This window comes from Lonchura striata, chromosome 1A (genome assembly GCF_050655825.1).
Source record: "Lonchura striata isolate lonStrDom1 chromosome 1A, ASM5065582v1, whole genome shotgun sequence".
Lineage (NCBI taxonomy): Eukaryota > Metazoa > Chordata > Aves > Passeriformes > Estrildidae > Lonchura > Lonchura striata.
Window position 1 is genome coordinate 44490709 of NC_140741.1, and position 128390 is coordinate 44619098.

General features: G+C 35.3%; 1 protein-coding gene and 1 long non-coding RNA gene across 12 annotated transcripts; one reads left to right on the plus strand and one right to left on the minus strand.

Moving 5' to 3' along the window:
- Positions 1-27833: 27833 nt before the first annotated feature.
- On the minus strand, positions 27834-38567 carry LOC110479881 (uncharacterized). 8 transcript variants are annotated; one of them, XR_014951995.1, is made up of 4 exons: positions 37794-38342; positions 36968-37104; positions 36046-36150; positions 27834-34480 (listed from the first exon to the last, which is right to left on the minus strand). It is a non-coding gene; the product is annotated as an uncharacterized LOC110479881 (long non-coding RNA). The 8 variants fall into 8 exon arrangements; XR_004149488.3 differs by having other exon boundaries at positions 27834-33868; positions 33986-37104; positions 37794-38347; XR_014951994.1 differs by having other exon boundaries at positions 27834-30358; positions 33698-37104; positions 37794-38347.
- Positions 37550-116976, plus strand: SLC16A7 (solute carrier family 16 member 7). Of its 4 annotated transcripts, XM_021547458.3 has the most exons (6): positions 37550-37779; positions 70479-70572; positions 83519-83761; positions 104647-104790; positions 106339-107151; positions 109536-116976. In XM_021547458.3, exons 3-6 carry the CDS (start codon positions 83548-83550, stop codon positions 109805-109807), a joined length of 1443 nt encoding a protein of 480 aa, XP_021403133.1. In that variant the 5' UTR covers positions 37550-37779; positions 70479-70572; positions 83519-83547; the 3' UTR covers positions 109808-116976. The 4 variants fall into 4 exon arrangements, with proteins under 4 accessions (XP_021403133.1, XP_021403131.1, XP_077639614.1 ...); XM_021547456.3 differs by lacking the exon at positions 70479-70572; XM_077783488.2 differs by lacking the exons at positions 37550-37779; positions 70479-70572 and adding an exon at positions 53837-54242.
- The last annotated feature ends 11414 nt before the right edge of the window (positions 116977-128390 follow it).

The following is a 128390-nucleotide window of genomic DNA, read 5'->3' on the forward strand; positions in this document are numbered from 1 at the left end:
TAAGGGTCTGATTTCTGATTTCACTTGAACACTGGAACAGATGGAAGGATCAGATTGATTTACTCTGTAATTTAACCACAAATGTAGCTGACCCAAGTCTGTGCTAAACGTTTGTGTTTCTGGCACTACCAGAATGTAGAAAATTACAACCAGAAATCAACATAGAATAAAGTCTGTTGTTCTTAAACATAGTATCATCTGTGTCAGAAATATCTGCTTCAAAGTCATTATAAGATATTAATAACCATCACTACCTTTGGCACTTTGATTCTATGTTGTGGCTTCTGCAGTGGCAGACCATATCCTCTGGGAGAGATTTTTTTTCTGAACAGGCTCACCCAGCTCCAGTATCACACCTTCATGTCTTCCTACCTCATTTCTATCCCATGCTTAAAACAAGCTTCCTGTTCCCACAAAGTTTTTTCCTCTTCCATCTCTGCTTGTAAATCACACCACTGAAACTGAAAGTTTCTAAAATTCAGAAGCCATTTTTAACTTCTTCTTTGCAGTCATCTTTCAAAACTTATGATCCTTTTCTATTAAACTGGTCTCCCTCAGGAAAAAGAAGCAACATGTATCCTTCCTTGCATGCAGTAAAGCTAGAGACCCTTTTTCTGTTTTTGCACACCTCTGTTCAGTCAGTCCATGGTTTGGAAACACGCTCAGGTCTCAAGTGATCATTCTGCCTCTGTGCACGTTGCCCTGAAGCCCCACTTACAAGCATCAGGTGACAGCCTTGTCTGGCACTTACTGTGCCTGAGTGTCAGGACCACTGTCTTCTGCTGGAATTGTATAAGAATGTCAAGCTTCTTGTTCTGATGAAATCTCTTCCCTGTTCTGAACTTATTAAGAAAGGCCCTTATAATAAAGCAACTGAATAGGTAAAAGCTTTTCCCAAAATATATCTTGCCACAAATTTTTAAATATAATTTTCTTTCTATAGAAGGAATCAATTCTACCCTATTGGCATACCCCACCAGACACTTCTTCCTAATTATATGCTTTATTTAGTCTTTGTTGTTGTGTTTTAAATCTGCTACATTAGCTAGTTTCAGAATTTACCAGTGTTTAGTTAAATTCCCATATTGTTTCATCTTATCTTATATTATCCTCTGTGTTATACCTTAGTAATCTGAACAGCTTCAACTATATTATTTGGGACTGTACTTCAGGTACAAAGCTAAGTCCAAATGTAAGGCAGCAAAGACACAGTTCTCCAAGCAAAACAAATTTCTTTTCAAATAAAAAATTTCTCAAGGAATACAGTATGTTGCACATATATTTTTTGCCAAAAAATCTCTTCTCCAGTACCTAGGGGGTGATATTTCTTTACCATAGTTGGACAAATTCTTTGTAACCATCTCCTCACAGTGAAATATAGCTACTGCACTTCCTAGAATACTAGATGCCACAGATCTACCTAAATTATCATTGAGAGATTTCTTTTGAGCATGGCACTATTTTTATTGCATGTATTCCAGGAAAATTACCTTCTCTCCTCTGTTTCATAATCTGCTGATACATTACCTCTTCTATTAATGGTTTCTGGGAAAGATATTTTTGTCTCTCTAAGGACTTTCAGATTATAGCATCTTTTTAAAAGAAACGCAAAATCCAAACCAAAACACCCTGCCCAAAATCACCCAAAACCACAACAAAAACGCATGTGCCTGGTCCATTGGCATCAGTATTTTGTGTTCACAAACAATTATGAGACCTATCTTATCAATATCTGTTTTATCTTCACATCTAGATGAAATCACATGAAGTAGGAATGATTCCCTAGGTTCCCAGTCTGAATCTTTGCATCTTGATCAAGCCCAGGGTTATTCTTCACGTGTCTTCAGACAGAGCAACAGGTCGCTTTCCAGTATCTATGTATTTTAGACCTGTAATGTTCAGTTTTGGAAATATATCTTTCTTGAGTAGTCTCTGCCTTTAAAATTGCTGTTTTCTCCTCTTGCTCCTCCTTTCATGCAGAAGAGGAGCACTTCACTACCTTGCAGATAAGTGGTGGATTCCACTAAACTCTTGGGGATGCTGCTGTGCAGGGCCAGGAGGTGGGCTCGATGGTCCCTGTTGCTCCCTTCCAACTCAGTTTATCCTGTGAGAACTTAAGTACCAAAAGCTGGCACTTCAGCAGCCTATCATGCTTAATAGGCAGAATTAGAATCATGTCACTCCCAGATATCTAAATAAACCACTTCAGTCTGACTTTCTCTTCTATTTTCTATTTTATGTCCACAGTAATAATGAGAATGACTCAATTTTAAGAAAAGTGTTGAAGATCCTATTGACTCAGGAAATCTTAGAATCTGTTATGAAGGTCATGAATCCTGTGCTTCATTTCTTAGGAGCATCAATAATTATTTTCTTAGATGGACTAAATAGCAAGACAATCGAAACACTGGACGCTTCCTATTATTTCCTAATCCTATTTCCTATTTTTCTTTAACTCCTGAAAACAGGATATAGATACCTAGTTTAAGACTGGACCCTTCTCTGTGAAGGCTAAATGTTCCATGTTTGAGAGAAAAAAAAAAAAAAAGAAAAGGAATGAAAAGAAAATTCAGTGTGTCTGAAGGAAAGATGATTTCATATCTTCCAATGTGTAACTCCCAATTCTGCTGCATGTCCTTCTATTAACTCTGCAGTTTTTGAGGCCCTATTTAATGACAAAAATAGCAGGAAAAAAGCAATCTAACTCGTATAAATGTAAAAATGTTTCTCACACAGTAATCCCATGAACAGTTGGTGTTAAAAAATAATCAGTAAAACAAACAAAAAAGCCAATAAGCCAGCACCATCATGCAGATAGGACATACAGTCTACGATAAATAAACAGGATATCTACAATATCAGACTACACCCTCAGTAAAATAGACCTTTTCTGCAAATGTGTTTCTCCCTCCCTTTACTTAATATGGAACATAAATTATTGCTTTATCACTATTTATCACTTTATCACTATTACTGCTTTATCCGTATGTACTGGAGCCTTTGCACAGCATGCTATTTTCATTGGGAAGGCAGAAAACTGGATAGTAATTTTATCATAAACACTATATCAAAATCCACATATAATCTAAACAATGTTAAACAGATAAACAGAAATGCCATTTATCAAAATTTTGAGTGGCCAGTTTTACAATCTTTAAAACATTCTCTTCAGTAATTGTCAGTCTGTAATAAATTAGTAGATATGCATGGAATCTTTCAAGGAATTTTGAAAAAAAATACTTATTTAAAACACTAAATGATAAATAAAATTATAGTGGGCTGTCTTAGATGTTTAAGATGCCTGTTACTTATCTGATTTATTTAAAATACAAGTAAAGTTATCTTGAAGAGCACTGCAGAGAAAAGAAGCACAGTAAGCTGCACTGAGTAGACAGAGCTATTGAATCAAAAAGTTTTACATGTTAATGGTTAATTTTGGATAAAACCTATTTATCTAATTGTTTTCATTTTCATGACAAAATATTGGTTTTTGTTCCACTACCACTTCTGTTCCTGACATCTTCTCTTGCACCTCCATTTCTGGCATTCCACATTTGCTTCAGCAGACCCCTGGAGATTAATTTACCTTGTAGTCATGAACACCCCTCTCAAGGAGGATTAGGCACCGCTAATGCATTAGACACTGCTAATCTTCTCTCTGCTGATCAGGATAGGACCCAAGGGAATGGTTTGAAACTGCATTGGGTAGAGGGGTGGGGATGGGAGGGGCGGTTATATCAGACATCAGAAAAAGGCTCTTTGCCCAGAGGGTGGTTGGGCTCTCAAACAGGCTCCTCAGGTTACAGCACTAAGGCTGCCAGAGTTCAAGAAACATATGGACAACACTCTCAGGCACATGGTGTGAATCTGTGGGTGGTCTTGTGAAGGGCCAGGAGTTCAAATTTAATGACACTAGTGGATATTCCATGGATATTCTATAATCCTATGAATGACTTAACCATAGCGCCCCTCGCCAGGCTAGAATAGCTAGAGAGAGCTAGAAATTTTGCCTAAATTAGTATACATGCACAAACTGCTATGTAGATAAGGAATTGGAATCTGTATCATGTTAGGTTTTTCTTCTTTCAGGGCACAAAAAGCAGTGTGCAAAAAAAGTCAGTGGAGCCCATGTTTCTCCTCACAGCTGCTTGCTCAAAGGAGAAATAGTTGCTGTCATATATGAGACAAGAGTGGGTAAGAGTGGAGGATCCTGAGATATATTAAATTTCAAAATCTATGTATTGCTTTGAAAAGGGGTGTGGCCAATTAATATTCCTTATAGTTAATCTTCTGAAAATGAGTGATTAATGACAAGATGATATTTCCAAAAGACTTTTGCCTTTTATACATCTGTTGTCTGAACCGGCTAAGTTCCTCAATATGAGGAGGCTGACTGAACTACAGTCTATAGTGTAAGCAAGCTCAGTTTCATAATGGCGTAGCATATCTTGATTAAGAGTTTGCTCTAATGTACATAAGTGCTAAAACATAGATCCCTGACTTTGTCAAGTCCTTCATTTCCTGAAAGGGCTTTTCAGAGGAAAGCCTTTATTGTTCGAAACAGATAAATGAGATTCACTACATAGACTGGGCTTTCTATTCCTCTCTTTAATGCACTGCTGGTTCCATTTCATTTTGATTATTTGATTCTGATCACACATGATGCACAACCAGACCAAATGGATCACCTAATCTTTGATAACCTCTATATATAACTCCCACAGTACACAAGGAAAAGCTAATTTAAAAGAGCAAGTTGCACATTCTCTTGGCATTCACGCTTTCCCTGGAGGTGCCAGCAATGAGTCTCAGTTTGCTGAGACTAACTCTCTTTATAGTACTGTTGATTATTTACAAATCCCTATACAACCATAATCCATTTTATTTTAGCAGCTGTTATCACCCTATTGTCCATGAAGATACACTCAATTCTGAAAACTGCTAGTCTATGGGTAATTGTGAAAAGTAATCTGAGATCAGTAGGTGCCTGGGTTTTAGTGTCTGCTTTTTCTTTCATGATTTAAGATCTTTAGGATCCTTTCTTTGACATGAATAATAAATAGTACTTGTCATCGTTAAGAGATTTTTAAATTCCAACCAATAAATGTTTAATTGTGCAGAGTGTTCTTTAGATTTTGATTTTAGTTTTGTTTTAAGTAATAAAATGTACTATTCTAGAATTTAAGGATACTCCCTGGTTTTAATATTATGTTCTTATTGCTTAGATGCTATTGTAATACACATACAATATAAACAGAAATCTTAATGGGAAAAAAGTGCATATTTTTAAGCAGCTGTTTACATAATTTAGAATCCACGACAGAAACATTTCATAAAATGTGTGATGCCAAAACCCACTTCCTTCTGCTCATACTTGCTAATGGTTAGGAAAATTATTTATTAATGACTTTATAATAAGTCATATCTTTACAGTAGTCACAACCTTTTTAGTGAAGCTTAAGCACTGGCTAAACTTTCCGTATGGAAAAATAACTAAAGATAATAGAAGCAATATGAATTCAATGATTATTTATTCTGATAGGAATCTTTGAATGTGTCTACATTATCTAAAAATAAATAGAACAGATTTTTCTTTATTGTCAATACTGAAAAATACCTTTAAGGAGTTATCTCAGATTTAAAGAAAGCAAAGAACAAATAAAACTTCAAGCTCGACATGCAACAAAAAGTATAAGCACAAAGTATCCATCCACATTAACAGTGGATAGTGTAAAGTCTAGAGTTTTTAGAGGGTGTATATTCTTCTGAGGTTGTTTTTGCTTTATTCAGAATTTAAATGAGAGATAATGTTACAAACAAAAAAAATAAAAATATTTTTTTTTACCTTTTGGGTAAAGTATACATTTGATGAATAACCATTCTTTAAGACAAAAAAGATCTCAGGATTAATTTGACATCCTTTTCCTGTGAATGAGGAAAGTGTCATTTAAATACTGATGATAATGGCCTACAAAAAATTAATTATAATATGGGAAGGATAGTTTACATAAGAAAGGATAAACAGATAGACTCTGTAATGAAAACTTTATGTTGAAGGCATAAGTTGTTGAGGATGCAAACTTGAAGAGTTCATCTGAGACATCAATCTTCATACTGTGGTACGCAGCATTATCCACATCAGAAATTAGATCACAATCCGGAAATCCTCAGTACCCCCAGTCACCAGAAATCGGTAATAATTTTTCTGTGTAGCACCACTATTCCAATCACACAGTTAAACACACACACACCACCAATCTAGCTCCACAGTCAGCTCCCTAAATACATGCGTAGAAATATTGTATTCACATGCACTCTCTGTGTTATAGTAAAAAAGCTAGTATTAAAACATCTGATATTGATGGATTTTATTAATTTTTCAGATTCACACTATTATCCACCATGCACTTCTAAAACTCTGTTGAGACAAAATCTTATTTGTAGGGTTATTGGGTGAGATCTGGAACTCTGAAGATTTTGTCTGAAGTCAAATTAATGTTTAAACATCTGTGGGTTTTGTTTTCTTTTTTTTATTTTCCCTTTCTTCTCTCTTTCTTGCAGCCAAAAGTTTTATCAGCTAGAGCCATTCTCAACTATTTATATTTATAATTTATTATTTATTGCTAATTGTAGTTGTGCAATTTCAGTAGCTGTCTCTGTAGATAAAAACTGAAGATTTATTTGTAATTATCCTGCAAAATGAAAATACCTACCTTGTATCTTATGATCCAAACTATGTGTCAATCTGCTATTTCATTTTCATAATATTATAAAGTTTGAAAACTTTAGCAATTTCATAGTTGGATTATTTTTTTAACAGCTTGGTTTTGGTTTTTTGTTTTTTTTTTACTATGGAGTCTCTTTTCAAGGTAAAAATTAGAGCATTATTTTGTTAAGAGACAGGAAAAAGGAACTGATTTGGTTTCATGCTTAGAAATTTTTTCCTAAAGGAAACCATGCATAACAGTTTGAACAGTGAAATGCTTCTAAAGATACTCCTTTTTGATGAATCATGTGTTTGTGACTTTCCATGGATATATTTATTCATGGCTTCCTACTGCCTTTTATCACCTCATCAGTAATCATCTCTTGTACAATGTCATTGCATGACTGTAGCTGCTCCAGAGATGAATGATGCATTTTCTAACTTATTCTGGTTTTGCTTCCATGGGCCCTACTGGATCCTCGATGAGTTATCACAGTCTCTTTTCATATTTTGCTGGCTGACTGGTGGTTTGGCAGTATATTTCTCTCCCAAGTCCCAGATTTCTAGGACAAACAGAGAACAAAGCTGTTCATTTTTCCTATAAAAAACAATGCCACAGACATCCCCCAGTTCAAAAGAAATCCATTAAACTATATTTCACTTTTGGGCTAAACTGTCTGCTGAAATTCTTGCAGATTCTGTTCTTGATCCTGCTCCCTCTGGTATTCACAATGTCTCTGTTTCCTACTGCTAGTCCCAGGACACCAATAATCACTGCCAGCAGCAAGCACTACAGAGAAACCCTTTTTGTCTGTTATCTACTTCAAATCCCAACACCAGGGCTTTAAATCAAGAAAATATCTTCTGACCTTACCTTATTTTTCTCACTGTATCCTGTGCATTCTTTTTATTTTGCTGTATTCCACAAACTTTTTTAATGACCTCAAGAATTTACAGCAGCTCCTAACAGCTACATAATACCCCCTCCTGGTTTTTCCACACCCTGTGTAAAACATTTCTTGGCAACTTACCTTGGCATGCAGTAAAATCGTGTTTGTTTGGATCTGAAGCATGTGCTACATAACAAATATCTGACAAAAATGTCTTTTACCAGAATCTAAAATATCAGTACAGTCATATTCCTTCCCAGAATTTTTAATCCACTGACTTTCAGATATCTGAAAGCCAGGAAACAAGGAGTTGCTACATATGTAAATTAAATTGGTGAATATCTGGAAAGGGAATGCAAAAATATGAGTGAAATATTGACTGTATTCTTCCTCCCTTGCTGGCAAAAATCCACATGAATTTCAACTGGATTCACAAGTGCAGGGATATTGAATAGTGAAGGGATTAGTTGGAGAAGCTTGGCAGTGTAAGGAGATCTGGGTTGGAGCCTGTACTGCCTTTATTCAAGGAAGGAGATATGTATGTGTGTCTTAATCCAGTATCAGTGCAAAGAAAATCAAGCCATCTCTTGACATAGATCTTTCAGTGCTGTGAGAGTAAAAAATCCAGCATAAAAGTAAATTAATTTATGGGAATATATAAAGGGATTATAAAGCACTGCCTATTTGGGGTTACTTCCTAGTTGTAACTCACTGTTACATCTGTTAGGGATAGCTTCAACCTACTATGGTTCATTTAGCCACACTTTTACCTGCAGAAAGGTAAAAAAAAAAATGTTAGATATCATTCTGTTTGTTCTCAAATCAACCTTGCTGGCCAAGACTAGGTGTGAGTTTGTATAACTGTGGATTTCTAAAGACTGTTAATCTGCTCAAAGGTAGCAGATTAACAACTCCATGTACTTCGATTCAAAATTTTCTGATTTTAAAATGTTACATTTCACTGACCCTAACTCTTAGGTAGGGCACAAATACATGGGCAACCTTAAGTCAAATTTAATGAAAAGCTTTCTTTAGTCAGAGAATATCTGCATTGAATTGAGAGTCCTTTTAAAAGACAAACATGGCACTTGTTTAATAAAAATTGTAGTTGCACTTTCCTGTAAATCCATCTGCAACAGAAATGTGGTTAGGTAACTGGTGCCATTCTTTCCACCATTCAGAAATATCTTTCCATTGGGAACTCTCACCATAAATTTACCTATGAGCAGAACTGTGAGTAGATTTCAGTCATTATCCAATACTACTATTGATACATTTCAAAATGATTTATGCTTATCTTATTATTTCCTCTGCATACTTAAAAGATCCAGATGTACAGTAATGAGAAATTTGGATAGTACCAGAAGGGATGTGTCACAGAAATCAACTTTATTCCTGTGTCATAGATTATATAGACCTTAATTAACAGTTTCAGGGAAAATATGGACAAGGATTAATTTACAATACATAAACTCTATCCAAATTCCCAGACAGTAGTAAACTTATCTTTTGAACTAAGAATATCAGATGGAAAAGCCATGAGATTTCACATTTTGTCCAAAAGAGGTCACATTTGTGGAATGTTCTTAATTCTTGAAGTCAAGAGGTCTATGATAGAGACATTATAGCAAAACCCTTGGAAGTATTTTACAGTCCTGTCTAGATCATCTGTCTCACAATCAGCTCTTATCAGTTTGTTTCAGGGGTCAGCTTTTAATTTTTAAGGTATTGAAAGCACATTTTTTTTGCATAAACTGAAACCTGCAAAAATAGTCAGAAAAATACTACCCAAGCCCCTTGTAAAACAATATTCTCCTAAACAGTGCTAAAATGTCCCCACCTGAATTTTTTGGTCAAAATACAACTGAATAGAACTGTGAAACTTTGTACTTTGATGTGCAAAGCAGGAGAAAGTCCAAGGGTCTAAGTAACAAGGTATGTTAATATGGGTTAAACAATGCTCAGATAAGGAAGTAACCAAACTAGGTCTCTCAAAACACATTTGGTTATTCCTGCATGATATTGCATCATGCACATAAATCTATCAAAATATCTTCAGGGAGAAAGCCTCTTTATGGGTACTCTCTGGCATATTTCCAGTGGTCCTAGAAAATATGTTGTCAGTCATGTGTAACCACATTTAGATCTGAACATAGAAAAAAAAAATTAGCGAAATTATTATGCTAAATTTCTCATAAAATATCAGATGAATTGTGCCTCTAGTCATTAAACTGTGCAAAGGACCCAGGGAAAAATATAAAAATAAGCTTGACAAGTATCCTTGCTTTATTCATAATGCTTCTGTTTATCCACCATGTTTTTTGTTTTTTTCAGAGAGATGTGTGAAAAGTACTGATGTACAGGAACTGCAAATGATTAAGAAACTGCAGGTAGTGCAAGACTGAAGGGATAAACAACCTTCATATTGCCAAAGGTTCTAACCTGACAAAACTCTGAAACTTCCATTACTCTGTCACTCAAAGCCACATGCAACCTTTGGCCAGTCTCTCTTTCATTCCTATCTTGTCACCTTAGCCTCTTGTAGTATGTTGAGGATGCTTTTAATCTTTTTAATAACAGCTGTGTTATCAAGTAAAAAAGAGATCAGTTTTCAAAACCTTGAACCAAAATTTATCCAATATTCATAATGATGAAAATCACCTTGTACCAAGTCATAGCTTGTAAATTATTCAAACTGTGCTCACACAAACTGACCATTGAAACAATTTTCACACTGTTTCTGGAAATTAATCTCATTTTTCCCTGAAAAACACTGAAATCTCTATATAGAAGCCCCAAGAAGCATGTTTTTAGATGCATTTCAAAAGCTTGCAAGTTTAGGTTTTTTATTCCCCAGATTTTTTTTAAGCAGAACATTCAACTGTGAATTAGAAACTGCCAAGTCATAAACCTTAATGACACTTCCCCTCAATTTATAAAGCTGGATTATAATGGCAGAGATACCATAAATATTTGACTACTATTAATCCAAGTTCTACTACCCAGGATCAAGGAACATATTTCAGTTGAAAGTATGATGTTCAAAAAATCAAAACCATTGGTCACATCCTTCAATTACTATGATATCCACATTTTGGACAGTCTTGTTTTCTGATTTGTTCCTTTGCCTCAGATTAGACTGTTGATTGTAAATGTTGGTTCATTGATGACTTATTGCAATACTCTGAGATTCTCAAAAGAATTTTTCAATTCAAAAAACTAGGCAAACCACATTTCTGTTTGCACCTTGTTATCCTGCTAATCCTGATAGCTTTGATCACTGTGTAACTCAAATTTTTCCCTGTTGAGCCATTCCTCTAGATACCATCTATAAACGTGCCTGTTTTTCTACAGATACTGTATATAATGAAGGCCCAGCAGTCTCCAGTACTGTCAGCAGGAGACCCACACTTCACCTCACAGACAGCCTTGAAATTCTCAGTTGAAACACAGAGAAATTTGTTATTCTGAATCTGGTTACCCAAACAGGAATTTAAATAAGATGATATATCAAAATATGTTACACTATGATATCTATGTAGAAAAGTTTTTTGGTGCCTTTCTGAGCTCTAACATATTTCTTGTACTTTAAAAGGTTACTGCAATAATCCAGTGGGAAATTCAGTGTTGAATTGTATTATTTACTTTTGCCTGAGGACAGAAATTAAGAACAAAAAAATAGGAATTTTGAAATTTATTCTATGCCAAACTCTTGATATAACTTTTAATTTGAAATTATACCATGAAAATTCATAGAGTGTGAGATGGTACAGAATACTTTGCTACTTGAAAGATGGCCTAGTCCTCATTTATGAGAGAAAATAATAACAACAGTAACAATATATTGATAAAATTATTTCAACAACAAAATCCCCAATGCATTTAGCTTTCATATCTCCTATGGACCTGAGTGATATTTCCAAGAGATCAGGCTGCTTTTATTGAAAATAGAATTTTAGGGGAGCCTGCTATGCATTGGCTGTGACTGCTAACTAATTTAATTTCATACTGGTCCCCTAGGAAACTCATGAGGGAAACAGACACTCTGACAACACTAAATTTTCTGTTGCCAGTATAGAAATCCTCATTACCATCAGAGTTACTCTTTCTATTGCTAAGGAATTTCTGTGAGGGAAGAACCCCCAACAAACAGCCCACTAAAAAAAACCTCACCAAAATCCCACAAACAAAAAACCCACAGAAAACAGAAAACAAAACAAAACAAGAGAAAACTTTGTATGCTAAAGCATGTTTCTCTGGAGTTTCTTTCTCTGTACTTATGCTCTTAATAGAGCATATGGAGTTCTGTCAAAGAATACAGCTTTATCAGCAGTAAATTGAAACTATTACAATCCCTCCCACTCACTAAGAGAGAAGATGCTATGTAAATGTAAATGTAAATGTAAATGTAAATGTAAATGTAAATGTAAATGTAAATGTAAATGTCTTCCAACTATTCCAGACCATCGCAATGGAAAACCTATTTCATATTTCCCCTGTGAAATATTTATTCACTTGTGTAAACATATAATGTTTATCCTGTTAAATGCAATGTTTTCTTATGAAAGAAAAAGTCACCAAACCTTTTTGGAAGAATGGCTGTATTTCTGAATAAGAGCAGGTAGACACAAAACCCAATTGCTTAGAAATTTTGCAGTTCCATGTAATATCTATAAAAATATGGCATTCACCATCCAGAACTGGAAAACAGAAGAATGGCTTTCATGATGGCAAAAGGCTAAATATTTTGTGCGGCACAGTTTTTCCTCTGCAATTATACCTGCCTGCTCGAAGTGGTTGCCTTTCTTGTTGGTTTACAGATATTCCGTCCATCTGCAGTAGCTGCTCTAAATAACATTGATGTCTAATCACTGCAGCTTGATTTTCTTATTCATTCAAGCATATGCTTCCCAGAGCCTCATATGTGGAAAAAGCATAAAGATTTTCCTTCTCTTTTACTTCTATATCTCTTCTTTGGTCTGCTTCTACACTCTACATAGTGTAGAGCTCTTCATTGGAGCTCTACATATAGTGATTCCAGGGTTACCTAAAAGCTTACTGCATTAATTGCTTTGACAGCATTTTCACAGAATGGTGAGATTATGAAAGATTGAAGAAGTATATAAAGCTACATTGCAAAGGGGACCTTGTCACTGTAACTTAATATTTGCAATAGTAATATTTTCACTGTAAAGAAATGTTCTTATGAACACCATCATAAGTTTGTATATTGAGTCATTTTTGATGCAAAAGGAATTGCTTTCTCTGTTTGCAGCAGTTATATGATGTCATAATTCAAATTGGCAGATTGAAAACTGTAGAAAATGAGATGTGAATATATGTATGCATATATGTGTATGAATGTGTGTATGTAAATATAAAACAGAAAAACAGACCCTGCATCATAAAAACTAGGTAGTACTTGTAAATCATGTTCTGGTTGAATATTTCTAGGGAAAAAATGAAAAAGGATCACTTGGAATGGAAATAGATCTTCTTATAATATGAACTATTTATTCATAGAAATGTCATAAATGACATAACAGTATTACCAGCATGCTAAGAGCAAATTATATTTAGGAGCAAGTCTGACCTTATTTATCACAGTCTCATTTTTCACTTTCAGTTTTGCTAATAATAATTTTCAGAAAAACAGTAGAAAAATTGATGTTGTAGTTTATCAAAAGCTAAGCAACTGAATATTTTAAAGACAGCTATTATTTCTCATTGAAACTACCTGTGTGTCCAGTTTAGGAAATATGTGACAGAACCAAAGGTTTTTAAAACAGGCACTGTTCTTTTGGAACAGGTACACACACACACACACCAAGACAACAGGCAGAGCTGTGGACTCCATGTCTCTCAGCTGTTTAACTGGCTCTTTAACTCGAGACTAGAGCTGTAAACTTCCTTCTGAAGAGAGGCACTGCAAATTATGCTCCTCCCTTGCCTGTCCTTTTCCTTGGAAGGAGAAGAAAACACTTATCAACCAACTTTTGTTCATGGCCATGCTTGTGAAGCACATGTATTTCAGTCTGTTGTACAGATGGAGCAATCTGTCAAGGACAGAAAGAAATTATTAGAATTCAATTAAGGGTAATGTAACTCAAATAAGAGTAATTGTCTGTTTAACATAGGACCTGGGAGAAAACTGTTTTGGATCAGTCTGTTTTTTCAATGGGTAAGCTTGATAGGAAGTTGAGGAATGGTGGCCATACATAGGTTATATAGGTATGAAAAAAAAATGCTTGAAAAAGAAGTGGGAATGTCAGGCTTTCAGAGAAAACTCCTAAAAAAATTAAGAAATAAAGATCCCAGGAAAGGTTTAACTGTCCTGAACTTAAAAGATGAAGAAACTCAGCATAAGCTATGCCATCCAGCCATGTAATAGACCCTTGACAAAGTACTGAACATCTGGAAGTTGTGGATAATCAGCCTGGAAAGGGATTCTCAGATTAAAGAACCTGTCTGATATTTACTGAAAATGTGGAGACTTTTCTGAACTCACCTGCCCTTTGTACATGCCAGGTTATTGTCTAAAACATCAATATCTCCGCACAGTTGCTTCTCTTCATATAAATGACATATAAATTCTTGTAGAGAGAAGGAAACTAAGTGTTCTGCAACTAAAATCCAACCCTGTGAAGAACCACAGTAAAGGTGAATTCTCCTCTTCAGTTATTATCTATATCTATGTGGAAAATTAATTGCAACAGGAGATGTGAAGACAAACCTTTTCTGCTTGTACAGTTGTCTCATGTTTTGGATATTAATTTGAGAGAAGACACAATAAGATTAAAAAATATTAGTAAATAGAGCATGAACAGGCCTCACCTTGGAAAAGGAAAACATTTCTATAAAGAAAATCTGGAATGTATGTTATTTAAAATTATTTTAATCGATTTGAACTTGGCAATAAACTGTTTCTTAAGAATGATCCTCTTCGGTTCTGCTGAGTACCTGTATTTTAGTTCTGAATTCGTGACGGTGCACTAGCTTCTTGGAAGAGAAAAGAATTTATTTTCTTTTTTTTTGCTTTCTCTAAGTCCAGTGTTGATGTCATATGTACTGACACAGTACTAATAATGTCACAAAAGAAAACTGCCAAAACTATAGCATTCTGTAATAACCTCAAGACAGAGAAGTTCCAGAAAGAACAATCTTAAATAGGGCAGGCTTCTACTGACAAAATTTACAACCAAATTTGCTGTAGAAGGAATTTTTCTCTCATTAGAAAGTAAAGTGTAAGACATTTGTTAGATGAAAGATAATATTTCCTACTTAATAAAAACCAAATATAATAGTTGCCATATCAACAGGGACACTCCAAGAGTGAAATTACTACATATTTCATATTTCTAATTCTAACACAAACATAACTTTTCTTTTGTAAAATGCAAATTACTGTACATTTTCCACAGTTTATGCCGGATACAGACAATAATAATGGCCTGGAATAAAATAACTCTTAAATTCAGTGCTTAAGAATAAAAGAATAATGCTCATTAACTCTACTGAATAGTCTTCTGTATCTAAATCTGCACTTAGTCCTGATACCTTTATTTTTCTTTTTTAATATATGAGTATGCTTTCACTGAACCACATCAAATTCCTGTATTTTTAAGTTGGACTTGTGCTACTAAACATAGAAAGTTCAAGTTTGCCACCTTACTGTCTTATGCAAAAATATAAAATAAAAGGTTTATATATGCACCTCATTTCACATCAGCCTCAATGCTAAGCAAAAAATAGCAAGAAGAAAAAACATATAATAGGGGCACAATAGGGAAAAAAACCAAAACTTTTCTGTCCAAATGTTGCAAGGTGATATTTCTGACTGGCAAACAGCTGACAGTGAAATACCTCACAGTGCTTTCATTAGGAATTTGCAAATTGTTAATACAAAAATTTTCCAGACCATTAAGCATGCTAAAGTCAACAATGATTTTATTAAATCATCCCAAAAACTGACAGGAAGGTTATGCAGTGTCTGAAGGACAAGTGTTATGTGCTTACAGTGGGTGAGCACTGTCACAAGCAAACTATACTGGAAATGGATTTCTCAGGTAACAATAAAACTGGAAATACTACAGCCTTAACTGATAAAATCATGCAGAAAATTCCCATAAAAATATACACTGCAATATTTTGGCTACAGCTGGCTTTGAACCTTAATTACATCTTTACAAACAGTTCCTTGCCATCAGATTTAAGCATTCTGATTTTTTTCAAGGGTAGGAGATCAGCATGAGATCAGTTTCAGTTTCTGCAAGGAAACAAACTTAATTTCACTAACTCATGACCTGTTAGATATTATTAGTATTTCATGTGTTCCTATTCCATTCAAATCATCACACTCCACTGAAAATTTGTTTTCTCCTGTAATTACTAGCTACTCTTGGAACAGCAGAAGCTTTGTAATAAGTGTAGATTGCAGAGAGGTAGGCAGTGGACAGAGTATGCAAACTCTCCCCCCTCCTTGCTAGTGCTTGGGCTAGAATAAGTTTGTTCAGTCAGTAGCCCTGATTGTTCCGGGGCTTTTCCAGGCTTTTCTTCTATGAACCGCTAACGAGTTGATTGCTCCTCAGTTAAAGGCTTGTATGATAAAATAATGGCCAGCAGACAAGTTAACTATCTCAGAAGTGAAGTGAAAGCTGATCAACCTTCCATCATTATAGAGGATTTCTTCAGGACCGTGCTGCAGGCCAAAGAGGTGGCAGAAAGAGTTATGGCAGAAATACCAGTAGCACATTACTGTAGCTGAGTTAGACCCTCTAAACCATCTTTAGAACTGATGGATGAAACTAGGCACATCAAAGACAATTCACTGGAGCAATTTTGGATTACTATTTAAGGTGAACTCAACCTTTTCTGTAGCATCTATTTTTCCCTGTTGATTAGACGGCATAGCTAAGATGCATAGCTAAGACTAAATTTAGTGTCTAGTTTTCAAATAATTTTTTAGGAAAAATATATACAATCTTAAAGACCACCCTGGAATATACTAAATTATTTGTCCTTTTGACAAAAACATGCCAAGCACATGCTCTGGAAATAACATATCTGAAGGGAAAGCAATCAGGATTTGAAATACAAAAAAAATATTAATTAAATGTTTCACTTGTCCTCAGTAGTTTTTTACCTCATGATGCCATACACCCTTCTCCATGTTTTTTACAGTTTTGGTGGTTTTATGTGTTTGTATTGTATTGATGTGCTTGATTTTCAGAAATTAACAAAATAGTTGCTATCCGCACATACCACTTTTACATATTAGTATATTTATTTTCCCTGTTTTCCTCTATGACCACAAAAACCTCCCTAGATCTCTTTTCATGTGGGAATAGTGACACTAATGCATGTGGTTGTATCTATAGCTAAGATTGTTTTTTCTTTCTATGTGCATTTCTGCGCTATTATCAGTCTTGAATTTCATCTGCAGATTTTCAACATTCATTCACCTACAAGTGTGAGCTTTTATTGTGTGGAAGTACTTTACATTACCATATTAGAAAATATACTGATAAAAAGGTATACCAAAAAATATAGAGCTTAACATGAAAATTTACATTCACCAATTTTGCAATATATAATTATTTCATTAATATAGTTTATATTGATAGAAATTACAACTTTGGGAATCGATATTGATACTTGTTAATCAGAAAAATCAGGCACTTCTTGGATATAAATTACTGGTTTTATAGTTTTCAAAATTTTATTCAATAAATGTGGGTTCATCTGTTACTGATTCCCTACACCTTTTCCTTAAAAATGAAATTCAAATTTAAATTACAAAAGAAACTTCTAAAAGATAATGATAAAATTATTATCTCTGAGGCAAAAATGAAGGCTATGTGTAGAATGTACTTATCTTACTGAAGAAACAAAGCTTTGCCTTACATTTCTGAAGTCAAGATGGCCACTCCTTTTTTTACTGAGAGACATCCATTGAAAAGCTTCCTTTGGGTATGACCATAAACTATAAAAAAACCTGTGATGTGTGATGGATTGTTCAGGTGATTTACCAGCTAACTAAAGAATGCTACAAGAATCCAGTCACATCAGCAGGAAAAATGCCAGTTATTTTACCACAACTACTTGAAAATTAGGCATGAAACATTTATGTCATCATGGAAAATATCTGCATTCAGATATTCATTCCCAGTAACTTGGAAATATGGCAGTTACTTAAATAAACTACAACTACTGCATAACCAGGGTTATTTATGCAATTATACATAATATCAATTTCACTTCATTGTTGTTTCTCAAAATGGGATTTCTGCTCTTAAATCCAGAATGAAACTAACATTTTAAATTCTGCTCTAAATAACACAGAGGCGGAGAACATTGAATGTGGCTCTCTGCCTCTCAGAGAAATATTTCTCTGATGCTCAGCTGTCCCTTTCCTATTTATTCCTCTCTCACAAAAATGATTCACACTTGTCTTGATGAGGGAATCACAGTCTCCCAAACACCCTGAACCAATCTGTTGTATGAAGTGTGTTCTTTCCTTGGTGAAGAGAATTAATGCAAAGCAAATGTCATCACCAAAGCTTACAGCAATGCCTTCCAGTCCTTGTCAGTGCATTTTTCCTTTCTCGCTTCATCACAATAATATTTGTATACTTCATCTGAACATGTTCCCTGCCTTTTAAGATGCAAGGACAGAGAAAGGTTTTCCCAGTTCCACTGTCAAATAATACCGCCTGTGGAGAGTGCCTGATTACAGTACAGGGCAGTCTCTCTTGCTATCTCAAAATATCATATAAGCCCAACAAAATAAAAAAACAACTCTTGCAGCAAGCTGTTTAGTTCCAAGATAGCTTTCTTTCATATAAAATAAAATAAAAAAGGTGGGTTTATAGCACATAGGGTCAATATTTGTCACTGTTGGATGAGGTGGAGGACTCTAGGCAGTTGAGGAAATTAATTTAGTTTCCTCCAGGACAGCAACTCACAAAACAGTAGCAAGCAGAATCTGGACAAGATCTATTCTCTTAAAAAATTACTAGACTGTGTGGCTAAGACTGATCATCATCATCATCTCATCTATGCAGATCACAGATCTTTTAAAGCAAGACATTTTAAAAACCTTTTATTATAGTATACGTATAGTCTACTTAAGTCAAGTTTATTGGGATTTGGGCTTGTAAGTGGCCACTGGAAGATGAAGTACAGCATCTTTTCTCCTAGTCACGAAGGAGATGTGGATTTCTCAGGCTCATCAGTACGTGATTGCAGCCCTTTGGGCTTTGTTCTGAAAGACAAGTCCTTACAGTACAAAGCCTTTATGACAGATTTGTTCTCAGATTTTCTTCTTTAGATGTAATGCAGAGCCTAGAGCTGTCATTCAAGCTTTTCCCACTGTCATCTTTGCTAGTAAATAATGTACTTGATTCAGTACCTTTGAAGCTTTATATGACTGTCAATGCACTAAGAAATAATAGGTTAGTGCTCCTGCCAGAAGAGAGAGCTATAGTGGGGGGATCATCAAAGGAATCAAGTGTGTTACAGTTATTTCTTATCCTTACTTCCCAACCTGGGATTCTTGATTCCTCTGCAAACATTTCGTACAGATTTGCTTATCCCCTTTGAAAAATTAGAAATAATATTTCTCAGAGAGGCACTATAAAGCCATATCCATGAGATCCTAAAACCAGCAGGCCAGTGATTTACTTTTCAATAACAAAAGGCTTGATCAGCTCTTCTTCTCTTCAGGCCAGTACCTCTCATTCTAAGTCTCAAAAATCATACTGGAACTGAATGGTAAAAGCACTGCATGGAGAATGACCTGCCAGTTCAGCCCCTTACAAATACACATTTCTGCTGCAGTCAATGCACTTGGCTGAGGAGGTAGTCACAACATTAAATTTATCTTATTGAAATAACTAGTATAAGTGTGTAACATAATGATCACCTATAATGTTTTAAAAAGTGATTTAACATTTCTTTAAATAAATGCATCACAAACCATCAGCATGGAGTGTTGTGAGAAAAAATACAATAAAAGATTTTTTTCAAGAAGTAACAACAGTGTTCTGTATTTTAAAACCACTATTATGACTAAATAGTAATATAATTACAATTAATTGAAATTAATATTATTCAATTTTTTTTCTTTATGTATCATATTATTTGTTTCAGAAAACTGCCAACTACAAAATCTCTTGTTGTTCTTTTGCCCTTAAAAAATTGACTATGGTAATTTTCAGCCAAAGACTCACAAATGATATTAATGGTAGGAACAGTAAATTTGAAAGCTACAAAATTATGTTTTAGAATTAAGTGATAATATAAAAAAAAATTATAAATAATGAAAAAAATAGCAATATTTCCATGCTTATATTTTGAATGTACCTATGTATTTCTCATTTTATTGTATTTTATATATACACTGTCTCAAAATATTTCAAAAGATTATGTCCACTTTAATAATTTTGAAGAGATATAAATTTGGATATCATGATTGTCTAGAAACATGGTTGTCAGTTCCTCTTTAAAATTCAATAAGCTGTTCTGTTTTGCTGATGTATCTCTAGACTAATTTATTACTTGGACCTGCTATTTAAAACAAATACCTGAAAAAACTGTGATACCATAGGAGTGACGTCTATAGTCCTTCCAAAGATCTATTGTGGGCCTAGTATGAAGGTGTATTGCAATCTGTTGTATTTATGAAAGTCCTGTTTAAATCTTCTCTTTACTCACTTCTGTAGTTATGGGTCTATAACACATTCATAATTCTCTCTTTGCACCTCTTGATATGGTTTCCTCTTCTAATTTGAAATTCTGCTCTGGTGTCCCTACAGCATTCCCAATCTAAAAAAATCTGCTAAACATGTATTTAAAGTAGAGGGCAAAAGAATAGTTTACTTCAGCTGTGAAGGGGAAAATCAAGCCTTTTGTGCTACCTTTGCCCAGTCCTTGTTATTGAAACCAGTCTGATGTTATCTGCTTCTATCTCCTTACTTACTCATGTTTGAACATTCTTTGGGTTAGGGGAAAACAACCCCAGTAGTAAAACCTTATCTCATTTCTCTATATCTACACTGCTGAATAAAGTAGGACTAGAGAGCAAGCTCAAACCCTGAACTCAACCATTCATTCTGCTTAATAATTTACATGCTCTCTGGCATGGTTTTCACATGTACCCACTAACTGTTCTGGAAAGTGCTTGGCATTGCAAGAACCAAGGGCCATTTCCCCTCCCAGAGCTCTCTCCACTCAGCAATCCCCTGCTAACCTACTACCACCTCCAGCACTAATCCAGCAAGTCTTCCACCTTGAATACACCAACAAGTCCTGTCTATAACACCTCAGAACCCATTACAGATGCCCTCAGTAACAAGCTCTAGAAACAACATTCTGGGCTTCAACATTCTTTCATTACTTCAAACATATTGACTGAAATATTAAGGAAATGGAAAGTCTTACTGTATCTTTGGAATCAAGGATACTGTCCCAGGCACAGGCCCTAGGCTAAGAATATTCCATGGCTGTGGCCAGTCTGTGTCAGTTGTCTTTAGAGCTGAAGAGCTGTTACAAGTAGGAGGTGTCACCAGCTGTTGCAGGGGTGAAGATACAGTGTTACTGCAGATACAGAAAGTCACTAAACTTGTCAAAGCTTAACTATTTAAGTTGCATGTTCTTAGTATGAAGGCCTGGAGGGAAATAGTTTACATGAAGAGTTTGACAAATCAGTTTTCATTTTTATTTTATTTTATTTTTTTAATTTAAAGAGATTTCATTAAGCATTTTGGATTCAGGTGCCAAATTCTTTCCTTAGGCTAAACCCATATATAATTAAGAAGGGCTCAACTTTTTTAAAGCACATCTAATGCTACCCTTTGAACGTAGCTCACTATACAAATATGTTGCAGAGAATTATGTCTTTCCCTTCAACTCCAACAAGCTTAAATCAATAGCTTTCATATCTCAAGTAAACTGCCTCCCAAGGAAACAATATCTTAGCTGGGGCTGAAAGTTATATCCAAAGCATCCAGCTAAAAATGTTAGTTTTGGATAGGTTTCATAGTGGGTGAATAATGTTGGCATTATTATTTGGTTTTAATCCTACACTAAATGTGATGTGCATAAATTATCTAGGGAGAGATTAAACCAATATATATTGCCTTCCACCAAGAAACTCCAACCTCTAAGCAGTGTGACAAGTGAATGCATCCCAGTAATCACATTTTTTCCAGGCAACAGTTTCTGAAAGAAGCAGTTGTGTCTTGTCATAGATTGAACACTCTCTTGCCAGAGAGTTCAGTCTTCATGAGACTGTCCAACAAGCAATTTCTGTATTGGATCTTCTGGGGAATTATCTTTAGGTTTCTAATATATAATGGAGTTCAAATGTAGAGAAGGCAGTACTTTTCAAGACAAAATAAGTCTGCAGTCATAGACAGTACTACAAAGCTCTAGACAGAAAAAGAAGGGCTCATTATATACAGACATCTCCAGATTCAGAATAGCAGAAGACAATGTGTCTTCTGAAATATTTTGATCAGTTTCAGGTATGGAAAGAATAGAACAGAAAATTCAATCTACATGCATCACAGAAAATCCCTTTTAAAGGTCACTTTTAAAAGACATTGCTCCATAAAAATAATATAATGTCTACTATCTGAATTAGAATAGCTGCAGGGAGTAGGAAATTCAGTGCTGAAGGTGTTAAGAATTGCATTCTTTTTTGCATAGGAAGTTGAAGGGGGAAAAAAGCAGGGAGAGAATCTACCTGGCCTCTGCAAATGGAACAAGAAATTATTAGCTTTGGAGAGGATAACTACTTGTCTTTTGGCAAAATTCTTCTGGTGTGTTTCAAAAATTGTTCTCTGAATGAGACATCCCAAGATAATTGGTAAATCAATGGTTGCCTACTGTTGTGAATGGCCTCAACTAAGAACCAGGGTAAACTTCATAGAATGATGAAAATACTTGTGTTAATACATTTCTTTCATAGATTGATGAAAATACTTGCGTTAATACATTTCTTAATGGACAGCTTTATCTAACTGCATAGTGCAGTGAAAGAAAATATTTCACTCATAAATTTACATCATGAGTTCTTTGAATGGATAAGTTTTATCACTTCTCAAGTCAATATATAGCTAATAGGTCAATAACTACAGGGAGAAACTTGAAGCTTGAATAAAAAAAAAGAAGACATATATTCAAAAAGTTAATTCATATATTCATATATTCAAAAAGTTAATTTAAAAATTTAATTTTAAAACAATGTCAAAATAAGGCAAAGATAAATATGTGAGTAAGGAGAGTAGACAGAAATCTAATACTGTATCCCATTTCAGTAGAAAGAGATCATAACACTTATAAGAGAAGCTCTAAAATGCATCCATTTGAAATGAGGATCTTTGGGAAGAAAATATTGAGGAACTCTGGGAAGAAAAGTTCATTTTAAAGTAGATGTCCAAATCTTAAAAATAATTGAAACAATATAGTTGGAAATAGTAGAAAATTGAACTTGATTGCCTAAAATGTCCTTTGAAATCCTCTTTCTGAGACTTACAGAAATAAACCTCTGATAGTAATGTGCATGTACACTAACTCTCCAAGAAATTTTAGGGTCTCAGTAAGACACTTTCATGACTTCCCTAGAAACTTTAAAATGGCATAATCAAGAGTTACTTTAGTTTAAACAAATATAATTCACATCATTCATGCTCCTTCTTTCAAAAAAATTTATGTAATAGTAATAGGTTAAAATGGCTTCTTGTTTCCTCTTACTAATTTGGATTTAATTTAGGTTCTAATCTCATCCACAAACTGAAACCATCAGATTATGAAAACTCATTTATTCTTAAATTTCTGTGTGTAAGTCTACATGTGAGGGTGGAACAGAGAGCAAAAAGACTTTTGTATTGAGAAGGTAAAGTAACAACATGGCAAGAAACAGGATCTGATGCAATTCTGGTTGATGTCCCTTTCTTCAGTCTACAAAATACTGAGACACATGACAAAGAAAACAAAATCTTTCCAAATAAAGTTAAGGAAGTCACTACAGCCCATAAGCATAGTGACAGGGAGCCACTGCTGTATTTGCAAATCGTCCTTTTTCATACAGTCATGTTTCAAATTTGCAATGCATCGGTATCTTCTTTTCCTTTTTTTTTTCCCCTTGAATCTGCATTTAAGCTTTTCAATTCTTAGAGTCAAATGTATTTATTCTGTAAGTCCAACACTGGGTGCATTTGACAAAGTAGAAATATTTCTTCCCCTCTTTCCTGTAACTGCAGTAATTAAGTAACATGACGCAAAATGAAACATGCTCCATATCAAACATACTTATTGTGCTCAGTGTGGCCGATTGTATCTTTTATTTCTGCTCTGTCTCCATCTATTGAAGGCCTGCAGCTAAGGCTGATGTCAAATGAGGAGCCATGAGTAGAGATGATGGTGATGATGATGATAACTTGAAAAAGTATAAATTCTTCCACAAAATGCATTTTCAGTCCCTTCAAGATGATGTGAGCACAAGACAAATGTGCCAAATCATTACCAGAATTTTCATTATTTCATTACATACACACAAGTGTAGGACTACCATTATGTCTGTTTAATCTATGGCTCCTGACATTCATACAAAATATGGCAGTACATGAGTCAACTCCCAGCTTTCTCACAGATCCTGGGTTAGCATCTTAACTTCAGGGTACAAAGCAGAGATGGGAGAGCAGTTTTAGCTTAAACTCTCTTGTATTTTATTTGTGCTTTTAAATACAGTGGTTCTGGAAAGGTTTTCTGAACCCTATATTATCAAGCTATTGCTCCCTCAGTGATGAGTCAGTGATGTCTCATATAAAATGGAGTACCCCCAACATGTGGATATCCTATCCATAAACTTCCCAGCCTTCACATGCTCTGCATCCCACCCATTATGGTTCTTGCCTGAACTCAGATTTGTTCTCTTTCTGACTGAGGGTAGGAATAGGAAACAGTTTATTTCATAGTTTAAATTATTAATTTCTCCTGGGGCTATAGATATTCTGACAACAATGCAGAGAAAGAGATGAGGATTCTCTTCATTATGGTAGAATTTTCCTCTTTTCAAAAACATTCACAACTTGGCATTTAGGATCAGAGAAGTTTAAGATTTAATTCCTGTAAGCTGAACTGAAAACTAAATCTAAGGTACACAGTGCAAATAAATGTTATAATACTCAAACAGAAAGAAAAATTTGGCTTTATCCAGCAGCTTTTTCTGGATTTGGTCCATGTTCTTCTTTGCTTTTTCTTACCTGTGTGTCAAGAAAACTGTTTATACAAGGCCAAAAACATTTTAGTCTCAAACTAAGTGATTATTTTTTCATTATTCTCAGAACTAAAGTGGAAAAATAAAACTCCAACTGCAAAACACTTGTTTTTCACAACAAAATTATTTCTATTGCTTAATTTGGAAGCTAAATTTAAAAATCAATTCTTTGCACAACCATAACATATAATCAGTCTCATTGACATAAATGTGCTGAAGTACACAAATTAATTGAAAACTATATTCCTCTGTTATTGCTGAGATCTGTCAGAAGTGATTTTAGAATCACTTATTGAACTTTCATTATTAAGATTTAGAAAAGCACTCATTTACTAATCTGAACACTTCTGAGTTCATTCACAATAAAAATAATTACCATACCCATAGCAAAATGAATACTCAGAAAAAAACACCAATAAATTACCCCAAATATTACTCCAATATAGAAAGAGATTTCTTCCATCAGATTTTTTTTTTTTTTTCCTTGGAGGGTGAGCTGCTTGTTTGGGTGGCCTTTTAAAATTGTTTTTAAGCCACAATATCTTCAACACTTTTGTTCAGGATAATGACAGAAATGTATGACAAAAGTACTAAGTAACACACTTCTCTGAGACAAAAAATTAACTGTATAGTCATATATGCATAACAAAACATGAGTGTTGGTTTATAAACAAGAAATCAGTCTCATTGTGTTTATTCAAAACATGACTATAATTATAACTTTCTCCTTTAAAAATTCGCACTGAGAAATGAATGGAAATTGAATTCATCATATATACATCCAATTTGCCTTAAACATCTTTTCAGCGTCATTGCCTTATTTTATCTGACAATTCTAAATAATCCATATCACTACAAGAAGACTGGTAGGCAAGGTTTTTGAATGACTATTACTTATTTCAGTGTATTTTTGTAACTCTGGTTAGCTAATTTTTATGAAGTCTATAAGAAACTGAGAATATAGCTGTCGTATGTGGGAGAAAAAACTCACTGAACACAAGTATCTCCTATCAAAGCAGAAAATAACTCAACACTGGCTATTTCTACCTGTGCCAAGTCTGAACACACTCAGCAAAGAGATGCTGAATGCATAAAAAAAATCTTTTCCACGAATATCCCAGCTCAGCTGATGACAGCTGCATTGCTGGCTGGGTTCATTAGCCGTAGCTTTGGGCTTGTCAATGAATTAAACACTCCTGTTCCTGCAGAGTTTTATGGGGATTCATAACATTTGTAAGAAGATGTAAAAATGCAAGTACAGCAAAATTGTGCTATTTTTTAGCTTCTGCTGGATATTATATCCACACTACAGGATCCTTTCAAAGCACACTTTTCAAATAGAGCATGTTAGCAACTTTGGAGTACTTCAGCAAACTGAAGTTAGGTGAAGTGACCAACAAAGTTTTGTCTTTATGTTTAGGTGCATACATTGGTGGGCAGGCAGGATGAGGCTGAAATTTCTTTCATTGCATTTAAAATAAAATCAGGGAAGATATTGCAATCTTCATCTTTTCCATTTTTGTCACTGTTCAATGTTGAAGACTGTAGAAGAAAGTCTATTACCCTGGAAATTCATAAGTTAGCATGCATAGCATAGCTTTTTGGTTTTAATTTTCAGTTTAATGAACAATAATTAACTTATTAAATATTATTATTAAATAATTAACTTCTGCTTATATAATACAGAAGTATCACCCAAAATTTGAAGTCTGTGACAGGTTATTGTACTAAAGAACATAAGGCAGATATAACTAGCTATTGAACGGTCAAAAATCATCTAACGGCATTATGGTAAATCTGTTTTGAGTCCACTGATTCCTTTTCACATGAAAATGAATAGCAATATGCAAATGAGGGAAAAGTCAGAAATAAATTTCATTTACCTTTAGATTTTTAAACTGCCACTGTTTATACTTGTACCAATACATTGTCTTGTCTTTGTAGTCAATAGAGACAAATGGGTAGCTCCAGAACACAATTGCATTGACCCATTTTGGACCTTTTTGATGAAATTAACTGTGTCCTTCAAATACCTATTTGTAATAACTATGAATAAGCCCAGATGCTTAGCTCCAAAGTAGCTACTACTTTGCAAGCTTCATTTGGTTTTATGAATCTCATGTAGAGTAACTGAAATTCAAAATGCCACAGGCAAATGTTCTTCCCCATGATGAAACTCTTCAATGTGGAATCTTCATGACCTTGCTGACCTTTCCTATGCCCTTGCTGCACACAGAACACTATAAATAACCCTTTGGAAGGGGATGCTCTATTTCACTGTGTCTGTCACCATAACTCATCACTGTTTGAAAGAGAAGGGATAAGAAGAGTGGCTTGCAACCAGAGATGACAGGTCCTCTTAGCCATTCCTTTGCCCTCAGCCAAGAGCAGGTATATTTTCTATCAGATTTGTCAAATTGTATTTTTCTATGAAAGTAGTTAAATGATGTTATGAATTATTACTGAAAAAAAACCAAACCAAACAATACCAGGAAACCTAACTCTCTGATATTCAGCTACCTCAGATTTGTGAGAGTAAAAATTCTGACAAAGCTGTATTCAAATGTATGGTTATTTTTGGCCATTGTAACTACAGTAGTGGTAAAATGTTCCTACATTCCATTTTATGGCCATGATGACTTTATATAAAACCTATACCCATTATTGCAGTGATTTGTATGGGACAGAAATATCTGCAGATCTAGATGGTTAATGTGCAGGCTAATGGGAGCTACAGGGTAATAGTCTGCCCTTAATTCACTGACTTCTTTCAAAGATCCAGCTCTCTGTGCAGCCTATAAATCTACTAATGAGTCAAACCATTTCTAAAGTATACAGGCATCAATTCCAGCCTTGCAAGAATTTATTTGCATCTCACTGGTTTTCTTCAATGTCAAAGCACTATCCACAGCATCAAGCTAGTCTATTTTAAGAATCACTTTCAGAAAAGATGTCCTTATCAGGAAAGATTTTTTTATTTAATAGCAAACAAAATATGCACAGTATACAGCACAGATGAATTAAAATTTAATGAAAAAAATATTCTATTGACATTAAAAAGACCCCAAACAATTTGTTTCATATCCAATACCACACCACAGTTCTACAGCATATTTTCTTATTGGAAAATTGAAACGGTTTAGAGGACTGGTTCTGACATCATTTGTTTCCATAGCTAATCCTGAGTACTACCTACACAGAGTAATGGGGAGGGTTGCAGACAGCTATGGGTTCTCTGCATAGATCTTTTTGAATTGCATTTCTTTTCTTCCTTTTTGAGCTATTTAATTGCCTGGTTTTCAATTGCCATATCTTTGTGTCAGGGTCTGCAACTATCCTACAAAGCAATAATATCCTTTATAATTAGAATGGGAAAAATAATTTTTTCAGACAGCAGAGATAGCACGGCTTACACATTACATCTGAAAAATGTACTTTTCAGAGAGAAATGGAGTTTTCAAAAATAGTTTTTGTTTGTTGAAAGAATAATTAAAGTACACAAGACACAGCAGAGTATCCTAACTAGCCCACATGAAGAGTGGGTTAGTTAGGATACTAAAAACAGTATAGCTGGGATAACAGATTCTAATTCCCAGCCAAAGAAGGAAAACCAGGATTACCTTTGCATAAACTGTAATGTGCCTTTGAAGTCACAGCCTCAATTTAATGGCCTCACATTAAAAAAAAAAATAAATAAATTACTGAGTTTATGATGTATTTGAGGGCAAAGACTGTATATGATGTACCTAGTATATGCAAATTTTTAGGACTAAGTGCATCTTAAAAGCTAATATTTTTAAGTAATTTGGCTACGATAATTTTGATTTGAAAAGTTGCACAAGAAACTTCAAGGACTTTGTTTCCAACTAGCTGTTCTAGTTATTTTCTGGGTATGTCAGGTTATTATATAGCTTGTTTGTTTTATATTAGAGCAGCTAATATCTGAGATTTAAGTCCTCCTCCTCTTGGCCTTATCTTCATCTATTCAGGCTTGCTGGCTGGCTGCCACTGCTTTGCAGCTGTCTAGGCTCTGTCTGTGTAGCTGGGGCAGTAGCTACACTGTGTAACCTTAGTTTGACCATAACCTGGACTGTGTCCTCTGCTATTGCTTTCTGATCTTATTTTATGCTTAGATTCCAACCTGCTTCATAGTATATTAGCTGGAGACCTTCAGATTAACCCAATACTCTAAAAAAACCTGTTGTGTTGGTGCTGAGAAGCAAAAAACCACTAGGATAAGGGATGAATGACTCCACAGTAGACAGAATCACTACAAAGGAAACAAAAAAAAAATATGTTTAAAGCAAAGTATTTTATTAATAAGAACTGTAAAGTAAGTAAGACATTTGGACACACATTTCAGAATAATCTTCTGCATCAATAAATGCAGTGTCAGATTATTTCAGGTTACCAACTCAAATAATCCTGTTAATATCTTAAATGCATTGAATAAGCCTGAGAGATCCAAGATGTACATTGATACACATTTTCAGAACAAAAGCACACAAATATATCCAGATTGCTTTACCTGGCCAATAGCTTTGGGTACTGTTGTATGATGTGCACGAGTCACAGCAAATGACAAGTGAAGATCAACAATTTTACAGAATCCTGATTTGTCTTTGGGAGAAAGTTCTTTTCACTGTTTTTTTTTCCAGGAACTTAGTGGTTAAAATATGTATTTTAAATGTATTTTTCCAGTTTCTGGGAATTTCATCCTGTAGAGAGCTGCAAGACAGAAACTGACAGTACATTTCACATCATGCCATAATTTTTGTCTGTGTTCAGATGGAGTTTAGAGAACAACTCAGTTCCCTCTGAAACATCTGCAAAGCAGTTCATCAGCACACAAGGCACCAAGATGGGTCCACAGATTGCATTGACTTGTCTAGAGCAAGAGTTTACACATATAGTTTACACATGAGCTCTTCCATATAGATGCCTAAGATGTCTCAATCTGTACCTAAGTCTCATCCTAGACCACAATAAAATGTTCCAGAATTCAAACTATTTGATAAGAAGCAGGTATTTGAATATCAATTCAGTATCAGACTCGTACATCCAACGACATTACTGACAATGAGACAATGACTAACAAAAAAATGTAAATGGGAAAAAGAAACTATTATTACTGATTTTGTGGAATAAACAAAACAAAACAGTGTGATCCTGGGGAACCAGTGGAAGTTATATCAGGCCTTATTGTTAAAGAACAAGAAAATCACCAAAAAATAAGAGGACATATGTGAATACCTGCAAACAAATTGCCATTGCCATTTGCTGGGATAACAGGGTTTGGATTAGCAATCTGAGACATTCCCCAAATGGAAAGTTGATTTCTGCTTCCTTATAGAAGACATTAGAACCACACATGCAAATATTGTGTGTTTTCTTCTTCAAAAGTTTCCTGCTGTTGATTTGTGCATTAGGAGAAAAATTTTTTTGCATCTGTCCCCCGAAATGTAGATGCACATTTTTGACCTAATCAAAAAAGAAAGTAAATACATTATATACTGATGATTTTTACAGTTTTGAAGCATGCCAAGCACTAGTAGTCCAATCATACTTCTATTTCTAAGGTTTTACCCACTCTGTAATCCCAGAAGTGAGTTGCAAAGTAAACAAGGATTATAATAAGAAAACATAATGACATGAAGTGAAAGCTTTTAATGTATGATTTTGAACATATATTCCAGTGCTTTCATCACAATGAATAACAAGTGAAGTACTGAAGATTAGTTCAATGTACTTATGGTATTCAAAAAATTCACTATGTTCTGTGAACCTGTTTAGAAGTTGGACTGTCATGTTACCTTGACTGCAGAATATGATCCCATGCTTATTGATGCTTAACATTTCTGCAAACCTATCTATGCTCAAGGGCCTTATTCAGAATATTATAGCTGCAGGAGGGTTTACATATAGCTCCTTAGGCAGCCAGTTCTCAAGCAGGGACTTAAGTGCCTCAATGATGAAATTCAGAACCCTTTAGGGGGAAGCCTTTTCATTTTTCCTGATGGTAGAGCAAAAAGCTTTGGAAACACTCAGCTATGATGTCTGAACAGTTAATCTAAGTCATGTGTCTATATAGAACAGACACCTTCATCCCCTGAGATTTAGAGCAATGACTTAATATTTGAGCACAACCAGATAATGAAGGATCTTTCCCTTCATGCACAATTAGTGAACTTGACCACAAAGAGTTTCTAAGAACTTCCTCTGTTCAGTCTTCCTACAGTAGAGCCTAAATCTCAATTATACAGTGTGAGCCTGAGCTGAATTATTTATTCTTCACTTTTCCTGTTGAATCTGGAGCACAGCACAGAAAAAGACTGAAATATTCAAAGGCTTCATAAGAGAGAGAAAAAAGTAAAATAGATCTGTTTCTATCCTAATTATAAGGATGCTTCCCTCTGAATGATACTTTCTTACTTCTGACTCTGCATATTATTCTAAGTATTATTTGCACTGTTTACAACAGCATGATGCCAACGTCTTTTTAGATTATGATTATTGCTATATTGGATTCTTATATAATACATATTTAGGCAGATTCTGGAATTTTATCTAAAAAGAAATTTCTTTTGTTATTTCATCTTTTAAAAGAAAATAAAAACAAGTAACTCAGAGAGGACATTCTCCTGCTACCTAAGAAGTTTTGTAATCTAATGGTGTTAAGTATATCTTACAACACAATGGTAATTTATAATTGTACGCTTGCATCTAAACTGAAAACTGATGTAAAAAATGGACCTAGACTGACAGAAATCTATCATTAGGATTATAATGGAAAGATGTATCAGGCCTCAAAACAGCAAACATGCCCTTTTCATGCATTTGTAAACTTTAAAACTTTGCAATTTTTTTTTTTGGTTTAGCAGTCACAGAATGAGATATGAAAGGAAAACATCCTCAGCAGTCAATACATAGAAGCAGAATTTACATATGCGCACAATTAATTCGTCCCACTACCATAGTAAAACAGATATTAGAACAATACCTAAAACATAAAAGCAGTGGTTACTTTTTATGATTTACACAGACTGTTCAGATTAATCACATTATTTCTGCAACCAGCAACATGGACACACGCAAATATTTGTTAACGGATTTTGTGAATTTACTATGCTGCTTTCCTAGCTACTGTACTGTAGCAACTAATACTGTAACTGCCACTGTATAATTGTAGCAAATAATATAGTAAAAAACTGTGATGCATGTGTTTTGCTCTATGTTCTTTCAGTGTAAATGTACAGAATTTTTTGCACTGAATTTTTGGAGAGAGATTTTTAAAAGCATCTTTCAAAATAAATTGAGAAGCAAAAGGGTTTTTTTTTGTTGTTTTGGTTTTTGTTTTGTTTTGTTGTGTTGGCTTTTTGGGGTTTTTGTTTGTTTGTTTTGTTCAGCTCCACAAGAATTAATATTACACTGGCAACTGTTATTTCCTATGATCCACCTGAGTGGTTTAACAAAATAAACAGTTGGCAGTGGATCAATTCAAGCACTTCTTTGATAGAAAGATGCTACTTTCTTTTTTGTAAAAGGCCAAAAACTTATTTTCTGTGCCCACTCTCACAAAAATATCTCATGCTCTTTCCCTACAATCAACATAATTCTACAAGACATCAGAACCTAGCAAGAGGAGTTACCAAATTGTATCTGTTTCCTTGCATGTTCATGCAAGATTTCACACTTTCTGTAGTCAGAAATTTGAGAATCATAAGAGTGACTTGAACAGAAAGTCTTTAGGACTCTTTTAAAATGCAGCTAATAAGATAAACACATTATTTTACTCACAGACATTGGCCTTTTCCCTCCCTTCTCTGTGCTTATGGTAAATAAAACAAAAATAATTCCATTATATTAATATAAATATAAATTACACAAAAAAAAAATAAGTCACTTGCCCCACAGACAACCGTGGTCAGTGTGGCAGGGATACTACAGGTTGCACGTCAGTATCAACAAAGTAGCATGGATGGTAAAAAGTGTGTGCAACTAGTTTTCTATTTTGGCAACTGTAATTTAACAAAGGGCCTTGCTGCTCCTGGGATTTTGGTCATCTGTATTACAGCAGTACAATCCTTTTCACTCTATTGTAATAATGATTTGTATAACTGAATATGCCAAACTGCCTGTCCAACAAGAATTTCAATACTACTTCAGAACTCACAGGTATGAACTGCTGCTGTATTTTCAGTGTTATTAGGCAAAGCACTGATCTGGGAGTTGAGTTCATTTGTGACCTACCTGAGTTGTTACTCCCTTCTAGAAGAGAGGCTTATTATCTCTCCCAGGTTTCCAGATTGCTTTTCAATTATCTATTTAGCTTGTACAGTTCTACTGGCTAACTACTTCAGCTGATAACTGCCAGCTGCCTCAAATTCTCTGTGATGCCTGATAGAGATCTTTCACAGTCTAGTCTGTTCCTGTAGTTACAATGTGCTGTGTTCTGTGTCACTGTGAGCTGGAAAAGAAAACAATTGGATTGGGCCATGGTTGATGGTTACAGAGAAAACTAACCTCAATGGAAAGACCTGTTTTGGCTATATATTGTCATAGAATTCTATGTTCTAATTATATTTCTATGAATTTTATCACAAAACGTGAGTACATGTGTCTCTTTCACTAACAGGACAAGGATTAAATGTTATGCTAGTGACAGAGCTATCTGTGTGTATGAATAAAGGTGTAGTGAGACACAGGCTGATGATCACTAGCTGTTAATATAAAGTTTACAGAAGGTGGCCTAGATGATTTGCCAATATAATACTCATGTTATTATCCCTTGTATCACTTGGAGATGACAAGAATACATACCACACCAGCCTGCTTATGGACATGAGAGAAGTTTGAGATGTGTATTTATGGAACCGAAATCAGTGCAGAAAAAATAGAACGTAACCAGAATGTAATCCGACATAGGCCAGAACAACACGTGATCATAACATGCATTCTTTAGATTCAGACTCTGTGACAAAAAGACACAACCTGTAATGTAACAGAGAAGCACTAAGCTTAGTAGAGGACCTGTAAAATTCTGGATTCAGCTAAAACTGTGTGACAGTGGCATGTGGCAAAAAGGGACTATTCCAGTAGGGGACTTACCCAAACAGCTAATGGAGACAGTTACAGAAAGTACCATCAGGGATTCAACATTTGTAGCATTTTCATTTTCCCTAGTGAAAAAATAATATTTAATTTTTTTTATGTTAATAACACTAAAAAATCTCAAGCCATTACAACAAAAACAGGATAGTGTTTAATAAACAACCTCACAAAAATCTGTCAACTGGACACAAAATTAACAATCAGAGAGGTAGTTCTTTTCATACACATATTAGTTGATTTAATATTTTCTTAACAGTTGATTTAATTTCTTCTTAACAATTATTTTGCTGAAAAATACAGAATGCCACACTCCCATACACAGACATACACACATGCACACAGAGCTCTGAAACTTTATTAGCTTCTTAAAATTCACACAGAAATTATTAATTGCTATCTCTCATTAAACAATCTTAATTTGAATAATGGTCTTCCTACAACAAAGGTGCACCAAGACTGGAAAGATGCAGAATGCCAACAGGGTTTTTCAACCTGCAAATGAGAACCAAATCACTTCATCACCTTTACTCTACAGATACTCACAGATGAGTGTATTCACTTAAAAACATGATATCACTGCAATCAAAGTCCAAGTAGAAAATGAATTAATATATAAATTTATAGTCTGAAGGCTCACGGTAATTTCTGTGACTTTAAGCAGGCTGGAGGCACTTAACATACTGTATCTGAACTTGTGCCAACTGTGGGCCAAATCCCACACTGTTATACCTGCAGCTAGCTTATGTTCTAAATCTGCCTTCCACTAGAAAACACCAAATGCAATGAAGCACACAGCAACAGTGAGTCAATTAAGATCACCTTTCCTACAGAGAGTGGTCTGAAAAGAGGTATTGAAAGAAGCTGAATGAGGCACATAGGTATATACAGAAGATGTTTATGCCTGTAATGGCTAACATATGACAATATAATCTGCTATATCTATATAGATGTTAATATATGCAGTATAATATAAATACAAATTTATTTACAAGCACAGAATACATCAACTTGTACTGTATGTAGCACTGTTACATACAGCATGCAGCATGTACTATGTAGTGCAGCAAACACTGTCTGTGTGATATACCTTGCCACATATAAGTTGTATATATATATATATATATATATAAGTATATCTATATATGTGATATACCTTACCACATATAAAATTATAAATTTTACACTGTGTAGAATTTATTGTGTACAGTATATAATATACATTTGTAAATTAAAAATATATATCTATATAAATATATATTTATTTTTGTTAGGGCATATTCATGAAGGAAATAGAAGTATGCAATGTAAACCAGGTATCATTTCTAGCTTCATGTATTTATTTTTCAGCTCTCTTTGAAAGTTACTTTCCAAAAATTATATAAAACAACATGTAAACTTTACTATTTCACTGTAAAGGGCATTGTAAACATGCTTTGTATTTTACAGGAACTGTCTGAGGTCCTATATAGCCTACAATTTTCTTCAGGGCATAAAAAAATGTTTGAATATAGCTTCAGACTGCTGTAATGCCAAGTATACCACTTTGATTTCAGCACTGGAAGCTTTGTTTACCAAAGATTTTACATCAAATTTCATCATAATTTCAACATTTTTTACCCTGTAATTGTGGGCCTGCCTGGAAGAGTTTGACCATGAGCATCAATACCCAAGCTTTCTTTGCTTGCATGCCCAAGAATCATGGCTTAGTGTTCGTTTTCCCCTCCAACAGGCTTTGTGGAGACCTCACGGGTCCTTGGTCTTCCAAAGCCTGTAGCACAACCTGCTCCCAGGACAGACACTGTGAGTGTGAGGGTGCTGGGCACAGGCTCCTTTGACATACTTGCAAAGTATGACTGATATGGCTACCTAAATTAATGCAACTGTGACTTCCACTAGCTGCCCTGGCAGTCACCATGTTTTCTCCTAAAAATGCCCCTGGACTCAGATACATAACCCAAGTACTACTTAGCTTATGCAATGTCACAAAAATGATTCCATGCTGCTCAGTTTGTTTCAGGAAGAACAGTGTTTGCTCTCTCTACCAGTGAATTACTTACTGTTCCTTATGAGTACAGTGCCAGAATCTACCCAGAGACTGTAGAGGGCTGGCTGCTTTACAGACATGTGACAAAGTATTCCCTCCTGAATCTGAAAGACTTGGCCTAGAAATGGATGATACATAAAAAATAACAATAACATTCTAAAGAATGAAGGAATGCTTAAGTGTTACATTACTGATATTTCCAGATCTGTGCTTTCTGATTTAATGGTTACAGTTTAAAACATAGAAAAGTTCCTGTCACTTCTCACATAAAAGCAAATCAATTAATAAGAAAAGGAGACAGAGAAACATGATTTCTATTAATTTGTGTTTCAGACAGCAGTTGTCTGTGGATGGATTTTTTGATGTAATAGGTATTGCCATTTGTGCCTCTGGTTTTTTGAGGAGTGACATGCTCCTTTTCAGATTATTTTTCAAAACTTTTTGTTCATTGTGGCTGATACTAGCTAAGGGATTCAAATGTTATTAATGGAAAATAAACAGACAAAAATAAACTGCACAAGTTCAAGTCTTTCCTTCCTCGACTAGCAGCTCAGGAAACTAGAATACTCCCAACTACAGTTCAAGTTCTCCTCCTGTCCATACACAGGCAGTCTCAGTTCCTAACATGTAATGATCCTGATCATAAAGCTCTAACAAAGTGCTTGAAATCAAGTCTTTAAAAAAATTATATTAACATTTCATTTTGTACATTTCACAACACTGTGTCAACAACTATATTTACTCTAGTCTCCTCACAGTACTTAAGTACTGCACTTAATGTGCAACCTTTAGATGAGAATAAGTATTATGGTAAAGGCTTTAATTATACAATTATATTATAATGTTTATCAATTTTCTTACAGGATTTTAGCCTCAAGGACAGGATTTATGGATAATTTAGCAGTCACTTTCATAAATATGTTTATCATACGTACAAAACACTTCTCATAAGTTTTTTGGTTTTTTTCTTAAGCTGACAAAAAGATGGCAAATGCTGAGGTGACCAAGATTTTCATCAGCAACTCGATGCTGACGAGCCAAATTTCAGTTCCCGTTTCAGAAGGCGAAGGTCCTGCATTGAGCACAAAACGAATTCGGTTAATTTACTTTTTACTTTTCTCCTAACACGAGGAAACAGATACACCGTTTTTTAGACTTTCGATGAACCAGAGAGCGCAAGCTGCCTTTAATGTGAGATACTTGACACCCTCAGTGCTGAAGAGGAGGAGATCGGAGTGGGACGGGGGGGCGGACACGTTTCTCGCTGCCAGAAGCGAGTTGCCCTCCTGTCCCCCGGCCGCAGCGAGAGGGCTCTGGGTGCGGCGGGGAGCGCTCCCGGCCGGCCCCAGGGGCACAGGGCCCGGCGCTGCCCGCCCGCCCCGCGCAGCACATCCCGTCCTGTCCCACCTCCCGCGCTGGCGCCGGCCCCGTCCCCGTGTCCCCGGCCGGGCGCCGCGCCCCCGCCAGCCCCGCGGAGCCGGGTTGGGCAGCCCGGGAGGCGTCTCCTCTGCAGCCCCCGCCCCCCCGCGCCGGTGCTGAAGCGCCTCGGCCGCTCCCCGCCAGCACCCCCGGGACAGCAGCACCCGGGCCTCCCTCCCTGCCGCCCGGCCCGGGCTCTCCCGCCGCTATTCCGCTGCAGAGGACACCTCATGGAAAATAAATAAATTAATTCCCACACCCACCCCCGCGGCCGGGAGAGAAGCCGGCGGCGGCCGCGGGATTAGATCCAGTCCGAGCTAGAGACCAGGTAATGTAACCTACCCGCCAGGAGGGAGGAGGAGGAGGACGAGCAGCGAGGTCGCTGAGGTTGTCCCCACCGGGGAGGGCTCCGGGGGACGGAGAAGTGGCTGCCGCAGCCGGGGCGCGCCGGCGTGGACCCGGCGGGCTGCGTGCGAGCGGCTGCCCCGCGCTGTGCGCGCCTCACTGTCAGTCACACACACACACGAGCCGCCGCCCACGCAGGGATGGATGGATGCATGGATGGATGGATGGATGCATGGATGGATGGATGGATGGATGCATGGATGGATGGATGCATGGATGGATGGATGGGCGGACGGACAGACACCGCGTGGGACGCAGCTGTCGTCCCCCAGTACCAAAGCAGCCACGGCAGGGAGACGCCGCACGCCCCGCAGTGCCCGCTGCCACGCGGGCGGGCGGCTCTGACAGCGGGGCAGGGAGGGAGGCGGGCGGCGGGGCCGGGCTGAGGCCGCAGCTCTGGGGGGAGCGAGACGCGATCCCGCCCCCGGGCCGCTGCGCGCATCCCCGCGGGCGGCGAGCCTGCCAGCGCCCGGCCTGAGCGGAGCGCGGTCCGCGGCCCCCGCCCCGGGAGCTCCGCCGGGAAATGTGGGCGGAGAGCAGCGGAGCACAAACCGGGCCGCCGCGCTTGCCGTCATCAGACATGGGCCTGCAAGAAGCTGTGAGCGAGGTGACCTTGGAGAAGGTGGATCTGGATGGAGCCACTATCGCTCCGTGCCAGGTGCAGTTCCGTGCTCTGGGCTGCTCCGAGTTCCACGGCTCTTGCGTTATTATCTCGAAACGCTGTTCGCTTTAGTTAATGGTTGTGTACAGAGGTCCTGGTATAAGTAGTACCAGAGCCACGAAAATAGTCCTCCATCATTTTCTTTCCTTGACCTCTGCTAGCACACAGTCCTTGAAGGGAATGGTCTGAAGAGTTTCCCTGGCAGGGAGCAATCGTTCAGGGTTCCTTGCTGTTGAAGTGGCCCCTAAAAGGCAGTAAGTCTTAGGAGAGTCTGAGAAATTGCCCTGTTCACATTTCAGAGACCAAAGTGTCCCCTGGTCCTTCTGGGAAAGCACATTACCTTTCAGTCCAGAAGAGTCACAGAACTGACACAAGTTCTCCACTGGTTTTCCGGTGAGGTCGATTAGAAAACAAAACAAAGCAGAAAATGTTTGCAGATACCAGGATTTTCCAGTGTCAGCCTGAGCTTTCAGTAAAGGAGTTTTACTGAAAATGTTGAAAGCTGTTTTGGGGAAAAGAGAAACAAAAGAAAGCTGGTACCGCATGAAGGTGTCCATTCTTGTTTTGTTGGTCTCCATAATAATCGCTCATGTTTCCATAGTGGGTCCCATCTGTGGCTCTCAAGTTACTGATCAAATAGTAATGAAAAGATGTTTGCAGCTGCCATTGCAGGAATGGGGCCATAAACTTAATCACGCACCAACTGAGCTAACAACTCAAGAGCCTTAGCTCTGTCTATATGAATCATGACAGAAAAGTTAGTCATTGAGACAGATGTTCATACACTTTATATTTAAAAGAAGTAGGAAACTGACAAATAATTAAAAAAAGTGAGATATACTTTTATGTACAAGTATTAAATATGTGAATAATGCATAAGTGGTTCCCTTTTTATTTTAAATTGGGGCTCTCTTGTCCCCTTGCATTATTGTCTGCTAACTTTGAATAGTGTACTTGAGCCTGAGTGCTGAACTCTTTCTACATGATGGAATACATTTAGAAAAGAGATTATACTCAAGATGTTTCTATTATTTGTGCTATTAATTACAGAACTGTAACTCCATGTATGTGTAGGGGCCCAGCTAGCTTAGTTTGCAGCATAGTGTTTACAATGTAAGTGGCTTCAAAGCAAAACAGCTGATCATTTTGAATAGGCCAAGGGGTGACTGGAGGTGATGGTTTTTATTTTATTGCAGCTCTAAATTATTTTCGTAGTGAAGAAAACTTTATTTTATTTATATGATGGAGATGTAGAATAGCCTAAATACGAACTGTGGTCTTCATGGAACATCTTTATGCATGGTGGAAAACCAAATTAATGTGTTTTATAGATAGGAAAACTCTTTGGATTGTGTCATGATACATTGATCTGAACAGGTATTTTACATGTAAAGGGGGAGACTTTGAAATATTACAAAAGGAAATATCAAAAAGAAACCAGAATGTAGTTAAATATTGTGGCTCTGCAACTGCAGTAAGGAATGAAGGAATTATTTTTCATCAGTTTTCATTGTAAATAGATGCATTGTTATAGTATATTTTAAAAATCTTCCTTCCAGCTCTTTAACCTAATTTCATCTGTCATTTCTCTGTATTGTATTTACCTCACTCAGTGCTTGCTATGGCAGAATTCTTATTCTAGAATCCAAGTTTTATCAGGGCAGGAGATCTTTGGACAGCTTAAATTTATGGACAGGCAAGTTAAGGGAGAGAAAAAACCATTTCTTATATCACAAGCTGGCATTTTTACATTTTTTTTTTCATTACTCTTTCTTGGAGTAATGTTCACTACATCATACTTCTATTTCTTGATTTTTTTTTCCTGGAACTCAGTGATTCTCTTTCTTCTTCACTTTAGAAAAAAGTCCTCTCTGCTATCCTTTATTTTTTAAGTAAATTATCTTGTCCTCTTTTTTCAATGAGGAGGTGGCTTGATTTCCAGTAAATATGATTATTATTGGATCCATTTTATTTCAAGAAAAGAGTCTATGACTTACCTGCTTTAATTTCCCATTGCAGAATCACATGATGCTTTCAAAGAGTTGCATTTTACTTGAGGAAAAGTATCCTTTAGTAAGGATAGTGCCTGAATATAATTCTCAATTAAATTGTATCCCTTAAAACTGTTTGCCAGAATTTAAGCTGTCAATTTTCTTCTGTGAGAATCAAGAAGAAGGTTTCTGGGCCATGCTAATAATCTGTGTTGTTAGATGAATTTTATGTTTCAAGGTTGATATAATTGCAAAAATGTAATTATCTTTTGAGTAATTAGGCCATAGCTATAAATCATTGATAGAGAATGTTAGCAGTTTCTGTGTCTGTTGGTGTAATATATGTATGGCACAATGTTTGCACAGCACCAAGGAGGAGGTTAGATAGGAAAATATGATGTCATTGACCAACTGTTTTATGTGTCAAATAAGCACGAGGAACTGGCTGAGTCCCACATAAGCATCTCAGTCCAGACCTGCATTCCTTGACTTGCATGTATTTGTGATCTGTTGGGCCAACTTCTCTAATTTTATTGTGAATCTCGGAACATTTGAAGAAAAGTTTGCAGTATTCAAACAAAAGTTCTTTGCCTACAGGAATAAGGAGACGATATTCTTTGACTTCAGGAGTAGAAGATGTTGGACAAACTGACTGCTCTATTTGGCTTTACAATCTATCCAACATTTTCTTATATTTCTTGGTCTTATGGTCAAGCAATCAAAAATCTTGTTAAACTTATTGAAGAGCTAAGGGTTATCTAACTAGGTGACAGTGGCTGATAAACAATCTTTATTGCTCTGTTTTTATCTTTGCAATCTTAAGATTTTTAATTCACAGGTTTTTTGGGGGGAGTAGGGGGTGGTGGCAGATTGATCATCATTAGCGCCTTTGGTAGATCTTAGTTTTGGTTTATATGTTGTCTTTAAGTAGGTCCTTTATTTGTATGTTTTCAAGGTCAAGCTTCCAGTTCCATGATAATATTTTTTTATTTTCACAGTGCTCTTCTATCCTAGCGACTTATAACATCTTGATATAAATGAAGAGGTTTCCATGAAGAGCTGATAAAAATGAATAAGCATTTCCAGAAGGATTTGAACATGACTAGGCCACTTTAAAAGGTTTCCAAAAGTGAAGGAGGAAAATAATGGAAAAGAATTGAGCCTTATCACAGTATACTCTTTTTCTTTGTAGCTGTAAGACTTAAGATCTTAAGAAATTGAATTAATTTTAATTCATAAAGGCAGGGAGCACTAGAGAACAAACTTAAGCCATGTTTTTTTGTTTTTTTTTAATTTAGTGCTGATGCATTTTCTTTCAGCTTGGTGTCATGATTATTGAATGTTAGCTATTGACTAATTTAATTTTCACCCAACAAAAAAGCAGTGCTTTGAATAATAGTGTAAATCATATAAAATTTGCTATGAACTTTGTACTGTAGAAAACTTGTACTTTTAAGTCACCTGTCAACAAACCACAGGACACCCAAATATTGTAGAAGTTGGAATATTTGAGAATAGGTGGATTTGACATTATTTTCATGTCTTTCATGTGAAAAGAACTCATATCAAACTCTGCAAAAAACAGTCAAAGCATAAAGCTGTGCAGACTGGAGTTGTCCAAACATGCAGGATTGTTTAAAAATTGTTTGTTTTCATTCAGCATGAATATTTGTGTCCCCCAAAAGAACACTTTCCAGTTGTCTTGACCGCAAGCTTGGTAGTTATTTCACTTTTAACTTTCTTTAAGATTTTCCAGTGGAAGACTCGTGTAGGTAGTGATCAAGGTTCAGAAAGCATGTTGTATAGAAGACAACTCAGAATGACTGTATTTCTTATTTGTGTATTTTTAAACTTCTGGTCCTTCAGAGTAGCTTATCTTCCCATACCTTCAAGCACACTCCTGCTGCAGCTTCAGGCACCATTGTGTAGTGCCCTTCCATCATGTGGCCTCAGGATTAGCAAACCATTGCTAATTAGGATTAGCAAACATTCCCAAGTCTGGCACCCAGGGATAGCACATAAAACAAAGAGTTGTAATGGTGTTCAAGATGTGCTTGGCATCAAAGAACTCCAGCATTTCTGTCACTGAAGTGGTGGCAATGACAGTGCAATGAGGTATATTGCCTCTTCCATATGGTCTACAATTTTATTCAAAATTAGTAAAATCAGTCACAAAACAGCAGTACATCATCCCAAAAGATAGAAATTATTTACCCCCTCCCCCTCCCCCCCCCACAGAAATAGTTTTAACATTCATGCTTGCCACTCAGCACTTCAGCACTCTTGGAGTCTATGGTACAAGCAAAAAAGAGACAAAAAAATTTGAAATCTCAATTTATCTGTCATGTGAGATTTGTTTCATAGTGTCACCCTTGGAGCTTTACTTTTCAGTTTTTGTGTTCTGAAATCAACAAATGCTGAGAACAAGTATTTATTTTAAAGTACTAAAAACATGTGAAGGAAGAAACCAAAAAGAAATCCCCATTTTTTGTGCTGACAAAAATGGCGAAAGCATATATGCAAAATGCGTATTTGATTTTTTTTAACATAGCTAGTTCCTACTGCAATGTATTTGATTAGAATTTGAGACAGAGAAATGAGCATATGCCTACTTCCAGCATATGCTTTTGTAATTAAGTGTATTAGAGTGTTTTTTAAAAACATTAGAAATTAGGTTCTGTGTGGTATCCTTTTCGAATCTCTGGAATAACGATATAAACAGTTGGTGGTGAAGATGAGTTTTCAAGTGATACAAGACTGTGTCCAAAGTTCCAGTTTTAACAATTTGGCTTCTGAGAGACATACCTGACTTTCTTTGCTGACCTTATTGAGAGATAGAAATTGGATAAAAATGGGGTATTTCAACAGTTACCTGTGCTATTGAATTAAAATGTCACAGGAGTTATCATTACTAGACTGAGCTCCTGTGGTTTGCATTTTTGATATGGCCCTCAGAGCAGGTTCACAAGAAAAGCCAAGAAAAGAACAACTTAATGATAAAAATCAACTCCCCTTGGTAATGTGTCTTATTTCTTAACAACTGGCATTTTATGTGCCAAATTCCTTGATAATTCAGCCTTTGCCAAGTATACTTTCCACTGAACAGATCTTTTCTAGAATTAATTGTTTTAGCATGCTCTGCTGGGGATGGATTTGGGTCTGAATCTGGATTGTGGACCCTGTGTTCTCAGCAGTGACTCCTGCTGATGGTAGAAATGAAAATTTTTGAGATACATACTGCAAACTAGAACTGAAAATTGGTTTGCCTGAAAGTTTGCCTAAGACAAAGATTCAAGGAGGAGCAAGGAGGTTTCATCTGAGAGTAGGTAGAGAGAGCTGAATTGACTATGGAAGGAAATAGCTGCTGGAAGCTGAAGATGGCAATGGGCCAGCCTATCATCCTATTACCAGCCCTTTTTTAGAATGTACATCTTTAAAATAATTTGTACATAGTACCAAACTAAAGGATTCCTTTCTGCCCTGAGGAATTTGTAAGAGGTCTACTCATTTTATCACTCAGGGATCTTAACTCCCTATCTTCCATTAGGCAACCTCTTTCCCTTCTTCTCACCAACACTACAAAAGGCGAATCAGGGTACTCAATAGCACATGATTAGGAACCACAACAACATATTTTAGCAAGAAATGAAAAATCTTTTGTATTTTTTGGCCTCTAGGTTGCATATATTAAAAATATAGGTAGAAAAGAATATGCCATAATAGCCTGTATTTACAGAGCATGAAGTATGTTTTATATTTGTGAAGAATAGGCAAAAAGATAACGTTTTCTTTTTCTTGTGCAGATACAATTATGTTGGCTAGAGGCATAAGATAGATTTTTTATCATGTTTTTCTGATGTAGTTATTCAAAAATAGATGGTTTTTTGTAATTATGCTGCAAACAGGGATGCATTATTTCAATTTAGTTCATTTCTTCATTCATACAAAATAACACTAGAACATTATGAGTGCCTTGCATGGCCTATGATCTGTTTCAATTTTAGCTTCATGAAAATAATGAAAAGTGATTTTTAATCTAATGAATATAAGGGCCAAGCTCACATGAGATAGAGAAATCCAGGAAGGACATTTTTAAGTGACACCTGAAAGCACTGTGGTGATTGGTCTCAGTCAATGAATATGTCAGTGTTGCTTGACTGGCATTTCCTCTCTTTCTGTGACTCCAGGTCCATGCTTGAGCTCCCTTCTCATGGTGTAGTTCTACTGGTTTATATGGGGTTACACCCTGTAATGGCTGAAGAGACTCTTTTACTGCTTCTTAAGACTGCATATTTAGTCTTTTTGATCACTTGCTTTGACTTGCCTGATTAGGTTAAATGGAAATTATTTATCATAATCATTACCAAAATGATGTCTCTATTTCCAAATAAGTTCTTTAGTGTGTCCATCTTCTTTGCCATTCCCATTTTTTTTTTGGTCAGAACTTTGTCCTTCTCTCCATTTATTAGAATGAAAACAAATATACAGTAGCAAATTAGTGTTCTACTCTGCTCATCCTACTGCATACTTCGTTTTCCATCCTAAAACTTAAACTGCCAACAGCAGTTGTCACTTGTAGGGCACCTTTCATAGGGCACAGATGCAATCCCTCCATAGTTACCAGTACTGATGTTTTACCATGCTATTTTTATATTTAGAGTTACATATGTTTGCATTATTTATCTTTATGACTTTTAATTCTGCCTTTTGAGTTTCATTGTTAGGGTACAGAAAAAATGTAGCCTTGGAAGAATGACACATTAGGTGGTGAAAACAGAGTAGATGGGAGAACACATTAACCTGAGGAAATAGTGTTTTGAGGCGTTTCACAGAGGTACCTAGCAGAAGTGGAATAGCATGTCATGTTTTCACTCAGAGCAGGTTTCAGTTGTATTCTAATTTTTAAAGTTTTGGGTTTTTTTTGAGAAAAGAATATCGAGAGTATATTGCCTTTTGCTTTTATGATTTCTTTATTCTAATTGAAGCCATAGGAAGGTTTTTGCTGTTGATGAATAGTATCGTAATAGAATACAGAAGCCTGTCCTTTCCACAATTAAAATAGATTCTTTTGTGTGTAATAGTATGGACAGGTGTTAATGAAATGTTGTTGCTTGAGTAATGAGCTTGCAATTCTGGATACACTTCAGCATTGCTGAAATATTGTAAATGTAAAATGGTGACTTAAATTGTATTGTTCTCAATAGAAATGTATTTTAGCTATGAGGCCGCAATTTCTTTTTTTGTATATATTTTCTGAAAAATTTCCAAAGCTATAGTATTTATATCCAAGCTTACTTTGGAATTATTATACTTAAATTGATAGTTTAATTGCACTGAATTATATGTTTTATTAAGTATCCAGGACATGTTTTTAACTTTAATAAAGTAGTTGCAAATTTCTTCCTTATTTTTTTTTTCTTGTCCCCCATTTACCAGTTTTATACCAGATGTATAAATAGAACGATTTTTTAATGCAGGACTGTACTCTTGTGATACTTAAATTGTCACCTAAATTAGGCTCTCTAATTTCAATGTTAGCGGATCCTGGGTAAGTAGGTTGTTATCTCTTAATAACTGAAGCTTAAATCCTACTTTTAAACCAATTCCCTCTACTAATGAACACGTACTGGATGAAAACAGAAGTTATAACTGTATTTGAACACCCTGTTCTATAAGTACTTTGAACAGCAGTTATAGCTGTTTTATATGCAGAGGATCTTGCATTCTGGTGTAGTCTGAAGGCAGCATTTACTTCTCAATATGGCAGATGAATATACATGAGTGAGTAGATATTTTTCCAATAGTAATAATTGTATGTATATATAGAAATGCACAAGATGATATGAAAATAGGAAGAATTATGCAATAGTTGCATACTAGGAGGTGAAGTGGAGAAATGAAGAAAGTCCTGGAAAGGTGCAATTATATTTCTTTGATGTTTTGGGAAGTTCTAGTGTTGCAGTATAGTATTCACAGCCTGTAGTAAGCAGCCATAAATACCATATATACATGTATATGTATTTTCCACATGATCCTTTTGACCTCTTTGGAACAGTTCTATGATCAGGTGCATAGAAGGAGTAGTGGGTACTGATAGGTCTGATAGGTGATGTTGGCAGTATAAGAGTGTGAGGAGATGCAGAATTTGGACTAGCTATGAAAACAACAGAATCAAATGCTTGGAGGAGACATTTCAGTGCCAATACTTCGACTTGGCATGAGAAATGTCAGAACTGAATGGATGAAGCTTTAGTTGGCATTTAATAGTAAATTTAACTCCTCATTTTAGAATGGAGGACTTCTGTAATCAAGGAAATTTTTAGTCATCCAACCAAAGCAGAGGAGGTTCTGTTTTCCAATGCCAAGAGTCTAAGGCTGCTTGCTTCATAGCTGTTAACACTGTTCCAAAGGGGAGTTTGAACTGCTTGGTCAAATTCCTGCTGCGTTCATTAACTTGGTGTGTTTGTTTCTGTTACCCCATTGAGAAGGGAATGGTTTGTATTTGCGTTCCTAAAAGTTTGGACCTGATTTATTTAACCAAGCCCCAGTGAGCACAGAACCTTTTATATTTGGTTGAACTCATGCTCCCAGGCGCGTTTTATTCTGCTTCTGTGATTTTGACAGAGGGAATCCCTCTTTGTTTCTCCATTTGGCTGAGCTGCTTATCTGGGCCCGACTGGGGATAGAAATGGGCTGCCTACTTTCTGCTGCAAACAGGAACCAAGAGAGACTCTTGTCCTAAAGAGAAAAAAGCATATTCAAGATGGTTTCTAATTATTTTTTTTATCTCTCAGAGAACTGATAATATCCAGAGGGTCTTGCAGTGATTCCTTAAGCAGGAGTAGGAAGGCTTTTCACAGCAGTGAAAAGACACAATGTCTTGAAGGTAGAGGAAGAAGGAGGGAAGGGTACATGGTATAAATGATCAGGTTACTGGGCTTTAATTCTTGGGCAGTACAACGATGCAATGTTCTGCTTTTGAGGAAAGCCACGGCAGCATGAGCTACCTAAAAAGCTCACTGTGCCTCAAAGTGGAGGCTGTCAAAGTACTGCCTTTAATTTCAATCCTAAAATGCTGCAGCATAAGTAAAATAGATGGAGCCGTTCTGCTGTGGACATTAGGCTGGCCTTTGGGAGGTGGTTTGTGTTACTGCTGTTACCAGGACACCATCTCTAAAATAACCTGTTGCTGTAGAGCTACAGTGGAAGTGTACAGTGATCTACATCTTTCACCTGTGGCAGTTGAAAATGTTTTTATCTCAAATAGACCTACTCAGGATGGCTTGGAAGAAAATGATTAGTCCAGAGCGCAAAAAGAAAAGTGTGCTGTAAGGGAAGGGTGCTCTGTTGTGGCAGTGTTCAGGCCTGCTGGGAATTGCATAAAATGTTTCTGTCTTCTGAGTACCCTCAGTTGGCAGGATTTGCGTGGACTTTTACTTATAAAAAAACCCTGCTTTAGCTTTGTTAGATGCTACAGTCAAGAGCTGATCCTGCAGGAATGAGAACTTAACTGCCCTTAAGGGCAAAGTAGAAATACATTATATTACACCCTTTAATCACTTTGGGTTGTATCTTCTTGTCTTTAAACAAAACTACTTTGTCAATTGCTGAATATTTTTATCACTATGCCTGTCTGTTTTAGTAATGCATACCTAAGTAAAACTGTCATTTTCCCACTATAGCATATACCTGCACTTAACTGCTTACTTGTTTTAAATGCCTCTCTTAATCATGGTCCAAATCCAGGTGAAAAATTGAGCGAACCTCCAACAAATATAGTACATATTTAGCAACTTATATATCTGTACATAAATAATAAACTTTCAAGCTGGAGAATATCTTGCATTTTCTTACAGGTGAGAAGTATTTTTTTGCTTCACATTATAATTGTGCAATGACAAAGATTGCTAAGTTAAAAGTAAGAGGTACAGGCTTTCAAATTATGCATACCATTAAAAATAAAGAGGCTAGTAAAGGCAGTAGTACTATTGCATTCAAGTTCATTATCCTTTTCACTTGTATTTTGCAATGTCCTCACAGCATCCTCTCCCCTCTGAAAAACACCCTTTAGTTTCTAATACTCAGTCTCACTGAATTAGGTTCACAGACATTATCTAATCTGACTAGAGAAAAGATTTTATACTCTAAAAATACACTCCCACAAATAATTTTTAAAAGACAAAGAAATAGATTTCATATAAGCATCTAAAGTCATCTGAGCAAAAGTGGAAAATTACCATCATATATTGATAAGTTGAACATATTTGGTCTTCATGAGCTACTGCAGCATTTGTGCCTTTATTTAAGGCAGAAATTGGTATTCAAATAATCACAGCAAACCTCTGCCCTGATAGAGTAGCCTTAAAAGTTACTTCTAAGGTATTGCAGTGTTTTATTTTGTGTATGATTATCTATGCATTCATACAGATACATTTAAATACAAGATAGTGAGTACAACTGAAGGGAAATCAAGGAACCAGGGGAAACCTGAACCAGTTGTGTGATGAAGAAGCTGTAAGTCATTTGTAGAGTAGTTTTTCCTTACCTTGGACATTGTTTTTGAGCTACTAGAGCTGTTAGAGCAAGGAGGGGTGAGACAGCTGCGTGAAGCTGGGGGATTGGGGAGGAAGAGTGGAGGGAGGGCAGTGGGCAATCTGTGGAGCAGTCTGAGCAGTATCTGCAGGTGGAGAGGGCTGGCAGACTGGAGAGGGCTTGCAGTCTAAGTGGCTTGTGGGGGAGTATGCTTTCATTACAGTACCATTGCAGTAAGCATTAATGTACTGGTGGGTGAGAAGGAAACCACCAATATTTTTCTTTAACCTCTGTATTTGTGACATGTAGACAGGAGGTTTTTAAACCAACAATGTGTCTGGCTCATTTCAAAGGGTGCTGTGAATCAACCCAAAAGCTGGGATGTTGGGCAATGTGATGTGATGTGCAACATATCTTTATGATTTGTATTTCCTCCATACCTAACCCACTCAAATTTGTGTACTGGCACACCCTATAGCATGTCTAATTACTCAAGTTCTTGTGTATCGGCAGTTATCCAAGCCAACAAAACTTCAGGCTGCATTATAATGCTTTTTAAATAATTCACAGAGAATAGGAATAGTTTTTAAAGTAGTATTGCTTTTTTTTTTTTTTTTTTTTTTTTTTTGTTCTGTGAAGGGATCTGCTATGGAATTCTTGGACTTATTAAAAAAGATTTGGCAGTATCTTGGGCAAATAGGGGTTTTTGGTAAGTTTTGAGAAGTCTCTGATGCATATTTGGTATCTACATCATCAGAGACAGCCCTAACTATACCTGAATCAAATCTGTTCTGTTGCCTCTATTTCACATTTGGAAGAAATTGCGTTTAATGCCAGGTGCTTTTATAGAACCACAGAATGCCACATATTCATATATGAAATACAATCTCACAAAATTTCACAAAAATATGAGACAAAGTATGTATGCATTATAAAAATTGGTGTCTTGTTAGCAATTTAATCACTGCAGTCACAAACTTGCTCTAAAAATGATGCCTCCAATTCTATGGATCTGGGCAAGTGTCCAGCCTTTACATAAGGTAAGCTGCCCTCTATGTTGTTCTGAAAGGCATTGAACAATGTTTCAGGTTTTAATTGAGTGGTTTATCCAGTGGCTTAATCAAATAAATTGTCAATTAAAATTGCATATATGAAATTTGTCACTATTTTGCTTAACATGTCAGTAATTTTCTTTCTAATGGTTTTTTTGCATAAGACTTGACTTGAAGATTTACTTTCAAAAACAGATAGTTGTCTATGGTATGCAAAGCACAAGATAGTTTTTCTGCACCTTCCATAAATTGTCTTATGTGAAGCCATGACAACCACAAAAATATTTATGATGCAACAGTCCTGAGTTGCATATTTTACAAACACAGCAGCAAAATATGGGTCTTGCAGCACATGCTTTTCAGAGATGCAATGCTCAGCTAAACTGGACATATTTTTCCCAACAGTACAGAAAATATTGCAGAATTTCAGGTTTCAACATCATGCTGTTAAGCTGTGGATCAGTTTCAAAGAAGATGGAAAGAACATTTTTAGAATCTAGAGCATACATTTTTCACTTTCTTATTTTGTAAGAGCTAAATAAGCCAACAAGATAACCCTTGTCCTACCACCCCCAAGATGCTTAAGATTTAAAAATACTGAACTGGAAGAAGGGGCTGGGTCATTAATTTCAATCCACTGCAATACCAAAAAATTGTATTACAGCTTTATATATAGGACTCAATTCATCCAAGCACAGACTTCAGTAGCATATGCATCTATGATTGAACAACTTTTCCAGATATACTTTAAATAATGGAGAGATATAGGCAATTGTAGACAACATATCATTTTGTTATAACTTGCATGTCTAAAACAGGTCAGGTAGAGATGTCCCAGAACTTTGTTCTGCCCACTGATTTTAAGTGAAACCTACATATCCAGATCACATGCAGATGTCAACACTCTTAATGTCAAAATATTGTTGTGATGGATAGCTCCCTTAAATGAGAAAATGTCAAATTATGCGTAAGTCAAAGAATATCTTGCAGATCTGTATCACAAACTTAAATCTTCTCTAAATGTGTAAACCTTGAATATATACTAGTAGGAGAAAAGATTATTACCCAGCACCTTAGGTCTTGCAGGGAGTTGTAAAAAAAAAAAAAAAAAAAAAAGTAAAAATTCACACCAAATGAAAACAATTTGTGACCAGACATCTGTTACTAGAACAAGCTGCTATATAGATTTAGGTTTTATTCCACTGATAATGTAGGGCATTCTTTCAAGAAGGCTTGGATTGAGACAGAAGGAAAAATTGTGCTGCAGTATTAATGACTTGTGCTGCAGTATAAATAGCACTTGACTATATGCAGCAAAGATTGTTTCTTTTCAAGTGTCTGTTCCTAAAAAGAAGTAGTGAAGCAGATGTTAATGTGTAGAATATGTGAGCTGAAGTTCACATCAGCAGCCAGACTAAATGGTTATGATGAGTTTACTTCAATTTTCACAGTTTAATCTGAAGATCCCAAAAGAAATTCTCCTTTTGGTGCCTGTCTCTCTTCCAGGGAGGAATAGTTACCTTTTACTATGTGCCTATGTGTGAATGGGCAGCAAGGTGCAATAACTGAGCCATCTCTAGGCACCTTTCTCAGAGGAGAGCTTGAGTAGCTGGATTTGTATTATATGTAAAACTCCACTGCCATCACTATTCACAAAATACACTGCTAGATACAATCTCATGTGGAGAGTTGAGTAATAGCCCTCTTGTTATTGATATGTTTTTATATAGACAATGGTCTAAGACTGTATTAACTTTTGTTTTTTTCAAGTTCAAGCTGACAGTGGGCTGCAGGTCAGCTGTCTGCCATTGGCATGTCCATACCAATTACTTCTGTCACTTAGAAGCACATGTTAGTGGTGGTTCTGACCTTCTGCCTCATGCTCAGTTCTCTGAATTTAAAAAGCTCAGCCACAGTATTGGCACAGATTTTAGTCCTCATTGCTCTCTTAAGTCAGTGGACAAAAGGCAGCTGTGGTCCCCCACCGTGATGCCAAGTAGGTGCTGTGCTGTGCTTGCTCATGTGGCCTTTGTGGTCAGCATCCCTAGAGACGTTGCAGTGGTACCTGCTGTTAATCCATCTTTCTGTGGCTGTTTCTCATGGGTACAGAAATCTTGAGGCCAGCGGTGATTTTCTCTTCCCCTGGGGAGGGGTGAGGATCCTGTGGAAGGAAGGGCCTGCCACTGAAGGGCACAGTGGGGGAGAGCAGCTTTGCTGACACAAGTGAGAAGCTGTACCCAGGACTAAACACAAGCTGTCAAAATGTAACACAAGGTGTCCAGCAGTAACAATGCCTCCCTTCCTACTTCACTCCAATTATAGGAAATGTGGTATTGTTGTCACTGCAGGGTCTTTGTCAGAGTTCAGCAACTCATGTTTACTTTCTTTGTTGTCCTCTTGTGTGCTTGTGTCAGCAAACATGTTCTCTTCCTGCTGTTGTCCTCAGTGATGAGATGAACAACCCTTGCAAGTATCCTCCTCACAGTTTGGCATTAGAGGCTCACTGATCATTGCCATGTTTATCTCCAGTATGTTTCATTCTTCCCAAAAGAATTGCTTTAGATTCAAATTAAAGTTTTAGACAATACAGAGATCAATTAAATGATAATACTTTCTCATGATTAGGCAGGTCTTTTTCTTTAAGCAATTCTCCTATTGGGTTAGTTTTCAGTAATTCTAGACCTTGTTTGACTTTTCATATGAGATTGCCACTTATCCTGGAAATGCAGATCATCATTAGCATCATTATTTTCAGATAAGAAATTTATTCTGAGAATTGCTTTCTTGCCTATGAACATTCAGAGTGGTGGGCAGTGAAAGTAACAACAGTTTGCCCATAAGATCTGTCCCAGAGGTGGTCAGAAATTCCCAAACAAAGTACTTCTAAGAGCTTTGAGGCTTTAATATCAATTGCTTAGTGAATATCTAGGACAAGAGAAAGTTTTAATTTTTTTTTTCCAGCCTGAGTCATCATGTTGTTTTTCTGTTTCTTTTGGCCAGGCAGTTTCATCCTTTCCAGCAGTTTTTGGGTCAAGGCAAGTATGGTGTGTGAGACTGATAAAAAATAACAGTTATGAGGACATACACACCTTGTTGCCTGGTTTCCAGTAAAATAGTTAAGAACATTTTTTCATTTAAAAAGAAAAGGCTTTTAAGGTGAACTTTGAAAAGCATTTTGCTCAGAGTTTTTGAGAGAAGGTAGAATCTGGTCTTAGGTACAGCCTGCCTTGTAATATATTTATTCTATCATCAGTTCTGCAGATGAGTAAAATTTTTTTTCCTATACAAAAATAGTGAGTTTTTTTTCAATTTAAGAAATAATGGAAAATAAATTTTGGAGCTCTACAAATTCTGCATTATCTCCAGCAAAACACAGCTTTTTAAATATTGTGATGGCTAACACTGCTTATTAATACAAAGTTTCTAATTCCTGTATAAAGCCTTATGCAGTATTTTATGCTTTCACTGTTAATTGAGCGGTCTAAAAACATCTAAGTTAATTGCACACTTACTGTTAATTGCTGGATAATTTCGTCCGAATGAGAAAAAATTGGATTTTTGCAACATGATAGTTGCCTATTAAGTGTCTCTAATTTTCCTTTTAAGCTTTTACTGATGATCTTTAAAGCATTTTTATTACACTTTTTATTCATTAAACAAAATAATATTAATGTTGATCTTAGTGTATGTTATAAAAGACAGTTTCCCAACCAGCCTTAACATTATGCTGGACTCCTAGAGCATTAGACACAAACTATGTTCAGGTTTTCCCAGACATTAGAATTCATTTTAAAGGCTATATAGAATTTTAAAGGCTAAATAGAATTTTGAAACTGAACAGAGGTTGTCAGACAAAGAAGCTGTGAAAGAAACTCTAAACAGGTGATGGAATGTTAATAAACCAAGGATATCCTTCTGTGGGATTGTGTTCTGAATGTTGAGCTTCACCATAACCTCCATAACCTCTTGTGCCTCAGGAATTTGAGATGCTTGTTGGTTTGGCAATTGGTCACACAAAATAAACTGTCCAAACATCATGTGTGATAATCAGCCAATCAGGTCTCCAAAGAGTCTTTAAATGTTCAAACTGAACAAAGGCTCTGTATCTCTCAAGTTCCGATTATTGTCTTGGACAGCAGCTCTCTGCCAGGTAATGTGCTGGTTTTCTATTTCCTTTTAGCTTTCTTTAATAGCAGTCGGTAGTTTCAGATTACTGTGGTAATCCATGCAAAACTAATTGACTAATTAAATGCAAGACAAGTCAGTGCACCAGCACATGTTGCACAGTATTTGTTGTTGGTTTTTTAATCATTATCTAACATGTATTGACGAAACAGCATGAAGCACTTCAAAGAAGAAATAATCTTATACTCTGTCTAGTCCTGGAAGGTTATAACAAGGATTAACAACTGAATGGTGACAATTCCCAGACTAACCAAACTCTATGGATTTTTGATGGACATATTTGTTCATATAGGTTGCCAAAATTTCAGAGAAAATAAAGACTTCAAATATGAGTTTCTAAAGAGAAACTTAAAAGAAGGGGAAGCATCAGTGTAGCTTAGGTCAGATAGGAAGAATTAATGCCATGTGTTTTGAAGTAACACCTAATTTATCAGTGCAATATCAATTTTACTTACAAGTCTTCATGACATCTTATTTTCATAAGGATTTGGGAGGGAAGCAATAACATAATCCCCCTGCGTGAAAGCAAGTATTTGAATGGAGTTTATTAATCCTCACTGAGCATTTGCATAGACAGTTCTTCTGCAACACCAGAGATTTTTAGAATAAAGGCTGTGAGGGGTTGCTTTAAAGCAAACAATATGGGGGTGTATTTTACTGACACAAAGTACTTCATGTCAGTCTTTTTCAATGTCAGAACTCAGTGTCCTATTCCTCATTTCATATATAGGTGCTTAAAAATTACTAGATTCCTTAGAATCTAGTGCAAAAGTAATTTCCAATTAGTTTGTTTTTTGGTTTGTTTTTTCTTTTTTTTTTTCATTATAACAACTCCTCTAAAATCTCCAGCCAATCTAAACAGTTTTGCAAATAGTCCATGAGCTTTAGAATGGCTGAATATACATAAGTTTGAAGAAAAATTTGCTGAGTTTATTTCATGGAGATAACCTGGTGATTTTTGGGGTTGTTTTTGTCATCCCTGTTATCAAAGCTTAAAGGTCTAAATCTTTGTTTACTGAGTTCAAAACTGAGTTTAAAGCTGTCTTTGATTTCACCAGAGTAGGCTGGTGGCTTAGAGGCTAGAGTTTTGGCTGTCATCTTCACAACTCTTCTGACGTCAGGACTATTGTAGGGGCTTATCACACACTAAGACTGTGGACTTGAGTGGGTCAAATTCTAAAAAAGAAAAAAGACAAAACACCTCAATGGAGTCCTCAAACATTTCCAATGCATATTTTATACCTTTATATTCTTTCATTTGTGTTTACTTGTAATTCTTGATAAATCTACATTAAATATTATTCATAAAATGTTTCTAAAAATTAGTTGGGAGATGGAAACAGAAGTAATATTTTGCTTTTTACCAGTGGTTGAGACTTGAATGTATATTCTCAAAGTCCCACTCTCATTTTGAAGTGAGGTACTGTAGCTCTCCAGGATTAAAAATGTTGCCTTGACTGTTAGCAAAACCAGGAGATAGCAGAAAGGTATTCCTACAGGGTAATGGTAGAGAGGTCCCCAAGTTCTTACATAAAGGAATCGTGCTTAAACAAATGACTTTTCATGATGCTGCATACAACCTTAGTGAAGTTTCAATATGAAGAAAATTCCTTTTGCTTTAACTTACCTCCTAAAAACCTGTTTTTTTTCTCAGATTTTCATACAAAATTTATTTACAACTCCCTGTCCCCTTAAACAGCTACAAGAAGGAGAGAAATTGAGTGTGTGTGTGTGTGGGGGGGGAAATCCAAATCAGGCTGTCTCTTCTCCCCAGAGTCCAAGAGGAAAGGAAGCACTGTGCTTGACCCATGTAACAGAGGAAAGCAGGAGAGTGAAGTGTGTGTGCAGTGTAGTTACAGACATTATAAAACAATCACTGCCTGATGTTTAAACACTGCATTATGGTGTTTCCACTGAGATATCCCATTAGTATGTGATGATAATGAATCATGGTTGTACTTCACTGAGAGCTCTTTCCATGACTGCATACTTGTCTGATTTTTTTTCTTCCTGTGGAATGCAAATGGAAACAAGGGAGAAAAATTATTTGAAGAAAATCACTAGAATAAGAAGCTGCAAAATTACAATGCTGCTTAGAAATGGACGAACTTTTCAACACAGTTTTATTTTGTTTTGTCAATATTATTTTATTCCAGCTAGAAGTGCAGCTTTAAATATAGTCTTCTGGAGAATGTGAAAGAATTATTTTAAAAATGTCTCTGGGCAGGGCAATGCATATGTGTTGACAAAAGTGTGGAGGGGGTTTAATACTTTTTTTTCCAGTTGTGTAGACATACCTTATCTACAGCAACTAATTTGAGAAAGAATATTTTCAGTTAAAGGGAGGGATTGAAACAAGACAAGTGCTTCTTTTCTGGTAAGGATCTCAAAATCTATACAGCATCTCAGTTCAGCTGGAAATGTTTGTCCCAGATCTAACTCCTACATGCTGAGTGTAACTCTTAAGAGTAGGAAGAAGTGCCATCTGGTGATTCACAACAAAACAAAACTGGTGGAATCAATTTCTAGGAGATGACAAATGTAAGTGGTCATCAATCGCAGATAAAATTGCCATCTGTGATGTTTGGTTCTAAAGATCCTTAAAAGTCACAAAGCACTCCCCTATCTCTATCTTCAGATAACCATTTAAATTTTTATTACTTCATTATACTGCAGCAAATTAATATTATATGCTTAGCAACAGTAGATCATAACTAATGCATTATAGTAATCACAAAAATGTCAGTGTATATGATGTCTGCTGATACAAAAGCTATATATACTATATGCACCAATTATATGAATTATGGAAATTAAGCATGTATATTTATATTTGTCCTTTTACATTGGATTTTGAACTCTGATACATGATTTGTCATTTGCATTAATATTTTAGCTCATGAGTGTAAAACAGTAACAATATCTGATGCATGAAGAAATTAGAGAAAATAATAGGTTAGAATAATTCTAACTCTTTTAATAATAATTTAAAAATATTTGACAGTTGATAAGCTGTTGGTGCTCTGTAGATCTCAAATTTAAGAGTGGAGAGACTATTAAAAAAAGAAAAGGATTGGCTCTGAGGTTGCAGAAAAAGAGAAAACATTGAACTAGCATATTTCACTCAGCAAGTTCAACTTATTTTTCTGAGTAGAACTATATCATATTCATGTTCTCATTTGTTGTGAGGACGAATCAGTGGCTTAAAGAGTGAGTTAAATTCAATTCTAGCTTGCTGCATTTGTTTGAGGTTCATATTTGTAAACAATTAGATGGAATATTTCTGTTTGTGTGAGTACTCAAGAGTATCCAGGTCCTTTTTTTTGTAGACCATATTGTGCAAAGTTATGTGTCTTTTTCATCAAAACCCTCTTTAAAGCTCAGTAGATTGAAAGATATTGCTGTGGGGCTCAGTAAGAATATGCTCAAGTACTAAAATGCTGTGTATGAGTACTCACAGGAATTGCTCCCTTAGTTTGAATACTGAAATACTTGTTGATAATGAGGAAGAAACTGTAAAACATTGATGATTGTTCCTAGGCAGATATTCTTTGAAGTCAGGAGGCATTTCAAAATATCAGACTGAATATATATTTCTGTGAACTGATCTTTTAGTTTAAAAGAGGGGAAACATATAATACAGAAATTGTATTTGTTGAATATTAGACAATAGCAATTTTTCGAATTTTTAATTTGTGTGCTTAAAAAGCATTTGCTACAGAGTTGAGTTTATACATCACTGTTAATATGTTATAATTTTTACTTTAAAGTCTTTTGAAAAGAGAAAAGGAAAAAAATTATCAATATATGCCTACGTATATGGATAGAATTGAACAGGCATTGTTTGTATAGAAATTCTAATCATCTGTGAAATATGAACTCAAGGTGTCTTCTTGTACCCTGTGAAGTTGTATCACTCTTTGTACGCAGTGCAGGTGATAATGCAAAAAACCAGTATTTCTCAGCCAAATCCTGTTTTGCAATCCCCTTTAACCTGCTTTTCCCTAAATTTATATTAGTGTCTCATAATTTAACCCCTGGTTTGAGTCCAGGACTACAAATGAATACTGGCTTTTATGGTATAGATACCGTTATCCACAACAATAGTTCTATTTTTAGGAGATAATTATTATAATTTTTTACATTTAACACACAATGACTAGATGGGTCAGGGTGAGTTGGCATAATGGAATGAGCTCCCTACAGTTGTTTCCAGCCACCTTGATAATGACAAACAGCGTGAATGTTTCATATATTCATTTCTTTCCACTCAGAAGGTCAGAATGAACTGGTTTCTTAATTTCTGTTTCTTTAAGTTTTCAAATGAGTTTTATTTTTTTGTTTTCAAGTAATATTTAATTTGAAACATCAAAAATCAAAAAATTCTTGGTGTTAAGAAAATGAATAAAAGACAAATTAATTACCTTGTAAATTCAAGAACGAGAGTCTGATTTTAATGCAACTTAACTGTTTTAGAAGTCAATTGGTGGTCAAAACTAATGTTAGCATGAAGCGAAATGAGCAAAAGCAATAATCCTTGTAGTGACTGCAACTGATGATGACCTTTTTGCATTTATCATTTTATTAGAAAATTAAATTATTTTCTTCTTTAAGGGCAAAAAAATTTAAACTATCAACAGTTATATCAAGTTCTGCTCATAAAACCTTTCACCTTAAGACAAGCAAACAAAAAGAATTAAAAGAACTGACTAATTAATTCTCAACACAAACAACAGATCTGAACTATAAATGACCAAACTGTTTAAGGAGTTGATAGAGAATTTAAGAAGTTCTTTGAATTCTAGGACTTGACTGTGGCTTAAAGCCAGGCCTCCTTTGGAAGACCAGTGCTGCATTAGAATTAGAATTTCTTCTGGACAGCATGTGCTGCCACAGGAAGTCTACCAACCTGTGAGATGGAACAGCATATTCCCATCTGTTGCTGGCCAGCTGTCCTGTACATATCCCTGCTTTTCATGAGATCAGCCTGACAGCAGTAGTTATGCTCTTGAGCCATCATGCAGCTGAGCTGCAAACATGAATCATAAGGGGTGGGTGGGTGCACTTCACAGTCACTTTCCTGTCTAAAATTCAGTCCTTGGGCATGTTGGGCTTTCTAGCTTTGACCCAGAAAAATATTTAGTGTGTGTTTGTGTCACTGAATCATTGAGGAGTGTTTTCCTAGAAAGAAAACTAAAGGCCTTTTTAGGACTTCATATGAGATTGTTTTTTGAGGTTTGTTATCAGGAATATTGTTGGAAGAAATTAGTGCTTTCTTGGTAACCACTCATTTACAATGCTTGGTAGTTAACCAACTGTTTTATATTTCATCAAATATACTATTGCCTTGTGTCAAGAGATGTCATTGTCTCTAAAGACTTACTCCCACATTTGCAAATAATAATTGCTCTCCCTTTTTCAAAATGGTTAATTCTGCAATATAATCAGGAAATGCTCTGACAGTGGATGCAAAAGGGCAATTCACAGTGACTTCTGAAATTTAGACCTGTGAGAGCAGGATAAAATACCATGAAAACACCCCTTTAATGTTTGTTTTGAGAGATAGGAATGTTGACGTCTGTTAGGATTATTTGAGGAGTTGGATTTCTAAGGAAAGAATAGTGGTTTTTTACTTGGTTCTCCCCCCACCCCCACATTAGGTTTTAGGCAAGGTTCAAGGTTTATTTAGGGAAGTAAAATGAAGTATTATTCAATCTTTGTAGTTTTGCTAAAAACATGATTCATAAAAGAATTTGCCTTATAATTTATTTGAGTAGCTTATCATCCTTGTATTGTGAGAAATAGCACATAGTTGTCACCTACTATCCTCTTCTACATCATAGTGTTTTCATAATGTCACAGACATGGAGCATCAAGAGTATGTGATTTATGTCATTACATCATCTTTAGATTGACTGTGAGGAGCCTTTTTATGGATTTCACTTCATTCTGGACATCTATTTGTGGTTGCTGTATCAAGTGTAAATTCATTTTTCCACCCTCCCTCACTTCTGTCAGATTCATTAAAGCTGAAGTTCTTTTCCTGGTTGACAGTAAACGCCAGGTATTTGTGAAAGAAGAGTATGATAGAAATGTGATTGCAATATGTGGTATTGCAAAAAAAAACAATACTCATTAGATAACATAGGGGGTTTGACTTGTGTGTTTGCTTTGCAGCCTGCACTTGCTTGGGAAGGCAGAGGTGGAGACCTGCTGGTGCAGCCTGGGTGCCCGGGTTTGTGGTAGAAGGGAAGTCCCTGGCAGGCTCTGCACTGCAGTCAGCACTTCTAGAACTTAGGGGGCAGCTCACATCTCTGCTGCTGGCTAGCCCTTGAATGAAAGCATGTGAATTTGGGCACCAGAAAAAGAGAAACTTAATCTAAACTGAAAATGGCAGGTTCATATAACTTCAGCCTGAAGTCATTGTAACTTCAGCTGAGTGCCTGATGGTGGTGTGCAATGCAAGCAGTATGTGTTGAGAGTGCATTCAGTCTAGAGAAGGAGGTAGAAAAGCAAAACTAGGACAGCTGATCTGGGAAAGAAAGTCTTTTTGAGCCCCTTAGGATTGGGTCTTTTGCTTAAAGAGAGTGATGGCAGATGTGAAGTCAGGTGGAATGTTCAAACATGCAGTTGAAAAGCAAAAGAACTGAGGAGGTAACTGGTATGAATTATGTGATATATATGATGAAGAAGTCTCCATGAGAAGCATCCAAAACCCCCTTCCTATTGGTGTTTTCTGGATTAGGATTAGGGATGGGACTACAAGATAAAAAATCAGTTTTTTTGGGGCATGGTTAGCCAAATTTAGCTATTTCAATGCAGAAATCCTTAAGTTGCAAGAGGAAAAGCCATCACCCTTCTCCCTGTTACTAAAATCACTCATCTTAAGGCTTAAAGTCAACTTGAAAAATTTTATTTTTTCAGGACAAAATTACACCTTGTGCAAATCAGAAGAATAAACATAGTATGAGGAAGAAGCAAGTTTTCATTTCATGAACCTTCATGCCCACCAAAGAGGCACTTTAAGATACTGAATAGAGAAATAAAGAAAAATGGAAAAGAGAGAAGTCCCATCTGATGAAATTGGGAATCTTTAAAAAAGAGTATGTTAACCAAACATGGCATTGCAGACACTTTAAAACACTAATCGCAAGTAGACCACTGCTGTACTAAAATAGGGATATGATAAAAAAAAAAAACATTTTGGACTGTCTGGTCTTTTGGGTGTCTACTTCTGTAAGTTAAGTGGCTTGAAATCTTTGTTTAATATTTAGTCTCTGACTTATGAGGAAAACTTTCCATAATATATGAGAATATTAGTTAATTACAGTCTATAAAAAAAGTGTTGTGGGATGCATTGCAAACTTCACATAAAACTTGTTTTCTGTCCCTTGGTAAGTATTTTATTTGTTCAAGATGATCCCATTATATTAAGTTTTTAGTTGGCAAGAACGATATGGATCAACAGTATGTGCTAACATCTGGCCACATAGTGCAGCTGAATAAGTTGTGTGATAGCAGTAAGAGAAGAAAATGGCATGCAGATATACATAATCTTAGGCTCAAGTGCCCAGTATTCTCATATAATGCTGATTAAACAGACTGACAAAGCAGAAACATGAGAGAATGCCATTAGTTCCAAAATAAAAGTTACTGTAATTTAAGCAGTTGATGCAAATGGAGGAAAATAGTGCTACTAGCCCTGTGTGCAATCAAATCATGCTGTAAGGCTCATATTTGGCAGGTACTGTAGGATTGAAATAAAAGTTTTGAAGAGAAATTACATTATACATACCACAGTGAAACAGAACAGTGACAGAAATCCAGCTTCACTGGTTATTGCATCGATATCTGATGAGGCACCAAAACACTTCTAAAAAACACTTCTAAAACCCAGGCTAACAGTTGATATCTGGTCTTGGGGAACATTTAATTTCTAGCAGGTTGCTGAAGAGCAATTCAGACATCAGTTCACAGAAAAGTAGGTATGAATTAATTTCAATTTGTTACATGGGAAATGTAGTTTTTTAGCTACATATAAAGTCCTTATCCTTCTTTGTCTGCTACACATAATATTTTAGAAGTTGAAAATACTTTTCTGTGTAAAGAGCTGTTCTTATGCCTGTATCCTGATGGCCACATGTAACGGGGCATCAGACAAAAAAACATTGCTGATAAATTTGAGGGTAATTTTAAACTAGTGAGCTAGATCTTGGTTTGTGAGATACTTCATTGTGGTATCTCAAAATGGCAGGCAAGAGAGAGGTGTTCTGTCACACGGAGGCTTACTTCCACTGTTTCCTCATTTCTTATGAGGACAGTGTCTGAACTTGCTTTGAAAGCACTGCTTCTTAGTTTTTCATGGTGAGTACTATTAACTCTGAAATATGTTTGACTCTATAATGAACTGGAAAGAGGATTTTTCTTAATCTGTAGCCTGATTTAGAAATGCCTAGGTACTGGCATTTAGCCACTTGTTAATCTTTTCTTTTATTGTACAGTATGAGCAGTACAAATGTGCTGCATTTGCATTACATTAATATTGCCACAAATCTACCTGTTGTTACATCAGTACATTTCCTCAAAAATTTTTTGTACTTATTTTAATCTTTTTGTCCACTATTCTTTATTGATTTTTTTTACCTTGATTTCTCTTGCATCAAATTTCCACATCTCCATATGAAAAATAAGAAACTCCTTAACTGTTTAAAAAGGTATTAGAATAAAATTTGTCTTGGAAGTCTCAAAGGCATATATCATTTTTTTGAGTTTTTGATCATCTCAGCATATTTTTGAATAGAAAACCAATATATTTTCTTATCTATGCCCTGTGAGGATGAAATCCATTAAGAATAATGGACTGATGCTAGAATAATATAATAATCAAATGTCACTATGTTCTTTCAGCCTCAAGCTTGCTTTACAAATTTCTTATTTCAGCGTTTAACATGATGTGCATACCTGTCAATAAAAATAATTTAATTGTAGATTTATTGCAATCTACAGTATAACAAGCAGTCATGAAAGTACTTAAAAGAATAGCAGTAGGCCCAGATTCAGGGAAGCAATTATTTACTGTGACTTTCCTTTCAACTTTTGTCACATGTGGTTTTCACAAGGTTTCTTTTATTACTCTGTGCAGTTGCCATAATAACAACATGTCTGTTGTTGGAAACCTCAGGCTGTATTTGTCACAGGCATACCATGCAAGTAGGAAAATTGTACTTAAGCTATGCTGTAGTACAGTAGGCCTTGGTTCATTTGTCTGGATTCAGGACTAAGGGTGGTTCAGCATGTTTCCTATTAGCATAAAATTTACTTCCACACCATTTTTGTTGGATCATTAATTTTTCTTGTCAGGTAGCAGCAAACAGTTTTGTACTTTAAATCCTGCAACAGATTTATGTAGGATATAGAGTTATTGCTGGGCTTATGTGGAATAGAACTAAAATAAGTCTGGTTTTGATTTGCTTTTATACCTTTAACATAATTTTCAATGTTTCTCACTATGCTTTAGTTTCCTTGTTGCTTATGTTTCAAAAAATACTACATACTGTGTGTGACATGCTTAAATTGGTTTTGGTACATATAAAACAATGTGTTGGATAGTAAATACTCTGATCCTATTCTTCATTTGCATTATCAAGATGAAGTTTCAATATATTCTTAAAAAGAAAATTTCAGTTTTGAAATTGGAAAGTGAAATGAGCATCATTGCTACTTAATGGCTTCTGATTTAAGAGATAATTTTGAAATACTTGGTCAGTGTCTTACATATCTGGAATCATGTTTCTATTGCCTTACATCCTAATTATACCATGTTACTTTACAGAATGTGTTTTCTACAGTTTCTGAAATTAAGTCTTTTCTTTGTCATGATATGAGTTGAAAACTGAGAAATTAGGATTCATTAAATAACTGCTTGATTTAAAAATAACTTCTGAGTCCTTATTGAAACCTAAACAGTTGTAAGATTTTTTTCTAGAGAAGCTTCTTTTAACATTTGCATGCACAGATGAGACAGACATGCATCAAATAGAGATTGAAACTGGAGAATTCATTCAACAGGTTTTAAAATCATATTGATTTTGTTTGTTTACCTGTTTCATTCAACTTTTATTTTCCACTACTTTGGCATCAACATTAATGTTTCATATAACTTTTGTCTCAGTCATGTTGACAGAAGATAATTCCACAGCCCAACTTTCATATAGGTTTAATTGCTGGAAACTTCTATTAAAAGAATCTGCAAACATAATTTTGTTTCATTGATTTGCTACCCTCTTTATGCCCCTGCCCTATGTTTGAGATTTCTGAAATTAAGGGAAGGAAAAAAAGGTTTATGGTAGATTTTTCTCTCCTCTGGCCCTAGTTATTAATTCCTTTTGATATTCCTCGTAATTTGGTTCAGGATCTGATTGTTCAAGGTAAAAAAAAAACTTTGCTGCTTTGCTTTCTTCATTATAGCTGTAACTGTGCTCATACTATGCTGGCTAGCAGTGTTTTGGAGAGGCTCATGCATCTGTATTTCTAGCAGGAAATAATGAATCTTGTAACTGTAAAGAAGGAACTGGGTATATGCTGGATGCCAGGAAAGAAATTAAAGAGTAAGAAAACTGTTACAAATAATAAAAATTACCTAAATCTAGTATCACTTGATGAGGAAAGTATCAACTATTCAATATTCCTGAAATTCTGTGGGTGTTTTTTTTTTTTGTTTTTTTTTTTTGCCAAATAAAACCCACCAGTTTTGCCCAGTTGGTTATATTGTTTCTTATATTTGTTGAATGATTTCACAGTTGAAAGCTTTCTGGCTGGCAGTTCTTCTCCAGAAATGGCATGTTGTTCTGTGCTGGTCAGCTGAGGTGAGAATGGCTATTGGAAAAAGTGCTTCAGGGTATCAGCAAGCCACAAATAGTTCTCTAAAATACCTGTGACTGTGCCATAGGATAGAAAAGAGAGATGCCTTGAATTTTGTGTGAAAGCACAGGATTTGTATCTGTCTTGACTGGAAAAGGACAGAAGGAAAATGACAACTGGACACCACAGAGATATGCAAATCATGCTGAGAGGGGAGAGTCAAGTGCTTCTTTTCTAAGTGCATAAGGTTATACATGCTACTGAGCCTGCCCACGTTTTCTTGCATAATCCTTTCCACCTCCTTGCATGACTTAACTTAGAGTATAGTGCAGGCAGGGTCAATGAGGGTGAACCAAAAGCTCTGGTCATGAGACTAAAAGGTGACCTTGTATGCTGTGATGCCAAATTTCAGCTGAGGCCTCCCGAGAGATCCTTGAGCTGTGAGCACAAATACTAAAATATTGGAGAAATAAGAGACTGTTTAAATAAGATCAGTGTGATGAAGAAATTAAGCCTTCAAAAAATGTTATGTATGCAGTGCTAATCCCTCAGAATGCTTTCCTGTTTTGTTAATGGCAAATTATTTTCCTTTTTTATGAATGAATTCTGCTTTGGCACAGAAGATCTGCTCCTCTTTCTCTGTTTGTGTCTTTTAAGGACTTGCTCATGCTGCAAGATGCAAACAGGCAATAGCTTGGTTAGTGCTGAATATGTGGACTTTGCATGTATAGTTTCAGCTAAGTGATGTGTAGCACCAAAGCCAGCATTGATTTCAATTTTTCCAGTAAATCAGTATATTCAGGATGAATACTGGAATTTTTTTACAGGTTGATTCTTCCATTTGCAAAAAATAAAAAGAAAAGATTCTTCCTGCATTTTTATTCCAGTTTTTCAAAATAAAGATGTCACATTTTTCCAGTAGAATGGCTTGAATATTGGATTTCCACTTGGCCCGCTGCAAATGGAATCTGTTGTATTCAGAATAATCAAGAGTATATATTTCTTTGCCTAGGAAAAATAATGTGGGATGAACTGCAGAGGGACTGTTGCTAGCATACAGTCAACAAATTAACACTGCTACTAGGCTTCATTCACTTGCAATTAAAAATATGATTGGCATTGAACTTGCCAAGATTGTGCTGAAGACAGAGGGGAATATTTTTTCAAAAACTGGAGTATTAGCTTTAATCTGTAATGGTTTCACATATCAGTAAAACTTCTCATCTGAAATGTTGGCTTTAATGATTTTTTGTCTCTTTTTCAACTAAAACCAGATTTGTTCACCCTGCAAAGTAAATGCATCTATAAATTTTGAATGAGTGTACTAAACCAAAAGACAAAGTTGCATTAAAAAAATGGGAGATTTATGATTTTATTTTTGGTGGGGGGAGGAAATTTTACATGTTTTTTATATACTTTATTTTCATTTTCATTTTATCTCATTTCATTTTGGAAGAGAGAGAAGTTTCTGAAATAATCTTTTCCCCACTGAGGTAAGGTTATTTGTATAAACAAAGCACTGATGGTTTTTCATGAACAAGGGAAATAAATACACTACAAAAAATACAAAATTTGGGATTTCCCACTACCACTCTCATTTTGGAAAGTTTTCTGCAGAATCAATTTTTTTTTTTTTTTTAAGTTGCTCTTGTTTGTTCAAGAGAAACTTCATGGTCTCACAGTATTCTGGACACATTGATTCCCCTGCCTACCTGCAGACAGCCTGCCTACTGTTTTTTAATTGTTGATACCACTCTGGTGGCAATGCCACAGTGATAAATGCTTTAAAAATGCAGATAGGTTAAGTAAGTTGTGACAGTGATCTGTGCAAAAGGCAGCTTCAAAGGGCAAAAGTAATACAGTGATAGAGACCTTTCATTGAGTAGAATACATAGGCTCGCACTGAAAACTGAATGAGCAAAGAAGAAGCTGATAGACAATATATGAATGGCCAGAACAAAGATAACAACACCAATAATATATATATATATATATATTTATGCACACACACACACATATATATATAGAGAGAGGCACTTAAACTGTGAGGTTTTCATAGTTGGAGGAAATGGTCTTGTATACTGTTTGCATTGGAGACATGTTTGGCTAGATCTCATCATCCCTTAATCCACTACAATAAAGTTTGATAGAGAAAGGAGTGTAAGTTTCATATGTAGGCTTTTTATGTGATAATAAAAATAAGCATGTGAATAAATTCTAGTAGTCAGATCCCCAAAGAACTGCTGTATAATAGTGAGGCCTCTTAAATTTCTTTTCCTAGGTGACTTACAGGGCTAAAGTTCTGCTTCTAGCATAGTCAGAAATGCCCCAGCTTTTATTATGCTGGATGTTTTTCTCCCACTGGGTATATTAAGTAAACAAAATGAGGTAATTTCTTAGGTTTGGACTATTCTACATTTTAGAGATTATGTGTTAAATAGTGTGTCAAACTGTTGGTTTTGTTAAGTGACACAAGTAGTTCCTTTTTTAGACGCTTGGACAATAATTAGGACTTTTCTTAATGTTTAAGTTCACTTTCTATGCAAGAAGATTCTAGCCAACATCTTTTCCCTTTCAGGAGAGAATTTTAATTCTGAGACTATCAGGAGGACATTGTCAGTTGATCTTGATAAAATCGTTCTTTTTTGAAGAAAACGCTCTCATGTTCCTTGGCTGCTAAAAATAGAAGTACTAAGAAAATGTACTCTGAGCAGGAGAAATTGCCACTTTGTAGGTGGATATGTAGACTTTGTTTTCCTGAAATGACTGTCTTTCCTCTACAGGCATTAGACAACTCTTATCAACAACAAGCTTGCAAAGGTCTTGAGCCTAAATGGATATATGCATGTTATGGAGTTCTTTGTGGAACTGAGAGATGAAAGTCTTGTCTAAAAATACAAGAAAATTTTGATGCAGAATGAGAGAATGGGTCCAGGTCACCAGAAACCCAAGTCATTGCCTTGACTGGAAGATTGTGCTTATATGTCTGGCATATAGTTAAAAGTTTTTAGGTGTGTACTTAATATTATTGTAACTCATAAGTATATGAAAAATTCATCATTAAGATAAAAGAATAAATACAGTGGAATCTATGAAAAAGAAAGAATTTTCAAAAAAGGAAGAATCAAATGTGTCAATCAATTTGATACATACCAATCAACTCATACTGTAGTGGAAATATGTTACAAAAAGAAAGAGCTGATATACGCTTTCAAAGACTTAATACATCTCTCTGCTCTGTATTTCCTGTGCTGGGTACATTAGTCTATTTCTAAAATAAATGTTGTAATTCAGAAAGGCTGCATATTTTCCACTTGGAGCTCTTCAGCATGGATACCCAGATAAAATAGAAATCTTTAACTAATTATTATATTTAAATTTACCTATATGCACATTCTTCTGTGAAGTGTAATATCCTGGAATGGAGATAATAATTGTATTTTGGATAATGCTCTGTTAATAAAATACATCTTTTCTTTTGATTGATAGGGATAAAGACTCCATCTCGAATTGTTAGGGAGCCATTTTATGTAAGTCCCATGATGCAAATATGCCCTAGAGACATCTTTGCTGTACTTAAATAAGCATTTTATTTTAAGTGCTTTATTGGCAATTAACTATGATTTTGTAGTTATTTGGCAGCACATGGCAGGGTGGTAGTGCGTTATTTCATCAGAGTAGGTATGTAGGATATATTAAAGTTAATAAACCATCACTTAGCTCTGTTAACAGACAAAAAAAATTATTAAAGTAAGGTGTAGGTGTGCATAGGTTAATCATAAAGACTTTTATATATATTGGTGTGCATAGGTTAATCATAAAGACTTTTACATATATTACCATGCCATGTAATGGTAAGTCATTTTTTCCTTATGTGATTATAAGGGAGGCCTAAGTACAACCTTTTTGTTTAGCTTCTGTTTAGCATCATTACTATGGATAAGTAATTTTCACAATTTTGAGTGATTTTTGATATTATATAATCATTATTGACATAGGATATTGTCCTGTTTTGCTATCTTAGGCTTTTAGAGAAAGATATTGTTTGTAAAGATTTTCTTTCAAACTGTGTTTTTTTCATTCTTATCACCTAATAAACAAGACATTTAATAATTCCACAGTATCTGCATTAACTTATTTTCCAATGAGCTCTGGAGGCATTCCTCATGCAGAAGCCAAAATAGAGTGAATTTCAGTGAATGATATAAAAGTGTTGCAGAGGGTGAACATGAGTGACTCAAGGCTCAAAAAGTGAACTTTTCCAAAACTTACTTAGAAGCAACACATAACAATGAAAAATGGAGATAGATGTAGTATATTCTTCCTGAAGATTTTTAAAAATATATATTTTAAGAAATCAGGATGAACTGTAGTATTCATAAAAGAAAAAATTATATTGGGTGATTCTGCCACTGGTCTGAAATACATCTGCTTAGCACTAAGGAATGGGTAATCACTCAGTCTTTACCTTTAATCCACTGAAGTCTTGCTTTAGCTTCACATGTGCTTTTTGTCCAATGTGCCTTAAAGGAAGTGCTTTGTTTTATGTATTTTTTCCTGAATCACAGAAGTCATGCAACCTTATATGACAGGAGTGCTCATTTGCTTGGTTTTGTATTTATGTTTTCTTACAGTGCTGCTGGTCACAGTTTTGGCCAAGTAGTCTTATTGTATAATATAAAATTCAGTGAGGGCTCATGCTTTATTTTGCAGGAGGTAGATAAATTAACATACACTTCTTAGAAACTACCATTTACCTGCATGTTCAAATGTGAGGTGTGAAAAGTATCAAAAGTACTTAAAAGTTTGCCATCATTCTAAATCAGATTATTGCATTACATGTTATTGCTCTTCTGCTCTGTTATTTTACTGCTGTGTAAGGGATGGAATCCCCATTCTGTCTTTTCTATAAATATGAATGAAGAAGTCTGTATGAGAAAACATTTTTCACTTCAGAATTTGTACATCATCTTTTCATTTCAATTTTTTTTTTCCTTTTAATGGTTGTTAAAAAATCTGTGAACTGGCATATGAAAAAGATAGTCTGATTTAGGGATGGTGCTAGAAAAAGGTTATGCTTTTCTTTTGATTGGTGGAAATTAAATAGTTCTTTGTTTTAATGTACCATTTAAAATATTCAGCTATCATGTGTAGTAATAATAGCTATTTTGTTATGTATATGAACTGGAAATGTATTCAAGACTTCAGCTAACCCCCCTACACAGCAGTTTTGGGTCTGATGCAGAACAGATAGAAGTCAGAGCCAATTGAAAGATTCAAATAGCGAGAGCCAGATAATGTCTCATGTGCTCTCACCTCAAAATCCTGTTTTGTTTTGCAGAGGAGTTATAGCTTTACTCACATTTTGAAGATGAAAACAACACTCTTTACTTCATCTTTTTGCTCTCTGATACTTGCTCTGGAAATCTGAACAGGTACATTCTATTATTGTCCGTTTTATCTTCCTAAAAATTCAAGATTTATCTGTGCTGCATATTTTAACAGTAATTTTTATTATGCAGGGGCCAGTCACCCTTTTTTCTACAAAGGACAAATAAAAAACTCTACATTGAAATGTCATTCCCTAGGTACTATCATCTACATACTTTGTACCATTTCCTGATATACACAGGCACAAACGCCCAACTTAAATATGTTTTTCCATCATATGCTTCTTTCATCATATAAAGGGCACAATAAATGCATGTGACATTTTACAGACATGGTTTTTGAACCAGTAAGTTATACTAGGGAAAAAAGAAAGAAACAACCCATGCTTTTTCTATGCATAAAAGCCATAAATATTTATTTGGAGCTCATTAGGGCAGAGTTTGTTTTAACCAATATTTATTTTTTTATATTAATATTTTGTTGACTGATGAATATCACAATGCTTAGCTTCAAGGGAAGAAAAGAAAAAGGATAAACCTAAATTCCATGTTTAATATTCAAATTGCAAAATATAATGAGAATTAAATAATAATGCTAGGATTTAATAGAAAATAGATTTTATGCTTGAATCAGTTTACAAGAACTTCCCCTCAGGTACACCTCACAGTGTATCTAGTAATATTTTGAGAAGTAAGAGAAATATTGAAAAGTGTGTTTGGAGAAGAATCTGCAGAGAAACAAAGCCATAATTAAACCCAGTCATCCCAGGAGGTGGTCGCTCTTTCATCTGCAGCTATTGACTGAGAAAGGAGCTAGCTAAATAAAGCTTGAATGGAGTTCAAATCCATTTACTCCCCTTTGAACTCAGTCGCGCTGTATGTGAAAGGTTATGTATAGGAAGTGTCTGCATAGTCAATGCATACCGATGCATAGGTAGAAAACAGTTTAATACTTCAGTGAAAATAATTAAAATAGGCAGACACCTCTTTAAAGGCTTTAGAAAAATGCACAAACTCCAGAGCTGTTTTGTACACAAAGAAGAATATTACTGTCTTGAAGACTGCAAATGGTCTTCAGGGGACTATAATGCTCAGGCTCTGAATCCCAGCATTGTATTGCTTTTCAAGGAAAAACCTTGAGATTTACACAACTCCATTACCACTTCTTTGTCTTGTTATCAAGACAAAATAAACAGGTGTGTGGAGTGTGCTGTGCATGTTGCTATGTGTTACAAACAATTTTGCATATAGAAAGTTTGTCTAAACTCTTATGAATGTATTATGAATACATGGGCCTACAGCAGAGTTCATGAACAACCAAATGTGTATATATATGTACTTTTTACAAGGAAAAACACAGCTCAGTGTTTTGCGTACAAACTGATAAAACTTCTGTCCTGAAAGGGACAACAGACTCATTTCTTAGATTGATGTGCTTGTTGCCCTACACTGGATATGTTTTACTCTTGATTTATTAAGCTTCCTGGTAAATATGACTTAACTAGTCCTTTTTGTGAATATTTTTCTATGCCCTTTTGCTAATTGCAAGGATGCAAATGCCACAGAAATTTTTATATTTCTTGTCTCATTTGCTACATATTTTTCTAAACTCTACTACTATTTCTATGTAGCTGTTCTAGTCAAATTTTGAGAATCTAAATTCAGTTGTTCTAGGTTCTCAATAATGAGAATAAGGAGTATTATGTTATCTCAGTTTGCAGAAAAATAATCTGAAGTGTAATGCAGATGCAGAAATTTGAAAGATGATGCTCAGGCATCTGTTTACACTGGTATGGCTTTGGCAAAGATGGGTTATATAGAGCAGAGCACTTTGGTATGTGGGAAAAGTTTCACATTTAAGAGTCCAGCATAAGTCAACAAAAGTGATTCTTGTAGTGGATTTATCAGGCTGCTTTTGAGCAATGAAGCAGTGCTACCCCATATTCTGTGTCAATCAAACTGAGAAATTTGACAGCTAAAACACAGTTAATGCATGAGCAAGTTCATATCCCATAACCAACAGGCTGTTGCAGTTCAGGGCTTCTGCTTTCAGGTCTACCTTTTGTGTCTGCAACCCAGGCAGTGACCTATGCATTGTCCATAGTAAGAAAAAGAGTTCTTGCCTTAACATTTGAAAGGAGCACTTTCATACCAGGCTGAGATAGCTAGTAAGTTCTGGTCAAAAGGTTTATACTCCATAAAGCTTTTTTTTCTCATTGTAAGTGAAATAGAAAATAGATTATATTATCTTAAATCCATAGTGCTGGGATTAAATGGAAAATCTATAATAGGAGATTCAAATGTGGAAAATATAACCAAAAAATTGGGAAAAAATTGATTTCTAGATTCTTCAGAAATTCTTGATGTGAGCATGAGAAGGGAGGGTTTTCAGAAAGATCTAGCACTTCTCATGAATTCTTCAGTGGCTGATCATCTCCTTGAGTGTATTGACAAAGCACCAGAGAACTTTTCAATGCTACTGTGCCAGAGCAGAACCATGGGCTTCATGCATATATTCTGGGTGTTTTATGAGGAGTTAGTAAGGTGTCAGAGTAAAAAAAGTTGCAAATGATACATGTATAAACAATATGATTTACATAAAACCCTTGATAAATTCTAAAGTTTACTGGAAATCAGCTGAAGATTGTTTTTGCTGTTGCATTGTAGAACTGTTCTCTAAGAGGTACAGCAATATGTTGTACTCTTTGGATGTTGTGTACTTTTTGTGTTAGAAAAAAGTGTCCTCTGTAATAATCAAGAGAGGTTTTTTGATCTCCCCATGCTCAGTTTCTTACAATGGGTGGAGGAGTACGTGTCAGAATTTGATTAAACCATCTTGGTCTTTAAAGTTGTTTTGTATTATACCAGCAAGTCATCTCATTAACACTTGGACAAAGTACACAGTAAGTTTGCAATTAAACATCCTCTTCCTTCCCATGGAAATCAAATACAATCTCAAATTCTTCCTTCCCTGTATTTGTTTATGTTAGACCACTGACACTGCCTAAATTATGTTAGTTTTGGTGCATACTTCAAATGAATTTTTTTATCATTATGTTCCAGACTGGACAAATAAACATCATACATGTACTTATTTTATGTAGCACCATGCCATGATACTTAAACAGAGCTAAGTTCCCTCAATGGGATACTGAGCTAACACAGCTCTCCTCTTTCTACTAGCCATGTTTAGTCATCAAGAGATAGCAAGTGTGTCTGTGTAGTACTACACTATCCCATATGAATGTATGCCTCCCCGTTTGTTTAGCTGTTTGCTCAAAGTTGTGGGTTATGAAATAGAAAGAGACTTTCTTTTATCATTTCTTATCCGCATAAATATCAGCATAACAAAGAAGAAAATTGAGTGGGCTGTTGGCATAGCTATTTACTTTAATCATGGATGGTTAGAGAAGTCAAATTCCCCTGCACAGTCCTCAAGGTGCTATTAGCATCTAATTTCTGCACTTAAGAAATGGTAGATGCATTTTCAGGGATGGTCCCTGGTTGGTCCCAAGCATAAGGACTGTGTTAGTATACATGACATGATACTGTGTGATTATGTGTTTGCCAAGAACTGGAAACTGTTGGAGAGGGGAGCATAACTTGCTGTCAAATTTTGCTTTTTCAGAGCCATGTCTACTACTGGCCATGAGATGAAAACTAATGAAAAGTAGTGCCTCTGATTTGAAAAAAAACATTGGGTAGATGTCTCTGTGAGAATAATGTTGACATTCTGTAATTCTTCCACTTTATTTTGCAAAATAACATTGATTTACTTCTAAAACTGCTTTTTTATAAATTTTTGTTCTTTCTTTCTTTCTTTTTCTTTCTTTCTTTCTTTCTTTCTTTTTCTTTCTTTCTTTCTTTCTTTCTTTCTTTCTTTCTTTCTTTCTTTCTTTCTTTCTTTCTTTCTTTCTCTTCCATTCTTCCTCTTTATCTCTCCCTCTCTCTTTTGCTCTTGTTTTTTCTTTCCCTCTTTCTCTCTTTCTTTTTTCTAACCTAACATATAACCTAATATGTTTTAGTAATTCCGGAATGACTTTTGGATTAATTTATGTTTGGGCTATAGTGTGTTTGGAACCAGTGGCTCACATTTTAACTCTTGCTGGCAGAAAGAGCTTACGTATCAAGCTTTTAAAGGCACAGTTGAATCAATTGGATTTTGTGGTTTCAATTATCTATATATTTTTAGTTTTATTGCAGACAAATAGGTGGCTTACTCCCTCTACTCTCACACACTCTCACACTCTTCTCTACTCTGTATATCTTTAAAAATCTATATAAACTAAATGGCTTCTTACTTCCTACCTAAGTTCTGGGGAGGTTTTCATATTGGATACCCAGAATTGCAGAAGTTTTGCTGGTTTTTTCAACATGCAATGGGCCCCAAGTAATTTTTTTTAAAAGGTCTTTTCCTCATTGTAAGTTTTGGTAGTTCTGCCCTTTTCCTTCCTGCCTGATTTACTTATTTCTCTATAAAGTATGTAAGATAACTGTAGCTTTGCTAAAAGGTGATTTATAATTCATTAGATTTCCTAGTTCACACTTCTAAAAGATTATGTCATTGGAAGCATTCCAAAGTTTTTCCATTTTATTAGTAATAGAGAAAAAAAATCGTAAACTAGTAACAATTTCCACATTGACAGGAATAAATGAAATGTGAACCCTGTATAAACTTCTGCAGTCTGGAGTTCTGGAGTTGTTTTCCAGCCTTGGCCTGCTATATATTCTCTGTCATGTGCTCTTAGGAACAGAATCCAGATCAGTTTACTTTCTATTACATAATCTGAGTAGTTGTCACTGAGACTTAAACATTAAGTAACTATTTCCACCCATAGGAGTCATGTGTTATGCGAGGATAGAAGAAAAATACTTTCCCAGTATGTGAGAGATTATTCTTTTGGGCTGGGATTTAAATGAGTGGTAAGACATATACAAAAAATACACTGGGCCATAATATGGAGCAGAGAAGAGAGCCTAGACAGCTGGATTCTGATCACAAGAGCCCACAGTAACTTTCATAAAGTTTACAAAAATTAATATCAGCAGAATTTCAATTGGAATCTATTGCATCTTCCTAATGTCAAATATTCAGCTCATAGATGTATGTGAATATTATATTCAGCAATAAATGAATTAAATATTGCCACTTTCAAATAATGTTTATGTAAAAAGATACAAATTTAGATTTTGAAAATATTAATTAGTGGTGCAGCCTAAGAATAGGCTAGCTTTTCCCATAATTGATATTTTTTTTCCTGCAGATTAGTATTGAAAAAGAATGGTATTAAAATGAATATCTGTTATTGTTGATAATGGAAAATCTGCTGCTTTCAAAAGATTATGCTATTTATTTTTCAAGCAATATTCAACAGCTGTGCAGATAACTCCATTAACACTGACTTAAAACCTTAGTTCTTCCATTTATAAAATATTACAACTGCATGAATCTATAGCTCCCCACTTCCAAATATCAGAATTCTTCAAATACATATCAAACAAACAGCTCCAAATTTTCATGACTTCTGTTCTGGGAAGTCTTCTTTTTAAAATTTTTATTCAATGTGAGTTTTAGAGAAGATGAGTGTACTGATGTAGTTGAAAGGCTAATGTTACCAATATTGTTCAATATTGGTCTAAAAAGAGTTATAATATCAATCATTTGTAAGTTGTCAAGCTGGTAACCACCATACTTTAATATGTGGGAGTAGTGCTAGAATTTAAGAGATTATGTGAGTGGTTAGAAATTAATAAGTTTATCAATACTCTTGGAGTGTAAGGAGCTAAGACTTTGACTTATGAAGGGTTTAGCTGAGCTTATTAATATTAGTTCTTTAATGGCAGAAGAAAGTTTTAGGTTGGTTTTTTTTTTTTTTGAAAAGTTGATTAATTTGGTGTTTTTTTCCAGGTCTGCAGAATTTTTCAACAACTTCAGTCAACTTACTGTTAAATCTGATTAATTCTTCAGACTGAATCACTGGCATTTTCAATTTAGCCATCAACAGTTGATTTCATTTCACTTCAACTTGGGCAGAGTGACAACCTCTTTAGCTTATATATTGTATTGACTGTCTTTTTGAAGTAATTAAAACAGAATTGCAATCACTTTGGTTGGAATTCATGTCACCTAACTATATTCATGTAGGTGTTTAGTCATCTAGAGTAAGCCAGTCATGCAGGTTTCCCTTAAAAACAGTGAAAAAAGGTAATAACAGAAGACATGATGAATGGAAATCCAACTCATGGCTATGGCTGTGAATACAGATAATGGATTCCCAGGAGAATGTGGTAGTACAACATATGAAGTTCAAAATAAAAAACAAATAAAAAACCAAACCCAGACACAAAAATCAAATTAATTATAAATACTGAATTAATATATATTAGTTTCGACAGATTATGTTAGTCATCTCACTACTGATTTAGGAATGCTCCAAATTTGATTTCAATGATGTAATAACTCAAATATATTTACAATATAATTTTCTCAGATGGAGGTTTTGGCCGTAGTGCAAATAGAATTTTAATTAGACTAATAGCATAATTTATATGCTTTGCTTTTTATAGGGAAGCATCTTTCAGGACTCACTTCTGTGTCCGTAATCCTATTTTGAGTCTTCTAAGAGGAAGAAAGGAATTCCATGGTATGCCTTTATTCTTGGTCAGACTGAATTAGATCTTCAAATACACTCTGCACTGTGTGGCCTCAGCTTGATGATTGTGTGCAGTTTTGTTCACCACAATATAAAAAGACATTATACTATTAGAGAGTGTCCAGAGGAGGATAACGAAGATGGTGAAGGCCTTGAGGGGATGATGTGTGAGGAGTGGCTGAGGTCACCTGGTCTATTCAGCCTGGAGGAGACAAGGCTGAGGGGAGACCTTTGTGCTCTACAACTTCCTCGTGAGGAAGAGGAGGGGCAGACACTGATCTGTTCTTTGTGGTGACCAGTGACAGACAGAGGGAAGGGCCTGACGTTGCGTCAGGGGAGCTTTAGGTTGAATATTAGAAAATGGTTCTTCACCCAGAGGGTGTTTGGGCACTGGAACAGGCTCTCCAGGGAAGTGGTCACAGCACCAGCCTGACAGAGTTCAAGAAGTATTTGCACAAAAAATCTCAGGTGTGTGTGTCACTCTTGGGGTGTCCTTTGCAGCTGGACTTGATGATCCTTGTGAGTCCTTTCCAAGTCAGCCCATTCTGTGATTCTGTGGATATTCCCACAGCCATCAGGTCAGATCTGCAATTATCCTAGTATAGCTCAGCAGAGTTCTTGCTGTAACATCCAATTATCTGCCCAGTTGAGGCTGTTGCTTAAGAATCAGTCAATTGAAATGCTAGACCCTAAGAAGAAAGAAAGTTATGGGGATTTCTCATTTAATTTTATCTTACAGCATGAGCCTGCCTCTGCCAACCTCCTAGACAGTATGAACAATAATTTGCATATATCTGCCTTGGATGTGGGAGGGGCTCTCACGTTCCCACACTGCTTCAAGCACTTGTTTTGTCACTGCTTCAGTGGGATGACAAGTACACCACAATACTGATTCTGAACTGCAAATAATTACGTATTTGTTTCATAGATACAAATACCTATAACTAGTTCCTTCATCTGCTCTTCAAGAAAAACAAAATGTTTTGTTTCTCAATAAGCTAGTGATTTAGACTTAAAATACCTGTAGATGTATTTTTAAGAATAAAGTGAAATAGGATTTAAGTAACAATGGTGATTTTGGGATTATTTTTGCTTAGACTTTTAGCAAGAGTCACAAACTCTAATGTTAGCCCTATAAATACAATTTAATGTAATACATTATATGTAAGTTATTTTATTGTCACATAGAAGTCTGGAAAGCATTTACAGACATGACCCTTAGATTCAAGTCTGTAGGAGAAACTTTACAAAACCCAACATCTTTCTAAAATGCTGTCTAGCCTGGGCACATTTTTAGTAGTTTTGGTCTCACACAGGGTGTATTTGTACTTAAGATTAAACCCTAGTGGAAAAAAGGCAGTGAATTGCGACTCTGAGTGCATCTTTCATCTACATGGGTTTTTTTTATCACTTAGTCTCTGAACACAGACAAAAAGGAGACTGATTTCCCATTTCAGGATAATTAGCCTGTTCTTTAAAGCTAGGAACCAGAGCTCCTTAGGAGCTATTTTGCCTCCAGATCTGAGTAGTTAGAACTAAAAGCAGGGAACAGACTCTGTTGCTACTTTACAGTCTTTCCACATGTTCCCTTTCTCCAGAAAAAAAAAAACCAAAAAACAAAGATTGCAAGTAGGAGCAAAGCCTTCTCACAAAACTAACAAGAAATGTTTTTCTTCAAAGGCTCAAAATTGTTCCCAAGATTATGACAATAACTTATAGAAGTTGGTGAGGCAATACCATTTGATGAGATGGTACCTGCTATTCTGCTATCCTGCTGAGAACTCTTAAAGAGGGGTTAATGAAAATTTACAAACTTACAGCATTTAAGCAAGGATCTTTGATGAGAGTATAATTCCTATTTAACTCATTATGTTCTAATGCTACTACAGAGTAATTAATTTCAAATACAGCAGTGTAATTAACATGTGTTAAGGGTAAGTTGGAGCAGCAGACTATTCAAATCTATAAAACAAACATTGTACCCCACCTGAGTTCCTAGCTCTAGTATTAATCAGTACAAATAATCTGCATTGGCTACTTAATGAGATTCTAAAATACACACATATTTAAAAATCGCAGTCATAAGTCATGTTTTATTTGGACATTAGTCTATATGCCAGCTCTGACATTGATCTTAGGACACGAGACTTAGGTCACAGTCTGTTATCACATTTGTTTCCCATGTCTTAAAGTGGATTGTATTTCTCAGTCACCTCACAGGGATATTATAAGATTGATTTTGCTCAAGTTTGCAAAGCTTTTCACAATTCTTGGTTTACTGTCTGGAACCGGAGGGCAGTACACAAATGTGAAGTATTTCTACTATCCTAACAGCAGCTGGGGACAGATTTTTCACATTCCAGTTCTTATACTCTGGGACATGTGACTGCTAAGCCAAGTGGTGATGGGGCACATTGAGGACAGGGCAGACAAAATGCAAGCAGGAAGACAGTTACTCTAACTTTGCAGAAAAACAAAACTAAAACTCCCAGTAAAATCAGAGTCTTAGTAAACAAGAGAACAATATAAATCCTTCTCAGAAGGGTCTTTGACAAGCTGTTGTAATGATAGCTGATTCTGGCAGCTGGCAAGTGCAGAATATTAATGAAGCATTGGTAGGCACATGAGCACTTTGAACAGTTTGATTATAACTGACTGAAGTATACAATGCATGGTATCCATATACATTATTTGTTTGTAGCATTTGCTCTTAGTTTGACTTTGTTGCTTGCTTGCTACTTTTTTCCTTTTTGTCTTTCTCCCTTTTTTCCTTCCTTTCACATCTATCCCTTTTCCCTTCCTCCTCCTTCCTTTTTTTCTTTCTCTCTTTTATTCACTAGTTCTCATAAGCCTAGTTAAGTTCAAATGTGATGAAAACTGCAATAAAGATGTTGCTTATTAGGTGTTATAAAAGTGTCCTCTTGTTTCTTTCCTATTATTTGGTAGCAGATATATGCAGCTTCTATTACAGTAAACTGCGTTCTTGTTCACTGCTTACATAAATGGGATTTATACAGGGGAAGTAGAAAGAGCTTAGGAGAAAAGTCTTGTGCACATCTGACTCAGGGTATGTAAAGGCTGAGGAATCTCAGTGTGTTTGACATTGAGAAGTGAGATTGATGGCTTCACTCAGGACCCACTCCAGTCACTATTCCCCTGCTGCTTCCCTGGAGGGGGCAGGCAGTGTTCCTCGCCCACTGCTTGCCTATAAAGGCATAGGTACGAGCAGTGCTCTCTTTCTAGCTTTAAGCACATGATGGAATTCATATGACTGACTAAAAACACTGGTGGTGATCTTTATTTACTCAAGTGCTGTTTCTTTTTTTCTTATTTTGGTCTGATACTGTGTCCTTCATGTGAACATCATCACACATGCTGCTTCATTCCTTCATCTTTTGCTTTTCCCTTTATCAACATTTGTGTCTACTAATGTAAAATCTTGGGTTTTTTTGGTTGCTGTTGGATTTTGCACTTCTAATAATACTACCTATATTACTCAAATATTACCAGTTAGGCTTAGGTTAGAGCTGGGTATATTAATGGATTAGACTTCTTTAGGAGGGATTCAGTTTCAGGGATTGCAGCAGGACATTAGGTGCAGATTTTACAGGAGAATGCTTCTTTAGGTCCTGAGCATGTATGGAATATTTGAGATGTTGGATTTAATGTTTGTAAGAAAATGAGCACTTATTTTCACCTTGGTACAAGCATATATTTGTTATTTTTTTCATCTTCACCTTTTATTGACTGGAGCTATATTGGCCATGGTGATCATAAAGGAATATCAGGGAAGCTATTCTTAGCTCTACTTCATGGAGTAAACAGGAGGTGTGAGATACTATGATCCAGGCTCTTCTTTGTGACAGTGTAATGCCCACTGTAGGTTGGCAGAAAGGACCATGCAGTGGCCTTTGCACCAGTTTGCCTCTAGGCTAAGGCACAGAAGCAGTCAATGCCTGTTTGCTTTTGAAGGGAGGAAGGCACCAAACCATCAGAGCCTGTTCTTCTGCCCTAAAGGGATAGATATAGTGGGATCTCTCCAAATTATTAGTGACATTCAGGAACCTTCAGCATTCTTTTAACCAATGTGGTGGCTGTGATTTTTCAAAGTGCTTTTGTATTATTTTTAGGAAAAGGAGTGCTTCCTCACTAAATTGATAAGCCCCTTCCATTTTTGTGAAGAGCAATGTGTTGATGTTTTTTGCCGTTACAAAAATTTATAATAGCGATAGAAGTGTTGTCATGTGAATATTAAATATGAAAACAAATATGTTCAAGCCTTTGAAGTGTAAGAAAACAATAGTTAGCCTTTTTTCTTGAAAAAACCCAAAGTTTTTTCAGATGAGCAGAACAACAGCTTTTCTGGGATAGATAGCAAACTCTCATTCTTTACTTCCATTTAACTCACAGAAATGGAATTCTGCTTTTTATGGCAAATTTGAGTTTTTATTCTCTTGAACCTGCAGTTGATAATTTTTTATTTGTGCTCTAAGTTACAGTGGGCTTACTGAGGGATTTTTCCTTCTAATTGATTTTATTAGTAAAAAGAAAGTACTATTTAACAGTGTTGACAAAGTTAAGTCTCAGCAACCAAAAGTGTTTCTGTTTGTCCAACTTGTTCTAATGGCAGGCCCAGGTTTTCCTCTCTGAGTTTTCTCAGTGAGCTAACATTAAACTGAGACTGGGATAAGTAGAAACAAAGTACATACCAGAGATTGTTTCTGGACATGCATATAAAAAGATATATATGCTCTGTGTACAGAGCAATAGGTACCTATTGCTGCCAGCAGGAAATCTCAGTTATATGATAGAGAAGCCAAACTACCTGGGCTTTTAAAATTTTGCCTAAAAGCCAGATGTTTTAGTAATTGATTTAGTTTCCCCCAGAGGTGTGCCAGCTACATGAGATTGCAGTTGATGTCTACAGTCTGCTTCAGTGAACTGGACAATCAAAAGTACACTGGTTTCTATCACAGGACTAGCCTAGCAATAGGTAATCTTAAAAATAACATTTTGCTTGTTTTGTGGCATATATTGCATGCAGTGCTACATGACATTTAGCCTAAAAGTACTCCAGGCACTCTCCCAAGAGATAAGTATAAGCTGACACTGTTGGGTTTTTTTAGTTTTTGTTAAGGCAATCATCTCACTCCCACTGCTAATGCAGTTTACTGTGAGAAATTGGAATATGCTGTAAGAGGCACAGAAGAAATCATGTAGAGGCTTGCTGGTAATAAGCATAAGAGCAACCTACTCACTGTTATCATCCACAGTTTTCAAAACTAGTATGGCAGGAGACCAATCAAGAGTTATAAGTTGCCTAAATGCTCAAGAAAGAAACAGGGAGGAAAGAAGAATTTGCAGTTCATACTGTATGTGTAGGCTGGATTTCACAGAAAAAACCACAGTGGACTCCAGTGTTTAATAATAACGGGATTTGTTAATGGAAAAAATCTCAGAAATACAAAATGGATTTTCACTGCTACATAATTTCTAAAAAAGGTACTGCAGAATGTAAATAAAAGTAAGGTTTTAGATACCAGGTAGATACTAGCAATATGGAATTTATCTCAGTCCTTTTGTATTTTTGTGGATTTGAGCTGCCTGAATGTGTTGGCCACACCTCTTAGAACCTCTGTAAGGTATCATTGTGGCAGCTCTTACAATCAATTCTAAATTATAGAAGAGATATGGAAAGCTTCCTGTTGTCTTCTAATATGTGGAAATAGCAAAATTAGTACCATTGAGTTCCACCTTGTTCCTGCAAGTAATATCAGCATCAAAATATCAAAATCTTAAGAGTAAAATATGGAATTTTAATATTGTGTATTTATTTTATGGATACACAGGGAATTTTAAATCCCTGCTTAGATATCTGCTTTTCAGATGTTCGCAATTTGTTCCTCTCTGTTGTCGATCATGATTTTGCTGCGGTACCAATAAATATTATTAACACGTCTTTATAGTGTTTAGTTATAATTTAGGTGTAACTTTTTTCCATTGTTTCTTCTCCACACTGTACATGGTAGAGCTGCATAAATTAATCCACTTTGCAATAAGTGACTAACTGCAAATAGAACTTCAGTGACTGAGATGAGTGATTTTTAACAGTTGCCACATATTGACTAGGCTATTGGAAATATTCTTGCCACAAGTGTTTTTGCAGAACAGCTTTTGCGCCTAAAAACAGGTACTCTTGTTCTGTGGTCCCATGAAGGGTGGAAATTGATCTTTTCTCCAAGGATTTTTATATGTTTCCTGCAGATTATTATTGAATAATTTGATATGAAAGAAAGGAAAAAGAAAATTGACAATTTGTTTCTTTACTTGTGTTTCAGTCTAGTTGGAGAAGAGACAGAGACCAAAAATGCCACCTGCAACAGGAGCACCAGATTACCCACCTCCTGATGGAGGCTGGGGATGGGTTGTGGTCTTTGGGGCTTTTATCTCCATTGGATTTTCCTATGCCTTCCCCAAAGCCATCACAGTGTTCTTCAAAGAAATACAAGAGATCTTCCACACATCATATAGTGAGATAGCTTGGATATCATCGATAATGTTGGCTGTCATGTATGCAGGAGGTAAGATATTCCTGAAATTAATAAACAGTTTTGCTTGGTTGTGTTTTTCATATGGTCTTAAAGCATTTATTCCCCTTAGGGCCTTTTCTTTGTTCCACTAGCTAACATTTAGGTAATTTGGATAAAAAAAGATTTTGCAATCTTTCCCTAAAGTCACAATTTTTGAGAGTATAATTTCCCAACAAATCAATACCCGAATAATTTCTCCTGGGTCTAGGGGTGAATTTGTTCAGTTTCCACTGCTTTGGTGAGCTTTCTCAGTACATTCAATGATGAAGCTTAATCACAGAAAATTATTACAGCAAGGAGGGTTCATTCATGAGACACGGGTATTGCTCCATAGACAGGGTTTACACCTGGTCCTTATTTGTCCTAAGAGTGATGTTTCAAACATGCCATCTGTATGATAGCTAAGATGCAGACAATCTTATTCTTGGGTCAGAACAGTGAACACAAATTCTCTGATACCTTGTTTCTTGTAAGCAAGCAAGTAAAGGAACAAGACAGATGTAAAAGGATTTAAAAGTATAAAGTTATGTTTAAAAACTAAGTGTCAAATCTGCTTTGACAGGCTTTGTGTCTATCAGCCTAAAGACTAACTTGTTAAATTCTGCATGGTTTCTTCATTTCTTCAGAACTTTTTTCTCCTTTAATTGTGGTGAAAGCTAGCTGCTGCTTAGGTAAAAAACACTTAGACAGTTCAAAGGTGTGAATTATGTTAATTCAGGCAACATATCTGGTATTACCCTTTCTTTTAATGTTAAGAGGTAACCACCTGGAGCATCTGAGTATTTGCACTTTGGAGCAATTAAATGTGTACATTTACAAATGTGCGTTTATATATATGTACATATGTGTGAATGTATAGACATAGAGACTGAAGACATTGTGCTGATAGCACACTAAAACTAAAACTCTTTAATCACTGAAGAGTGTCACTCCAGTATTTTTCAGAAGTAGTATCTGTGTAATAGTAAAGTACAGTGTTGTCAGATCCAACAAATGATCTATTGAAGGGTGAATGAAGTCTCATTTCCAGTATGGTAGATTTTTTATCTCTTATTTGAGTCCCCTAAGGTCTGACACATGAATGACCCTACCTTATGTAGCAATCAGGGAAGTAAGGAGCATGCCTACAAAGAGGATCAGGCTATCTGGTTTGCTCTCTCAAGCTACCTCTTTTCCCCATCTGAGTACAATCATACAGTATTAGCTTTTGCACCTCAGTTAATGGGATGAAAAAATTGATCTTTTTTCAAATTCTGCCGATCACAGAGAACTTATGAAGATGTCTTGACAAATGGTATCAATATCTACAGAAGCATGCTATTCAGATATTTTGATACTATTTTTATTTACATACTAATAGAAAATTGTAAGTTATTCACATGCTGGTGGAGAAATACAAAGGATTTTATAGGACCAGCAACAATAGTCAAGTGAATTCACCAGGTGAAGAAATAACTTGAAGCAATCAAGAGTGAATTTCATCACATTCAAGTCTTGCCCTAAAGTAGCACTTTCTTAAGGGTGCATCAGCACTTGCACAGTGGAGTGTACCTGTGTAACTGTGGAAGCCTCTGAGCAAGTGCTGAACCCATCTTCCCATCTGCATGGGAAGAACACAGGTGTTGAAAAGCTGGATTTTTTTTGGCTGTCTATATGCTGTGACTTGCTGACCCTGAGCTCCTTTAACAATGTAAAGCAGGTTTGCTCTATAGTGCCGGTGCTGCTATGTTGTGTTCTCTGCATAGCATTTCATTTATGCCATTTCTGTCAGGTCAAAGTTCACACAGGTTTTATTAACAGTGCACATGCAAATCTCAGGACATTTCACTGTGGCCACTTTTATCTGTGAGGTTCAATGTGCACAACTTTTCCTACTAAATACAAATGATTCAGTATTTCTGCCTTTTCTCTAATACTTCAGTGACTGTTCTGATTACCAGTTACCAACTGCACTTGTATATTGACATTAAAAACTACAAAATTGTTTGCTATTCATTCTGCTAATACATAACCCATTTGCTACTAAGATTATCAGCACAGGAACAGTAAACAGCATTGTTTGGATATCTTGTTATAGGCTTGTGGTTTTAAAATGCTGAGAATGACGACCCTGCCTGATATAAACACTCTTTGAAGCCCAAGCTTCTCTCAGACTACTTCCTAAAAACTAGGCCATTTAGACAATCACTGGCAGAATATGAAATAGCCATCTGGAAAAACATTTCTGAAGGAAATCACTTCATTGTTTTTACTGTCTGAAGGTGGTTTGATTCTTCCTTCACATTTGATGTGCTGTAACATGAAATACACGTTCAGGCCACAAGTACAAGGTGCATTTGTTTATTGTGAAGTGTGATACGTGCACCTGCGATGAACACTGTTCATCATGCTACTAATGAAGGTAACCTGAAAACATCTAAGATCTGTCATCCTCATTACAGCTTAGCATTCAACCTATTAATCATCTCAGTGGGGTCAGTGAATAAGTTAGACTCTGTGCAGACACTTTTTGCTTTGGAGGCTGCAGCCTCTTGCAGTAATTAGCTGGCATCTGTGTTTCAGCAACAAGGTATTAACTTACCTTTCAATGCCTCAGAAAAAAGCTCCAGTAAGGAGCTAAAAGAATGTTAATTATATTTATCACTTACTTCATACTTAGAATAAATGGCATTAAATTATAGCAGACCATCTGGCAATCCATATGGTCTCCTGCAGTCCTGGTTAATTCCAGCAACTAGGTCAAGCACAGCATTCACCCTGTTAGGAAAGCACCAGGCAGAGGTGACAAATCTGATAAATCAAATCAATATGAAAGTAATTTTCTCTCTCAATCCGGCACAATATGCAGTTTCATACTGCTTTCTGTTGTATTTTAGGGGGTTGGTTTGTTTGTTTTCTTAAGCTCTCTCTTCCTTCTTCCCCCACCCCCAACTTTTTGATGCTTGTTAGAGTTTACTAAAAAGGCATCCCAAAAAGCAAGATCCAGTGATGTGATTAGGGTTACAAGTACTGCACAGCCTCTACTGTTCAGACCATGTTTGATAAAAGCATCCTCTGGAGAAGAGCAGTTGTTCAGTCTCCATGGTAACTCCTTCTTCTGCCTTTCGTGAGCAGTGACTGTCAGTTGCATTAAATTAAGGGTGATGGGTTTGTGATGGATTCCTACACCCAAGGGACTGAGACTGGGACCACCAGACTTTTGTTATTGGAGGACAGAAGCTGGGATAAAATGGAATTATTTGAGTTATCCTGACAATACAATCTGTATTCTTGTATGTGTATGCACAAATAATGTATATAAAATGCATATGCATGTATGTATTCTTATTAAATATATATGTATCCATAGATTTACAAAGTCATATTTCTGCTCCAACACATAGAGAAATTAAGGAATTAAAGAAAAATGTCAAGTACTTTTGACCTCAAGTTCTTTTAGTTCATTCTTCTCTTTTTCAAAACTTTACCTCTCACTTTGTGTGGCGTTATCAGCCAAAGATGATTAAGGAGCTTCTTATCAGAGCTTGATCTGTTTCCAGTAAAAATGTTTTCATTGCTTTCAGTGTGGGTTTGATAGGAGCCATAATGGCAGCTATGGAACCCATGTGACAGGTCTGGTGATTTCAGACAGAGCTGACCTTGAGTTTTAGATTTCCTCAGGGACAAAGCAGTTTGTTCACTTGTTGCTCCTTAACTGTTTTTCTGTCATTTTTCCAAGTACAGTTTCAGTTTGCAGTTTTTCTTTCTTTCTTTTGTTTGTTTTTTTTTTTTTTCCTCCAAAAGAACTTTTTGGGTGTAACATTGGATTATGAAGATTAGTTAAGAGCTGATAAATCCTTCAAGACATACCCAGCTGTGAAATGTGGAGGAGTCCTGCTGGTCTGAAGTTCAGAAAACGTAATAGTTTCATTTAAATTCTGGGTAATGTTTCTGAGTAAATAGTTGAAAATGCATTTTTAGGCTGCTTTTGAAGAATGATGCTATGTAAGTGTATGGAGTGGCCATTATAATTTTTCAAAACACACTTATTCTTAAAAAATGTAGCACTTAATATCTTCCTTTCTCTTCAGTATTGCATAATTTATTCAAGTCTGAAGTTAAGTGTTTCCAAACAGTAGCAAAGCCTTGGAGGATTTTTCATGTGACAGCACAAAAGTAGCCTATAGACAAGTCCTCATTTTGACTTTGTCTAATATTAATTTGGAAAATAACGTATCATATGCTATGTTCAAAATATTTGTGATTTTATCTCAGTGGGTGTTTTGGTGATATTGCTGTGAAGATGAAATGGCATGCACAGTGGAGATGACAGTTGTGAAATCCATGTAACATAAACAACAGATGGTTATGGATTTTTACTTTTGGGCAGGATCTGGGTTCCTACACTTTTCTTCCTCCCTGATAACATTTTCTAATTTTGGTTTTACAAATGCTGGCACAAGGAATTCAGTGGCCATCTATATGGAGATTGAGAAGCTTTCTTGAATTGACCTATCTCCTTTGTTGTGAGGGGCAAGTGTTTTTCCCCATCAGAATATGCAAAGTGTTGCATTTTAATAACCTCATTTAGAGTGCCCTTGAAAGCAGAACTTACTAACTTTCTGAGTTCCTCATGGGCATAAGGGAATACTTCACATTTAGCCTGAGATATATGAAAAAGATTTATGTCAAGTTAATTTGAAACTCACAGATAAAGGAAAAGGAGTTGTAATGAGGTTTCACAAGAACAGAGCATTTTGACTCTTACTAGCAAATGGAGATAAGAGTAACAAAATATTATAAATATACATTAGTTCAGTTCTTAAAAAACAAGACATGAATGCTAAAACCTGTTAAGGGCAATACAGCCAGGTCTTGTATTCTTTGGAAGGCTGTGAGTTTTAGTAAAACTGGATGTTGTAATGTTCTGCAGAAGCAATGCATGTTTTAAACAGAGATGCTTTCCTAAATATTTAGAAAACACTCTAAAATTATCAAGAGAAGAAATGTGAAAAAAACCCCAAACCATATCTGTTTTAGATGGTTTTATGAATTTTCTTTTCAAACAGGTTTGTCACCTTATGTACAGGAGCAAGATGGTTTTCTGCTTTGCAACTTGCTACATTTTGCTGAACAGATAACATCTAATTGCTAAATCTTCAGTGCCTTTTGGGGATCCAATTTTGTAATGTTTTCATGAAAAAAAGAGTTTTGCTGGGATCTGGATACACTTAGGAAGCCAGTCTCAAAGCTAAGGACATGGTTCCACTGAGGGAAATAAGGAGTTCTTTGTCATTTATTGTATGCTTGTGTTAATTTTCAGTAATTGTCAGAAAGACATTACATGATAAAGAGTTCCCACTGTGTTTCTATGAACCTCTTTTGATGCTTCAGCCATAGGGTATCGGTCATGGTTTCATATATACGATTGCCTGGGGCATGCTTTGGAGGTGAACATGGCATTGCTGGGTTAATGATTATGCTTGATGGTCTTAGAGGTCTTTTTCAACCTTAACAATTCCATGATTCTATAGAAATATTTGTGGCAACTTAAATTTAATTAACTTTAGCCTTTTACTAAAACAGGTCTCATTTACATACAAGTAGGCAATGTGGATTGCATAAGGAACATTAATTAATAACTCTTTCCCTTTGTAAGACTTTGTATTTGTCTTGATATTAATTGCTTTTATAGACAGGGATTTCAATAAGTAAATCAATATTGACAGCTTTTTTATCTGCATAAATGATGCTTTTTTGATTTCCACTAGTTTCAATTAACAGGTCAAAGTCTAACAATAATAAATATCATGCATCATTTTCTAAGGGGATTAAACTTTGGGTTTGTTTAAGAAAGGTATCAAGGGACAAACTGAAGCCTTTGATATGTTCATTGAGCTTGTAAAGCTTTGAGGAAAGAATGCTTATTTTGTGAGTACTGCAAATGTTGGATTAGTTCCCATATAGTTTTTCAGTGGACTATACAATGGCTGTGTTCGTGATGTGTGTTGGGTTATTCAAAGGTAAGGAAACAATGGTCTAGAGCAACTGGGAATCATGAGACATTTATGCAGATACCATAGAAGAACTGTGGGGAAGGAAAAGTCTGTGTATACCATTGTAGTCACCCAGCAGTTCAAATGAAAGAATAAACCCAGCACTTTACAAAGAACTTATTATAGAATTTTACTGGTCCATTGTTTTGGAATGTCTAAGAACTATTCCCTTGTTTATTTTGGAGAGTATGTTCAAGGAAAACAGAGTTGTACTGATATGTTTAAAAGATTTTCTAAGCCTGTATCAAATGGCAACAGCTGAGACGTACTGTGATTCATAAAGATATGTAGTTCTGCAGTCATTAGCAGAGGTGAGTGTGCCAGGGACTTAGTGACAAGTTTATGGTGATGCCAGAGGAACAGCAGAAATAAAAAAAGTGATGGTTTAGAATGTTTTTTATGATTATATGAGATACTCTTTAAATTTATTTACTAATTTTGAAGGTTTTTGTAAAGACTATGTGGCACGTGTTTAAATGTATAAACCATATGCAGAGTTTTTTAGGAGTCAGAAACTTTTCATCTAATAGTGATATTCTACTGAGATTCTTCTGTACATCCAAGAATACAAAAAAATGCAGCTATAGTAGGTAATACATGTTTTGTTGGTGCATGCAAGCCAAAAAAAATAAAATCTTAGCTTTCTTTTCCACACATTTTTGCAGGCATTTTTTCATTGTCAAGAAACAGTTAAGTATTTCCATTGCAGTTCTACCTGATTTTTGCTTGGGGTAATATCTACTACGACATGACATCCAAATGAAAGAATGTGATTAAAACAGTAACTCTATTGTGAAAAAAAGATGTTGATTTCCTCATATAGTTCAAACATGTCTTTTAACAGTTTCTCACTGATCATGGGAATGTGTGCCCATTTGGTTTTCTACGTGTAATGCTTTTAAACATGTACCATTAAGAGCTTTAACTTAAAGAAAACTTTGAAGAAAGTAACGGTATGCTTACAGCTTTTTAGCTATAGTAGCTAGAGATAATATGAGCAGGATTCATGTGTTCAGTCTTCCTCAGCGTAGGCACCTACATCTGACCAGTTGTCTAAACATCTTCTGTTGTCAGTCAATAAAAGTGGGAATTTCTAATTCATTCCTTCTGAAGCTGAATATCTGAAACACTTTAAATATAAAGACTTTGGCTTTTGAGTGCTAAAAGAATCTAGAGGTAAAGTTCAAATTTTGCACAAATCTGAGTTGATTTCGTGCTACATGATTGTTACCCTACATTATAATTTGCATTATATTTTATATAATACATTATATTTTGCTACCTAGAGATATTGAAATCTAAGAACATTCTTATTAGAGATACACACACATTGTTAGGGGTTTTAAGCTTGTTGTGGGTGAGGTTTGATTTTCTTCTTTAATCATTTTATATGTTGAATGGGTTATAATTCTCCTACGTTCCAGTGACACTGATTCAGTTGCATTAGTTTTAATGCTATTAAAAATACCTGGTAATTTTAACAGTACCTTTGAGCTTGTAAATCTTCTCTTACTTTGCAATGACTTTCCTCATACCCCTAATTCACTTTCTTCCATAACCAGATAAGGAAAAAACCACAACTGGCTTGTCTAATAATTGGCTATGTTTGAATTCTTCTGTAGCTGATTATAAGCTGATAGAAATCTGTGGATCTGTTATATTTTCTTATGTTCTTTGAATGATTTAAAAGTTAAGTACAGTTCAGTCTCTTTTTAACAAGATCCCCAAACACTTATCAGTATCAGCTGGCAGCACCAAATTTGTCATGCTGCAAACCTTACTCATACTGCTCTCCTATGGAGGAATCCTTTGTTCTTCCTGGAAAAGAATTCACCTGACTGGGAATTTAGTTCCTTTAAAAGGATGATCTTCTCTGTCCCACATACAGCTGGCATGTACCCAACTTGCAATAATAATTTCTCCATATTGTGGCGTTGCTAAGCTTTAAGTTTATGCAATACTTGCCTCCTCAGAATAGTTGTACTTTCAGAGCAGCAAGTAAATAAATGAAGTGCAGGAGGTTTTACTTCTCAATACTTAACTTAAAGACTGTCTTTAGAGGAACTATACAACCAGAATTGTTACCATGAAACATTTGATTAAGGAACATAAGAGTTTAAAGCTGGACAGGAGGAACATCTTCATTGATGATGTTACTCTCTTATCAGAGGCATCTAAAATAACTGAGACTCCATTCCAAGTATGGACATTGGTGTTTATCCTGCAAGAAATGCTTCATTTTAAATACCTTAGTGATCTCATAAAGTTTAAAGTTAAATTAATTTTTTCTTCACCTACCTAAAGTCAACATATAAACATGTTTATATATTTATGCAAATATGTTCATCCTTAGGTGTGTTTGCAACATCAAGATTTCCTGACAGTGTACCTTCAATGACTTACGTGATTCCAAAAGCATTCATTAAAATCTTATTTTTATTTATATTCATCTTAAAAAGACATGCCCCATAAATGATTAATATCTTTTTCCCCAGATAAAATATAAATAAAATATAGAATACTAGCTTTGAAGATTTACAGGATTTGAGCAAAGCTGGTGTTATTCACTTTATTGAAGTAATCATTGAATAAAACTTCTGACTTATTTGTTAGTAACCTTATCTCTACTTCATAAACAGAAAACAAAAATCTAAGGACACTGTACAATTTGACCTTAAGTATGAATCTCTTAACTTCAATTTTAATCTATTGGATTCCGTAGAGCTCCAGTGCTGCAAAGTTCTCTGAGAAGTCAAGAATCAGGCACTGTGACTATAAGAATTATTCATTGAAGCAACATATTCTGTAACAAAACACTTCCAGTCAGTGACCTGAAATTGTATGATTCTTGCATGGGAAAAGAATGTTGTCAACATTGGAGATGATTCTAAGGGGCTCATGTCCCCTTGCATGAACAATCACTCAGAGCACTACACCTCACAGAATGAGATGTGGCAGTTCATCTAGAGAGGTTCAGAGTGTGTTAGGTGACTGCATATGCAGTAATAAGCACCACTTTGGGCTTATACTACAATAAGAAACTGTAGAGTTGCGAGTTTCCTAAAACTGTTTGATAATGATATGCATATGATACGTAATAACATTGGAAAAAATGTTCGGAATTATTTTCAGCTAAGAGAAAGTATTAGTTCCTGATATTGCTACACATTTATATTTTTTTTTATTTATATGGCAGAACACACTAGAGATATTTCAGAGTTTTTGGAAGAGTTTTAATTTAACTGAAAATTTTGAGGTTTGAAATTTTTATTTCAGTTTGGGAATAAAATTGATGTTAAAGCATAAAGTTGGTTCATACAATGCTTATTTTAATTTTCTGTGTTGTTCCTTAAAAATCAATTAGCATGCCACATAATATATGTGGGAGTGATTCTCTTGTCTTTTACATAGCACTATAGTTTATACCTGTGGAAAGAGTTTGCAAGGTTACATTTGCCATTGTGATTTAGAAGCTCTTAATATTTACTTACTCAATAAGTAAACAGTAAGCTGAGTGCAAATCACTTGACCCTATGCTCAGAGAACCTGAACTGAAGTGGCAAGTGGGGTTAAAACAAAAAAAAAATTTGTATTATGGAATTTCTTCCAGATTATTTCACCTGATGTTATAAAAAAATACCTGACAAGGTGTTCAGAAAATCTTGTCTATGGAGGTGCATGCTCTGCTGCTGCAAGGGAGAGGACTATGTAGACTGTCTAGAGAATGTTATGAATGTTGTTTCCTCTCTAGTCCAGCCAAAATGCAAATGCCATAACAGCCTCTGTCCAACTCCCTCATAATATATTTCTTTTCCACTGTATAAGTCCCAGGCTTTTTCTGTTAATTTTTCATTACTCTTTCACTCCTAACTTGGTCATCATTTATACTAATTTTGATTGAGTCCATAAAATAAATGGCATGTGACTCTATGCAGAGAACAATTAAGAAAATTGAAACCGCATCAAATAAAGCTTTTTCTAAAGCAGAAATCTAAAAGTGGCAGTTCAATGGCAAATTCAGCTCTGGTGAGAAAACATATGTGAGGTGGGTATGGGAATATGCAAAGATAAATATGCAAAGATAAACTGGCATCTACTCAGATGTAAGGATTAAAAAACTGTATCTGATTTATCTGTCAATTTCATTGGATAGAGTTATTCTGAGACATGCATTTGTCTGTAAAAGGCTAGAGAGATGCAAGAAAAATAAAATAACAAGAGAAGATATTAGAAACCACTCTCAAATTATTGATTATTCAGTAAATATTTTACTGAATATTATTTTTAGAAAGCAGTTAAATATGGGTTGTCTTAAATTTAAGTAAATTGGAAATCATAGGCTCATAGAATGGTTGGGTTGGGACACTTCCAGGATTTTGCATATTTGACTGAATTGTCCTCAAAATTTCCACTTCTTTTAGGGTTTAATAAAGGCTAGTGATTTTGAGCACAGTTGAAATGAAAATGCATTGAAAAAATGAAAAACATCACATAAACATTGTTACTGTTTTTGATCTACAGTTATTTTGATAACCTTTGACTGTTCATTATTCTAATTCTGATTTTTTTCTTCATGTTTCTAGGCATTTAACAGTGTACATTGTTTTTAGTCTTTCTGACCAGAAAGACAAATAGTCAGTGTTTTTTTACTTCACATATCATTCTATAATTTAAGAGATTTTTCTCAATATAAGCACAAGCTATTTTTTCATTTGTCTGAAAATAAGGAAAAAAACAAAGCAAATTAAGCTCCACAAAGAGTCTCAGTTTTAATTGGCAACTGAATGTATTTTGAAAAATAGTGGGAAAAATGCAAATTCTGTGTCTACTATGATTCCATTAATACACTACCACTGTCTGCACTTACACTCTTAAGTAGATGTCAAAAACTAATGAGAATATTTAGTTCCCATTTTATATGGTATCTTTAAAACACATCTGTTTTAAAGATACCTCTTCTGTTTCTTTTGTCCTTTCTCTTCCCCACACTCCTCCCTTTTCCCTTTTCCCTCCCTGTTCCCATTCCCTCAGCACATTGGGAACTGCATATTATTAAATATGTATAATATTACTAAATATTATAATTTATTTTAGTATTAAAATATTTAGAAATTATCTAATTTAAGGTTTGTAAAGGAGTTTGGTAAATTGATACACATAGGCTTCTAGATGTTAGCACTGAAAGACACCATATGCATTTTACTGGATATTAGTAAAAACTTGTAATTAAAATGATAAAATAATGCTTTAGATGTTTTTTTTTTCTATAAAATAGAGTTTAAGCCTGATGATATTAATGTGTTAACTTCATTTGGAAATAATCTTACAATGTTCCTGACAAATACTTAAATACAATGACTTCTCTGGACACTTCCAAGTTATAAAGAAGTACATCTAGATTTATACTTCTCATCACATTTATTCTAAGTATGTAGATGCGATTTAATGATCCACTCATGATCCATAATTCACAGTAAGAGGTCCATAGAAAGATGGTAATAGATGCAGTATTTTCAATTTGAAGTTTAATTATACAGTGCAAAACTGAGAGCAGAAAAAAGATGATAAAGGAGTGACTGAGAGGAAGCAAGTGTCTTGTGCTGTCTCTGAAATTACGTATTATTGCCTGCAACAGTATATAAGGAATAATTTCTAAGTTGAGTTTAGTTATAATATTATTCTGGAAGAAAACAAATAAACTGTAGGATGGGGTTCAGGATGGAAATCGGATATTGTATAAACTTTAATATGATGGGCAATTTGTAGAAGACAGAAAAATCTAAATGACAATATTAATCTTAACTGAAGTTGGCTGGATTTTTCAGTGTAAATGCACTATCTAAATATTTTATTAGTTTGAGTTGGAGAGAATACTCTCCTAAGAACTACTCAATAGCCTGGACTATTTTATGTGTTATGAGTTTTTGCTCTCTAAAATTCTGCTAGGCTAAATTGACAAAGTATTATTCTGCTTCCAAGAAAAGTAGCTAGGGATTTTTCAAGGGTTATAAAAATAATGAATGATAATAGGGAATAATAAATAGAAAGTGGAGAGAAATGAACATTTACAGTTCACATGTACATGCAGACAGGTTTTTAGAAAAGTCAGCCATTCCTCAGAGGATTGAAGAAAGAAAGAAAAAAGGAAAACCTTTGTAACTATCCAATAGCATGGTTTAGGAAAAATACCTATGAAGAAATAAAATAAATATTTGCATGAATTCTTCAGTTTGTTTACCTTTTATTTTTTGGGGGTGAGGGGGTTTGGCTCATTTTTAGTTCCCAACAGTCATCTCTTAGATTAACTACATATCTCTTATTTTCAAGTTGCTGTAATTCTAATTTTTACAGTGGCATAATGCAACCAACCTCTGTATTTTTTTTTTTTAGTTTTATATCTGCAGTAAATCATCCCCCACTTTGTACCAGCAGACTACACAGAACTTGTTTGGCAATCTGGTTCACAGTTAGCAAGCTATAAAGATAAGTTTGATAGCTAAAAATTGTAACCTGCTTTGGAAAGGCACAAAGTGCTAAACACTGAGTCTTCAATTAGAAATTTCTGAGTTCTTTGAGTGAAAGACTGAGTTCAGAATATTTCACGTGAAAAAATACTTGTAAATAGGATTAGTACCTTCTAGTATCCCTGGAAAAAAAAACAAATCTTTTTTATCATTGAGTTCATCAATCAGATGAGGGAAAGCATTGGGGTTTTTTGTTTTGTGTTTCTGTGAGTATGTAGTCTCCATGTCTGGGCATAGCAGCTTTTTAATAAGATTACTTTTGAGACTGAAAAACTATTAGATAAAAATACTAGTTAGCCATAGATAAACCTATAGTTTCTAAGTAGTACTAATTTTCCTTTGTTCCCTCAAAGTAGACCTATTAGGATTTATTTTAAATATTCAGAAATGGGATACTTTAAGTTCATGTGCTCAAACACAGAGATTACCAAATTGAACTTAGCGTGTCATTTCAGCCAACTACAGAGACAGAAGGATAACACTCCAATGATGCCTTTTAAAAAAAAAAAGCCCATTACACATTTTCATGAGAAAGTTTGAGTTCCAAATGAATCCCTGAAAGAAATGGGAATATAATTCATTATTACATTGTATAGTGTATACTGCTGTAGATAATTACATTTACTGATATTTAGTATTATTATCTTTATTGTATTTCCAGGGGGGGATAGTGAATAAGTCCTTGTTTGATTTTTCATTTGAAGAAAAAGTAGCTTTTAATGGCACAGGATCATTGGGCATTGCACAGTAATATTATTTAAGTGAAATTCCCAACACATTTTTTGAATCAGAAAAGCTGTTTTAAATTTCGATTCATGCAAGCCTGTGACATCCTGAAGACTTAATTGCTGCTAAATACTTACCTTTAAAATTCATTGTCTTTTCTTCTGCAGAAAACTTTCATTAATTTTTCCCAGTACCTCATTATTTGCCAATGAATTTTCTAATATTCATGTTGATACACTGCATGCTTAAGTTACAAGCTGGTTGCTGGTTGCTTTGGTTTTCTCTGAAGAAATTAGCATTTTTTTGAGAAGATTCATTGCAATGCACATACCATGCACTGATGCTATTTCCCTTTGCAGAGGCATGCAGACTGTTGGAAAAATATGTGCTTGCTGCTACAGGGGCTCTGTTTAAATACAACTCTTACAGGTGCTTGTGTTCCATCTCATCATTAGCTTGTTCCCTCCTTTCTTCTTTATTGTCTAAGTTTAAATACTAGTTTTTGAAAATATCTATGCATGGGCTTCACTCTGCTCAGTGATACTGAACATAACAGCAAACCAAATATAAGGAAACTTTTAGAAAATGCTGAAACATTTTTCTGCATCTTGTTTCTTTTCATAATAAAGATGTCAATGTGAAATTTGGTCAGTTAATTTTGGGCCAGAGCTTTTTTAGTTGGTGATCATATATGTTTCTGAAATCTGCTGAGTGTTCAGTAGGTCATAAATTGCACTAATTTCCTATTAAATATTATGAAGTTTCATATTGCTCATTTCAAAAGAAATGTCTTCTCAAAAGAAAAAATTTATCCTAAAGTGTTCTGCATTGTTATCAAGCGTTTTAGCCTTTCATGAAAAAAATTCTACAGCAGAGCATGCAAAACATAATTAATATAAAGCATTGATACGTATCCATGTAAATAATAATCAGCACGGCTACTCCTTGATTAAAAACTGGGCATTATTCCAGCTTTTTAAAATTCATAGATACAGAGCAATTTGCTAACTTGAAGACATTTTCTAAATTACATGGTCCATAACTCCATACACATTTGTGCCCTAACAAACAAGAAAAAAACCTGCAAGCCAAACAAGAGCTTTAATCAAAATATGTAAAGCCCTTGATTCAAGTCTCTGATGTATCACTAGAAAAGCACAAATACCAAAGCAGATCAAGTGATTCCTTCATAAAAGTAATACATTTAGAGCAAGTACCAGCAAGACTGATCACTTGTTTCTCCTGAACATTTCAGGAAAATGCAGCTTATATTTGCAGTCAGACACGTGTTTTTCTGAATTCAACACTTCACTTCAAAACTTGCAGGTGTGACCTTTTTGGGAGGAGGAACCGTGAGGAAGAAGCCAGAGCTGAGCACTCTTCCATCAGTCAGGCTCCTACGTGCTACCACACGCACAATTACTGCATTCCTTATAAACCTCCAAGGAAGAGATGAAGGTCAAATTCATGTTCATTAGAGATCGAAAGATAAAAGTTTGATACAATACAGGGCTCCTTCAGGACATGAGTAAGAATGTGAGCATTCAGAGTAGTGCCACTGTGGAAATGTAGTTAAGAGCAGGGGGTGGAGAGCAAACTGTGATGGATGTTTGAGCAGCTGGCTGCGTCCTCCCTGGCAGGCTGAGCTTTTAGCTGCTGAGCTCTCCTAACTCATAGTCCAACAACCCTAACTCGATGTTACGCATTTCTGTTTGGTGGTATTTACTGCAAGATCATTTTTTCTCATTGCTTTCTGTCAAGGTTACTGTGCTATCTAGGTTTATGGGATCAGTGCAGCCAGATGTAAATGTTATATGAAATGAAAAAAAAAAAGCTACCAAATGTACAGAGGAACTAAAGAGAAAACTTGCCAAGGATTCTTGAGCTCATTTACTTAACTGCTGTTACACAAGCACATGGGATATGTCAGAAATGCAGGTTACCATTCCCAGAAACATGATAAAGGATACAAATATAAAAAATAATGGAAAAATAGTTGCATGACTTTTTAATATTTTTTTTTTTATTTCTAAAGCCTGTCCAAGAGTACTAAAAGAATTTAGCCAAAGGATTTTGAATGAGAGATTAAACTGTCACAGAATGCATAATATTTTGTCTTAGTCCTACTTGAGAAAAACAGCATATTTTGAAAGTATTTTCCAAGTTAATGAACAGATTTTAAGCATTTTGAGTTGCTTTTCCTCTGAATACCAGAGATAGAATTCCATTAGCACTACTAAGAACTTGCTTAAAACCTTTGTGATTGAACGAATTTTCTTTAGTGGAAAGAAAACTCATATAATATTATTTAATGTTTCATGTTTATTATTTAACATTTAATATTATTTCATATGAAATATTTTAAATTGGTTTTTTTTAGGGAAAAATTGGACTGATCTTAGCAAATAGTTTATACTAATACTAATTATTGGAGCTCCTTGGGTTTTTCCAGCCTTGTAGGAAACAGAAATAAAAAATAAACCTTGACTGGAAAGACAGCTGCATTGACTCTGCAGAGCAGATGACTGCAAATGTATTTAAACCACTTGACAGGATACAATCTACAATGTAGCATTAGTGCAATTTGAAATATTGCTACATTTATTTTCAACTTCTTTCAGAAATTCACTTTATTTAAATAAGTATCATATTGTTCAGGCTGAGTCATTTCATGTCGCTTTGGGTTGATGGCACTATGAACACTGTAATGACATTGTCAGTATATGTTTAAAAAAGCACTGTCAGTATATGTTAAAAAAAATTACCTTTTTATCAGGAAAGTTTATCTCTAGTTCCATACTAAAATTAATGGAGGTAGCAAAATAAAAAGCCTGAATGCACTGAGTATGCAAGAGAAATTACAGGGTGATCTCTAATTATATCACTGTATTACATCAGTGAGAAATCAAACTAGGACTAATGGAAGAGCTTCTCCTAGAAGCTATGCTAGGGCACGTGGAGAGCAGGGAAGTGATTCAGGACAGCCAGCACAGCCCTGCCTGACCAACCTGCTATGATGGAGTGACTATCAGTGCTCAGGGGAAGGTTTAAAAATGTCATCTCTCTGGATTTCTGTAAATCCTTTGACCCAAGCCCCCACATCCTTGTCTCTAAATTGGAGAGAGATGGACTTGATGAGTGGACTCTTAGCTGGATAAGAGTCCAAATTGGTTAGACAGCCACATCCAGAGGGTAGTGGTCAATGACATGAGACATCTGTGACTCATGGTGTCTCTCAGGGGTCTGCACTGGCAGTTTGTTTATTATTATAATAAATTATAATATTTAATATTTTGATTAATGACAGGGATGAAGGGATCGAGCTCTCCCTCAGCACGTTTGCAGATGACACTGAGCTGAGTGGTGCAGCTGACACACCTGAAGCAGAGGATGCCATCCAGAGGGACCTGGACAGGCTTGAGCAGTGAGCCCATGGGAATCTCATGGGGTTTGACAAGACCAAGTGCAAGGTGCTGCACCTGGACTGGGGCAGTCCCTGGTGTCAGCACAGGCTGGGGATGAACAGATTGAGGGCAGCCCTGCTGAGAAGGACTCGGGTTGCTGGGGGAGGAGAGGCTGGACATGACCCAACCATGGGCACTCACAGCACAGAGAGACAAACGTGTCCTGGGCTGCATCCAAAGCAGTGTGGGCAGCAGGGCCAGGGAGGAGATTCTGTCCCTCTGCTCTGCTCTATACTGCCCTTATATTCTGCAAGCTGCAGGGGTGCATCCCTCTGTGAGACCCCCAGCACAGGAAGAATATTGACCTGTTAGACCAAGTCCAGAGGCCACCAAGAGGATTAGAGGGATGGAGCATCTCTCCTATGAGGAAAGATTGAGAGAACTGGGATTGTTCGGCCTGGAAAAGAGAGGGCTGTGGGGTAACCTAATTGTGGCCTTCCACTATCTGAAGGGAGCCTTCAAGAAGGATCGAGAGAGACTTTTTGCAAATGACCTTAAAAGGTTTGAAACTAGATGACATTAAAGTCCCTTCCCAACCCAGGCCAATCTATGACTGATGGTATGATTTAGTTCCAACCCTCCTGCCATGGACAGAACACCTGCCAGTAGACCAGATTTTTCAGAGCCACGTCCAACCTGGCCTAGAACACCTATGGGGGTGGGACAGCCACTGCTTCTCTAGGCAACCCTTTCCAGCACCTCACCAGCACCTCACAGGGAAGATTTTCTTCACGATATCTAATATAAATGTACTCTTAGCATCCACAACTTCTCTGTGCACAAGTGCAAGTGCTGTTTTGAGCCAGTGAAACAGAACATAGGCGTCACAGTATTATTGACTTTGAAACATCACAAACAGCTCCAAAATGCATGACCCCATCTCTGCTCACACAACTGAAATGACTTTTGCCACTTTTCCCTTGGCATAATGATAAACAGTGTGAAAAGCAACTATTTTTTCTTGTCTTATAAAATACATCCCTTCCTGAAACTTTTTCAGTGGCACTGGTTACAGTTGCTGTCTCACAGCCTGGTCCTTTGCCTGAAACACTAAGATATAAAGCAAAAATACAGCTGTGAGAGTGTTAACATATTACGATAATGGTGTTAAATTTGGTTTAGGGAGTATATAATCCTTTGTGGCTGATGGTTTGTGGGTGTTAAGGGAGAGACCAGAGTAAATATGGGGGTCTCTTGACTTAACATCTGTTATGCAGTTACTTCAGGCTTTGGGAAAGTAGATTAAGACAACCAGCAGTCCTTTAGTGCATTAACATATATTAATGTATAGAAGGTTTTGTCAGTGTAATAGTATTTAAACAGCTTAATCTTTCTTTATCTAAAAAGAAAGAATACACAAGGAATATAGACCTATGCTGGCATGTGAACATTGCTTAAATAATTGTAGAAGATGTTAGATGTGACATGAAATTTGTACAAGCAAACAGCTGAAATTTATGAAGAAACATCTATATTAAGGTACGAAAATGCATTATTTTACAAGATTCCATAACAAAGTGTATGCACAGATGTCAGAATAAGATGTTTAACATACTTAGCACATTGGAAGAGTGTCCTGGATAATTTAGAGAGCTTAAACTAACTTTGTGGCTTGAACAACAATTAATATTTCCCACATGCACAAATCTTAAATTAAAATACTGAATATAAGTAAAGAAAACCTCATATTAAGTGGAGCTGTCATGCTAAGTACACATCATTAACTTAAAGAAAACAGCTCGAAGGATGTATTATAAAGGATTTTTAAATTCATGATACATTCCAAATTTATGTCATTTGAAAGTATAGAGTCAGGCTCAGACAACCTATATAAATTAATACATCCATATTTGAACTCAGCTATTAGGTCTTGTATGTGAAGCTAATACTGTGTGCTTTGATCTGGAAAGCTGTACTTAAAGTCCCAGCCTAACTGCTACAGTGACGATCTGCAGAGATGAAGTTTTCCCATTCCTGGTAAGGAACTGTCTGTTAGCAAATACTAAACAAATTTTTCATTTTCAATTTTGTAAATACTTCCATCTCATCACAGGAAGAAGAACTGAGAAATTATTTTTTAAAAAATTTTAAAAATAATTGTTTTGATATGTCTTAAGTGAATACTGTTAATGTGTTTAGCAATAACAGCAACTAGATTTTCTTAACTTGCCTTAGATTTATTTATTTTCAAATTTAGTAGCTAGTATTTGATACTGGGATGAAACTTTTTGCTTTGAGTTAAAAAGAGATTTCCAGTTTTTTTTACTCAGAGAAATTATTTCTATTGTTTATGTATTTCAAAAGGGCTTGCTTTCTAACTCAGACATGAGGCAACCACTAATTTTCCAAACATAGCTCCATAAATAAAAAAAATAAAATCGTATTCTTCCATGTTTTACTGCTTTCTTCATTTGGACCCAAAGGGGACAGCCTTGCTTGTCACAGTTATGCTTAGTGGTTGCCCTCAAATGGAAATAAAGAAATGTTAGCTATGTCATCATATAAGCTTTCAGTTAAATGTTTTAGTGCTTCATAAGTGTTCTAAAGTTTTTTAATAAAATCCTGGGCTATTGTGTATTTGGGTGTCCATTCCATGCTGTTTGTTTAAGTTTGTTTAAGCTAGATGTTTAAATCTATTGGCTTTGATATACATTTATGCTTAAGACACCTTGCAAGTCAAGCTATTTAATGAATACACAAACTAAGATCCAAACATCACTCAAATCTTTCAGTCAACTGTCCAGTCAACTTAATTTCAAGTTGATATCTATATTAATGAACAATTAGAAAAGACAGGCAGGCTCAGGGCAACTTTATTATAGAAGCTTAAAAGGAAGTGAGGTAAAATTTGATCATTTGGTATATTTTTAAGACTTCTGTTATGTATATGCAAATAGTAATTACCATTTTCAGCCTATCAATAATAATATTCTAATACATTTAAGGTAATTCAAAGATTGGACTCTAAAATATAATTTTGCCCGTGAAAGCACACTTTTAATTTCATTTGATTTGGCTTTTCATTGCATGAATTTTCTGGCATTTATTCCTTTAGATATTCATAAAAACAGAGACTTAAACCTGTTACCAGTATAGTGAATAACTTGCAGTGATCTCAGATGCAAATCAAGGCATTCCACTTTGTGCTGGGTACCTGCACTGTCGTAAGTTTGAAATGCATTGCTTTCTATGACGTTGGGTTTTTTGGATTCTTTGTTTTTATTTTTTAAAATTGTATAATTAAATTTAAAATTGTATTGGATAACTTCCGTTATTGCAAAAGCAAGACTATTTGTAATGGTTTGGACCAAATATAGTGCAATCAGATGCTGTGCAGGTTTACCTAAAGAGCTTTGACAACCTCTTAATCTTGATATGTAGCACACCATCTATTCTAGCCATGGTTGTTCAAAAACATATAATGTATGTCATGCTAAATTGCACACTAGCTGTTTGGTTAGTATGGATGTAATTATACCATAAACTGAATTGCAGCTGAAGCTGAAAAATGGACCTAGAGCAATACTTTTAAATTTTATAGGTTTTTATGCTAAACTACATTTTAGACTTTCCCAGACAGTCTATAGTTATCTTACTGTGCATTAACACTCCCCTGTTGAAGAGGTAAGGGAAAGAAAGACTCAGGAGCCAGAGATTTATGATTGGAATGATCGGATTTGACAACATTTTTAAGCCTATGTGTGGTTCTAAGTAGGGGTGGAGGACATGCTGCAGTATTAAGTAATTTTAGTCAGCTTGCCTGGAGGTTCCTCCTGCTCTGAAGAGTTTTGATACCTGTCTCTAAATTCTTCAGTCCTTGCACTTTCAAAACTTTCATTGACCGATCTTGGTATTGATTGTTCGTGAACTGTAACAATGCCTCTTGCTTGTCTTATGTCTTTAATCTTTTTATCCATCTCCATAACTAATCAGTATTTATATTTTCATGGAGGCAATATATCCATATCCAGTCTTGTGTCTGCAAACTCACAGAGTGTTTGTAAGACAGATTGGTATAGAAATAGTTTAACATTTTCTGGGATGGAAGAGGAAAGCATTCCAATATGTTGTAAATACAAAGATAGGGTTACCTCTTACATGAAATTGCATTTTCTTTCTACCAACAGGTCCCATAAGTAGCATTTTGGTGAATAAGTATGGCAGCCGGCCTGTGATGATAGCAGGGGGTATCCTGTGTTCTTTTGGAATGATTGCATCCTCCTTCTGCAATAGTGTCCTTGAGCTGTATATATGTATCGGTGTGGTTGGAGGTAAGAGTCCTGTTTAAAAGGCTATATTATGCTATATCAAAATATTTCTAATATTGTTCTACAAATGAGCCTCACTGATCGAGAATTCTCTGTGTACAGACCCAATCCAAGAAGGTAGTAAGATCAGTTAATTTCATCTACCTGAACTGTCTAATCCTTTAAATTAACTGGTATGATGTTAAATTATTTCTTAGGACAATTCAGAAGAACTGAAGAATTTATTCAATAAATGCTGTATGTATGTACTTTTCCACATTGCACTGTAATTGTGGTATAAAAGTTGATTGGCTCATGACAGCACTTGCTACAGTCATCCGTGTACAATTTCACATTTGTTGTTTTAGCTTTCAATGATATTGCACTGTGGCAGAGGCTAGCCAAATTCTAGTAGAATTGTGAAAGCTTGTACCAACTGCAGGTTTTTTTACATGCACATAGTCTCACAGAAAAGTATAACAACTTTCAGTTCGGTAGTTTCCTGTTTAAAATCCCCCAGGGTCAATCACCAAATAAAATTATTCATAATCATCTATCACAGGCCTAGATATCGCCTAAAGCAATGACTTAAAATTATTGTAATGCCAGTAAATTAAAGAATCTCCTTATTAAAAGTTGTGGGGTTTTTTTAAACTCCCTTCTCAGAATAAGGAAGGAGAGGTGAAATATTGGCAGGTAACAAATGAATGAGATAATACCTGTATATTCAGGCTCATCTTCCTTTATGTTTGGACAAAAGGAGTCCATTTTTATTCAGTGATTAACCCTGAGAAGTCTTATTTTTGATGTCCTAAACTTGATGCCTACTGAAAGAGTAACATCAGGGTCTGGAAATGGGTCTATCAAGGAAGAGAGTTTCCCTCCTGTACCATCAATCAGATGCATATTAGAGTTTATGGCTTAGATGTCTTAATACAGAGAGAAGGCCTAGAGGTTCAGCTTTAGGTTCAGTTCATACACTCAGCTGATCTGAGTGGGTGGTCTGCTCCCACGTGTGTCCTTTACAACTTCTTAATAGTGATCTGGGGAAGGAGAGCTGAATGTGCTGGAAAATAATTTGCCATTTTATGCTCCAGTTTTACAGACAAGTTGAATCTTAATTAGGGTTGGAAACAAGAAATTAGGAGATTTATGTATTTAAATAAACCCTACATTCATTCTAGCTGAGGTGACATTTAATAACTTTTGTTAAATGAGCCAGGAGAGAATTGTATTATAGTTTAGCAAATATAAAAAAGGTGAGTCAAGGCACAGATACCATCATTCTTCTGTATGTGATTCCCTTGTCTCTATCATTGCTGAAACACAAAAAGGAGTTTTGGCTTTCAATGCAGCACTACAAGGGAAATGACCAAATGCCACCATGACAAACTCTTGGTATGAACACTCAGAGACATCAATGAGGCTGTATTTCATTCTCTGATGCTAGTCGGTTTTGATATTGAGAATCTCTGGATTGGACACTGGTCATTTAAAAAATATCTTGAAAGAGCTGGGATGTATTTTTTACTGCATGACCTGCAATAATACTGTCTTTTGTGTGTTGTTTAGGTCTGGGTTTAGCATTCAACTTACAGCCTGCCTTGACCATGATTGGCAAGTATTTCTATAAGAAGCGTCCCATCGCCAATGGATTGGCAATGGCTGGAAGTCCAGTGTTTCTGAGCACATTGGCACCTCTCAATCAATTCCTCTTTAATGCTTTTGGCTGGAAAGGAAGCTTTCTTATTCTGGGAGGACTTCTTTTGAACTGCTGTGTGGCTGGATCACTTATGAGACCTGTTGGACCAAAGAAAGTCCCTCCTGTGAAAAAAGATGTTGAAAAAGGCACAGGAGATTCTGCCTTGCACAAAAACAACAAGAAGTCTTGTTGGCAAACTATGAATAAGTATCTAGATCTGTCCCTCTTCAAGCACAGAGGGTTTCTGATATATTTGTCAGGAAATGTCATTATGTTTATTGGTTTCTTTGCTCCAATAGTATTCTTGGCTCCTTATGCCAAGCACAAGGGAATTGATGAATATTCTGCTGCTTTTTTGCTCTCTATCTTAGCCTTTGTAGACATGTTTGCTAGGCCTTCCATGGGACTTGTAGCAAACTCCAGGTTTATCCGGCCAAAGATTCAATATTTTTTTAGTTTTGCGGTCTTGTACAATGGCGTCTGTCATATCTTGTGCCCTCTGGCAAAAAATTACACTGGCTTGGTGATATATGCTGTATTTTTTGGGTTTGCATTTGGAATGGTTAGCAGTGTTCTTTTTGAGACATTGATGGACCTTGTTGGAGCTGCAAGATTTTCCAGTGCGGTGGGACTTGTCACCATTGTGGAATGTTGCCCTGTGCTCATAGGCCCTCCTCTAGGAGGTAAGAATGTATTTCTTTCCAGTTTTTTCAGACATTACAGCATAATCTTGCAATGTAACATTGAATTAATATAAATATTGTTCTTAATGTTGCTCTTAATGTAACTAGAAATGTACCGTTACAGCCTGCTGGTAAAACATAACTTCATCAGTTACTTTTGTCCAACCTAGAGGCAGCTTGAAGAGTGCTCACTTACACTTGCTTACACAACTTTATCTAAGTAGAGAGAATAGGCATTTCCAGAGAGGAAATCTAACAGGAAAGTGTCAGAAGGAACACAGACCTGCTCAGCATTTTAGGCACTGTGCACACATGGTGGAATTCCATCAGGGTGCTATGTGGCATTGTGCCCTGGCATGATGTGACACCCCAGCTCTGCTCACAGCCAGTCCTTTAGCCTGTTTCTGTAGCCAATAGATGTGGGCAAGGCAATGCAGAGGGTGAACTGACTGAAAGATGTTAGCATCGCAAACTTCTCTTTTCAAATGTAAGGGGAGCTGAAAGGGAGCCTAGTTATGTCACTTAGACTATATTCATAACACTTGGGCTTCTAGCAGCAATAATGAACAGTATTTTGAGAAAGTATTTTGAGAAAGTATTTTATGTTTGCTATATTTTGTCTCAGTATTCAGTAATGCTGATAGTAAGATTTATATTATTGAGATTTCTGATGATATAAGATATTTAAAAAATAGATGCTCTAATTTTATTGAGAAGCATTGGTGTGTATCTTGGTGTGTGTGTTGCAGTATAAACACAACAATATGAGAATATAAAGATCGTGAGATTGACACCCTAATGAACATATTCTGTACCCACATTAGCACTGCCTCAGAAGTCAGCAAGATTATGTGTGCCTAAAAGCATTTATATATACCAAAATACTTCAGATTACTTTCGGTATTTCTATGAAAATAGCATTGTTGTGTGCAATTCTGAATATGCCAAAACATTTCCACTCACTTCAGTAAAATAATATTTGTACAAGTAAATTTTTAATACTTCTAAAGGCATATTTTTCTCATCATTTAACATACAAATCCACTTTGGCAAAGGTAGAGAAAAATACATCCTCACACAGACTCTTCATATGCCACCTAGTGGGGGGTCTGAGCCTCTAACCACTGGAGTCCAGTCTTTTCAGTCAGATTCTGAAATCAATATAAACTCAAAAGATATTAAATCCAATATTTATGGAACACTAGCTTCCACTGTTTGTTTTTTTTAAGTATATTAGCTTTTCAGGACTTTTGTAAAACATTTTTTGTGCTGTAACACTATGAATTATTGATTTAACTTGTTAAACAGAGATAACAAAGGGGGTGAACACATGGAAAAGCTAAACTCCAGTTTTGATAAGTTCATATGTTTTAAAATAGTATGCTGAAGCATTGCTAATTCAGAATTTTGTTTTGAAATATATTTTTATGAGACTGCTCATTGATAAAAATCAGTAAATTGCATTATTTACACTAATAAGTGAATTTTACACTTGCAGTGCTATTTGAGTTTGTCCTAATAATAGGTTTGTGAAAAAAAAAAAAAAAGTCTGGAATAATTTCATGGCTTGTAAACGTGTATCAGGTGTATCGGCTGGCTTTATGTTTTCAGCCCAGTAAAAGCATCTAAATGCATACTAAATTGAAGTGTCCAGCTTACCCTGTGAGTTTCAGTTATAGTGTAGGAAAGTTCAGAGCTAAATACTTGGATACGTACAAATGTTAATTTGAGAATTGGGAAAATTTAGGAGGAATGTCTCATAAATTGGAAGAGCTATTATATTTTTCTCTTCTTGTCATAAAGAAATTTAATCTCAGACGTCTGAATGTGAGTTTTAGGTACAGGGCTCAGAGTTTAAAACTCAGCAGTTGAGTGTGATGGCTGCAGGTAGAAGCCTTTCTATCTCTTTCACCAGTCAGAGGAAAGTAAATGTGAAAAGCAGGCAGCTGATGCACAGAGACAGCAGCCTAAAAAGGCACATACCTCTTCATCCTATTGTCTTTATGCAGCCTCAGTGAGTGTCAAACTCTCACTCCAAACAATAGGAAAACACAATTAGGCGGTGAATAAAATAATAAGGGAATGAAAGAATGAAAATAAAAGAGCTGAAAAGCTTTCATTATTCATTAAGCTTTACTTACTTTGTTCTTCAATATTTTATTATTGTCAGTGTCTTCAATGGCAATTGCTATCTTGATTAATTCAGGATTTTTTAAAGAGTTCCACTGTCTATGTTAGACAACTTTAACATGTTGAAAATGCATTTCTGCTCCAACTTCAAAACCAGAAAATATTCATATATTTTTACCAAGGGAATGATGTGGGTTTTATTTGGTATCCTAGTCTAAATACTCTTTTTCTTTCCTCTTATCTTTGTATTTCAGGTTGGTTAGTAGATGTTACTGGTGAATATCAGTACATGTATTTTGTCTGCGGAGTAATTGTGACTGTGGCCAGTATCTGGTTGTTCATTGGCAATGCCATCAACTACAGGCTTTTGGCAAAAGAAAAGAAGTTAGAAGATGAGAAACAGAAAGCACAGAAGAACGCTGACCCAAAGGAAGCAGAACCATTAACAAACAATGAGAATGAAGATGCTTCCAGCAGAGCTGATAAAGCCCTTGAAGATCCATCAGAAAGAGAAACCAATATTTAATTTGAGATATAGCTCAGAAAGCAACATTTATGACTTCCATTAGGAATATGTCTTCAAGACACAGGCCAAGTTTTGTGGTAATAATGATCAGTCGCAATATTGGATGGGATCATATTTTTGCCCTATGGCAAGACTCAAAGCTAAATTACTATCTACAGTTTATTTGTTTCATCGATACAAAATTGCAATTACAGAGGTAGTGACTCAATGCAAATGAGTCCATTAAATTTTGACTCTGGACAATCAAGAGTTAGATAAACCAGGCTATAAAGCCTTCCAATGACAAACTCTTTTGTTTCTTAAGTGTATCTAGTGCAAAAGTATCTCCTACTCTTATTTGGGAAGATACTTGCATTCATCTTTACAATGTGGTTAAAGTCTATTGAAATAATCTGCCCAAATTCTACTTACCATTAGTATTAAAGAGAACATAAAGTCAAAGATTTGTTTCAAAAGACACATAATACCTGACCGTAGAACACTGAAACATTCTTCTCTTTTGTGCACCCACTAGATAAAAAATATGGCTGCATAAGCAATTATGGATATAAAAGTTAAGTGTAGGAGACAAATAATTGGTGAACACACCTCTAAAATGTAATAAAAAGCTGATTTATAATATATTCCAGAAGTAGTTTCCTCCAGTGACAGCTGATTACACAGTACTTCAACATATATACTTTTGAATACAAAGTATGGTCACACTTTGCTAATTCAAACTAGCTGAAATCTGCCTGTACATAAAAGGTTTAAACCCAAGATTTACATATCTAACAAGAGTGGCAATCAGTTTGTTTGACTATGTATTCCTGTGTAGCTGAAGGATCTGGATCAGTCTGTGAAGCCATTTTCCTAAAGGGACTAGATTCATAATCTGCTGATGTTAAAAGGATACTAACCCTTGGCTTTTGTGGCCTTAATGAGTTTCATGACAATGACTTCAAAGTAGATGTTTGGCTTTATTGTTTGATGGTTTCTTGAGAGGAGATTTAAGACCTACCTTCAGATCTTTGCGGATGGGTAGCTTCCCAGTTCCCACTTCCTTTTCCCAGCAATTTAGTGAAAAGCTACTTATTTTTTTGTAGTGCTGCTTTGAGCAAAAATGCTGCAAGGCACCTTGACAATGCCAGTCTGGAAGCTTTGTATTGACACATCAGTTTTATGCAGGATGTTTAGTCTTGTGTCTACAGTTTCAGGCACACCATCATATAAATTAAAATGTACAAAATTGTTCCTCTTCCTTTAGACAAAAAAAGGCATAAACCTACAATTTTACTTTACACAAATCATTTAGTACTGCATTTGAAAGTTAAAAGTGCGGGCTTCTGAAGATAATATGTGAAATTATTTCTGTTCTATTTCTTGGTAAGGAAGGGTGCTATTCATTTTGGAGGGATGCTTATAAATGCCTCAAAAATTGTGAAAATTAAGGGTCTGATTCATAAAACATTTATGCACTGTTTATGCAGGATACACCTACACTCAATTCCAGGAAAAGAATACTATTCATTTTAGTCCTCTTCTAAATTTCAAAATTTCAAAAAGTTGGAAATATATTGGACAGACAGCTAACTGTGATAAACACACTTTTAAGTGCCAATAACAAAATTAAAAACTCAATAGTAAAATCCAGTAGATATGGGAGGGCTTTTAAGAAAGTTATTTCTTAATATTGATATGTTCAATATTATTTTAATTTTTCTTCTAAAAATGTTGATAGTGTTTGCATCTGTTTTACTGGTTTATCATTTTATAAAGTTCCACAGTAATGCTGATTTTTAAAATTTTCTCATCACTGTTTTGGGAAGAAACATGAATCTACTCTCAGCATGGTACAGAATTTAATACCTACTTTTTACCTAGTTATATTCAGGAAAACCAAACTTCTCCAACAAATCCTGTCAATTTTTAGGAGCATCAGAAACAAAATATATGCATTTCAGAGTTTTGGGAGAAAATATGTGTTGCATGTTCAGACTGGAGCCGTGTACTGTGTAAAGGGGAATGATTCAGTCCCAGTAAAATTAAAGTTCCTCTCCCAAGCCCCAGCTTTGGAGAGGAAGTAAATCCATTGCATCTCCCTCTGAACCTTAGCCTTGCCAGCACCCTGTGACATGAAGCATTGCTGTCTTTTTGGCTGTACAAACATAGTGAATTCCAGGAGCTGTGAAGGCCTGTGTGCCCATAGCCAGAAAGTGTTGAGTTTCATAGACACTAAGCTTTCACACAGTGAGAATTATCAGTTATAAATACTGGATTGTGAAAGATGAACTGAAATTTCAGCTGAAGAGTGGTCATCAGGAATATCACTCTGCTCTTGATAGCCACTGATAGAAATGCAGAGATTATTTGAAAATAGATTAATACAGGAACTGAACCAAAATATCTGAGGTAAAATTTTAGGTGCTTATTGTTATCTCTTTGCAAAAAAGCAGCATGATTACGAATAAGGGTAGAATACAAGTGTCAACTTTTGACTGAAGGCTGTTAAAAGTTGCTGTTAAGTAAATAAGGGATTCAGAAAAATTATGATAAAAAGAAGTCTCTCAGGAAATATGCAGGCAACTTGCCTGTTCTATGCAGGATCTCAGAATACAAAATGATACGGCATAGGAAATAAGGGAAAAACAAAGATCCTCGAGCCATAGACACACCTGACCACTAGTAGAAAAAATTATCTCACCATCTCAGAGGAAATAAAAATTTCTATAAACATTCTACAGAGAATCTACCCTTTTATCTCTGGTCCATTATGTTAAAAGGCAATTGGAGTGCAAGAGTTGCTTTGCCACCATTCACCAATATTCATTTTTTAATCCTATAAGGCAAAATGATGTGGCAAGGCAACTAGAGTAATATAAAGTAGGAAGAGCCAAGTTAAACATTTCCTTACACCTCTTTCATTACTCTTTCTCTTAATAATAGCAACAAAATAAAACCCATCAGCATACTCTTAATACTACTGAATATTAAAGAAGTTAAAACCCAGAGATGAGTGAAGAAAATTGGAACTGTATCTATGCAAAAACTGCCTCGAATTAAAAACCTGTGTCTTCCAAATTACAGAGCAATTGCCTAGTATAGGTAGCTCATTTCTAAAAGTAATGATAATAATAAATTGCCTTGAATCAACTTTATTCTGAACATCAGAGTTGCAAAATGAGTATAACTTGGTTTCAAACTCTTGAATATCACTCCTACTTGCGCTGACCTGTAATTTGTACTGTAAATCATTTCATCACTACATTTCTGCTTTTGAGATTAGACCTGGGTATATACATAATTCTCTGAATTGCTCTGGTTTCTCTCAATTACCTCACCCTCAGTTTGAACCAGTGAAGGGTCAGGATTAAGACATTCCCCTAATCAGTGATGAAGAAATATACTCAAACTTTCTAGTACATGTGTCTCTTATGCACGCTAAGAATCTGGAGTCTCAGTCAGTGCAAGCAAATCCTTAATTGGTCTTGGTCTCATTTATGCTCGTGTATACTTCATTCTTTTAATTTCTCAGCTACAGTATTTCTAAGCCTGTTTGCCCTTTTACTCTTCTAGAAAAAATAATGCAAAAAATTTAAAACTTGTAGGAAGGTGGATAGCATAAATAATATTTTCCCCAATTTTATATCAGGATTAAATTTCAAGTTGTTTTAAAGTGCACAACCAGATATTTCTCACTCTTTTGGGGTTTTTTACGTCATATAGTCTATTACCTGGAGAATTCTCCTGTACTGCCCTTTCCAACTCAACAGAAAGACTCCTCAGTAATAATTTGCAGTACTGTTTCAGGAATGTAAAAAAATTTCACCCCTCCCTTCTCACCCCATTGAAGTGTGGTTGCAATTGTTGTTAATTCTGTATTTCCAGAAAAGCATCTTTTTATATGAAAGACTAAAATGCTTTTATTTCAGGAGTTTGTTTTGTGAACTGTTTTGACAGAGCTAGGGAGAATCTTATTTCATCTTGAAAAAGATTTTTTTAAGTGATGCTGTCATTATTGAGAGGAGGTATAGCTTTACTTACTGCTGAAGTGAATGGCAGCAATTTCACTGACATTGATTCAAAATTCACATGAATTTTAATAGTCGTGTTGCATATCAGTATCCACTGTGCTTAAAAAACATTTGACAATGTGAACATGATTGTTCCTCCCAGAGAATTATCATTCCTTTTAAACATTCACCGCCTCCACCCCCCCATACTTCATTTTTAACAAAAAATTTGGACTGAGTATGTAGTGACTTATCTTTAATTCTTTCTTGTTTTTTCCTGAAATGACACGTTTTCCATGTTGCCAAATGTAACATTTTTCACTTCCTTTTTCATGTCTGGTTGTGAATATTAGTGGAGAGATATTACTGGGATACATAAGTTAAAGAGACCACATGCAGCCAGATTTTGGACTGCTATCAAGATTTCACTAAATAAAGCCAGTTACTGCTTTTATAGATGAACATGCTATAAATAACACTGACAATTTTGCCTATAACATAATTTAATCAGGCAATTTTTGTTAGTTTCTCTATAGATTACTATTTTTCTACTCACAGAGAGGACTATAAAGGAAATTTTAAAATAAATATTTTCAGAGATGGCTTACCAGTTTTAACAAGGCTGTTTGGATTTTTTTTGGGGTGGGTGCACTTCTGATATTTGTGCAAATATATGTATAATGAAAGTGTTTGCATGTACTATCACATTTTTTATCAGAATTTGCATAAGCATTGCTGTGTAATTTTAACATAATTTGCATGTTGTAGTTTTGCAGTTCAAATTTTTCTCATCATCTACCTCTCAGTTGAAGTTTGGAGACTTGCACAACCCTGGAAGAATCAAGTTAACAATATGCATAATGGTAAAAACTGTGCAGACTATTAGAAAGTCTCCCAAATACTAAATACTAAAGCTGCTTACACTTCTGTTTTCAAGACAGTATATCTGTGACTACGTATCAGTTCACATATCTTTAATCGTAACCCATACCTGTGAAGTATTTGCATCACTGATCTGGTTTGAAAATTCAGTGTGTCACTTAGCTATCCAAAGTCTAATGATCATTCTGTGAGATGCTGGCCCACTATTATTTTTTGTTTTCTTACAATTTCTGAGTTAGAGAAATGAACTAAGTTAATATATCCAAAGAGTTTATAAAATTATTACAGAACATTTTGCATTTTGCATCCCTGAAGAAAAAGTTGTGTTTCTGGGTTAGAAATAATAGCAAATTTTAGCTTTCTTTCCCTTTTATGGGGCAGTTGAAGGAAGTAGTCACAAAATACTAAAGTGGGGTCAAGGAATGATGGTTATTCTTCATATGCTCTTTACGAAAGCAAATATGATTGTTCCTTCAAAGATATTTTTCAAACCATTCTTGCCTTCTAGGACCTATTACATAGTCCACTAAAGCCAACATAAAAATACCAGTCAAAGAGTTTTACCAGACATTGGAGGTGATGTGGCTTCAGTGGATATTTCAGCCTTATTTTCTCCATTCCAAATCTCAGGTCTGTCAGATATAACACAACAAACACAGGATTTGTTACAGCTGGCAAATTTTCTATGCCTGCATAATATTTCTAATGAATCAGTCCCTAAATTAACGCACAATATGTATTATTTTAATAGTCTATGTAAATAAATTTTAAAAAAAATCCCACCATACACTCTGAATGTATATTATAAAATACAGAAGCTATATTTGAATAAATATCCAAACAAGTCTGTCAACCCCAAAGGAAATTATCTATTTCCTTCCAAGCCTTCCTTGAGCAGTTGATAGCCTTAATTTTTTTTATTTCCAGAGAAAATGGTTTATGTCATCTGTGAATGTATATATGGACATATATAAGGGAATATATATGCAGATATGGTATGTGTGTATATATGTATTCCCCTATATATAAAAGTCTCATTTATATATATTATATATATTTATGTATATATAAAATATATATAATGTTTTAGAATAAGTTGCATATTGTGCCTGATAAATAAAACATAATTGTAAGCAAATAAAAAATTTCCACAAATGACAGAAAAAATTGAAGCTTTTCTGTAAGAGCATATGTTATTTTTCAGTTTCTGCTAGATTTATTTATAGTAGAAATTAATTCAAAAAGCTGCAGTATTACATAACACTGGTTTCTAACCATGACTCAGTTCAAAGCAGCCTAAGATCACTGAGAATGTTCATTGAGATAGACAGCAAAACCTGCATTGTTGGTGAACTTGATGGCAGGGTGTCATTGCTGTGGAAATATTAACTAAATGATCTCTGAACAGACTGCAACCAATGTACTGAGTTTTTTTCTAATGTCATCTGTATGACCAGTTCATACAAAGTATTGGTGGACATGGTATCCTTGTAACAAGTATGGAAAATGAGAATTCCCATCCCCTGCAAACAATATTCCTGTTAGAGTAATATATTAAATTCTCCAAAACATTAGTCACTAAAAACACTGACAATGTACCATACCTTTTACAGGTTTTGGTGTTCTTAATTTGTCTTCAAGTAGGCCCATGAAAAATCTACATTTGGCTTTCACTCTATAAAAGTTTTACCTTAAAATTATTGAGAGATTTTTCAGAGTGGTAGATAAGTCATTTACATATATTCCCTTCCTCAAAGAGTGATACAGCTGCATCTTCCACTTATAGGCTACTTGGAAAGTTCACCATATCTGCAGTTTATCAACAGAACCTGGTATTGCTATGCAATAATTAAACATGCAGTAACCATTGTTGTTGACTAATAAAGTTATTTCTTCCTTTCTGTATTTTGCAATACTATATGGTTTTTACTTGAATATATTGGCTAGATTTTTTTTTTGACAATCATTTATTAGCTAGAGGTGCTATTTATGTTCCAAAGAGATATGAGTGAATGATAACGTTCTCTTTTTAGATGCCAAATCCTTTTTTTGACCTGACAAAATTCATTGTTCATAATGTATATTAACCCTGTAAAATGCTTATGCATTGCATTAAATTGTATTTAAATGCATTTTTGTTAATTAACTTCTATTCTAGGCTTGTACTACTGTGTAACATGTCACATTTGTCCATATATATTTATGAGAAATTACAATGAAAATTGTGTATAATAAGCAATTGGGAGACAAAAAAGAAAAATGAAAATAAAATTTCCATGTAAAGTTTTTCTGAAAGGATGTAAATTCTATTTTCTTAGGTTCCTTAATAGTATATTATTTACATCTTCAGAGATATTTAGATTGATTCACAATTCAGTTGTAGCAAAGATCTCAAAATTACTTCTTGTTGCATACAGAAACAGAACTTCAAGATTTCCTGTGGAGAAAAGCTACTACTAGTAGCAGAACATTGTACCAACCCCTTACTATTCCTAATTTCACTATAATTAGGATTTATACATAACTCAGATACCATCTGGACACCAGGGATTCTTTTCTCCATTACTTGGACTTGGATGTGTTCTTATATTCCATGTACATGGAATGTTATTCCTTAGTCACCAATACTCATTTTGCTACAGAAGGGGAATTTATCCACATCTTGAAATAGTGTATGTAGATAAGTTCTGCTTTATATCCTCTGAATGTTATCTGTTCCTTTGTTTTTGCAAATTGACTTCAGTCTATGATTGCTTGCCCCAGGTAAATTGTTATTTACACAGTGTGATTGGATAATTAAAATTAATATATTATGGGGGCTGTTAGAGACAGTATTAAGATGCACCTTTGCATACTATCCACACACCGTTGAGACAGATGCACCTTAGGCTACTAGAAAACAAAGATATAAAAGAAGATGAACTATTGAATAAGAAATAAATAACTTTATCAAAGCAAATAGTTGTTATAGTTCTAATAATGGTAAAATCTATTTTCAAAGAATTATACACATAATCTTCATGTTTACAGAAGTTTTGATTCAGCTACCGAAATATGTTTAGATTTTGTTTAGATTATGGACCCTTGTTTTATAATGTTGTAATAATCATAAAAATCCATTTTTAGACATTGACCAAACAAAATAATAAAAAAAAAGTTTAAAATGTCTAGTAGTAAATTTATCCCTTTAAAACAATGAAAACGATACAATATTTAACCCTGCTAAGAGACACAGTTGATATCACTTTCATGCCTAAGGATATGCTGCCTCACTAAATCTAAATGCATGACTAAAATATATTGCTGAGAAATAGATACTGATTTCAGAAAAATCATTCCTATTTGTATTTTGATAGTGTTGTGGCAAGATAAATAGACACCTCAGTCTGTAGTTCATCTCTAATAGCTGTTACTGTTTTTCAACAAATGTTATTTTATTCTAGTAATGAGCCCTTTTAACTCTGCTGATTATTCCAAGTCAAGTAAATAGATTGCATTTGCCATTGCAACTCAACATTAATAACTTCCACAGTTTTATTCTTCTGATCAGGACTTTAAAAACATTTTCATTCATTGAAGTTCCTAATCTGTAACATCCCTTCAACCCTGAACTTGTGTGGGATCTGCTGTGCCAGCTGGTTCCCTAAAAGTCTAAGGGACCTGATGAGATTAATCTGAGAATACTCAAAGAGCTGGCTGATGCCATTGCAAGACCTCTATTGTTTTTCAACAGTCTTGGGAATCTGAAGAGGACCCAGGTGACTGGAAGCTGGCAAGCATTTGCATTTGCCATAGCACATTATGTTCTTGCTTAATTTTCTTAAATTACAGATAGAGATCAGAGGTACCAGTGTTGTTTTTTAAATATAAGGTCTGAATTATAAGTCAAAGAAAATTAAGTGATATATATAGTGCATTAACAAGAGACACATAATTGGTGATTGTGATTCACTGGCTGAATAAGTAGTTCCATTTCATTAGGTGACTTCTAATTACCCATGCCTGGTGACATCAAACTGTAAGTCTTGTCTTGGTTAAAATATATATCCATTCACTGAACACCCATTTTAGTAATGGAAATTTCTATTGTATAACATAAAGATGTTCTCACCTCTAAACTTACATGTGAGAATATTATTCTGTTCTTTTTTTTTGACTAGCATGAGAACTCAGTCTTGCAGGTTTTTCTGTACAAAGGAACTCTTGATCTAATCCAAAATTCACTTTTTTTTCCTCACAAGATATAAAAGGAAGATACACCGGGGCAAAATCCAGAAACACTGAGTCAGATTTATATTTTTAGGACATTTTACCCACTTTTTCTCAATTAGTGCAAATTGATTTTAAAACATCTGGGACTGTACTGGCTTGAATTCAGTTTAAAAATTTATAATCACAGATTTAATGTATTATTTGAAAATGACCTCAAATCAATATTTCACATTAATATATGAGAATTTAAAGTAATTTGTCAAAACTAATATTCATCTTAGATGATTTTCTTTTCTGGGATTTAGCCAAATTTTAGAGTTAATGGGCCTGGAAAGTAATTAAGTTACTTCACTTCTTTCATATGTTCTCCTTCTAACTTTGTCACTGATACTGATTACAAATGTGAGAGACTGAAACAATGATTAATGGTTTAAACGTTAAAATCATCAAATACCTTTGTCCACTGTAGTGACTACTGATAACTAAAGACTGCCCCTCCTCAAATATGCCTCCAGACAGGAATTTGGCCTCTGATGGGAACTTGAGATAAGATAAAGGTGGTACTTTTGTCCAAATATCTCAGGTCTAAGGAGAAGTAAAGAAGGCTGAGAGAGAAGAATGAATCCACAAGGGAATCCCAACCAGCAGCTGTGATGGAAATCATCTCTGGCTGGGTTGGTGGTGGGGGAGGCCACAGCCCACAGGCTCATCTGCTGAGGCCCCTGCTGCTCAGGGAGAGGAGGAGAGTTTTTGGGGGTATGACAGAACACCCATATACAAACTGTCTCAGTTGTAAAATCTCCCAACAACAACAGTAAGAAAAACAAAAAAACAAAACAAACCCACCTCCCCAAAAAAAAACACCAAAAAAAGGACAACCAAACAAAAAACCCCCAACAAACCATTAAAAAAATTATTCTTTTTCAACTGTTTGAACCTTATAAAAAGGAACTCAGAAATTTATTGGAAATTGTGAAGTCTCCATAAAGAAAAAATTAATCAAAATGCAGGTCTGGAAGAGATACTGAACAGCATTTGCAGAAATCATCCTAAAATCCTGCAAATATTATTTCAATTTAAGATCAAGTTAGAATTTTTTGCCTGGAAATTATCAGTTTTAATTTGAGTGCTTTTAAGGGTAATATATATGCAATGATTTGTATTGTTTCATTGAAAACACCTATGAATTTTCTTTCTTTTGTGTGTTTCTTTTTTTCAGAATTTAATTATAATTTTTTCCCCTGGAAATTGTGTAAACATAGTTAATCAAGCAATATATGTTTATATATGCATAAAAACTGTGACAGCAGAATAATTGTCATGCCTTGTATATCAACTATATAGAGTTCTAGTCAATTCTTACGGCTGTGAGAATTAGTTAATCTAGTCAATTCTACTTCCCCTTCATATCATGTTTCATAAGCTGGAAATGTGCACAGTCTATTTGAACACTTTAATGTTTTTGAAATTGGAATGGAAAATTTGCTAATGCTGCTTTACTTGTTTCTTAATTTAAGACAAGCAGAAGTTCATCAGCACAATCTGTTACTGTTTTATTGTCCTCATGAAGGTTCATGAAGACGTACAAACTACACAAGCATTTAATTAAACTTGTATATGGCACTAAATTCTCAGCACAAAATTAATATGAAATATTTAGGATAATGTGTTATGAAAACATAATAAAACTCTCAAAGCTTTCTTTTGAAATAAGTTTTAATGGAATACAAAAAGAAAACATTTATCTTAGATAATCTAGTTCAGATATCAGTAACTTGTTTGTGTTTTTATTTCCTGCAAAATAAATATTTTCAGAAATGGTCCTGTAGAACCCTAAAACTGTAGCTAGGTGCCAAAAGAAATGGCAACATTTTATGATATATCATATATGTATCAGTTTTCACTTACAAAGAGTTTATTTTGGAGGAACAGTGATTGATTTTGGAAACCATCATAATATACTTTGATTAATAACTGCAATTCCAATTTGGTCTGCGTAATAAATGAATAGCAGTTAGGCATCATAGTTTTTCAGTTCAATCACTGAATTGAATAACGGGGGAAATGGTTGAGGATGAAATGAAGAGGGGGTTTTATTCCCTCACAGAATAAGTACTTATTTGCCTTAATTACAAAACAAAGATTTTCAATTCCATTTTGAACCTTCTAAATGGACATAAAAGGAAAATTGGATTCAATGTATGAAACAACAGAGTTTAGCAATGATCACATTATTCATCAGACATATTGGAAGACAGATTCATTTCTGGTTGACATGAACGACCCCGTGATTCCCTCTTCATCTTTCATTTCAGTTTGCATATTGACACTTTACTATCTGGATTATATGTCTTCCAACATCAAATATTTTATGCAAAGTGAAGGAACACCAGTAAAAATAATTGATAGTACACAAAAAATTGCTTTTTCAAAAATCCCCTGTGGATTCACAATTCTCCAAGTGTCTCACAGCAAATGCATTGGTTTGAAAAGTCATAATACCCACAGTTCTTAAAAGACTGAAAAAACCCCATAGATTTTCATTGACAATCTATTTCTTTTTACTCAGCTGATGTCCACTGCAAATAATAAAAAGCTTTGTTGTTGATCCCAGAAGGATCATCAAGTTCAACTCATTGAATTCCAGCCTTGGAAAAGACATTCCACACCATGTGCCCGAAAGTGTTGTCCAAATGATTTTTGAACTCTGTCAGGCTCAGTGCCATGACCACTTCCCTGGGGAGCCCCTGTGCCCAACCACCCTTTGGGTAAAGAACCTTTTTTAAATACACAACCTAAACATCCCCTGACAACTTCAGGTCATTTCCCTAGGTTCTGTCACTGGTCACCACGGAGCAGAGATCAGTGCCTGCACCTCCTCTGCCCCTCATGAGGAAGTTGCAGACTGCAATGAGCTCTCCCTTCAGTCTCCTGTTCTCCAGGCTGAACAGACCAAGTGACCTCAGCCTCTACTCAAGAATTCCTGCCCAGACACTTCACCTTTTTTGTTGCCCTTCTTTGGTCACTATCCAATAGTTTTATATCCTTAGCACCCAAAACTGTGCACCATATTCAAGGTGAGCCACACCAGTGCAGAGCAAAGCAGGACTTGCTCAGATGGGGATGCTGTGCCAGATGCACTCCAGGACACAGTTGTCCCTCCTGGCTGCCAGGCCAACTGCTAATTGAAAATGACTGCTCCACAGAACTAGGTATTTTTCTTCCCATCCACAAACCCAGAGGCATAAAAGTTTAATCTGGACACAAAAGGTTACTGAAAATGAGAAATTGCATCACAGTAGCAATTCTTTTCTAAGGGAATTAATCTTTCTGGCAATGTTATTCCCACAAATAACAGTGTCTAAATTCTGGGCTCCACTCAAGTTTATTAAAGCAAGATTTTTATCTTAAAATTAATCAAGGGAAACATATTAAAATCACATTTTTAAGTTCTGCGTTTGTAACAGGAGCAGCAGCAGCAGCCACCTGGATGTTCAGTGCATCTGGCAAAGGACTGTAAGTGAGCTGTTAGCAGAAGTATGTAGTCCTAGGTATTGAAAATGTGACATACTTCATTGTACTTAAGAATGACATGAACAGGACTCAGAGAACTTTTTTAAGTACTTCAGTTGGTGTAGGGTATCAACAACAAGCACGAATCACCCTGAAGCCATTTACAACCCCCATCTGAGTATCTGTTAATAACTTATTCCCACAACTGTGTCCTCAGACTCAGCAATGTGTTTTCTGTTTATTGAAGCAACAGTCATTTCAAGGCTTCCAGCACAATCTTTCTCTCACCTTCCCTGGAGTGCTGACAAGAGATCTGACTGTAGAGCCTGAAGTGGAAATTGCTGGCCTCATACATTTTGCACATTCTCCAGAATTCAGCTAAGCATCCACAATACACCAGCAAGCAATGCCTTGCTTCAGTGCTGCAAGGTGCTCAGACTTGTCTCACTGGGTTACCTTAAGAAGTATCTGTTTTAAACACAGTCCACACTCTTCCTCACTCTGCCTCAAACCCAGCCAAGGGACGATTATGAAATTTTTAGGCTAGTTTGTGTGGTTATTTCTTTTGCATTTGAAAGCTCAAGTGTGTATGAACATAATAGACAGGGAAAAGGTAAGGTTTTTAATTTATGGAGTTCTCTTTCTGATATATTTTACCGAAAGCATGAAAAAAAAACACATATGAATCAATCAAAGGTCTTTGTGAATAGATTCTTGCACATAAGAGTGTCCTAGGAGAGTTTCTCTGCTAAGAAATGTTTGGTCACTTTATGGAGAAGTGTCACTTTATGGAGAATACATTCTTGAACAAAAATTTTTTGGCCAACACAAGTGACTGGGAAAATTCTTAGTAATCACATGCTGGAAGTACTTTAGGCTGGGTGGAAGGAACAAAAACCAAGTTTCAGCTGTAACAAAATTACAGAAGAAAAGCAACATAGATCTCTCTCTTCCACTCCTGAAAAAATGGGCTTTTTTTGTACTTACTTTACGGGATAGCTTATACCTTTAGAAAATTGTCCTTTAGAATAGAATCACAGTATAAATAAAAATAAATTAAAATGCAAGATAATTTAAATTTGTTTTATGTCTGTACTATGAATTATTTCAGGAAATTTCCAAGCAAATTTCTAGGCCTATTTTCCTACCTTTCTAAGTATACAAGAAGTCATGGCTAAAGACCTCAGTAAAGAAAGGTGAAACCTATGAATTCAGGGGATAATATCAGTGATGACTAATATTTTTATGTTCTCAGAACACATACTGTTTTCCATGTCACCTTTTAGCAGCTGAAGAACCACTTCCCCTGTTACAGAATTGCAGGCAATAAGTTCTCAGCATGAAATTGCTAGTATCCCTGAAGAAAATGTACAACACAGCTACTCACTTTCTAACAGCTCTGGCCTGAAAAGAACTTCAAGGTTCAGAAAAAAAAAATCAGATAAATTTAAAGTCATTTCTATATTCATCTGTTTTTGTTTTTTTGTTTTTTTTTTTTTTTTTTTTTTTTTTGTGTTTTGTTTGTTTTTTTTTTTTTGAGTGGGGTCTATTACTATATTACTCATCCATAGTTCCTAGTCTCCTAGTCTCAAGATAAGATGCATAAAAGGAGAAAATCTCTGCTTTGCCATTAATATGTGAGTAATATCTAAGCTAAAAGCAGGTAAGTGTAGTCTAGGAGCTGGTCTTTACCTGGCTAGCTATTCGCTCACATTTTTCTTTCACAACAACTTTCTAAATACACTGTTGTCTTTCAAAATGGTCTCTAACTGAAAATATATGTGATTACTGCTGAGTAGTATTCTTACTGCAATATGGTTTTGCTACTGCATGACAGGTTGTTAGGTATTACATTTTAGTCAGTGAAATATTTATGTCACAGTAGCCACTTGCTTCGAGATAGAGAAACAGATTACCTAAAATAGAGAAACAGATTATCTCTGCTTTAAGTATCATCCTCACCATCTCTGTTCTGCTATCCTTAAGCCTGACTGATCCACATCAACAAGCAAATAGCTCTCTAAACCACATTATTTTTGCTACTTGCATCTTCCTGAAAGCAGCTCTGAATGAGGTGTGTGTGTGAGGAGTATGCACTGATGAGCAGCACTCCAAAGTAGCTTTGGTAATAAGACTATTAGGTGAGCAGAGAGAATGGGGAGGTCTTCTAGAGTCACATGTTATGGTTGCTTCAGCTTTTCCAACCCCTATGTGCTTGTGGGACAATCATAAATTAGTTGCCTGTTGGAACACTGCAATGAAAATCATAGTGTCCTCTTAGGATTAGCAAGTCTGTTGTTCTCCAAAGCCTTGATTTCAAAAGTACAAATAAAAGGAAGAAGGGAGAAAGGAAACAATGACTGCAATCCAGAGAGGACACAATCAGCTCTGTTTCTTAGTTAATGTTTGATTTATGAAGTGTTAAGTGTTGCAGTCTCTGATTCAGTTAAAAATAGTGTTTCTGAAACATTTTATGAACTAATGGAGATCACAATTAGCCTCCTGCCTTCAGTTGCAATACATGACAGAGACCTACATGTTAAATGCAGAGTTTATGCCTGCTGTGGTGCAATTCTTAATGTCACTTTTTATTTACAATATAATTTCAATTACATTATAGAAGATTTGAAGCAAATAGACCTTTTAGAAAAGAGTTTGTGGCCTTCTACACTTAAGCTTTTAATACAGAGCAAGAATGAACATGCCTATTGTGATGTTCATCCAAAGCATTGGATTTACTGAATTTCTGAATACATATGAAAATTGAGAATCTTCATGGAGTTCTGGAAGTTTCAGAATTGTTCAACAGGTTTTTTACTTAATTGCAGCTTGATTTAAATGAGTTGATGGCTCCCAGCTGGAGGTGTCAGGAGTAGTTTTGAAATTACTATCTTTAGGTAAATCTTACCATTGAAAGCTTTTATGCAGGTAGAAGTTCTGGAAACTGACTGTGACTGCAGAGAATTGCAATTTTTTAATTAATCCCCAGGAATATTATGTATATATATAATTATATATATAATAAATACAAACATAAAAAATAATTAATTTTCTTCAGTAAGCAGATATTTTACAGAGCTGTTTTCCCAATCTCTTTACATTTAAAGAAAATAGGGCTGTAAAAAGAGTCTGTCAAGTTCACTCATAACTAACACAAAACATTCTCTTCCCAATCAAATAATTTTAAATCTCCATTCTGAATACAGCTTTTATCTCTTAACTTTCATTCTCCCTAGCATGCATGCACAAAGTTCCATAAGAATCTGCTATACTAAATATATGCTTTCTATGGAGCTCTCCAGGTAACTTTCAGCTGAATTTCTATTTGATTCCCTTCAATTTAAAATATTAATCATTAAAAAAGTTTCATATTTCAACTTCTAAAGCTTTTTTGCTCATAGGGAACAATCCTCATTTAATTCAGGCAGTTTTTCTATATTCATAATTAACTGCCTATTTTATATTTCATCTACTTAAGTTCTTCTGTTAGGAAGATTATATATGAAAGTGTCAGGAACTTCATCTGCTTGCATGGATCAGTAAATGAGATCTATCTTTATAATCTGAATCATCAAGAGAATCTTCTCAGAAGATTAAAGAAATGGCCCTAAAATGTTCTGGCAATCAAAGTTGTGTAAAGTCAAAAAGCATACTTGCTGCTCTGTTCATGAAATCCATACTTTTACAAAAGAAATGAAAGGCATCTTTGGCCTTCTCAAACTTCAAAACTGCAGCTTAGGATTGAGTTCAGGAGAACAGAAATTTAGTTTTAAATCTTTAAAGAGTGATGCAAGTCTTCTTGTAAGAAGTCCAGTTGGGACTCTCTGCATCTTTTAAAGTACTTTCAAGAGGTGTATTAAAGTACAGAAAAATGTATGCATTAAAAAAAAAAAAAAGCTCAAAGGCCAGGTTAATGTGCTGAAGCAACTCTTTATGTAAGGAACTGAGAATTTTCAATTTTATAGCTGTCTATGTCTGTCTACAACTTTCTGACCCTCTCTGTTAACCTGGTCTTCTGGTGTGCTGCCCATTGTATTGCAGTAAATACCTGTGCAAAGGAAGTAATCATTCTGTTTTTTTTGACAGCATTATGGAAAATGTCATAGTCATGACTCTCATTTAGTAAGAGTTTCTTTCCACTCTGGAAGCAAAGCAGTTTCCATGAAATTTCTTGGCTTATTTCTGAAAGATATTTGTACTCAGCATAGGTATTTGTATGCAACACTATGAGGAGAAAATTGCTGACAGAATGCAAGAAATAGTTAAGATTACCCTCCAAGAATTAAATGAGATTTGACTGCTGTATAAAAGAGTTATATTAACTGATATTTGACCATTTGAGGTATGCGCTGTTTAAGTCATACATCATATAAAGACTACAAGCCTGGTGCTAGGAGCTGTCAATTTGTCATAAATAATTTGTGAAAAAAATGAGAGGATTTGATGTGTCACATGCTAAACTGTGAAAGTGATTGAATATATACAGAAAAGATCAACACATGTTTTAAGTAAAAATAGATCCAAGTAAAACTGTATTCATAGCTTAATTAAGTAATGGCATTTGAGAATATACATCAGACCTTTGCCTGATGTAAATCAGCACTATTGCTACAATTCTGCACAGCACAAGCACAATGTATTTATTTTTAATTTTTTTCTTCTACATAATAATTACACATGGCTAGCAATAAAAAGAGGAAAGTCTACAGCATAGGTTTTATGAAGTTCTCTTTGTTGTCATAAATTCTAGAAGAGGATTTCTGCTGTCATCAGAGCTCTAAGTAACTTACTTTTCAATATGTCTGTCTTCTCCTGCACACTGTGATTGTGGAATATCTGTCCCTGTCCCTATTCCTCTCTGTGTCCCTGTCGTTCTCCCTCTCCCTTTCCTTCACCCTAATTTTCTTTCTGCGAAATATAGTTTTTCTTCAGAGTGTTCAGATTTTTTTAAAAATAATAATAATAAAAAAAAATATGAATCATCAATAAAAAAAAATCAACAAAGTTATCAAAATAAAAAGTCTGTTAAGACTTCTTTATTTTTCAAGCAGTAGAATTCAGTATTGCAAACCCAGTTTACCCCTGGTGTAGGTGTTGGTCAGACTGAAGTTCATAAATTTATATTTCACAGAACCCTGACCCTGATTATGTTTTGCAAAAAACAGTTTTCCTGAACTGTTTTTTCTCCCTTCAGGAACTGTCTAATGTAGACTGATAACCACCACAAATGTGATAACAGAAATTAGGTCTAGTAGTATTTTTCCCTATAATGTTAGCAACAATGGAAATTATGTAGTAACCTTCACATTACTCTGTATTTATTGAAGACCATTATGTTTCAGTTCTTAGTTTTTTCTTCACCCTAACTAGATTCAATACTAATATTCAACAGGCCAAGAGGAATATATGATATGTGATACGATATTTGATATGTGATATGATCTGATGTGGTATGATATGGTGATATACTTACTTATTCCTATTGAAATATTAAACTGAAATTATACTATTTGTTAGCAAATTTATTATTTTCCATAACCACCAGGGAAAGGGATGGCTGTAGATTCCTTATCTTTTTATAAATATCATGATATGGAAATTTAAAATACAGAAATTAAAAGCCTTGAAAAAAAAATCAAGCTAGAATTCATTCATGATTTCCGTGTAGTAAGAGAAAAATATGTACCTTTTCTAATGGTGTTGCTGGCTCTATCTTAGATAAACAATATGTTGTTTACAGAGAAAATTTCTGTTGATAAAGCCAATTAAAGCAATCACCGTTAGGAACATTTAGACCTGGACTTTGAGCTGACACTCCACTTCACTGACTTTGTCTTCTTTTTTTAAACTGAGCAACAGATGATACAGCTCGACAGTCAGTCCACATATTCCAGCTAGGCTGGGGTAGCTAATCAAGTTCCTGACATTTTTAAAAACTAAAGTAGCTGCAAGTGAACGAATACATTGATGATTTAGAGACAAAA

Coding starts and splice junctions, on each gene's coding strand:
- SLC16A7 (XM_021547458.3), top strand. CDS start 83,548: ATGCCACCTGCAACAGGAGCACCAGATTACCCACCTCCTGATGGAGGC. Junction 83,762..104,646: donor GGCTGTCATGTATGCAGGAG/GTAAGATATTCC, acceptor TTCTACCAACAG/GTCCCATAAGTAGCATTTTG. Junction 104,791..106,338: donor ATGTATCGGTGTGGTTGGAG/GTAAGAGTCCTG, acceptor TGTGTTGTTTAG/GTCTGGGTTTAGCATTCAAC.